Source organism: Emys orbicularis, chromosome 17 (assembly GCF_028017835.1).
Source record: "Emys orbicularis isolate rEmyOrb1 chromosome 17, rEmyOrb1.hap1, whole genome shotgun sequence".
NCBI classification, from domain to species: Eukaryota; Metazoa; Chordata; order Testudines; family Emydidae; genus Emys; species Emys orbicularis.
In genome coordinates this window covers 10,293,658-10,418,799 of record NC_088699.1, presented here as the reverse complement: position 1 = coordinate 10,418,799, position 125,142 = coordinate 10,293,658, and the positions used below count along the sequence as shown (strand labels likewise).

The 125,142-nt window shown below is 38.3% G+C and overlaps 1 protein-coding gene across 2 annotated transcripts; it reads right to left on the bottom strand.

The window, feature by feature from the left end:
- Window positions 1-4,238: 4,238 nt before the first annotated feature.
- NLK (nemo like kinase) lies at window positions 4,239-112,141 on the bottom strand. Of its 2 annotated transcripts, none has more exons than XM_065418124.1 (11): window positions 110,993-112,141; window positions 53,974-54,103; window positions 50,913-50,968; window positions 31,430-31,536; window positions 29,413-29,498; window positions 28,261-28,470; window positions 25,506-25,607; window positions 13,410-13,496; window positions 11,357-11,555; window positions 6,516-6,609; window positions 4,239-5,965 (listed from the first exon to the last, which is right to left on the bottom strand). In XM_065418124.1, the coding sequence occupies exons 1-11, from the start codon at window positions 111,448-111,450 to the stop codon at window positions 5,911-5,913; spliced, it is 1,584 nt and encodes a 527-aa protein (XP_065274196.1). In that variant the 5' UTR covers window positions 111,451-112,141; the 3' UTR covers window positions 4,239-5,910. The 2 variants fall into 2 exon arrangements, with proteins under 2 accessions (XP_065274196.1, XP_065274197.1); XM_065418125.1 differs by having other exon boundaries at window positions 5,910-5,965; window positions 6,510-6,609; window positions 110,993-111,070.
- Window positions 112,142-125,142: the final 13,001 nt, after the last annotated feature.

The following is a 125,142-nucleotide window of genomic DNA, read 5'->3' as shown; positions in this document are numbered from 1 at the left end:
GACTTTCAACGGGACCTGTGCCGTTAAGTAGCTTGGGGTGAGCTTTTCAAAAGTACCCAATAGGTAAGAATTTCTGGTTAGCAGAAGAATCACAAGTTGTTTTGAGAAGATGCTCATATATACTCCTGCTCACGTTCATTTCTTTACTTTTACCAGACCCCGGGCTGAGTCCAATCACTAACAAACCTTAAGCTTTCTGGTTGTCCCACTAGTTAACTTCCTCCTGGATACGAATTTTCAGCAGGCTGAAGGGTTTTGGCAAGATCCCAGGAGTAAGAGGGGGAAATGTGTCTAAATGTCCTAAGAGTACTCCACTTGTGAGGTAACTCCCTTCTCTTCATATGTCATTATACAATGCCTGCATCTGTAATTTTCACTCCATGCATCTGAAGAAGTGGGTTTTTTACCCACGAAAGCTTATGCCGAAATAAATGTTAGTCTTTAAGGTGCCGCCGGACTCCTCGTTGTTTTTGTGGATACAGACTAACATGGCTACCCCCGATACTTAATGAAGCAGGAGTTTCTGCCTTAGTACCAATGCACTTCCCAGTAGCAGGTTGTGTTCCTGTCTCAAACATAAGTAGCTTTCTTTAAAAACTATTAATAAGGTTTACTTCAAATCACTGAGCCAGTCTTATTCCCTTCCTGAACTGGAAGTTGACTATGGTTAAAGATCCAGTTTATGTATCAGGTTATTACGGTGCAGTGGCTGTACACATCCTTCCTTAATACAGATAGTAAACAAAGCTTTCCAAGAATAGAAATACTACCCGATTGACACCAGTGCCAGGCACAGCTGACAGCAAAGATCTATCTTATAAAAATAGGTAATTGAATAATAGGTGCATTTCAAAGATCTCAAGATAGTCTAGTACTACAAGAAATATAAAGTGTAAGGGAATAAGACCGGGAAAGTCGCTACACAATGGATTGAACATATGATTTTAATATTTATTGAAAATTCAAATCCTGTTAGCAGTTCAAAGGGGATACTAGATTTGGATACACTGGCCTTATGCTCTGGAGGTGTTGTCTACCTGAAGTTGTGCCAACATTTCTATTGGAAAGCCCTTAACTTTTAGGGAGTCTAAGTTTTAAACCTTTTCTCCCTGTTCAAATGCTGCTACATTGGACCACATCTTCTTCTGCTGGTATGTCTTCATGGAACTACACTGATTTACACCAACTAAGGATCAGCTCATATAGGTGAAATACTGGCTCCAGTGAGGTCAGTAGGACCAAGATTTCATTCCAGTGCTGTCTGATTTATAATCAATACTAACCTAATTGTAACTTAATACCAAGTATCTGTATAGTCTCCCACACACGACATTCTTTAATGTAAGGGGCTGTGTCCTCCTGTGTGTGGAGAAAGAGGTTCAAACCTTGTCGGGGACACTGAAAACCAAGCAATAAGCATTATGTGTCAATTTTAGCCTCTGCTTGTGTCTTCCAGCTGCTGTCTCAGTTTGGGAAGATCCCAGCCCATCTCCATCTCAGAAGACTAAATTCGTTAATGGCAGTGGAGATTTAAATGCAGTCAAACTCAAACATTCAAATTAAGCCGAGTTGTTGATGCAAATAAAGAAAGCGCAATCATTACATAAGAGCGGCCAGACTGGGTCAGACCAATGGTCCATCTAGCCCAGTATTCTGTCTTCCAACAGTGGCCAATGCCAGGTGCTTCAGAGCAGTGGTCCCCAACCTTTTTCGTCTGGCGGGCACCAGACGATGAGCCATGGAGGACCATGGCGGCGGACGAGCATCCGCCGAAATGCCGCCGACAAATGGCAACGTCAATAGGCGTCGCCGCCGAAATGCCGCCGAGAATTCGGCGGCATTTTGGCGGCGGCGCCTCTGAATGACGCTGCTTCTTGGTGGCATTTTGGCGGATGCTCATCCGGCGGCCAGTACGCGGGCGCACTTATACGCCCCGGTGGGCGCCCGTGGGCACCGCGTTAGGGACCCCGGCTTCAGAGGGAATAAACAGAACAGAGTAATTATTGAGTGATCCATCCTGTCATCCACTCCCAGCTTCTGACAATTAGAGGCTTAGGACACCCAGAGCATGGGGTTGCATCCATCATCATCTTGGCTAATAGCCATTGATAGACCTATCCTCCATGAACTTACCCAATTCTTTTTTGAAACTAGTTAGTTTTGGCTTTCACAACATCCCCTGGCAACAAGTTCCACAGGTTGACTGTGCGTTGTGTGAAGAAATTGACTCCTACGCAGTTGATCTTGTGTCTTCAATGCTGTTCTCTGCCACAGACTTGCCTTCAACCAAAGTACCTGCTGGTTGTATGTGTATTGTGAGTATAGTGCTTGCAATATTTACGTCCATTTTTGCATCTTTTCCTGCCCTTGTCTTCTCCCTTCTTGCCCCCAAGAAACCACCCCATGCAGTATACACCTCTACCCCAATACAACGCTGTCCTCGGGAGCCAAAAAAATCTTACCGCGTTATAGGTGAAACCGCATTATATCGAACTTGCTTTGATCCGCCGGAGTGCGCAGCCCCCCCCCCCACCTCCCCGAGCGCTGCTTTACCGCATTATATCCGAATTCGTGTTATATCGGGTCGCGTTATATCGGGGTAGAGGTGTATTTGTCAAGTAGCATCGTTGTGGTAACTGAAAGCCAGTTGTTTTAAAATTATTTTTCCACACTTGCCAATTCTGCACCTATTATCAGTGCAAATCTAATAAAGGGGAAGCATGAGCTAAAGTCCAAGAGCTTATAGATCAGTAGTGACAACATTATTTAACCCCTTGTACAAGAGGAATTTAAACTGCTTAAAATGCAGCCCAGAAAATTCAAAACTGGTCAACGGATAAGCTAAATTTTAGCCTTATTGAAAGAGGGTGCAAAGAGGTATTTCAATAGGACTTCCCATTTTTAATTAGTAGTCAGAGTAAGATCTATGCAGAATAGCTAATTATATATTAATGCTCCTCATTTTAGTCCTAGAATTACTATCTTTGTCCCACAGACACAGCACCTGATGCTGCTCTCATTTAATTGTAATTTATGTACAGAACCAAGAAACTGAGGCTACAGAAAATGTTAAAGTCATCACACATTTTAAAACGCTTGCCCTTGTGTGTGCATACTCATTCCTCAGGGGGCCCGTCCCACATTTGGGCCAATGCAGATATAGATATACAGATGATATACGTATCAACACAATTTCGTTCCTTGTGTGTTTATTGAGGAGCCCTACAGAGGAAGCTCTGCCAGTTAGCTCCAACAGGCTTTGTACTGATGCACAATGTGGACATTACTATTCATAACATTATGAAGTAAACCCTTTACAATACTATGAATTTAAGGAGAGAGCAGTTCTAGTAGCAATCCATTTCACATCTGCATTTAAAATAACCAGACTCAGGAAAAACAGAAGCAGAATTGAGTGAGTAGCGCTGGCTAAACAAAAGTAGTACCAAATAAATTAACTGACACCAGTTTAGTGATCTCCATACATGAAACAGGAATGTGACACCACCACCAACTTGATGTTGAAATTTGGCTCATCATCATCATATGAAGAAATTGAGGCAGAGAGGTTACATGAATTGCCTGAAGTCACTGAGGTAACCCATGTCAGAGCTGGGAACAGAACCCAGACGTTCTGACTCCCAGTCTTGCATTCAAGCCATGACACCATCCTTCCCCATCTATAAGACTATTCTATTTCTTATGAGTTCTAGCAGTTGTAACTATGTGAGTTACTTGCTTGATTCTTTGAAAGGTTCATAATCATGAATGTGTGAAATGCGTTCCATTCTGGTTTCTAATGCAGCACTGCTGAATACTAAGCTACTTACATTAGTTGTTTAGAAAATCCATTAAACTTTTGCTTTGAAAGAAAGAATTACGTGGATTTTGCAAACAAAGAAAAAAGAAAGTAGGACCAACCATCCTTGAGTGCGTATCTTTAATCCCACCCATCTAAGTGTAAACCAATTTCTTATTTATCTTCGGTTAACCTGTGGTTCTCAGCTTCATCCATGAGCTAACGTTGCAATAAGGTTCAGAAAATAATTAGAGTAACTGGATGCTTCATAAAAAGTAAATATATCAACTAAACTGCCCCCACCAAATCAAGATGCTTTGAAGTCTTCTCACTTTAAACTATTTCTGACAGCATTAAATCAAGTTTAGAATAACTGAAAAGCTAGCAAACTTTTTGGGGGAGGCGGAATGAGTCAGGAAATGAAAAGATAACACCACTTCTTTTTCAAATGTCACATTTAATGTTTTCACCACTGTACTTCAAATCTACATTTTACAAAGTGACCAGCAAGTGTGCCACATTAACTGTCCAACCTCTGAGATTTTACCTTTCATACCAGTGTCTTCTTGGGCTCTTTTAATTAAACACGTTTCTCATTCAAGTGAATTGAAATGTTTCAGTTGGTTTTATTCTCAAGAGCCTCATAAAAAACAAAGATATTGCACCATCTTTGTTTAGTAATTCAATGTTTGTTTCTTTCACAGCAAATAATTACTTCATTGAAGTTAAAACTTCCAAACATAACTTACTAATAGTCTCCAATTTCAGCTCAGATCACTCTTGTTGAAAATACTCTGCTAAATACAGATAACTTACAATAACTTTAACAGTTAATTGTCCATAACAAACACCAAGGTTTTTCCCCAGACCAATGCTCAAAATTTAAGACCATCCATTAGTATTTCTTTGTACAGGTGAAAAACAGTCTTCAATTTTCTTGTCTTGTTTTAAATATAAAAGTTGGAAGGGACATTCAAGTTTCAAGTCTCCACACTGAACTTAAAAAAAAAAAAAAAATAATCATGTGGAGGTAAACAAACCAAGTTGTATACTCCAGGAGGTAGAGGCCTTCAATTTGTGTTCATATATACATATGCACAGAATAATTCAGTGTTCCAACAGAAAAAAAAGAATTAGCCAAAAAGAAATAAAAGTTATTTACTACTGTGACATTTCAAGACTTCCACAGCTTTGCCTAAAGACACAAACACAATTAACATAATTCCCTATGTGCTGTTTTTTTTTTTTTTTCCTTTTCTTTCTTTTTTTTTTCTCAACTGTCCAGTGCAGGAAAAAATTCTCACAAAATTTCACAGACCTAAAATGTGCAAGCTAGTTTCTCTCTATACAGCAATGATGTCAGGATTCTTTGAAATTAGCCCATAAATGGAATTATTTACACACATAGAAGATGCATGCTTGGGGGTTTTATGTAAGAAAGAGCAGAAAAACTTCTAATAAAAATAGATTAAATATATATATATATATTTATACCGGGTAAGGAAACAGAAGTTTATTCTCTCCTAGTCACAAACTCATTCTCTCTACTCACAACATTTGATTTTAGAACAGCACACATTACCATCACAGCTCTAGTGAGAAGCTATTTATAGGATTTGATCATCAGGTGACATGTCCATTCATAGTCTGGTCACTGTCATCTGATGTGACTTCATGATTGGTCGCAATCAAGTTCTCTGTATTCCTTAATTTTAGAAAACCCCAGATCTTCAGGAATGGCTCAATATCAAAATGTATGTCTATCCTTTTTTACAATCTCACTTCAATTAAAAAAATCAAAACAAAAAACAACCTCCCCAAATTTGGTTCAATTCTCTGTTTGTTCCGAGGTGAGCCATCACAGCTGCGCCAGAATTCATAAAACATGTGCAACTCTGGGTAAAATATTTTCTTCTAAAAGCACAACCACTTTACAAGATTAAAAGTCTAGTACATCTCTAAATATTATTCGTATCATACAAGTAGTGGTTGTTAATTTAAAACTTCATTAGTAAAATTACAGTACAAGCAAGATTAACCTCCAGAATTGCAAATCCCAGACTCCAGTGGAAAGCTACATTACATCTTCAGTAGTATATCATCTTCTACTTTTATTCCCAAACCAGTGGAGATGGCGGCATCTCGGATGGCTGAGCAACAGTGGAACTAGAATATAACAAGAACAGAAAATCAGTGTTCATTAACAATGGGTAACAGACAAGCAGCACAAGAAACGTAAGGTTTGATTGGTAAAACCAACATTTACCTCTAAAACTCAGATCAATAACCTTTTATATTAAAATATTAAAGCATACATTTTTGTCATTATCCTTAATTGCTCATTTTTGTAATGGTTCTCCATTCATCGTTTTATTTAACTGTAATTTTTTGCAGTGCAATTTTAAAATTAGAATCTCTCCTGAGTACACAAATCTCTCAATGTTAAACTTTACATGCTGTCACACAAAAAATCTGTTCACAAACAGATGATCTATTACTTGAACTTGCTACATGTTTTACTGAAGTTCAGCATCACCTAAATAAAAGTACTTTTAAGTTTAATCATAAATGTTTATATTATTCTTAGCAGAAGGCAGTTATATGGAACGTTTCCCCACTCCCCTTAATTCAAAATTTAAAAACATTTCAAATGGATCATAAATGCTGTACAACTAAGAAATGTGAATTAGTATCAGATGTGATTACATACAGTTACCTAATAAAGCTCTTAAAAGCAGCAGACTGAGGGTTGATGCAGAGAGGTACTCGGTTTCCTTTCTGCTGTTCCAAAATGAACTGATGGATTATTTCTGTACAAGAAACAATTGACACCATTAGGTTAGCACTTTTTGCTTTGATTAGATGCAATGTGGAGTAGAAGAAAAATAGGGTTTTCTTTGGTGAGAGTACATACAATAAGATTACTGGGGACAAGAGTGGAAAATAAGCCACCCAGTTTTCCCATCACCAATGTGATGTATCCTACTAAATACCACAAATGCCCATGGTACTTTCATATATACATTGAAATAAAGTAAGTAAAATAAATACCCAGCCCCTACTAAAACATTAAGTGATGACAGATTATGGATTGAATATGAAAATCTAAGGGCAATTTCTTGAAGTGCATAAAACTATCAATAGCGTTAACTGAAGTTGCAAGAATGGAGAACACAACCCTAACATCTACTATATGTTATTAGTATATAAAAAGAGCTGAAACTAGAAACTTCTGCATCCAGATTCGCTGATCAGTCCAGTCTGGTACTTAAATACACAGCAATTGCAGCTATTAAATTCATGAAGCAAGCCTATAGTACTACTTGGCGAGGTGAAAACAAATCAATCCTCACAGAGCAAGGGGAACTCTGCATACATTACCTGCCTGTGCATCTCCTTATGCAGGAGAAAACATGGCAGCTGGCAGAGATGGAAACAGGGCAGGAATGCTATCTTCTAGGAGAGGACTCTGGTATGGACTTTAAGTAGAGGGCGGCATGCAAGAGTTTGCACTGCTGTCAGCAATCCCTGATGGGAGCTCTCAGAACAATCCATTGACCACTGCCAACACCGTGTTTCAGGCTGTACCTGAATGGGGGACAGCAATACCACTAGTTGGTAACAATAGTGGTATTCTGTCTTTGATGTCAGGTTTCAGTGGTAGCCGTGTAAGTCTGTATCAGCAAACAAACAAAAAAAAACCCGAGGAGTCCTTGTGGCACCTTAGAGACTAACAAATTTATTTGGGCATAAGCTTTCGTGGGCTAGAACCCACTTCATCAGATGTATGAAGTAAAAAATACAGGAGCAGGTATAAATACATGAAAGGATGGGGGTGTTTTACTAAGTGTTAGGTCAGTCTAATGAGATAAATCAATTAACAGCAGGATACCAAGGGAGTTAAAATAACTTCTGAAGCAGTAAGAGAGTGGCCCATTACAGACAGTTGACAAGAAGGTGTGAGTAACAGTAGGGAGAAATTAGTATTGGGGAAATTAAGTTTAGGTTTTGTAATGACCCAACCACTCCCAGTCTTTATTCAGGCATAATTTGATGGTATCCAGTTTGCAAATTAATTCCAGTTCTGCAGCTTCACGTTGGAGTCTGTTTTCGAAGTTCTTTTGTTGAAGAATTGCCACTTTGAGGTCTGTTATTGAGTGACCAGAGAGACTGAAGTGTTCTCCTATTGGTTTTTGAATGTTATGATTCCTGATGTCAGATTTGTGTCCATTTATTCTTTTGCGTAGAGACTGTCCGGTTTGGCCAATGTACATGGCAGAGGGACATTGCTGGCACATGATGGCATATATCACATTGGTAGATGTACAGGTGAACGAGTCCCAGATGGTGTGGCTGATGTGATTAGGTCCTATGATGGTGTCCCTTGAATAGATATGTGGACAGAGTTGGCACCGGGGTTTGTAGCAGGGTTTGGTTCCTGGGTTGGTGTTTTTGTTGTGTGGCGAGTAGTTGCTGGTGAGTATTTGCTTCAGGTAGGGGGGCTGTCTGTAAGCGAGGACTGGCCTGTCTCCCAAGGTCTGTGAGAGTGAGGGATCATCCTTCAGGATAGGTTGTAGATCCTTGATGATACGCTGGAGAGGTTTTAGTTGGGGGCTGTAGGTGATGGCTAGTGGCGTTCTGTTACTTTCTTTGTTGGGCCTGTCTTGTAATAGGTGACTTCTTGGTACCCTTCTGGCTCTGTCAATCTGGCAAATGCAAGTGCATTTGCTCCGATCCCTCAGACAGAGGAAAACACCTACAGAATCTCTATCAAGCATTCTTAAAACTGCAATACCCACCTGGTGAAGTGAAGAAAGACTCCAACATGAAGCTGCAGAACTGGAGTTAATTTGCAAACTAGATACCATCAGATTAGGCCTGAATAAAGACTGGGAGTGGTTGGGTCATTACAAAACCTAAACTTAATTTCTCCAATACTAATTTCTCCCTATTTATACCTGCTCCTGTATTTTTTACCTCATACATCTGATGAAGTGGGTTCTAGCCCACGAAAGCTTATGCCCAAATAAATTTGTTAGTCTCTAAGGTGCCACAAGGACTCCTCGTTTTTTTTGTCTTTGATGTGAATGCTTCCAGGAGATCCTGATTACTAGATCAGTGAAACAAGGTGGTGAAAGAATACCTTTTACTGGACCAATTTCTGTTGGTGAAAGAGAAGCTGTAAGCTCGAAAGCTTGTCTCTTTCACCAACAGAAGTTGTCCCAATAAAATATATTACCTCACCCATCTTGTCTTTCTAATATCCTGGGACCAACCTGGCCATCACACGGCAAACATACAGGATGTATGACAGGGCCATTGACGCTGGCAATGTGATGGGGCTCTCCCATATCATTGGCCTGACAGCTTTAAGCAGCAGGATCTGACATTACAAATGTGGCCCTGCCACAGGAAGTCCTGTGCACACATATCATGCAGCAGAGGGAAAAGGGGCAAGGTTTTTATATAGATAAAATGTTTTAGCTATAGGAGTTTTTTTTTTTTTTTTAAATAACACAAGGTATTTGCCAGGAGTTACGATGCTGCTAACTGGCTATTGCTTCATCACATGTGGGAGGAATCTGCCCTTCTCACCTATGAAGGATCTCTTCAGGCACATGCTATACTCCTCCCAAATTTACATGCACAACTTCATTGGGAGGAGGAGGATGGAAGTTACGTGGCCTATAATGGAGTAGATATTTCTTTCTCCCTTGCAGCAGTTTGTGAGTGCAGATCCATTTTATATGTGAGTGAACTGCAGGGCTTTTGAGAGCACAGTAAAATTAAAGATGGGTAAAAGTAAGATCCACGTTGGTACCGGTGTACAAGATAGGATCTGCAGCTGCATGCCACAATAGATATACAAGTTAGGAAAAAGAATGCCTACTCCAATTGCCATTTTTGCATGGGCCCTAGAGGTTTGTGGCATTTTTTTAAATCCTTGAATAGATTGGCATTATTTCATTAGGAATAGTACACAATGGTCTTGCTTCGTGAGACGTACAGCTGACATTGCTTGCATCTTAGCACCAAACGAGGCACAAAGTAGTACATTCATTTGTTCCTTAGTTAATAAAAAAGATATTAACGTTCACAAAAATCCTTAATAAAAATCAGTTTTGGAAACCTCTCTCTCTCTCTCTATACACATATAAAGTAGTACATTAGCATATACCTCTCTATTGAGGTATTAAAATGGAAATTTAAATGAAATTAAAATTTGGCACATAGTAGGAATTTTTAAAATCAACATTTTAATTGAAATGTTCTCATTTTAGTATTTCAAGTTCCCAGTCTAACAAGCCTTATACCCGTATATCTATTTTTTTTGTTAGCATCATAGTAATTAAATTAAGACAAGTGAGAACAGTTCTTTCTAGCTTGATTTTTGACTGTGCACGAGATTACGTAAAGCACAGCAGAAGGATGCACGTCACTGAAAAGGGCTGGACAGTGAGGTAACAGAAGGGGCAGAGTGACTGGATCAAAGAAAGTTCTATAAATTCACAGAAGCAAAAACTTTGAACGTTTCAGAAACATGGTACCCAACAGGGCAGATAACTCAAGGTGTCATGGCAATATTGTGGGTATTTTTTTTATTTTTTATTTTTTGAGTGAGACAGAGAAATGAACTTCTCCTAAATGATTATTCTTGAATCATTTGTTACTTATGAATCATGAAAAAAAAACCCTCAGAAATGCATATGTTATTCCATCTATATTTTGTCTGAAAGAAATGTATTGAGGATCTCTCTTGTAAAACAAAATCCCTATTCATGCTATGTTCCTCCTCTGTCCCCATTCGTTCTCCCAAGGCAATGATATACTGCTGGGTCATGTTTAAAAAACCCAACATTTATATTGTGGTTTGTTATGTTGGGATTGGACTTCAAGTCTCTAATGGCACAGAACGATGTCTAGCGTTTAGTAACCTTCCACACCAGTAGTTCCTTCTTTCAAGAATCAAAATTAATTTCCCTCATCATGGCATGTCAAGACTCAGAGCGTGCCCCTTGTACCACTGCCAGATTCATGGAATGGCACCAGCAAAAGAGCTTAAGATGGCAGCTGCTTTTAAGGCATTTGACATGGCAATATCAATGTGAACAGAAAGTGATAGAATTAAGTGGGAGTACTATGAAACTACCCAGCTTCTGCAAACTACTTGATGAAGGCTGACTCTTCTATGGAGCACAGTCATCACTGATCCACACTCTTTTCCTTACATTGGTTTTGGTGGGTTTTTTTTAATACAATTCCCTGCTAAAACACCATCTTTCCCACACACCATTCTCCAATATGGATTGTCAACTCAGGAGAAAATACCAGTAGGGACAGAAATCAATATGCCAACTATTTTATGGCATTCTCTCTATCAAAACAGTAAGAAAATAAAGTTATCTGGTAGAGAAACTGCAACTCCACTGCCTACCACAGGCAAACACCTAATGGGTCAGGGTGGCTGGCTCACTACATACAGTGGAGATTCTAGATTCCAACTATGTACTGACCAGGGAGATACAAACCTAAACATGAAGAGTGCACGATACTCACCTTTCACCTGACGAACAGAACTGAGGTTCTTTTCAAAAGTGTCATCAAATTTGGGATTAGTGATGGGTTCAAAGTCACTGGTATAAACTCTTCCGGTAGAGGTGGAAAAACAACATTTACACATACAAGTGTGATACCGCAATCGCCCTTCATCAAGATACGGATGAGCTAAGGCATCCTTAGCGGATATTCTTTTGGACTGAAATATTAAATTAAAAACAGTTAGTGTATTTGTAATAAAAAGTAAATATTTTCAGTGCCTTGTTTTGTACACAGCATGTTTTCCCACAGATTCACCTCTAAAGTTTTCTAAATCCCACATTAAATATACTTGACAGTTACACCACTAGGGGGAGTATCTTACTAAAAAACAAGCAGAATTTTTTATATATATAGTGCGTTTGTGTGCGTGTATACATACATATATATAACCTTTCTATGCAGCATCCAGTATCAGAAGATTATGCTATAAAAACGTTTCCGAAATACGTTTCACAATAATTACTTTTTACATTTAAATTTATTATAGTAAGTGCTACAATAACCAAAATAATACTTTCAACAGTAGCAAAGAATCCTTTGTGCTAGTACAGGCATCTATTCAGCAAATCATTTCAACACATGCTTAAGTTTAAGCCCTTATTGAGCAAAGCATTTAAGCACATGCGAAAAGTTAAGTACATGCTTACAACCCATTAAAGTCAATCGACTTAAGCATGTGCATCTGAGGTCATTAGGAGCACTTATACATTAAGTTTCACAGTACCCTTGTTGAAGGAGGGACAGTAAAGTAGCTAGGATGACGCAGAGGTTAGAGCAGTGGACTTTGATTATACAATCTACATTTTATTTCCAACTTGTTGAAACCGGCTCTTATGTGACAAAGCAAGCCATTTAATCTTTCCATGTCTCTGATTCCCCACATCTGTAAAATAAGGAATAATTCCCACTTCTGTAAAATGCTTTGAGATCTCTTTTGATGGAAGCTGCTATTGCAAATGCAAAGCATAATTAAATTCTCACCTCACAGATGAGTAAAAAACAGCAGAAAGGTTAAGTGACTTGCCCACAATTACTGAGCAAGTCAGTGGCAAAGCTAGAAATAGAACTCAAGCATCCTGGCTACCTGTTTTAGCCACTAGACTACACTGTCTCCCCTCTTGAAATATCAGAGTATACAGCACCTGTTCTTAAGACTGCAGGCTTGGTTTTCAAAGTAGCTAAGCTCCCGCAGCTTCCATTGACTTCAATGTGACGTTTGGGTGTCAGTGCTTCTGAGAATCAGGCCACATGTGAATAAGTTACTATTCAACATTTGATTTGTTTGTTTTAAATGTCCCTGTTGTTTGTTTGCCAAAAGCTTTTACAGTATTTTCAGTTACAAGCAAAGATACTGCCTGAACACTCTGATGATCAGCTGCTGGCTTCCTGCTACTCAGCACAGTCATCATTGGCTTGTCTTATCTTATTCAATTGCAATTTTAAGGATTTTCCTCTCAAGGTGCAAGTGCAGAAATGACTACAAATTTAGATATCAAATTTTTAAATGACAAAGTTGGAGAGTGAGCCCAAGAGCTGAAGCCCACAGCAGCAAGGGCTTGATTCCAATTAGAAAGACAGGTGCATGCCGAAAAATCCCCTATGTGATGGTGTGTATAATACAGAAGGAAATGTTCATGTTACACGACTATGCATGCCCACGCATCACTGATTAGAATTGAATCCAAGTATCTAACGCTCTGCTACCTACACCTAACCAAACCAGAGAGAAAAATGGCATGATTCACAAACACCCTCAGATGCCACATTTCCATGCCTTCTTTCTTTAAAAAGAAGTTCGCCTATTATTTGTAGGCGAACTCCAGATTGTTCAGTGTACTCCATGCCCACAGGACCACTTATATGGACTTTGCAGAACAGAAGGCACAAAAATGGTGGTATAGAAGAAACCCAAGGAAAAACAATCCTTTATCCACAATGTTCATCTATGCAAAATATAACAAGGTGTGTCATTTAAATAGAGTTGTATATCAAAAAAACAAAACCCACTTACTGGATCAAAGACCAACATCCTGCAAAGGAGATGAACTGCTTCATGTGTAGCTTGGCTGGAAAGTGTATATAGGACAGGAAGGGATGGCTGTAAGAGGGAGGAAAAAGTATTCATCCAAGTCATGTCATATCAATCCTGTATAATATAACAGTGTAAAAAAAGTGCTTATTACATCAATTACCAAGATATACATTTTGCTGAAAGGGAAATACACCTTTTCTGCCACCTACAATGGGGAACAAATATTTGATAATAGGCTCTTCAATCTAGCAGACAATGGTATATAACAAGATCCAATGGCTGGAAGTTGAAGCTAGACAAATTCAATCTGAAAATAAGGAGCAAATTTTTAACAATGAGGGTAACTAATCATTGGAACACTTTAGGAAGAATCATGGTAGAGTCTCCATCACTGGCCATTTTTAAATCAAGATTGGCTATGTCTAGTTCAAAAGGAATTATTTGGGGAAATTCTACCACATGTGCTATACAGATCAGACTAGATAATGACAATGGTCCCTTCTGGAATCGATGAACCTCAAACATGAAGATCATTGCTACGGCTCAACTCAGCAAATCTGAATGAAAGGTAATCAATGATTTTTCCTTAATAAAGACTTTAGACTGAGTTGCAATTTTATTTCAATTTTCCCCACAAGTAAATTTATATAGTGGTGGCCATTCAAAAGTCAACTTTTTATCACCAGCTACCACACAGAATCAACTAGAAGATGAACTATAGGGCAATACTGCTATCTGGGGTACCTAAGATACCACTGTGTAGCATCTATGAGTACATGTAGATTTTTGATGGACAACCACGACACCTGTGGCTGAAAGATTTTGAGTTGTTCCTAATGGCCTATTGCAGCACTACTACTACTACAGAACGTTGTGATGTTCTATTTTTTTTTAAAATGGGTCATCTGACAAATATAGTATACTCCAGATTATCCAAATAGCATGGGGGTGCATGGATTTTATTTGGATAATCAGAGGTTTGGAAAATCGAGAGGGCTGGAGCCATTCAGCAGCCGGGTGAACTTCCTTGCAGCCAGGGGCTTGTCCTCCTCTGTCCCACTCACTCACTCCCAAAACAGAGTGCTCCCTGGGCTGAGGTAGGGCTGGTGACACCTGATTCCTTCAGATGCAAAGTTCAGGGCAGAGAAGAGATCTCTGCTCTGCCCAGCCAGGACCACAGCCTGCATTTGCAGGGATTGGGTGTCACAGGTCCTGTGGCAGCAAAGGGAGCCTTCTGCAGCTCCAGTGAGACAACCCTGCTTAGTCACTCCTGAGATACACGGAGGATAAGAAAGGGATTCCGATAATACAGTGTTTGGATAAACAGGAGAATACTGTGGAGTGTGTACACACATACACAGTCCAAGGGGCAGAGGTTTGGATTTATGGTTCACTCTATACCTGAATATTACATTCATGACAACTTTTTACTCCCATTAGCCAAATATTTTCAGACTGTCAGTACCTACACAAAACACTGACTTTAAAACCTTGAAAGTTAGATGTCTTTGTAAGATCAGAAACAGCTTAATGCAACCAGTCCCATTTGACTGTATCAAAAACTTTTACCCGCTACTACAATAAAATTACTTAATACACTTATCTGGAAATTAAGAAGCAATGTTGTATGTTTGCAATATTTAAGACAACAAACTTCTCAGGAGATGAATATTCACTTTATTCTGCATGACAATCATGCCTTGCTGCCTTAGTGATTCTCCCTGTCCATGCTGGAAAGAAAGCAGAGGGGACCCCCAAACAGAAAAAAGGACTCCCAGTCCCTAACTGTACTAAAACAGCTAAAATTATCTACAACTATTTTTAATAACTAAAGATACAGAAGAAAGAGCTTCAAGGACACTGGAGTGTTCTGTCGCAGACCATGCACAGGTCAGAAAGAACTGGAGAGGCAGGCAGTCCACTCCACCCCTTATGCCCTCAGTTTAGAGCACGAGGAAAGAAACTGCACAGCCTGGACCAACAGGCACTCAAAGAGCCGATTTTAGCTATTTACGAAAATTTCCTTTCAAATGGCACAACAGTTTTGATGCATTTCTCCCCTGCCCCCCCCTTTTTTTTTTAATTTTCTCCATAGATGGCATTTGTCTACTAATGTATCTAAGGCCAGATGCGTTCTACAGGATAAGATAATACACTGCATGCTTTTGTGATAACCTTGTCCTCTGAGAAGTGTACGTGAGCTACATACTTTTAGGTCTGCATTTACTAAAGACAGTAACTTGCATGTCAAGTATGAGGAAACAAGAGTTTCTGATAGACGTTACATACATGTAGATATTTAAAATATTGACGTCACAAACTCCCATTCATTTTTCTAAGAAGTATGTCTCCAGCCTTTTATCCTCTTACCCATGGTTTGACACAAAGTTCAAAGGTTTGAGGATATGGCATGTTAATCTTCTCTTAGTCAGATATTAACCATTTGAAAGAGACCGAAAACTTTTTGTTGTTTATTAGCTGTTAAGGCTGGCATTGTTTACCATCAAAAGTTAGGGAATGACAGAGTTAAGGTTGCCTGTGCAACACTAATTCAGCCCCCTTGTGCATATGCGTTATAATACAGTCTTTAATGACGTGATCGCTGAGGCTAAGATTATGTCATGGAGGTCGTGGAAGTCACGGAATCTGTGACTTCCAATGACCTCTGTGACATTGGGGGCCCCGCAGATGACCAGCCGCTGCCAGCAGCGGGGGACCCTGCAGCAGCCCAAGCTCCGCAGGTGGCAGGGGACCCTCCCACAGCTGCCCAGGAGCTGCGGGTGAGGGGAGCCCCTGCAACTGACTGGCCACGGCCATCCGTGGCGACCCCTGAGCTGCTCAGCCAGCGCTGCTGGCAGGGGTCCCTCATGCAGCGGCGCGAGCAGCCGCCTTCCCCTCTCCTCCCCAGCGCAGCTCCCATTCACCACTGGTGGCAGCAGAGGGACCCCGGAACTGCTCAGTGGGCTGGGGGGGACCCCGGAGCTCCCCAGCCACTGCTGCTAGCAGGCCCCCCCTACAGCTGTTCAACCACCGCAAGCAGCTGCCCCCCTGCCCCAGCTCCCAGCCGCTGGCGGCGGCTGAGGGACCCTGGAGCTGTTCAGTGGTAGCGGGCAGGGGGAGCCCCCCTGTAGCTCCCAGCTTACGGCAGCAGAGGGACCCCGGAGCAGCTCAGTGCTGGCAGGAGGTGCCCCGCAGCTCCCAGCCCCGCAGAGCAGTGCGGGGATTAGCCCCACAGGGTGGCAGAGGGACCCCTCGCAGCCACTAGGCAGTGGGGTCCCTGCAGCTTCCAGTATTCGTTAATTTTGGGTGCCCAATTTGAGATGTCTAGAATCTGACTTTTATGAGTAGTTAGCGTTATAAAGAACTTTATATATTTAAGCACAGCTCCCACTGGCTTCAGCTGCAGCTGAGAGTGCTCAAAATTTCTGCAAATCAAACTGCAGGGTCTCAAGTTGGGTGGAAAATGAGGAACACACAATTAGTGACCACCTGTGAAAGAAGTTTGGTTTAAGTGACTTGCATTAGCATCACAAAGGAACTCTGTGGCAAAAGCAAGGATAGAATTCAATTCTTGGGGGTAGTGTTCAACTGCCTAAACTGAGATCCCCCTGTCTCCTCCTGCAATCCCTGCCTCATTTACCACACAACTTCCATTTCTGCTGGGGCCCTACAGACTACAGCCTCCTTTACTACACACCCTGTTTCATCCCCAGAGCAGGTCCATCCTGTGCACTGAATAAAGCAGGGGCCCTAACCATTAAGTCTGGTTGTTCTAAGTTACCTTGCTGACGTGGTCCGCGTTTGTTTAATGATGTTCTATTTCATAACGTTTGCTTTTTTCAAATTATAAATATTAATGTTGTCAACTTGTTTTGTGACTTTTTACTCATCATAATACTCTATGTATTATTCGTCTCTCTCAGTTATTTGTTGTTTTTCCAACAGCTCCCAAATCTTATGCTGGCCCTTAAGCATTTCAGACAGGGATGACATCTTTTTGTTTGTACCCTAACAATGAGCATGCTTTGGAGCACTGTAAAAATAAATACTAACAGTTCTTTTATGGTTAAGTCAGTTAGATACCATGGTGTTCTGTGCCAGGATAGAAAGCAAAAAGATCATGTCCCAAGACTATCAAAAAATTCCCTCCTACAGAGTATACAAGAAGTTCTATGGACTGAATCCATTAATATAATTTACTTTCATAACTCTGCTGCAGTCTATAAACGGTTTGAGCTTTTCTCTCTAGTTTATAACACTGGGGCTTCCCAAAGGAACTACAGCTTTCATTTACTATTTAATGCTCCTTTGTAGAAATTCTTGATGTCATTAATCTCAATACCAGTGGCAACCAAACCTACCCGGTACATTTGTCTACAGACTTTGAGAGTATTTTTCTAAAGGCTTCTTGATTCATTTATTTTATGAACATTTGTGCAAGTTCAAACCTGCTCCTACAGCTGAAGTTTAGTAAACTGCATCATTTCCTACACTGTTCTAATCCCAGTGTTTTTCTTTTTTCCCTTCTAAATCCACATCCGGCCCAACACAATCAAATCTCCAGGCATACAGTGGTTTTACAGTAGTTAGAAATAAGCAGGCCAAGAATCACAGTTTAAGGAACTCTGAATTATATTTTTTCAGCAAGTGCCACCTTGTGCTGTAGTGAGGTACCTGAGCCTGGAGTCGCATATCAAAGGTAGTTACAATAACTCAGCAGCTGATCTGCACTCCAAAAGAATACACTCAAATACTAGTGGTGCTAGAAGGTGGTACTCATTCCAGTTACTAAATGGAGAGAACTGTCAGGCTCATAATTTCTTTAAATTGTAGGAAGAGACAGCTCTGCAGACACTCCCACATGCTTCCTCATCTTGTACAAATAAATGGGGAGGGGGGAAATCTAAAGTTAGAACAAACTGTATTTTAAAAACTAGCTAATTCAGCTACAATCCTTCTAAGAAAGGCTTAAATATTTTTGTTTAAAAACAACAACAACAGGAAAAGGAATTTAAAATGTTTCAAGAATCCAAAGGCTCTAACCATGTGGGTATTTGAAATAGGCAATATTTGACAGAATTCTTTTGAAAAATATAAAACCCCCAAACATGATTATACCGTGGCAGTGATAAAATAAGGGATAGTTTGCCAACTCCAGATTCTTAGGTCAATCCACCGGAAATCTTCAAGTCACGTAGCTTCAGGACACTTTTCTTCCTCAACGTGCATTCGGAAAGCTTTACAACAAACAATGAAAGATCTTCTGACTCCCAGTTCAGATGCAGCCTTATCTGTATCCTGTCTCACATTGCCATCATCCAGATTTTTTTAAATTCATTGTTTCCTCTGTATATTTAGTAGTTTAACACAACAGAAGCCAGTTTCGCCTTCCATCAAACATATTAGCTCATAGCTGTGTAATTCACTTCTCTGTTTTCATATTAGCAGTTTTGGTTTTTTTTTTTTTACTTTAATTCTACGGGGTTTTGGCACTTCTCTTGTGTTCATTTACTGGACAGCAAGTAACCTTCCCTACATCAGGGATCTGAAGGAAAGTAAAAACCTCCTTAGTGATAAGTGCTTTAAGCAAACTGATTACACAGATTGAAGTACACGGTCAACCTTTTCTTCAATCTTTGCATTATACCTAGTCTCTGCCACACTGATATCTAGATACCAATTTAGCAAGATTTACTTAAACATCCTGATGGGTGCCATTTGAGAACAACGTTTTACCCTCAGACATTCCCTGCTCCATAAGCCTCCCTTAACTTTTAAACGTAGTCTCTGGTAACGCCAACAAGATTTAACTGCAATTACTTATGTTTTCAAATATTTAGTAGTTCCCTCCCCACAGACAGATAGCTTATCTCTTCTTCCCTTTTCTAAAATCCTGGCAGAAATACTGCCCTAATGTTTTTAAAAACAAAATATTATGATTCTGTATAATGTCAATTTTAAACGGTTAGCCACTTACTAGATACACTGAATTGGGCTGCCAACTAACTATTTTCTCTCTCTCTCTTTAATTACACAGCCATATCAGTCTCCCAGATCAAGTACTAAACTTCTGTATCTTAAAACACATTATTCCTATCATCAGATCTATGCATGGGAAATAGATTTTTGGACCACATTCATTTCCTTTTTCTTAATGCACATTAAATTTGATTCATAGAAGGTCAGTTTCAATTCTCTTATGCCATAGTCTTCCTGAAAAGGTATCAATAATTCAGTTAAGAAAGTGTTCCCTCTCTGTTTGAAAGTGGAGGAAAGCCTGCACTTGGAATCAGTTATTCAAGACCCATTTTTCCCCCCCTCACCAGTAGAAATTAATGAAATTCTCGTGAAATGGGTAAAGAGTAACTCCTCTAATGTGTAGCGAATTTTAAATTAGGATGATGAAGGTAGAGAGAAAAGCAGCTTCTTAATTAAAGTAATTTTCACAGATAAAAATAGAACTGACCCCTTTATGCAAATCTAAAAAGCTGTATTTTCTTTAGAAAACGGCATAGACTAAAATTCCTGCTTTGAAGTTGCTCTCAAAGCTTCATACACTATCATTTTCCTCCTTTTTAAATAGTACCTGTACATCTGTTTACTTCCCATGCAAATTCAAAAAGCACTCTCATTGCAGGAGACCTAGTGAGTGCAGGTGTTGGGAAGAGCCGTTAGGACAGGAAGGGTTATAAAGAATGCTCCATTAATGTGTATGATTAATTGCTATTGAGATGTGGGAGGAATATACTATTCTGCTGACAGAGAGGACTAAAATACTCTGCCTAGAATATAACCAAGCAATTGAAAGCCAGCTACTGTATTTATGGGACAATATTAACTGAAAGGGTTAGACTCCATAGTAGGTGTGAATGAGTTAGAAGGATTTACAGGATTGTAATAGAACTGCACCAATGTTTAATTGATATACTAATGCAATTCTAATGCTTTGCATGAGTCTGTCACAGGTTGCTTTTTCCTCTTTTGCAAACACAAATAGATGTATGCACACAGGTCAGATTTTGTGACACTATCTTTTTATATATGGAAATGTTGTTAGTGTCATATTAAATGCACAAGTGAATTGTTCTAAACCTACCCATCAGGGTCACTAGACATAGATTTCGGTACTTCTCAGATATAAAAGTAACTTGTTCAAATGGAGCCTATGCTACAATTAAGTTTTGTATGACCGTAGCCCCTCAGGGACCTAGTCATAGACAGGTCCTCATTGTGCTAGGTGCTGTACAAACAGTGATGATGTTGTTACCATTCCATAGTATTTGGTGTTCTCAATTCATTTGCAAGTCATTACACAAAAAACAATATCACCAGAGGCATCAAGCATAACTAGTTTGACCCATTCATTTAGGGCAGAAAATAAACTAAAACTACACTCCTTCACTCCAGAAAAGACTGCGTAACACACAAGTGAAAAGTGTGCTCTCTTCCCCCCACACCCTACTCTCCCCTACTCCAGGCAGATTGTAGTAGCAATTTCTCTTTCCCCCCCCTCCACAACCCCCACAACCAAGAGAGTCTGGCTGTCTCCCACATCTGGTGCCTTAACAAATCACGTAGTGATATGTAATGAGCACAATGGTCAGAGACCAGGAAGAGTCCTAAACAGAGATGCTGTGGCAGGAAGAATTTGGTAGGAACTGAACTTCTTTGGTGTTGGTTACCAGGGGGTCAAAATCCAGGCCCCTTCAGTAAAGAAACAGGTTGTAACCATCATTGAAACCCTTTTCTTGCTAAAAGAAAGCTCAAGGGTGAACTGGGCATAGAGAACGAACTCCTGGATCCTTACTTCTAGAAGTAAGAGGGTCAAAGCTAATGCACATTACTGACAGTGAGCATTGTAAGTAGGGTTATACTGCCACTGACTATGTTCTGTGTATGAAGAGAGGACTTCTATTCCAGTGCTGTTGGTCAATCACCTTCGGTTAGCAGTAAATTCACTTTTAACATAGTTAAAAAGAAAAACGGACTATAAATGTGTGACTTTCTTCCATACTGAAGGAATTATATAAATTTATATTTAATCCAGAAGATGGCCCCTGGATGTTTTATTACATAAAGCAGTTAAGTCTTTTCCCATGTATCATGTACGCTGATTAAAAGCAGTGTATGTTACAAAGTAATTGCTAATTTCCAACAGAATTTGTTTCTTAGTTTTGCTATCTTGTAAGACTAATTAAGAAACTGGTACAATTTAACCATTTAAAATTAGCGTAATCACCTTTTTCTAAAACCAAATTTTACAAATTTAAACTTAAACCTGAAATGTACTTGAAGTTCTAAATATAGCTAGAAGAATAATCTTATCAGAACCTTATCAGACACAATATAATCCCTCCGGTTTTCACACAGCAAAAGCTCACACCAGCACCAGAGGAGTGAGTTTTGAGAATCTGTGTAGTTTTTCATGAAAACTAGATGGTGTTTTTCCTGACTGACACTTAATTGCCTTTTTCCCCTCAAAGGACTTTTTTGGGGGGAGTGCACGGGAGGGACATGGGGGGGCAGAAAAATCTGAGATTTAAAAAAGCTGCATCTAATATCATTAAAGATATTCAAACACATTTTGAGGACTAAAACTCATCTGGTTCTATAGTTTCTAGACTGGTTTAGAAAAAAACAATTCCAAATTCCTTCACAAGTTTGGTGATATCTTGTGTTTTGAACACTTGTTTATACAGCATTTTTTTTAAATTGAATTCCTGAAAGGATTCACACGGGTTGTTTTGGGAAAATTCTTTGCTGCTACCAAGTGAGCCTCACTCAAATATTTAATTAGAACTATTTAAAATGTATACTGCTTGCTAATTCATGCAAAGGTATTATTTCCATAACATATTGGTGTTATTAAGTGTACTTGCAGTGTTTATTTTCAATATAGTGTCAGGGATCTTCATGGCCTCTTTTACAATATGAGTTAATACAACAGGGGTGAGTAGACTACTTTACAAAACCCATCTGTGGCACTGTGCAACCATGTATTTAAGAAACCGGTGAAAATTAGGGCAAAACGAACTCAATTTGATTTAAGCCCCCTGAAATGGAAGGTGCTACAGAAGTGCACAAGTATTTTTAGTACGCATGGAATTTGCCGATACAAAATAATATAAAGGCAGCTCCTAAGGCATTCAAACCAGAATATCAGAAAAGCTATCATTTACACTCTACAGACAGCAGATGGTGATGTGTCTATTTAGGTATTTATACTGCACACATTCGTGTCACAGCACAGGATCTGACGGCTATCAAGTCACCCATATCCACGTCTTAGTTACCAGCATTAGTGTCTGTATCCATTCTGCATCAATGTCACAAGGACAACAGCTAGCACAGTACATTACACATACCTATAATATTTAACTTACTACATCACATTGAACATGCAGGCAACACATCAATAAATCTCCCTCTTCTGTTGCTATTATGCAGTTCTTTTGATGTAATATATCAGACAGGCAGATTCTGCTGAGGTGCAGAAACTTTTCTCTAGAGGGTGGGGTGGCATTGCTATGTTTGGCATTTACTATTCTCAGTATTAGCTACCTTCAACTAGACAGAAGTGGTACTGGCTTGTAGTTAAACATGTAAATATAAGTTCAGTTCCTACAGAGGCTGTTAAATTTTATTTAGCTCCTGTCACTCTGTGTCCAACATTATCCCCTGAAAAGAAAAGTTCACCGATACAGAACCTCTCCCACACCATAAAACTCATTCTAAGAACAGGTTTTGCTGTATCTAACTTTCTATGTACCACTGCTCTCAAATTATGTAGTTAAGTACATACCAATGAAGGATGGCAATTGTTACTATAAAAGTTTGGAGAAATGACAAACACGTATTCATGAGGAACTTCTTATCTTCCTCATTCCTTAGAAATTAGATATGGATTCATGGAATTCCTTAAACAAACTATGAGCCTGATACGACAAAGAATTAAGCACACGTGCTTAACTTTACTCATGTGCAAGCCATACCAGGGGTTCAATAAGAATTGAAGAGCCCATAAACTTTCTCTTGTATTATTCATAACGCCCCCCACACACACACACCCATCCCCTCCTTTTTTTTTAAACCCCAGAAATACTCTCATTTTTTCTATCAGTTTTGAAATTGGTAATTTTGGTTTTAAAGCATTTGAGGAATGTCCTTGATCTTTTAAAGTGTACAGTCCTGTACATTTAAAAAAAAATGGATACTAGACAGTGTCTGAAACGTAGTTTATTTTCAGTATTTTGCTTACAGATACCTTCCTGAGATTCAATGTACGTACAAATTCAGACAAAGCACTAGAAATGTTCTAGCATTAACATCACTTTATAATCTCAAAGTGCTGTACAAGAACTAGTCAAGCCTCTTACCCCTCCTGTTACTACCCCATCATACAGATGGTATAAAGAGACAGATTAAGTGGCTTGTCCAAGACCAGTATCAGCACTGGGGTTAGAACTCAGGAGATATTTATCTACATAACACAACACACTGGTGAAGCATCTTGGTGTCGTGGATTGTACATGATTTGCATGCAAGAACTCCTGAGTTCTGATCCCAGTGCTCATATGAAGCCTGACTAGTGCTTGTACAGCACTTGGAAACTGTGACACAAAGGGATATAAATGCTTACGACTTAAAACTATTTTATTTTTAAAAGGTATGCATTTAGAATGCTGGGTATAGGTTTGCTCATAACTTCTTGTGATCCGGTGCATCTGTAAGCAAAACACAGAAAATAAACACTCCTGTTTCAGACACCGCAAAATAAGTAATTTAGTATTCATTTAAAAATATATATATATATATATACAGTACTGTATATTTTAGAAGACTAATGGACATTCTCCTGAAGTGTTTGCAAACCAAAATGGCTTATTTTAAAACTGATAGAGAAGACCCTGAGAGCATTTCTACAGTAAATATAAAAAATATCCCACAATGGTGTAGAGGCAACTTGGATTGAACATGGTTAGGAGATAGGAACTCCTGAGTTACAATTATGTAGCAGTGTATCCACAAAACACTAATTTCTTTAGTATTATTGTTATTGTGGCATGAACTAGGCTCTTCACAGTAAGACAAAGAAAGAACAAAGACAAACATACATATATCAAATTTTTCAGTGATATAAAGTATACATGTCATGTTTTTTGTTCATTTTTACCATTTGTCAGTCAACTGATGGAGTGCTCGGTTTCCACAGAACCCGATATTACAGGAGGAAAAGACCTACTGATCTAACCTCCTATCAATACAGAAGCGTCTCAGCAGCTTTCTGAACTATACTATTGATTTTAATCTATGCCTCTCCTTACATCCTCCTTTAAAGTGACTGTGATGACGCAGCCTGTCCTAAAATTGGAAGATTTTTGCCCATGCCACTCAGAGAAATATTTGTGAGGTTGCAGTCGCAAGTGCAATTTACAAATGAAAAACTGCTTTGTCTCAACAGCATTTTGACTAGCTGCAATTTTGATCAGTGCTAATCCAAGAGCCATCTTGGGTAAATTCAGGATTGGCTAACAGGCAGAGGCAACATTTTAACAGATCATGTTAATGAATACAGATGGGTGAGATGCTTACATACATTATTTATAGAAGTACAGGTGACAAATAGGAACCACAGGGAAGAATGGCAGGTGGTGTTTTTTAAACTTCTGATAACTTCTTGCATAAAAGTTACGTTAATTATTTTTGGTTTTCCCCATGAACTTCTTAGACTGGTTTATCTTAATAAAACAGGGAATTTCACAGAGATGAAGCAAATACTTTTATTGTACAGGATATTTACAAAATAATGGATCCATCTTTTACTGTATTGTACTGTGTCTGGCTTTTTTGTTGGCCTGTTAGTTACCAAGATGGAAAGTTTGAGGGGGGAAAATCCCACACAGAGGAAACACTAAATTTATAAACTCCGACTGAATGACAGTTTTGAAGAGGGCAAGAGCAGGCTCAGTAGATTGAGCGTGTGCGCACACACCCCAATGAATTCATTCATATTGTGTGGGTGTGTGTGTGGGTGTGTGTGGGTGTGGGTGTGGGTGTGTGAAGTGCAGCTCATACCTGTTTATGAGGACCCCTGAGTATGTGCGCCTTGGCGCCTTCACAAGCCGTCCTCATTGCTTCCAGTGACGGTGTTCCCAATAGATCTGTGATCAAATCCAACTGTAGGTGCAGAATACGTACATTACAGATTAATTTCAGAGATATGCTTATCTTTAAATTCACACAAAACTGGAACAATGGATTTGTAAAGTCTGATTCAGTCTGAAATAAGCTTCCAAAGTTAAATTTTTACTTTTAATCAACTACATAAGTGCAATCAGTTTTAAATAGACACTAAAATAAAACTAGATTAATGGCAAAGGCAAACAAACCATTCACTACCATGTTTGGGAGTATTTAGTGTAGGTTTACGGAAACGTTTTATTGTAATTTAAAAAAAACTAGATTTACTCTGTTATAATTTTTGAAAATACCATTTAAAGTATGTTATGCATACTACAAACTGAACGTCTAGTCTTGTTTGAATGTCAACAGTACACCTCAAAGCACTGAGCAATGAAAGATAGGTAAAAACAGCCACATACAAATGCACGTAGATGGCAAAATATTTTTCAGTGATAAAACAACTTATGATCAGAACTACTATGCAAAGTATTATATAAAGCCAAATTCCAGTGCCTTCAAGTGTGAGAAATTCTTATGTGAACAAGAGTGCTTAGTCTGTTTAATGTTACTTTAGAGCAAAGAATCAAAACATGAAAAATGTCTTTAACAGAACCTGCTTTAGTTTTCTTTTTAGATTAAATGTTCATCAGCAGATATTTAGGCTATGTGTATTCAATTTAGTGCAGCCTTTTAAAATTAGATGTTCTTGAATTTAAATTATCCATTAGATAAAGAATGATTTTCATCTCCTTTGTAGAATTGCTGATGTAAAGAAATGGTGTTAAATTACATGAGCGGTGAATTTGTTTGGGAGGCAAGAATAAGTAAAAGTAAAAGGCCTGCCCAGGACCCAGGGAAGAGTAGTTTGGTTTTGGGTAGTGGGAAAGCAAGTTAACTGTATGGGAGTTGTTGTTAGTATTATTGTAGTGTCAAGGAGCCCCAGTCATGGACCAGGACCCTGTTGTGACAGGCGTTGAACAAAAACAGAACAGAAAGATATTCACTACCCTATACACCTTAGATAATGCCTTGTTTTGAGTTTGTCTTGTTGAGTTTGCTTTGTTTACATTTCTTTATTTGTGTAAGCAATAAATACTCTATAGTATGATTTTTTTTTACTCTTATTGCCCACAAGCGTGTGCATGTACATGCATATTTATGGTGAAAAAAAGACATTGCCAAATGCCAGGTCAAACTTCTTAGAAAAAGTCAGTGGGCAGATTATCACCCAAGTTCCAAATGTTCCTATATGACCATTATGCACTTGAGCTAATGGATCAATTGCAAAGCTTTCCCTGCAGAGTAAAGCCATTATCATTGTACAGGCTAATATGGATGACAACCCACTTTGACTGTCAGTACAAAATAGGGAAGTGTGATTATTGCTTACACACCACCAAAGCATTTGTTGCTGTTAAAGCTGCCAGTCCCCTGTAAATATGAGATCATTTCCTACTCTCCAGCAGAGATCCCAATCTATAAAGGTGCCACTTTGCACACTTAACACTTTTGCTTGGTATATGTCTAGCCCTTCCCCCAACAAATGATTTTTAAGTATAGGTACTGAAGTAGTAAAACAAATACCTATAAACATAACCAGATGGGGGAAACGAGATAGCTCATGCGTTAGGGTTGTCTTCTTTTTGAAATTGGGAAAGTATATATTGTAAATTACCCAAACATAAGTGTAAATATGAAGCCAGCAATACCACTGTGGAATTAACTGATCAGATCCTTAACTGTTGTAAACTGATGCAACTTTATCGGCTTCAATGAAGCAATGCCAATTTACATCAACTGAGGATCTGGCCCACGTCTATAGTTTCCCATATCATTAACATTTAACTATAACTTTCTCCCCTTAACCATATTTAACAGCTCAGGGACACACAACTGTCAGACTTTCATCTTTAAGTCACTGGGTTGCATTCCTATAACATCTATAGGTTCACTGATGTTTCAGTGGCTGATTTTAAGTAAGTTGATGGTCTCAGTATAGCTCCTACAGGACAGCTGTTCACATCACAGAAGTCACCACTACAGATGAAACCCTTGTTGCTGTGTTGCATCTGAGAGATGGTGAGACTATCACCCTCATCTTGAGAATTGCTTCTTCCAGAACAAGGCTGAGGAACACCAAAGGGGCATATGCATACAAGGCTTTGTTTGTCTGTTTTGTTTAAAAATCTTATGTTAGACAATCTGAAGGTTTCAGTGTTGGGGGAGTATTCCGAGCTCCTGTTTACATTCTTTTTACAATTATGAATTATACAACAGATCAAAATATTGTTTAAATTCATGTGTTCTGAACTCTGTTAAAACAATCCTGAAGCAATTTGACCATTAATCATACTAATTGCCAAATTTATTTTTTCTAAATTAAGTTGAAATGCAGCACTGTGTACACAGTATCAGCATGTAAATATCAACTGAAACCCAATAGTTTTTTTCTTTTTGCTAAATGTTAAAATCTGTTGGTCTCAGTTAGATCACGTTCACCTTATTTCAACATAAACCAAATTGGAAATTTTTTTGCCTGTGTGTAAAGCAGGTGATACAAAAGCAGGTTTGAGGTTCAAATGTGATGATTTCAAGGAATTCTGCAGTACACTATAGTGAAGACTTTTACAGTGAAGTTTAGTTATACCTGCTGAATGGGACTTTGGGCCTGAAACAATATTCTTCGGCCAAGTAGTTCTGCAAAGATACAGCCCACAGACCAAATATCAATAGCATTGCTGTAGTGACGGCTGCCCATCAGGATTTCCGGAGCCCGATAATACTGAGTGACAACTTCCTGAGTCATGTGACGAGATTCATCCAATTCTTCCACCCTGGCCAATCCAAAATCACAAATCTAAATTGAGAAGGTAAATAAATAAAAAAAATTACCAAAATACTTAGTGCGTTTCACACAGATATGTCTTTAGTAACAAAGTATAAAATCCCAAACCAGCATTAATTGTTTTTAAAAATCTGCATATTGCAATAACTGCATAAGCAAGCTTTACTTTTTTTTTTTTTTTTTTTTTTTTTTTTTAAAGTGTTTGTTTTTTGGGGGGCCTATTATGTTAGTTAGTTGCATAAATATTTAAATACCTAAAATGTCTATAATTTAGATTTTCTTGAAGTGACAATATATTTTTCAGCTGGCATTACACTGTTAAGTTTAATATTAAAATCCCAATCCAGCATTTTGCTCCTAAAAGATCACTGACAACTTCCTGGGCTCAAAATGATTCATTCCAATACACATTTCCTTTTTTGACGGTGCTCCTTAAAGATGTCAGCAGTGAGATTTGGCCTTTCCTGTCACTACAGAGTGCGGCTGTTCTTATTTTTTTTTTTTAGTTTCTTTTTATTAGGGTAAAGGAAAAAGTAGCCAGCCAAGATTTTCAAAATAAGGACCTAATTAAATTAAAAACAAATAAAGCTGGTTTAGTTACAGTAGGGCACATTTCTTTACCCTTAAAAATATAAAAATAAATTAAAGGAGAAATCTCCAGCATTCACTGCTACCTTCATGGTGGCAATGTGTTACTAACAGTGCAGTAGCAACACTTAAACGTATTACAGGCTTTTCAAAACGGCTAAGCACACAGCAGTTCCCACTGAAGTCAACGGAAAAAATTTTCTGTCCATATAGCTTTACTCTTGTTTTTTGGGGGGGAGGTGTGGGGCTGCTTTTACTTATGAAAACACTTAACTGGGGAAAGATTTTATTAACCGACAAATCTTTTTAACCATGACCCCTGATATATAATGAACTGTACAAATTTTAAATAAATTTAGATACCACCTTAAGAACACAGTTGCTGTTCACAAGTAGGTTCCCTGGTTTAATGTCTCGATGTAAAATCCCAGCTGAATGTAGATATTTCAGACCTGAAATATTAAACAAAATAAATATATTCTCTACTATAATCTATGACTGAGGACATATTTTCCTGAAAGGCATCATAAATCCTGAACCTGCAAAGACTTATGCATCTGCTTAACTTTACACACTACCAGTAGTCCCATTGACTTTAACTCACTACTTTACTACTCAAGAATGAAGTTAAACATATAAATAAGTCTTTGCAGGATCCAGGTCATAGAGAGCAAATTATTTAAGCAGACAAACTTTTCAACGTATTTTCTTCCCCTGTTTTCCTATAAAAGTACCATATTACTGAATAAAAATTATAATAATATTATAAACAGTTCTTATAAATAAATATATCTATTTCAATTACCTAATTTCTGAAGCACTAACATTCAATTGACGTATAACTAGAAGTTTTTAAGAGGAGTGTTCAAGAGGAAGTAGCGTGAGGCAGTACAATATACCACACAGGTTTTGGTTCAATGTAATTATTTTACAGCTCACAGTTGCTGTGATGATTTTCTGTTGTTTATTACCTTGTAAACTGGTGGGCAGACTTGGAATTTAAAATAAAGTTCCAAACTACAGTTTAGCCCAAGGCCCTTTATTCAGGGCTAACTTTATTACTACAAAAAAATTCAAAACAAAACAAAGCAACTCAGAGCATTTGGTCACTGCCACTAGAGGCCTTTCAACTTTCATCAGGCTGGGAGGGGAGAGGACAAACCATTCCCATGAGTTATCCCTCTCACAGCTGCTTCCCCTGTGCTTTTATAGTCTCCGTGGTTGCAACTCTGGTCCATTTTAACAAACAAAAAATACTGGAAGCACCTCACTAAAGCTCATCATGGAGTAGGTGTCCATGAAAGGAATGAGGTCAGTGTGAAGTTTACTAAGTATTGGAAATGTAGCAGACAAAATCTGGTCATTAGAAAAGTGACCTGATCCTCACTTAGGGATATGGGACAAAATGGGTAGTGCTGAGGTCAAAGGTCAAGTGACCAGGGCAGATAGAATCAAAAATTATTCACAGAGCTCTCTGAAGAGGCTCCAACTGGCAGCATTACATTGTCATCTTGATGGAAATTAAAGTTGATGTGCACTACCACTTACTCTAAAGCCAACTCACGACAGAGGCACAAACACAATTTGTCCTTCAGAGGGATAAACCTTTCCTCTGGTTCAACAGGCTTGGCTGGGGGACAGTACCGCCTTTGGATGTACTTTACACCTCCTTGTTCTGACATTGCTGAATATAACCCAATAACTATTTTTATCAAGAAAAAATGGCTTCTGTTTATTTTCAGCTGATTTTCATTGTGGGTGGGGAAAACAAAAAAGAACACATGGAAAGTGAGGCAGTTTAGAACTGATTACAAGTCAGAAGTCCAACTCATTAACCTGAATCAGTAATTTCCGAATCTACTGAAAGATCTAAATTTATAACCAGTATCATAAGATTATTTGTACTGAGCCAATTTTAGTGGCCATTTCTACATCAATTTCAATTATGTTGTTTTACAATATAGCATCATATTTAGTTCTGGCTAAAATGTATTCACCAGATAGGATGGCCTCAGGTGTCTTCTCTGCAGCCTAATTCAAAAGGCCACTTTACTTCACAAGATCCATAGTTTAAAAAAATCAGTGTTGTGCTTCATCTTTTCAGTAACCATTAGAAAAGTCATTCAGGTTAAAGCACAAGGATTGCCACCTTTATACATACAGTACTCTAAAAAAGCAGCAAGGCCAAGAGCTTCTTGTACACATTTGCTATTCTTTCAAAGACAACATTAAGTAACAAAACAATTTATTAAATATATCTTGTTCTACACATTAGTGAGGCAAGTCTTGGGAGTAAAAGTTCAGAAACTACGAAGAGAAAATTACCAAGTAAGAATACACCACTTAGTTCAATATTGTTTCATCAATTTTAAACAAAAGTTACCTCTTAAAATCTGGTAAAGAAAAACTTTGACATGATCCGAGCTGAGTGGTTGAGGAGAGACGATAATCTTATGGAGGTCACTCTGCATCAATTCGGTGACAACGTATCTTCAAGTTATTAGTTAAGGAAAGTACAGAGAGTGCAGCATATAATCCATTTGAAACAGTTACTCTTGCTCACAAGAATTTTAAATCTTATAGCTCAAAGCCATAGAATAACAAAAGAATAAAGCTTCTTGACTGATATAATAGAGGTCAAATCTCCAGACTTCCACAAGAATTACTTGACAGTTTAGTTACAAGAGAAAACTTAATTACTGAACAAAGCCACATTTATACTTATGTATATACATTACAAAACTATTTGAAAGCCAAAACATGGTTCATGAAGGATAAGATGCCCAGTATTAATTTAATCGTATTTTAAAGCCTGTAATTTTGGGCTCAAAATTCTTATTAAATAATAAATTACATATGATTCTGGTGGCATCATCTTAATCCTTAGTGGAAATTTATCCACATCATATAACCAGACCAATTGATAGAGGTCAATACAGTTGGAAAATACAGCCCAAGCAGGGGTATTGTAGGTCAGTAGTACAATGCTCTTATAGGAAGTTTGTACAGTGCATTGTGCCAGCTCTACCTGTAGTATCAATATTTCACTTCCACAAACTCCAAATCTCCTTCCATGCACACACATACAAATCACTGGTTGTAAATCTCTTTCAAGTTCTAATTTAAAAAAATAGCACCTCTCTGTGGAAGAAAAGGCAAAAGCCACCAATTGGTGTGCTGTCACACACACAAAGCAACAGGTGTAGGAGACTGCTAGTGATTTACAACAGTTGCTGAATATTCCAAGTGCTGTTATTCTTGCTGACATCAATGTAGCAATGTAAATTAAGAACGGGGGCATGTCTGCTCAGAAATCGCAAAATACTATCTTTCACAAATGGAGAAATACAGCAGAGGGACCACAGAAACAACGTTGTCCGGAAATTGATGAAGTTGTCAATTTCCTGAATGCAGAGGTTATGGACAAAAAAGTAACTCTTAAAAAAAAAAAAACCCAAAAAGGGTACCTTGGGTGCTGAGGATAGCTGCTCACTACATCAGACATATCTGCTTACTTTACTGACACATTTTTGCTCATGTCAGCAGCAAAGAGCATACATAGCTGCTGAAAAGCAAGTTGTATTTTATTCTGCCTCCTGCATCAACAAAATTGCCAGCTAAGTACTGATTTGCATTCTTTATTGTTGATGAGCGTCTGCAATGATGGATAGTCTGAAGTAGAGCCAGTATGTCTTGATTTTCAAGTAACAGGTTGAATTTCTAATGCTGACGGTTCAGAAAAATCTTATTTTGATGTATAAACTGAGCAAGTTTGATAGGAGAATAAAGAAACATACTATGTTTACCCAGCTGCTTTTCAGGGGACAGCCACATTCAAAATGAAAAGGGAAATTCTGGGATTTGCTGTACTAATATACAAGTAACTTAATGTACTCACTGTTGCAGATGGTCAATCAAATATTGTGGCCTTATTTTCAATACACTATTATTATTTATATTATAATAATGCCTAGAGCCCCAGCTGTGGTTAGATAGTAGTGGTGGGCATAGTACAAACACACAGTTAAGAGATACTCCTTGGCCCAAAGAATATACAATCCAAGTAGCCAAAAAAGGTTAGGAGGGGAAACAAAGGCACAGAGAGGAAGTGCCTTGCCAAGGCCACACATCAGGCCAGCTGCAGAGCCAGAAATAGAGCATGGGTCTCTCAAGTCCCAGTCCAGTGTCTTCTTCAGTGAGTCACACTGTCTCATTTGCAATTCAAGCTAAGAGAATTGCAATCGGCTCTACTGTGTTTCGAGGTATAAGCTGATGATCTGCAGGGGACAGGAACAGCTCAACTTCCACCCACCAGAATACAGCACTGCACAATTGTGAGGGGCATAATATTTTTCCTGCCTTCTTCTGAAGCATCAGGCCACTGCCAGAAGCAGGATAACAAAATGTATGGACTAATCCAGAAGAGAAAATTCTATCTTTCACACTTGACACTTTGACTTTTGGAAACGAAAATCCTTATGAATGAGACATAATCCAGTAGCATTCCTATCTGCTGCGCTCCAGCCATGACAATTCTGTAAACTCTGCACCTTTCAGTGGGATTTTCAAAAGTGTTGATCCTAACTCTGCAGCCACTGATGTTGATAGGAGTTTTACCAATGATTTCAGTGGGAACACCATTAAGTCAATGCTGAGTTGAGTGCTTTTTAAAAATCCCACCTTTAACCTGTAAAACCACTAGATCGTCTATGCATCCACTACTTCAATACTTATAGCTAGGCTAAATCCTCTGCTAAATAACTCTGCAAATGACAGCAAACTAACTGTGAGATAGAGTTCAGAAAGATATCTAAGCCAGTAAATTGATAAACAGACGAGCCCTGTCAGGAATTTCCACCCCTTCTTCTTACCACTCCTTGGTTAGTGAATCAGCACAGTTTAAACCTCATGTACGATGACCCAATAAGATCCTGCAACCTCCTTTCTTCCCCAGCCAAATGATTGCTTACCCCACCAACCCTGTCTGTTGCTTCATATAAATTACCATTCAATTCATTCCTTTCGAGTATAATTTTTTTTAGGTCCTCTATCTAACCAGGTTTTAGACATCATCTAAAAATGCATTCAAATTTTTTTAACTGGTACAGTACTAAAACCCACCAAGTTATATCTAATAAATGAATGACATCACATAATTCTCTAACAAAAACTTCCCTAGAACTTCTCTCATAAATGTAACCCAAAGAGAAGTTCAGCAACATTGCAATACAATAATTTTTAGTTTAATAAAGCAATTTCCACTTTGCAAAGGCCTCCTTTTAATAGTTATGCCAGCCTTTTTACATTTCATTTTACCTGCTGGCTGCAACTTATCCTGAAATTCTTCATTTTCCAATAAAATATTCAAAAACCCAAAAGCAATACTGTGCACTTTATTATAAGATTTCTGTTTTGCTATACCACAAATCCTCCTAAATCTCAATCCCCAGCATAATGTCTCCCAGATGTCTCAACTAGTTGCCATGCCAACTAAAGCCGCTTAAATTAAATGAGGGCCTGAAATGGCACCTGCACCACTCCAGGTCTGTTGCGCATTAAATAAAGCTCTCTTGACAGGGGCTCAGAGGTGCCATTAACTTGAACAGCAGCTATCTGATTATTGTGTCTGGATAATTTAATGAGAATCTCTAAACAAGAGTGAAAGCAGGACTTGCTCAGTGTATCTGTCTTTTGCAAATGTGGCAGCCTCTTAAACAGCTGGTGCCCAACCAGGTCAATGTCTTTGCTTAGGCCTGTTAATATTTAGCTAAAATAACAGGCTGTGTCTAAAGTTATGGGATTTCAATAGAATATTTTAACTGACACTTCCATTTTTCCTATTTAAATTGATCTATAATATATGCTGGCCAGTAGGAGGTCACTGGAGCTATATTACACAGCTAAACTGAACATTACCACCAGATGAAAATTGCTACTGACAGCTGTAATTAGTTAAGTAGCTGTATAAAATTAGAACTACAAAGTGTACCAGTTCGCTTCAGAACAATTATAAAGGAAAATGCGGAGCACAATAGACCCTCACTAATTCACACCGACTCGGAGACCCACCGAAATTAGTAAATTTTGCAAATTGACAAGTAAGCAAACAAAAAACAAGAATATTGCATGAAAGTGGACTTCGTTCTTTGGCTGTATTAACTTAATTTCAGTAATGTATAAACATAACTCATGTCCTATAGTGAAGGCTATGTTTTAGTCACGGGTATTTTTAGTAAAAGTCATGGACAGGTTACAGGCAGTAAACAAAAATTCACAGCCTGTGACCTGTCCATGACTTGTACTATATACTCCCGACTAAATCTTGGGGAGGGTGGTGGCCCAGGGGTGCTGCGGGAGCTCGGGGGGGAGGGGCAGCCCAGGAGGCACCGCGGGTGCGGGGGAACAGTGGCACACGGCCTGGGACCTGCGCTGGTGCTGATGTGGGGGGTTTGGCAGGGCTGGCAGGCTCCCTACTCAGCTCCGCGCCTCCCTGGAAGCAGCAACATCCCTCAGCTCCTAAGCGGAGGCACAGCCACACGGCTCTGCACCCTGCCTCCTCCCCGAGCACTGGCTCCGCAACTCCCATTTGCCGGGAACTGCGGCCAATGGGAGCTGTGGGGGCGGTGCCTGCAGGCAAAGACAGCACGCAGAGCCCCCTGGCTGTGCCTCCCCTTAAGAAACGAGCGATGTCACTGCTTCCGGGGAGCCTCCCTGAGGTAAACACCGCCCAGAGTGCTCACCTCCTCCCGTGCCCCAACCCCCTACCCTGAACCCCCTCCCAAATTCCTGCTGGGGGGGGAAGGAGGGGGAGGCAGTGGCCTGAGACTGCCCCAGCAGCGGCTGGCCCAGGGGCTGCCCAAGTTGCTCAGGCAACCCCCGGGTCAGCCGCACCAGAAGTCACGGAAAAAATCACAGAATCCATGACTTCTGTGACCAACTTGCAGCCTTACCTATAGTATATTAACAAGGAAAGAAGTCTCAGAAATCTCACATTTAGGTTGGGGGATGAGACCACCATGTTTTGGCCAAGATATGGGGTATGTGGATTAGCAGAATATGAATTAGCAAGGTCCCGAGGAAGTAAATGGTGAAAGATGTGTTCAACTGCTATCTTACCACGGGAAAAGGTTTCAACAGTTTATTTTCTAACCAGAGAAGTTCTTATAATTTTTACATTTCAGGATGCCCTTTGACACAGAGACAGGAATTCTCTCATTCAGCCACTTTAGCACATTAGGATCATACTAGCTCAATCTGTGGTGACATATCTGTTTCTTCTTGCCACTTCCCAAATGCAATAACCCAGTCATTATAATTCTCCTGTAATACGCTTGTTTCATATGAATATCAAAGTAAGAAAAGGCTGGTCTGGTTACAAATAGTATAAGAATTAATGGAATAAAACCTCATGAAACTTATATTTCTATAGATCCTCATTTATAGTTAAAAATATGCTGGCATTTCCTCTCAACCCATGTTAATTATTAACTGGCAGTGGAATCACCATCTATTACGTAAGGGGTGCTGTGGGCTCTGTTCTTCTGGTTGGCAAGAGTAAAATGTTCAGGGCTCTCTGATGCTCAGTAAAAACCACTAGTTTGAAAACCTATTTAACTAGTGGTATAATGAGTGAAGATTCATTCCCTGAAGGCATGGGAAAGGAAGAGATGACAGAACATGGCCTGTGGTATTGCGATAAATTACACCACCTATTTTAAGATTTTCGAAATCCTCTCAATTATATAATTATTTGGACTCAAGATTAAATTAATTTGATGTTTAAATGGGAAATTCTTCAAGTGCTCGTATTACTATGCACTTGTTGCAGTTTACAGCAAAGTATGCATGTAAGGCTTCAGTACAACTATTAAATGCAGCCATGCATAAAAGAGGAAGCAATGTAAGAAGCAGTACAAATTAAGGGGAGAAGTATTTTTATGGATGACAGACTGATACACAAGTTACTACTGATTTTTAAAAAAAATAAATACCTTCGGACATTTGGAATAGAGAACATATGATATTGAGAAAATGACAAAATACTGTCAAGTATTTCTACACAAAGCTAACATTTTAAGACTTTCCTCATTATGCAATTTGTATTTGCTCCACAACAAAGTCACAATCTTGTAGTCACGATTTAAGTCAAAGAAGTGATTACTGATAAATGATGCAGTAAGAGTGGACCTTGTGTGTGTGTGGGGGGGGCGCGCGGGGGGCTTATGGTCAAATAAGTACTTGATGAAACAACTGACTAAATAAAACTACACTCATTGTATACATAATCTGCAACAGGAATAATGATCCAATATTAAAAAATAAACTTCAAGGTTAAAGAAAGAAAAATCTGTGTTTAGTACTTATTCAGGTGATGGAAACAGGACTCCTGGGTTCTGTATGAATGGCTTGTGTGGGCAAGTCAATTAAGAGTACTTTGGATTAGCCTGTAAAATGGGTATATCATCATCCACCTCACAGGGATGTTATGAGGCTAATTTGTAAAGTACTCAGATCCTGAGATCAAAGGGGCTACATAAGTGGCAAGTATTATTTAACTTATCACAAAACTGTCTCTTATTTTAAAGTATATATATTTTTAACACTTTCAGGAAATTTTAGGTGGCTCCAAGGTGGCTGCTAATGAATCACGGTTTTGTAAAAATTGACAGGGGTTACTGTGATTAATGTTCATGTCATTGATAAGTTAAAGCAAAGAAAAACGTTGAAGCTGTTTTGCTTGATATTTTTCAGCATGTATACAAATCTCCCTAACTTTAGGCACATTTTCTAGACAGAAGTGGTTTCATATTCAGACAGTACTAAGGAAAAACCTCACAAAACCAATATTTGGCTACAGTAAAATAAAATCCCAATAAGTAGATTGTTTCTATAAAATGAAAATTACATAGAAAAGATACAATTTTGATCTGTTAACCTATTTTTATTTTTGAAATACTATGTGCCATTAGCCAGCGCATGCTGCTGTATGAACCCTTCACTGAGCCATTTTCAGTGGTGTCAGTGACATTCATGCTGTAACATTCATGCAGGTGTGAACCGATATCACCGATCAACAAGAGGCCTGGTCAGTGGAAACAACTTCCATGGGAGGCTGACAAAAATTTTATGATGTCCATGTCTCAGAAAACTTAGCGCTTAATCACAATGCAAGAAGCAATACAAAATGCCTCTTTCTTGCATCTTACTCCTCAATTTGATTACTGTCCCTTCTGAGTTTACATCAGATCATTAAAACATGCTTCCCTTGTGCCCATATAACTAATACGATGACAAAAGTCTGAAAATGGAAATAGTTTTCAACTCGTGTGTCTGAGAACATATATTTTAAAAGCTGCACCCATTTGAAATTCTGTCAAGATACTTCATATGCCAACTTCAGTGTGGTCATAGATAAAAAGGCATATTTACTCTTACTGTTGGTTCAGCTATATAAACTTAGATATTTTGCTAATTAGTAAATGACTGTATAATTGATCAGGCTGGGTAAAAAAACCCACACCACTTTGGTTTATCATTTAGGGTTAGACTCCTGGCTATGAATGTATACTTTTATCTGGCCTCAAACGATAACTCCTTTGTCAGTGTGATGCATTTGTGCACGTAGACAGGAGGTTCTAGGATGTATATGTTCAGTTCCAAGTGACATTATCCAACTGGTTTTCCAGCATTTGGAACAAAGGTATTTCAGTTTTCCTGATGCACAAAACAGATTTTCAGTCCATAGCAAAGGCCCTTCAAAAAATACAAAGGGGGGAAAAAGGCAGACCTTACTCAGAAAATACAGAGGGTGGGGGAAGGCAGACCTTAGTTTATTGGTTTGGAAATATCACATTTTCAACAGGTGCAAGCAGCATGGCATATTATGCTACAAGCAACAGATTTAAAATGTCTAAGAAAGAGGGGAAGAAAGAAGGACGAGTAACGATGAGGGAAGGAGAAGACAGAAATTCAAAGAGTAAAAGACTACTGTATAACATTTTGAAAAGGTCCTGCAAAAGAATGAGAGGTCAGAGTACTCTAATAGGCACTCTGATAGTGTGACCAGTCATCCTTCTCATTGGGAGCTTGAATAATTTTTAAATGATGCATTTGTCCAGGTCATGTCTCATGAAACACTGTCAGAGAGCTCTTAAGACAGAATGGGGAAGTCCGCTGCACATCTCTTCCTGCAGTGCATCAATTCAGGTTGACACATGTGATTGACAAAAAGTGACAATATTGTTAATCTTCAGCTGCTTCTGGCATAAGCTTCCATCGGGAAAATCTTCAGAGAAAGAGTGACTAGAGAAGCCTGCAATAATTATTGGCCAAGAAGGAGAACATCTGTCTTTCTCCAGTTGCAGAATTCAATACTACAAAAGATTAGAAAGCAATATTCTGGATTGATACTAGAAAAGTGCTGTACTATTAATTCAGATGTTCCAATAATCCTTCAGTACTATACAGAGGATATACAACTTCTTATTAAGGCATTAGATCTCCATCTTCTTGACTTATAATTTGAGCTGTTATGTTGTCAAGATGGATTGTTCAACATTTGGTATCTTATGACTAAATATTTCACTCAATTATCTGGTATTTACTGTAGGGGACAGATTCTTGCTCCATATTTTCCATGGGGATTGAGTATTTTATTGCTAGATTCCTAGGTTTGTTATTTATATTATCTTTACATATATTCTTGTTTTGATTTTATTTCTATAAATGTTATGCCACTTTCAGTAAAGTTTTTTAAACATAAAAAAGTGAAACAAAATTAAGTTATTCGTCAATGCAATAACATCCACTAGAATTAATGGTCAAGAATCCTTGTAAAAAAGTTCATATTTAGACTGCTTTAACCAGGTAACTGACTGGCACCTATGCATATTTTAAACGGACACTTTGTAAATGGGTATCTATGTCACCCTAACAGCTGGCTTGAATTTAGGCATATCATACCACCAGAATGCATATCTAAGCTTGGTAAGAGTGGTTGGATTTCTGCATAACAGTTTTTTGTATACCATTTCCATGCCTATGGTTATGGGGATATGCCATCAACTCCAGCTCAGAGATGGATTAACATTGATCAAACATAGCTTCTACACCTGTGTAAAGTAAATTGTTACTGCTTACGTATGAGCCTTAGTGTTCTGTTGGAGGTTAGGTATGTGTAAAGTAGAGCAATATGATGAAGTCCGTAAAAAGCTTCTGCTTAGGACGGCAAAGAGCACCTGCAGATCATGGCAAAAATGCTAAGTTTCCCAGTCAATAGCCTGGAGACATGTCCAAGGCACACATGTAACCTACCACAGAAGCCCACGTACAATTTCTCACAGGTAAGAGCTTGAGTGGTACTTGCAGCAAAAACAAAAGCACAGTTCAAATTTCTATCCATGTATAGATGCTACAACATGGAAATAAACTGAGTAATGTTAGGAAGGTATTTTCTGTGCTATTTTCTCTATAAAAACATAGAGACTGGCAAATGCTTCAACCATTACCTAATGATGTCTTTATATCTGACTCCTCAGTAGGTTAGACTGGGACAATTATATCAATAAACAGGTAAGATATACTGAATGTTCATCACAGATTTTAAAATGCAAAAACTTGCTTGTTACAAATTTAGGTAACTTAAAATATACAAAAATTAGAATTATGTGTTATAAATAACTTATAAAAGTTAAACCTCACTAGATTCTGTGTAATAAGAGAGGAACATCAAGATTATCCCATCTATTTGGCAGACCTCTTAAGAGAGGAGAAGTTTTCATTGCTGCCAAACTACCTTTAGTCTAAGGATTTACATTTACATGGGACAAAGGGCCATCTCCCTAGAATCCTCTTTAGATACGAAGTACATGCTTCACAAGCAGTCACATTAGACTACTCTCATCCATAATATTTTATTACTATTATATTAAATAAAGCATCCTCCACAAGCTAGAGGTAGATGGTTAATAAATGGGTTACATATAAAAGTAGAAAAGATTTGAATCAGACAGGAAAGAATGAGAGCTTTCTAAAATAAACACTAAACTATATACATCAAGTCCAAATTACATAAAATTAGCGTGTACTTAACCGCACTCCTGAACTAGGGTTCCTCTCAGCCTTCCTACTTCTAATCTTATGACACTACTTGTTTAATTGGAATCAAAATAGCTAAATCAACACATATCACTTAAGTTTTTAATAGCTACAGCAAAATAGGACACTCAATCTGAAATAAGCATTAACACACAAATATGCACTAAAATAACAGAAGTCGTGAATTATAATTAATTTCATTATTGTGTTATACTTAGTTCTGGGTAGACCAGACAAATCCTTGGTTTTCAGAATTGTAAGGCTCTTTTCCCCCCCCGCCAAGAGTTCTGTAGTCAAACCCACAGCCTGACTTTCTATTCATTCCTTTAGAGGAGCAATCCAGTCTTTAAGTATTCAGGCCTTAAATTCACTCACCAGATGAGCTTGGGATTTTGCTTATTCACCAAGGAAATAAAAGATTCATCCAGATTGTTTTCACCGACATCTCCCTTTCCCAGAAAAGCTTCTAGGTTCCGCATCTTAGAAGTTTCCTTGGCAAATGGAACGCATTTAGCATAACATTCAATGGCATCTGCCCATTAAACTTCACGTTCAGCAGCACAGGTACACATCTGCAATGTGTGCGGTTACTGTACTTGGCAACAGTGAAGCAATTAATTCTACAAAACCTCAAAGGAAATTCATATACAGACATTAAAACAACATTCCATATTAAACAGAGTGCAACTAAAAATGGGTTATTAGGACTAGAATTCTCTTATACTGACCTACAAAGAGCTTTAAAAAAAAAAAAAAAAAAAAAAAGATTGGAATGTTTCCTTTTACAAGAGATGTACAGAGGTTTAAAGGTGCATGTTAAAGTAGAGGGGATGATGATTCTGCTTTTTTCCCTTTTTTAAACTTTAGAAATATCAAGAATGCCAAGTCTGGTCTTCCTTAGTTTTGCTGGCAGACTTCTTTTGGGGAGGTGCGGGGATTGGAACATGTGTATTGTGAAGTCTTACATCTTAAAAGGTGGGATGTTGAACCTTCAAAAGTTCTACAGGACAAGGAACCAGGATCTACATTTTGTGAAGAGATTTTTACCCTCATTTTCATTATATGCAATACATAACAAGGGAAATATGGTACCTGTTAGTTTTTTCCCCTTGTGTCTATTAGCAAAGCCAAATACTTGGGTATGGCTCCCCCTTACCAGCAGATGGAATTTTTCAATGACATTCCAGATGTTTACTATGGGCTTGCTAACGTGAAATCCTAAGTGGAAAATCACTATAACAAGTCACTAAAACTAATGACCAACCAACCTCTTGAACGAAATCTATGAGTATCAAATTCAGGTTGGACTGGCAATAAGCAAAGTAGTCACCATCTGGAAAATATGTGGTGATTTAAGGGAAAAGAGTTGGCAGTCCCTGTCATTATTTGTTAATTTTTCACAAGGTCAGACACTTCTTAAAAAAATTAAAGTTCCATGAAAATTTAATCACTGTTTCCCTGAATTGGACATTGTATGAATAGTAACAACAATAACTTCTAGAGCTATTTTCTTAAAAATAAACCGTTAAAGTTTCAAATGGACAACTTCAAGTCAACTTATTAGTAGAAACAGAAACAAGGAAAAAACAATCAGCATATACAATGAAGCTCTCATACATTAATTTCACTTCAATACCTCTATGGTGAGGGTCCTCAGTGTTCAATTGTTGCAATGGTTTGTGTCAGGAAGTTGACTCCCAGAACAAACGGGTTAAAATAATAAACTTCCTAAGCACCCAAAAATAATGAATTAACAGAATCTACTTGAATAAAAAAAATTCAAAATACTACTTTTATGTGTACTAAATCTATCTAAAAATTAAAACAAACCTATTAAAAGGTGTGATTTTAAAAAGCAAATATGAACTGGTGCATTGACTGTAACAGATTTTAACCAAGTATGCCACTTGTCACCTCTGTTAGACAATCATTTCCCTGAAAAGGAGCAATCAGACCACAAGACAAAATAGTTTCATATGAACAATACAATCCAAATGTCAAAAAACTAAAATCACAACTCCTATGTAGAGTTTTATAAAACACTGTCAAAATACACTATCCTTAAAATCAGTTACCATTTATGAAAAAATGAATGCCTCTGTTCTTTTACATATAGAATTGTTCAAAAACATCTAGAGAAAAGATTATGGTTACCCAATTTAAATATTTTTGATAGTACAGTCCCACAGAGGAAGCAATCCTTAACCTAGATCTGATTTATAACTCATATGACGCGTAATAAAATGAGGGCATTTAACTAGTGTAGATAACTGAAATCCAATTTATGAAGATTATTTGTCTCAGACACTGCTGTCCACATGAAAGAAATAGCTATACACACTGATGGGAGTATTATCTATTGTTCATATAAAAAAGCCAGCCATAAAGTATATCCAATCTTTGCAACCAGTAACTTGGTATGAAACAGAAAATCTGCATGCGCTTCGGTTAGAATCATTGACCTTGAAATATGTTAATATTTTTCTGCAGCAATCAATATAGGGTATTATACAAAACAAAATAGTTTATTTCCCAAGCAAAGATTATCCAAATATAAAAAACTGACAATTTTCAGCTGGTCAACAAAATCGTTAAATTGGTCAAAAATAGAAAAATAACGAGAACCTGATCAACCAGTAAAAAAACAGCCTTCCAAAAGCCTAGCAATACTCCACAAAATTCCAAAGAGCTCAGTTGGAGGTTGAAACCAAATACAATAAAGCTTCCTGTAGGATAAGCAGAATGTATAATGAGCAAGTGTGGGATATTGAATTAATCAATTTCAACTTTAGCGCTACCATGTCGGCAGGATAACATTGCAGAAAAATATCAGTCCACCTAGTTCTGAATACTCATGGATGTTATTTTATGTAGAAATTTAGGAGTTTTTTTATATAAAAATATAGGAAATACACATACATATGCACACGAATAAAATTCTTTTGTTGGGGAAATGATTGTATCTACACATACACCCTTCTTTTTAAAACTTCTGGAAATGGTTTGCAGCCATCATATTGCTGGACGTTTACAATGGCTATTTCAATATCATGGACTGCCCTCGAGTTGCCCAGCAGGATTTGATGGTGTAATTTCGGTCTCTACTCGGTTTATAATTCACAACAAAGTGGTATAAATAAAAACTGGAAACAGAAAGCTAACAAAGGGCAGCAGTATGATGGCAAGAAATGCTTGAACAAGCCAGGTCACAGGAGTTTCCTTTCAACTCTTCTGCATTTGGTTTCAATCTTGAACATTTGCTTTTGTTTATAATAAAAAGATGAAAGTTAAATGCTTAGCAGCACAGGCCAGAACAGCCTGAAAATGCTAACCCAAGGAAAAGCTTTTGGCTCCTTCTGAAAGATGGTCACTTGAGCAACCTCTCAGGCAACTGGAGCATCATCCAACCCTATCTGCTCAGAAGGGCTCAGCCTATCTCAGGGGCTCTCAAACGGGGAGTCGGGACCCCTGAGGGGGTTACGAGGTTATTACATGGGGGGGTTGCAAGCTGTCAGCCTCCACCCCAAACCCCACTTTGCCTCCAGCATTTGTAATGGTGTTAAATATATTAAGTGTTTTTAATTTATATGGGGGGTTGCACTCAGAGGCTTGCTATGTGAAAGGGATCACCAGTACAAAAAAGTTTGAGAACCACCGGCCAGCTCAACACAGTCTTTTTTTTTTTAAAGACACAGCATGAAATTACCAACTCCACAATTTCAACCAGGAAAGGCATTAAAACGAGAGAGAAGAAGAGGTTTTACTGTTCAGTTTAAGATTTCTGCACAATAGCTGAGTTAACACAATTTAGACATGTTACACACACTGCAAAATGACCCCTGTAGTCATGGTATTACCAATAAGCTGCAAAGGTAGTTCTAATTTTTGTATAAATATAAAATAAAATACATGCTGTAAATAAACCAAAATTATTTAAACTTTAAATGCTACAGAAAGTCCTTAAAAAAAAAAATCTGACTACTTCAGGCAATATATTTATCTTCTCTCTCTCTCTCACACATACACACACCTGACTGCCCTATCAAAAATTTCGGAGTCTCTTTGCAAAAAAAAGTTCAATTAAAAATTATCCCCAAATCTTGTATACAAGACGAAGGTGTAAAACCACCCTAGGCATTACAAGTTTAATATAGGTCATTCTCCCTTGCATGACCAAGTTTGAATCTGATTAGCCTTACCAATTTTCAGTACTATAAGCACCACTCTCTTAAGGTTCTGCAAGTTGAAAATGTTAGTTTTTTCTTGTTTCTATTATCCTAAGAAATCTAACTTTTACTAGAATGTATTAGTTCATTCTTGAACGCCTTTTCTGTTTCTGTTTTGTAATTAACAATTGCTATTCTACTCAGATTCTCTAAATGAAAAGACTGTTTTCAGAGCCCTATTCCAGCCCACAACACACCACTTTCTAACTGAAGGCAGCACTTTGTATTCTTGATAACATGATGGAAATGCCTGAGTGACCATTTAGTTTTATGCCACCTTGAGATGTAGGATCTGGCCACTTACGCAAGCTGAAAAATATTTAATGAATTACACAACCTTGAGAGTTACGCAGAGGAAAAGTACTGCATTCCACGTTGTAATTATATGGAAAATCCTGTGGAAATAGTCAATCCTGTTTGATGAATTGGGCACTCTTAACCCACAAATAAAGCCTGTAAAGTTTTTTATGTTTGACTCAGCCAAATAAACAATCCCTTGCTTTATACAAGTATGTGTTATCAAATCATTACTTACAAAGCCTTTTTTTTTTTTTTTTAAATATTCTGACCCAACTGCACAAATGCTTTTAAAATCAGCAGTTTATTGTGAAGCTACAAATTAGCTTGCAGTTTTCTTAACCCTGAAAGGTGTTTGGGGAAGTAACATATCAACATACAATAAGTGTACAGAAAACTCATCTCAATCCAGACTAGTCTAATGAAACATTCAATATTTTGGGTAAGCAATTTCTAAGCACCAATTTCAAGATTGACTTCACCTCTAATTCCTGACATGGAGAAAAATCTACATTGCAATGGTAGTTTTGCAAGATGGGTGTACAACATAGGTTTTTAACTACAAATGATTTTTCCAGTCTAATAAAAAGGACCTGTTTTTTCCACTTCTCCCTCCCTGCCTCAAGTATCAGAGTGAAACATAACAAAGCAACGGTCAAACTAAAAGAACTCTGATAAAATAAACCAGACTGAACAAGGACACTGACAACTAACTTAACAGATGCTATAAACATGAAGTTATGGCTTGGTGTTTGGTCGCATGTTATAGCAATGCTGATGGGAAAATAAACTTATTTGGCTTGCAACATTTAAGGAACAATCATCTTTTGGTAATTTTTTGCAAATATTTAAATTAATCAGAAAAATAACTACTGCAATTTTTGCGTAGATTTCCTCCTACTATAATTTTGAAATGAATAACGACTATAATTTTGTATCTGCTATAAGTCTATAATTTATATCAATTAAATGAGAATTGCTGTGACGGATATGAGGAATCCTTACAACATATTACCACAACCAACCTGCCTAAGAGCACATTCCAAAATGGTGACAGAGGCAGGAATGGAATCCAGATTCTTCTTCCTACCAGCCTTTTGCCACATGCACTGAACTTGCTATTTCACGAATCAGGTGCTGAATGAACCTACAGATGTAGTTTTAATAAAGCAAGCATACGGTATTTCAATTCATAACATGGTGTCATATCTTTACGCAATACCCAGTCTCAAACCCTTAAATAATTAAAAGCTATAGTTAGTGCATGATGAGGAAAAAAAGCAAATTAAGCTTTTTCACAGACACTATTGAATACTATGCCACTACTGGTTGACAAATTAGATTCAATGGTGTGAAAACACAAAAGCAAGAAGACACCATGGTCTCCATGGAATTTGTTATTATTTCCGTCCGACTGACTTTTTCCTCAGCTAAAACTACATGTGCCCTACAGGCACATATACTAACTGTACAGAGATTCTCTTTCTTCTTCAGCTGCCTTAGGGAGACATTTATCTAAATATTTTCCTACCCAAAAGACACAATCTGTAAAATCAGCCTAAAAATTCCATTTGGCATTTAAGATGCACCTTCTGAGTTATCTAGTCTAGCAGAAAAGAACTCTATTCCAATATAAGGGCCAAACCCAGGTAGCCAGCAATCGAACGCACAAGCTGAGATGAGTCCTATGGTTGGGTTGGGAGCTTTGACTAATGTTACATTTGGCCTAACTGAAGACAGTCTGGCACCAGACTCCTGCTTTGCGAGAGAGACGGGCACACAGTTGGGTGCAGGGAGCTGTACAGGCACCTTTCTATGACAGGCTATCCCCCTGAGGTGGAGTCCATCTGTTGGCCATAGAATAGGCAGCATTTTCCTTCCATCTTCAATGCACTTGGAGAACAAGCAGCAGCAACCTGGCACTCCCCCCCCCCCCCCTTTGCATTCCCCTGCCATTGTTCCACCTCAGCAAAACAGTCTGATCCTACAAGATGGGAGAGCTACTGAAATTTTCAGTAAACTTCACTTTAATGTAGAATATTTTTTAGCAGCCAATATTAGAGCTTGTTGAAAAAATACGGGGAATTTCAAAATTTTGAGCGGATAGACATTTGGTCCAAAAACAGGGAACATTTTTCACAAAAAAATTTCATCTTTATTTTTCCAATTTTATTTTTTTGAAAAATTTAAGAACTTTAAGTTGATCCAATATATTCCAGAGTTCAAGTGAAACAGAATTATTTATTTTTGAAGACTGTCCTCTCAAGAGGAAATCTCCGCAGCTCAAGAGACAGAGAAATAGGCTGGCTCTTCAGCGAGTGCCCACAAGTTTGTCCCTGCCTCAAAAAGCAGCAGAGAAGGCGGACGGCCTACTATCAAAATATGGAGGCCTGTATGCAAGAAAGAATATCCTCCAGATTCTTAATTTTACAATACATACACACAAAACCCCAAACATATATACATGTGCGTGCACACACACACCCCTCCCCCATAGGTCTATAAAATCTTCTGTTCACTGGGAAATATTTGAAATACAGCACTTAATGTAGGCCTCTGCAATATTTTTCTGCTGAGGAGGAGGAAGCTAAAGTTAACAAATAAAGCTTATTCCAAAAATTGATGACCTCTTCAATTATGATTTTGGCAAATAAGAAAGTAACAGAATAATCAAAATTAGAGACATACTGGATTGTGCACTATGAAAAGCAAGGAGAGGGTGAGGAAGTCTGTGTGCCAAACAGACAAACCTGATATTATTTTCCAACTTCTGAGGATATTAGGAACTAAGAAGAAAGCTAACCTCTGTAAAACTATATTTAAAAACTTGGCACACAAAACTAGCCGCTCGTAGTTTTAATTTGTTATCAGAAAATGTGATAGGGTTATATCACATACACAAAAAAATCTGAGGATATTCCCCACTAGCATGTAATTTAAATAGAATCTGTGTTTTTACCCTGAGCGGCTTTTCAGCAACTCTCAATCTTTCACTTAATTGGTTTAAGACCAAAATTTTAACAGTTGGTTTCATGTAGTTTGCCCACGTTAATTGTCTTATTCAATTTAAAATAAAACAGCTCTGGGGTTGACCTTGGATTCCTCTATCTTCCATCACTATGAACTTTGTTTCTTATATAACAAGCTTCAGTTAGTAAGCCTGTAAGTTTACAGTTCTTGAAAAAAAGCCAAACAGTAAAATGGTGTTTCTCCCACAACTACAAGGACTTTAACTGTATCTAAAAGTTAGCACCATTTCAGCTAAGATTTAATTATTACAAGACCAAAGGATTCCACTAGAAAATAGAGAATTAAAAAGGGAACAAAACCCAGAAATGTTTCAGATTTCTCTTCAGGCACGTAGTACATCAGCATTTCTAGCCATTAAAATTATGGTAATATAGCTGTGACCTGCTTTTTGGTTCTACAGATTTAAAATATTTTAATAAGAGGATACACAGGTGAGCAGACATTCATTCTGAACTCTCAGTTCAGATAAACTTTTGATTAAACTTAAAGACGTCATTACTATAGCTTGCATGTTATAATTTTACAAACTATTCTATTATGCTTTAATCCTATCTAATACAGGTATGGTATTTATAATCGATATATACATAATGTATGTTACATAGAGAATAACTTTTTAAAAAAATGTATTTATTAAACAGTTCATTTACTTGACAAATTCATTCCCTTACCACAACTGAAAACAATAAAATGATCTAAAACAGGACCTGTTTTCAGGACACACGGAAAACTGAACTTGGATCTTGACAATCCAATAAGGACAAATTTATTTGCATCTTTTAATAAAGTTCTATTATTTTATTTACAAGCCTTATGTTGATGTTTGTTATGATGATATACTATAAGAAATTGAAAGTGAGTTAAGTAAATTATTTAGATAGTCTGCTGCTTATTTGGGTTCTTAAAACATTTTAAAATGTTTGTAAAGTTTTGCAGTTTACTTTTAATATCAGCCATGGAAAGGAGTCTGATGAATTACTTTCCACTGGAAATAGGTCTATAACCAAATAATCCCAGTGCACACTGATTATCTGGTTTATTTCCCTATTAAGAGCTGTTTAAAACTTTCCTAAACATTTCCCATAAATTAACATTTTGTGTATTAAATGTGTAAATTAGCTCTAAAAATAGTAATAGATTAGTGAGATCAGGGTAGGCATAAAACTTTTATTGGAATCTCTAGATCTGTAAGATGGTAAAGTCTTGCTAAGAGGAACAAAATGATTATTATTTTAATCACAGCACTTGATGCTGAAACCAGAATCATAATATTCCTATGTACTTTTTGTACAAATCACTACTTGTATATTGTGGTGATGGGTGCTATACAAAAGGCTAAAAATATTCTAGAATTATATTTCTATTATGGTAAGAGCTCACTTGCTTTAATATTGCCTAATTATTTCTATTTCTCTATAATATATAAGAATGTGCAACTAACAGGTCACAGATAATCAATCACTAAATATGTTCCCAGTACACTTTTTAACCTCTAAACCTCATCCCTCTCAAAAAACAAAACCAGCCAACTGAACTGTGTATTTTGTATTTTTTCATAGTTGTCAAATATTGTTTTTTGGAATGAATCAACACTCTTCCAGTGATCCGAGAAATATCTTAATGTTAGGTAATCTATCATGGTTTCTCAAAAAAATAATCCACAACAGCACATGGGCTCTTCTGTGTAAATGCTATGGTAAACCATGTATAATTTCATGTGGCATCTGTTTTCTACTTCTATATGAGGTCTGAATAATAGATGCCACACATCATTAGTTGCATAAGAATATCCCTAGAAATTCCATATCCTGGTATGTGTCATCACCACTCACGCGTGAGTGTGAGAAGATGGGCATTTTTAGGAATTGGTTTAGAGTGTTACCTAATAAACACAGACCAACAAAGAAATAATTCTTGGAAGTAATTTTCAATACAGTATTTGGGGGAATCGTAACTACAAGTGCTGCCTGCTGGTAAGCAGCACTATACCCCACTTGTCTGTTGGCACTCAGGAAGTCAAAGCTTCATGATCAATCCTGAACCTGTTCATCTCTAATAACATGAACAAACTGCTCTTGCTTGAGCAGTCCCATTGATGTCAACAAAACTATTCACATAAAGGCTATGAAAATTGGGCCCAAGTTCTTTCCAATTTCCTATATAGGGATCACAGATCACACACCTACCTCCATTAAAATTATCTTATATTTAGGATACATTTCTTCAAAGTAGTCAATGTGTGGAGGCTGGAGTATGTCAAGGGCGGAGAGCACCTACGGAACAACAGGCAAGACAATTTTACCAGAAAGAAAACAGAAATCTTAGTCAACTCAAAGCAAATACTTACTACAAAGGCAAGGTCAGGCTATATTTTTAACACTTTGTTTCCCTACTGTTTAAAATATTTGAGATGTCCTTCTAATAGATTTGACAAACAGAAGATAATTTTTAACTGGCTGGTGAATTAAGATTTGACTGTTTAACCTTGGCCCGGCTGATGACTTAGTCCTACTTTACAGCTGGCATAATTTACTTGTTATTTATTAATTTCAAACACCTAGGTAGACTTTCTGTATCCTACCTACCAACATCTCTGTCTGTAAACTGACTCATTTTTCTAGTAGGACTTAGCCTTATTCTGCCCCACAAACTAAGGTTAGGCTGGTCTTCACACTTGGAGAACATCTCTTTAAAAGGCGAAAGAGTAGCTGGCTTCCAAATATTTGTAAAGTTGACATCACTGCATGTTCTACTGTATGGCAACACTGTCACATAGGCTGTATTCTGTCAACACACAGGACACAAGAAAAATTTGGCACTTGCATGACAAAGCCAGCCCTACTGACTTCAGCAAGATTGCACAGCATGCAGGTGAGTGTAGAATTTAGCCCGGGTCTTTGTTTCTCCCAACAAAATAAGCAAAATAAGGAGAATTAAGACAAGGTGTTCAGAGGGCAAGATTTTCAAAATGGATGCCTAAACTCAAGCTCCTGAATCCACAATTAGACGCCTGAGTAAGTGGTCTGATTTTCAAAAGTACTAAGCGCCCAGCAGATCTAAGTCAATGCAAGGTGCTAGCTGTTCAGCGCTTTTTGAAAAATAAAGCTATTTTTCAGGTGCCTGTATACTAGCTTAAAAGCACAAGTTTAAGGCACCCATTTAAAAATATCTTGGCCCTAGTATCACAAATGTAAAAATACGACCACAAAACCTCTGAAAGAAGTTTGTAGTCATTTTTAAATGTAAAATATACTAAGTATACAAACAAAAAGGGGATTGATTTTGTCTTGCAATTTATCTTTTTAACAGCATCCCAACATATCACTCCATTTCCATAAAGGCATTTACAACAGACATTAAAGTTATTCACTTTTTGAACCAACAGCCCAGACAGTCACTTAAGTTGTGTCCCTAGAGTGACACGTTTGAGAAAGCAATTGCACAGAATTTAAATCCTTACAAGACTAGAAAACTACTTTGGTGTGGGGAATATAATCTATGGCATTTAAGTGCATTTGCACAAACTGCTTCTGTTGTTATCAGACTCCGGCTTCAGATCACCTGCCAATGCAGTTTATTACTTCTTACTCCATAACAAAAGTTAACCTGTAATGAAGCTGCTGCACAGAAATGATTTAATGTATTACCCCAAGAAAATCTTTAGTAAAAAAACAAAACAAAGATTTTCTTAGACTCCGCTGTCACGGCATTTTTATAAAGAGTAAAAAAAAAAAAATCTCCGACTGTCATGAGCTTTATTTCCACCAAGGCTCTGTGCATCCTGTGGGAACTTTGGAAAAGTATCCAATTACCAGGAAAGGAGGGGGGGGGGGGACCCACCCAATGGCTATGAATTAGTGTAAAGACAAAGAAACATGTTTGCTAGTGTAGAAGTCTGTTACACGGTACCTATTCTACCTTGGAGCACTGTTTTGTAGAAATTTGAGTAATGATTTGTAGGCCACCCCTGGAAGCTGCAGCTTTGTTATAGTGTTTTAGTTAGTTACCATCTGGCTTATTTCTAGAGTCCAGTTTGTGTTTTTTCCTCAATCTCCTCAGTCTTAGATTGGCTCTTTGCTTTAATTAAGGGCTGTCTTTATAGAGAGAGTCTTTAAGCAAAGAAATCAATGCGGAATTAGCAAGTTCTACTTACAGTACAATAGATATATCTGCCAGAATAGAAACCAAGTAAAACCTGAACTGCTACCAGTAGTATACAAATCAGTCAACTCTTTGAATTAGAAGAGACACGACCTCTGGGTCCACATTCCTGTTGCTTAATGTATGAAGAACTCCTCTATCCGCCACACTAACAACTTTTTAGCCATTTCTCCAACTGATTCCTGAGTTTATGCTTCTCTACAATTTATATACAGATTTCTGAGCAGAATCTGGACTGGTAAAATAATCACAGAGTGAGTTTATGGATAGGATTTGTTTTTGCTGATCAGATTAATCATCACAGGTTAATGGGCTGTACTTTAGTGGTATCCATGACCAAACTGGGTTAGAATCATAGAATATCAGGGTTGGAAGGGACCTCAGGAGGTCATCTAGTCCAACCCCCTGCTCAAAGCAGGACCAATCCCCAGACAGATTTTTACCCCAGTTCCCTAAATGGCCCCCTCAAGAATTGAACTCACAACCCTGGGTTTAGCAGGCCAATGCTCAAACCACTGAGGTTTAGCAGGCCAATGCTCAAACCACACTGTCACCTCCCCAAGAGGACTGAAAAAATAAGACTCATTTAAATCAGATAACAGAGTGGAGTAGGGATTGCTGGCCAAACAGAGATTCATGTATACCTCAAAAGCCTTTTTATGTCTAGAAAAAAAAAAGTCTTAAAGCTTCCATGAATCTGCTTTGCTTTCCCCTCACTCCCATTTATTAAGGCAGATGCAAGAATAAAAGTACACCAACAATTCAGTACTGCCCCCACTGATGTGAATTCAGCATTTAACCACATAAAAGAAAATCATTTTTAGAATCTGAAACCCTCAGATGAACTGGATATAAAGAGGAGGAAGAAGACAAGACAAGGTAGTGAAATAAAGGACGTTTAGGCAGAGATTCCACTGTGTCAGTCAGTTCAGATCAGGATGAATAAGTGGGTGAAAGCACCCATAAGCCAAGAATTTAATCCTTTCACTGTGTGCAACCTCTGGATTTTTAGAGAATCCTAAAGCAAATGGATTTTTAAAGTTGATTTAAAGAATCCAGATTTTAAATCTTTTCTTAAAACTTCTATTAGTATACCAAGAACTCAAACTTTACTCACATTGTCATGCTTAAAAAAACACAACATCTTCAATTCCCGGAAGACCCTTTTGCAAGAGACCAGATTTTGGAAGACATTGGGCATCTTTTTGAGTGCAACTCTTTTTCCATCTCGTGGATCTGTTACTGACCTAGAGAATACAAAAACGGAAAGGTTAAAAACTAGTTCAAGTAAACTTTTCTAGAACAGAAAAAAAAAAATGTTTAAAGGTTACAATACTTTTCAAACAGGAAGGTGGTTCAAGAGACTTATGGGGTGGGGGGGAATCATGTAAGCAAGGGGAACACAGCGTAAATTTACTGTCCTTTATTAAGTAAATTCCAGTCATTCTTTGGTTAGATTATATATCTACCCACATTCAACTACTCCTGGTTATTTAAATGGCTGAGCACGTCATGCATTAGTGAATTTACCCCTAACATACACTACTATTTGAAGTCAGAGATCAATAATTGGAACCATAACTCATGTCAGACCACAAACATTTCCTTCAGCCTCCCACTAAACAGTCTATTATTATGAGACATTTTTCAGTTATACAAAAGAACAGAGTTAACTATTGCATGGTGGTATAATAGAGGTGAATACAACTTAAAAGATAAATCCACTAAACCACACTGTCAATCAGACTTGGGAACTCTGTTCTGTTCTTGGATCTGCGACCAAGCATCTTTGTGTGGTGTTTTGAAAACTGTGTTAAAATCACAAGCTATCATTTTAAATTCTAAGGGGATGCCTGGTCCCGCTTGTGGACTAGGGGGCTCTGAAAGAAACACGTGATCTGGTTCCTCAGCAGTTAGCCTGCAAAAGAGCCAGTCATCAAGGTGCGTTGAGTTGCGCCTCTCTGCTTTAGGTAGCACCTGCTAGGTATGTCTGTCTCTCTCTCCCCCCCTGTATTGGGTTGTTGCATGTTAGATTTCTGGATTCTAAGAAAGAAAAGTTTTCACTGCAAATTTTCAGGACAAGTATTTATATTTTGTTTCTAACTCTGAGCATAACACTTTGGAGAAATCACTCCAACTGGTGTCTGAATTTCCTGATCCGTAATGTGGGTATGATGTTTACTTTTCTCATAAAGATTTTATGAGGATGTATATACAGAAGTTACAAGGAGCCCTGCAAGTGTTAAGTATTTTATTCTAAAGTTACTGGCCTCTGAAAATAGAGAACTCTGAGAACTTTAAAGTCAGAGAAATGGGACTCTGATGCCTCAACTCCAAAGTTGTAAGATTTTAAAGCAAGAAGGGACCAATACAGTGCTTAATTTGTGCCAGGACTTTCCAGGGCTGAGCCCTGGCACCTCTAGGCTTGGCATTTCATAGACCCAGCACCTCTGGTCTTGCAGCATAAGTTATGTAAAAAAAATTGCTTGAGCCCTTGCACCTCTTTTGTTACAAATTAAGCACTGGACCAACATTTTGACCACCTGCCTAACATAGGCCAAAGAATTTTACCCATTAATTCCTCCATCAGTCCCATAACTTCTGGCTGAGCCAGAGCATATCTTTTAGAAAGACATTCGACCCTTATTTAAGGTCTTAAAGTGATGGAAAATTCCTCAATCCAACAGTTAAGTACTCTCACTGTTAAATATTTGTGCCTTATTTCCAATCTGAATTTCTCTTAACCTCCTCTTTGATAAGCTAAATATATCAATCAAGAGTCTTATTATCGGTCATTATAAGGCAGGTTTTCAGACCTCGAATCGTTCTTGTAGCTCCATTCTGAAGCCCCTGCAATTTTTCCAAATCCTTATTGAAGTGTTCACACCAAAACTGGACCATAGTACCCGATAAACAGCATTGCACCAGGAGTTCACAATCCGCTTTCCACCATAACACCTAAATCCTTTCCAGAGTCACTCCTTTACAGGATACATTACCCCATCTGGTAAAAGGGATCTACGCTGTTTGCTCCTAGATGTAACACCTTGCATTTGGCTATAGTAAAAAGGCGCATTCTTTTAATGAGCCTAGCTTACCAAGCAAGCCAGATCGTTTTGTATAATCAACTTGTCATTTACCACTCCACCAAGCAGGTTGTCATATGCAGACTTTATCAGCAATGATTTTATATTTTCTTCCAAATCACTGATAAAGACACTGAATAATATTAGGACAAAAACAGATCCTGTAGAACCCCACTATATAGCCATTTGATGACTATTCCCATTACAATTTCAGTAAGTTAATTGTTAGTCAGTTTTTATATTAGTTTAATATGTGCTACACTGATTTTGTATCATGTTAATTTTTAATCATAATACTGGGAGGCATTAAATCAAATGCCTTATAGAAGTTCAAGTAGATTATGATACCAGTTACTTTCATCAACCAAACTAGAAATCTCATTGAAAAACAATATCAAGTTTGTTTGACAAGACCTTTTCCCCCTGAAGTCATTTATGATGCTGTCATCTTAATTCTTTACTGATCGCTTTGAGAGCTTTCCTCATACCAACACACATACACACAGAGCAAAAAAAGAAAAGAAAACTACACAATAACATGTCATTGTGAGTTTACTCATGGCAATATTATACTATGTGGACAAAATTAATGTACTAATTAAGAAATGTTGCCTTATGAACTGTTTTGATCATGAAATAATTTTCTTATAGTAAAACAAAAAGTATTATTCTCCTGGTTTAAATTTCTAGTATCAAAATAAATGAGACTGAGGAGGTGAAGATGGAACATGAAGTGAAAGGTAAGATGTCAGTAAGAGGCGGCAGTAGTCAGAACAATTCACTCGCAAAGAGACTGAGTGAGGACTGGGAAAGTCACTGGCTCGCACTATTTATCAAAGAGCAAACTTTAGACTGACTTTTTCTTGTCTCCAAAGAGGAAGTGCATTATGGCTTTTGGGGGTGGGGGGGCACCTGTCACATCTGTCAAAAAAAAACATCTGTCATCTCCAAGCATCAGGTCTGACAAAATTTAAGTTAGAGTCCAATGACATTGGGTGGGAAGGGCTGCAGTGTCCCTTTGTACCAGTTTCCACTGGTTCAGAGTTCAGGTAAAATGCCCCGAGCATCCTTTAAGAAGAATACAACAGGCAGGAGAAAGCCCCATGGCAGTTAAATTTGACTAGGCTTTTACCCGAGAAGGATTCAACTTTATGCCCATACATTATTCAAGAATCCCGTCTTCTAGAGAAAAATGTCGGCTTTAGAAGTATCCATTGACAGTGCCATTGGTTTCTGTTACTAGATTCAAGATGCTTTGTGGGTAGAAGCCCAAAACAGACGACTGCAAAGCAATATTTGCAATCTGCATTTTCTGTCCTTTTCCCCCCTAACACACCAAACCCACAGGTCTGACTTCAGAACAGACATAGAAAAAAAAAAAAAAAAAGAGAGAGAACAAAAACCATTTTTTTTTTTTTTTTTTGGTGCTGTGTGTCTATGTATGAAGTACAGAAAGAGCATGTTTTTAAGTGGGTAAAATTTGCTTACAACCAGGCAATCAATAGCTAGTAAAACGCTTCCTTGAGGACAAACTGGCAAAAAAGGAGGGATGATATGGCATTCAGACAGAGAGTCAAAGAAAGTCCATTGTCTGCACAAATCAGTGCTCATTACTGCAGAGATTACAACACCTCTTCTTATGTTTACTTTACTCCACACATTCCCACTGACTTCAATGAAACTATTTTCAAAACAGGGTACTAAATGTGACTAAGGGGTTCACAATTTGGCACTATAGCTTTAATATTTACACCAAGGAAAAGACTTCCCTTATCCATTATTAATTGGAATTGTAGAAACCGAACATTAAGAGGATACAAGTTGTTTTAGTCTCAAACATTTTTCAAAAAAAGAACCATCTCCTGTAACAATTTTCTATTCCACCATGGAGTCTCTAATAAATTTTGCTATCCCTATTTTAAGCATTGTAATATGTAGTATGAGCAAAAATATATATACTCTAACCCACAGCGTAAAGATGTAATAACCCCTGGGTTTTAAATTCTACACGTGACTGAACTGCCACTAATTGTTCTTTAGAGTCCTGATCCTTGTGCCAATCACCGCACTTACGCACAGTCCCACTGAAGTGAACAGGGCTTTGTCCAGGTCCTAGAGAGCATGCTACTGTAGCCTGATGCAGGATTGGGTCTTTATGACCAATCCCACAGTGAGATGTATACAGGTGGAACTCTGTGTTTGTACAGAGTCCCACTGAACACCAACCACACTTCACACAGGTGCAGGAGTCCAACAGCAGGATCTAGTTGCTGTCTAGCTTAGAGTGGCAACCTACAGAGTCCCAGAATACTGGACATTCAATCACTTCCTGACGTTGCATGAGCCAGCCCTGGCCGGAGTGACCTTGCACACACTGCGTATGCAAGGTCATGCCAGTGCAGACGGAGCTGCACACTCTTCAAAACGGCAGACAAAACGATGTCTGGTTTTGTCTCAGCACTAGACAGGAGACAAACCTCCCAAAAAGAGGCCCATCTGTCGTAAAACCGGAAGAATGGCTTCCATAGCCTAGATATTATGTGGCCTCCATCACAGCAACATCCAAGTGTCTCTGTTGCATCTGAGCACCTTCCACAAATCAAAAGACTTCATTCAGTGTTGCATTTAAATTAACTAATATTTAAATTGTCGAGTAACTGATGATTTTTAGACATAATTAATTTCATTATTTTCAAGTAAATGCATAATTACAAATCTCACAACGTTCAAGATATCCACAATGAGCAGTTCACTAAATAGCTACAGCTAGGTCTGAAGTTGGAATTGATTTTGGTAATCTAAGCATTAAGGTCTCAAAGTATTTTAAATGCAGGAGTTTCAATGTCTGTGGTTGATACATATATAAGTAACTGTACACCCTGACAGAATCAGTATTCCGCTTTTCTCAACCTACTGCAGAATAAGGACCTGTTCACCTATTGATTCTAATATGGCATACAAGCTACTGTGGCACGTGTTGTACATCTGGATAAACATACAGTTACCAGCTTGGCTTCACATTTCATGGGGACATCAACACATTTTAGGGGGGGGAAAGGTAGAAAGTGAAAAGATAGAAGTGCACATATAGTAAGTGTAGTTAAGTTTCTAAATAAATTATCCTATTAAACCAAGCTGCATCTTAACTTACAGTTTAAGTACCAAGTTATTTTCAAGGAAGCAGCCCAGTTTGAAAAAAAAAAAAAAAAAAAAAAAAAAAAAAAAACACAAAAAAATTAAATTAAGTGGGATTAATCTCTCTCGCTCAAATATACGCAATCCACTTTCACAGTGGCACAATGAGCTGCATTAAGTAGAATCAGCTAATAACTGAAATTTGAGAAGCTTTTTTAAAAAAAAAAAAAAAAAATCTCATTGTACACAATACTACCATGGGCAAAATGTGAGACGTTTACAAATTAGATTCTTGTACTATTTGCAAATAGAGTTAAAATGACTACTTACAGAAAAATTACTCATTTAGGTACCACTTATACATTTTCAATTCATATTCATCTACCTTGTACATTTCTACCTGACATACCTGAAAATGTTCTTCATAAATACTTTAGGTAACCATCTCCTCTCCCCACCTCACTAAAGTAATACCATAAGAAATAAACTCTACAGACAAATGCTCAGGCACAGATTCAGAAAAATAATTGAAGGTAACTCATGCTCTCTCCCTATTAGCAAAATGCCACATTTCACAGAGGGTCTTCATTCTTCCTCTTATGATGAAAATGATGACAGAACAGCTCAAGCAGTGAGTGTTTGGAAGGCTTATTTATTTGCTAATCTGTGTACAGTGGTAGGTTGTATCATCTCTGGAGGCTGAACCATTGTTTAATAAAATAGGGAAAGGTTTAAGAGGAATACTACGCCAGGATTAGTATCCAAATCCAGTTGGTTTTTATTCTATGCTTATAATCATTAAAGCAATTACATGAAATGCATGCATGCTAGTGGTTTAAATCCCTACCTTCATCCAAATGTCACTGCCACGTACTACATAATGGGCTTTTAGCACAAACAATTCCACAAGGGAAAAAAGTGGACTTCAGCTTCTATTGAAGATAACAGGCTGCTCATTTATTTTAGCACATGTTGAGGAATCTCACTAAAAGACACTCAGAACGCAAAATTCACAATAGCTGAATATTCAACCAAAAGGCCACTTTCTGCTTCTAATAAAAAGAAAGGTATATTTAACAGAGGGTATTTCTACTACAGTACAGTAACTGTTACTCTGATTGTGAAAGTTATTCAGTATGAAATGAAAACATCCCAATATTTCACCACATTGTTTTTCCCAGAAATAAAATACAAATAGCCAATCTTAGGAGGGCTAACTATTGGACAAAAATCATTTATAATATCATGTGAATCTGGTTCAACTATGGCCCCAAAATACTGCAACAGTTTGCAAACTTCTTTGACTGAGGGAATGGAAGGATTACAGTATATGTCCTAGTTTAGTTATTTTACCAGAAGGGTTTAATCAGAGATGAATATAATCAGCCTTAAATTATAGTGAATAAAGGCAAACAAAATTCAGCTTCATTATCTGTCCATACAAATACTTTGATAAACGAAAGGAAATACTGGTCTTTCTTGAAGTTGTTTCAAAGGGTTCTTACAGAGTAACTGGAACAGCAGCAATAATCACTGATCTACATCAAGACAGCATGTAAGCTCACTCTCAAACACGTGTTTCTACAGTTTCCAGTCATATGATCTGAACTGAATTAGTGCTGTAATCAGAATGGGATTAATCTGTAAATAGGCTACAGACAAATTGCCATGGGTCACTTTTCTCCATTCTGAGGAGTGGAGGGAAGACACGGATGGGTGTCATAAAACAAGGATGCAATCTAAAGATGATTTGTCTGTAGTCAGATTTCACTGAAGGAAACAACTGCAGTTTCACAGCTTCCGTACGTTTCCTTTTACCTAAAAACACTCCTTACTATTAACCATCAAAAACTTTTACAGATAACCTATAAACAGTTCCATACACACACCTATTTCTAGGTTAGGTCATTTCCTTAAATAATTCAATATTAGTAACTTAGTCACAAACAAGAATCTGTATGTCTAAAGGGACATATCAACTTCGCTGGAAAACAATCATGATAGAAAAAAATTCTCTAGTTTTTCAGTTTGTTTTTTCATGCAATGGACAGCAAGCCATGCACCCTGTATCACTTTTTCTCTTTAAGGTAAGCTTCCCGATTGTCCCAACAACATGGGGAAGAAATGTTTTTAAAACAGGAATATGTGATTGTAAAACAACAAAAATTGGTAGGATACCTTGGGGGCTGCTGTATCACCTGAAAGTACTTGTAACAAAACAAATTTCAGTTTTTCTACAAGCCTACAACAATCTCTAGCCACTCAATTCTCAACCTTGGCTATGTTAATATTATCACTTTATAAATTGGCTCTCTTTAAAATAAAGTATTTGCTACAATATATAATTCTAATATTGTTATTATTCCTTGGCCACAGTATTTTCTGCAGGGAAGACAGGATGGAATACCTACAGACATGCTCAGAAATGCCATGTTTGTTCATGAAACTTTTTCATTAATCTGATTATTTGAAAATGGGATTAAAATGCACCATACTTCTAAAAAAACTAGTTAGTATAAAAACCATGTCAATATACATGAGATCTGGTGCCCAAAAACAAATGTAATGAGGCTAATTTCCCAACCCCCAGCTCTGACCCGCCTCCCGGAGCCAGCACCCTGTACCCCCTCCTGCACCCCAACACTCTGCCCCAGCCCGGAGCCCCCTCCTGCACCCAAACTCCCTCCTAGAGCTTGCACCCCTTACCCCCTCCTGCATCCCAACCCCTTGCCCCAGGCTTAGCCCAGAGCCTCCTCCCACACTGCGAAGCCCTCAGCCCCAGCCCAGAGCCCGCACCCCCTCCCGAACCCAACCCCCCTGCACCAGCCTGGTAAAAGTGAGTGAGAGCGAGCAACCGGGGGGGTGGGGGGGAGAGAAATGGAGTGAGTGGAGCGGGGCAGACCCTGGGTTGCCCTTAGATTCAAAAAGTTATCTTGGGCGTAAAAAGGTTGGATACCACTGGTTTACAGAGAGTAGTAAGAGTACACTGATTACCAAGTGGCTGCTTGCAGACAACATGTGTTATGTACCCATCTCTTCTCCACCATTTTTTTTAGGTTGTGAACTCTCTGTAGAAGGGACCATGTCTTCTTGAGTGTACAGCACCTAGAACAATCAAGCCTTGAACCTGATTGGGGCCTTTGGGTGCTACCACAATTGAAATAAACAGGCACAGAAGTCATGGTAGAAAGATCCTCCACTTCTATGTTAACAGGTGACGTAAAAAAAAAAAAAAAAAAGGTCAGTCTATAATTTATGCACCATGCCAGAATCAACTTAGACACCTTAGATCGTTTTAAGATTGTGAAATTTCATAAAGTGAATTGCACTACGTGTTTGGCCTTGTCTAAGCGAGGCAGATACCCAAAATTTTAAAAAGTTACTTCTATGAAGGGTTTGAGCAAAAAAGAATAATGTGCGTTTGGGTTAGAGCCTGTTAAAATACGAAAGATTTTATTCAAAAGACCAGTGGTGTGAGAGCCCCTCTGGACTGTAAAATTAAACAGAAAGCTAACAAATGTCGTCACTCTCCAGGCGTTGCTTTATTAATTCACCGCCTGGAAAGAGTTCTGAAGTTCCATTGGCTTTCAGGTTAGTGGTGATTGGACTGCACAAAGGTAAAAGCCATCTTGGAAAAACCATGCATGTGGAGCATTTGCAGCCATTCTTAAAAGTCTCTTGCAATCTCATAACTGCAGCACTAGCAAAATACTCAAACTGGAGACAGACTGAAAAGTTGTGTCTGAAATTAAACATATCTCTGCTAGAGGAGGAATAAATAAGAGCTGAGAGTCTCTGGTGTCTCATTAGGTCATTTCTAATTGAACAAGAGGAGAACAACCTTTTTAGTGTCATGGATTTGTGTGAGACTCATAGACTCATAGACTTTAAGGTCAGAAGGGACCAATATGGTCATCTAGTCTGACCTCCCGCATGATGCAGGCCACAAAAGCTGACCCACCCACAACAGAATCTTCCAGCCTGCGACTCCTGCCCTATGCTGCGGAGGAAGGCGAAAAACCTCCAGGGCCTCTGCCAATCTACCCTGGAGGAAAATTCCTTCCCGACCCCAAATATGGCGATCAGCAGTACCCCGAGCATACAGGCAAGATTCTACAGCCGGACCCTCATTTTACCCGCGATGGCACGTTAATGACTAATTGACTAAAATCACATAATCCCTTCAAACCATTCCCTCCATAAACTTATCAAGCCTAATCTTGAAGCCAGAAAGGTCTTTCGCCCCCACCGTTTCCCTCGGAAGGCTGTTCCAAAATTTCACCCCTCTGACGGTTAGAAACCTTCTTCTAATTTCAAGCCTAAACTTCCCCACGGCCAGTTTATATCCATTCGTTCTCGTGTCCACATTACTACTCAGCTGAAATAATTCCTCTCCCTCCTTGGTATTAATCCCTTTGATATATTTAAAGAGAGCAATCATATCCCCCCTCAGCCTTCTTTTGGTTAGGCTAAACAAACCGAGCTCCTCGAGTCTCCTTTCATAGGAAAGGTTTTCCATTCCTCGGATCATCCTAGTGGCCCTTCTCTGTACCCGTTCCAGTTTCAGTTCATCCTTTTTAAACATAGGAGACCAGAACTGCACACAGTACTCCAAATGAGGTCTCACCAGCGCCTTGTATAACGGAAGCAGCACCTCCCTGTCCCTACTAGAAATACCTCGCCTAACGCATCCCAAAATCGCATTAGCTTTTTTCACAGCCACGTCGCATTGCCGACTCATAGTCATCCTACGATCAACCAGGACTCCGAGGTCCTTCTCCTCCTCCGTCACTTCCAACCTATGCGTCCCTAACTTATAACTAAAATTCTTATTAGTCATCCCTAAATGCATCACCTTACACTTCTCACTATTAAATCTCATCCTATTATTTTTACTCCAATTTACAAGGTCATCCAAGTCTCCCTGCAGAATATCCCTATCCTTCTCCGAATTGGCAATACCTCCCAACTTTGTGTCATCCGCAAACTTTATCAGCCCACTCCTACATTCGGTTCCGAGGTCAGTAACGAATAGATTGAATAAAATCGGACCCAAAACCGAACCTTGAGGAACCCCACTGGTGACCTCCGTCCAACCCGACAGTTCACCTTTCAGTACTACCCGCTGCAGTCTCCCCTTTAACCAGTTTTCTATCCACCTCTGGAATTTAATATCGATCCCCATCTTTTCCAATTTAACCAATAATTCCTCGTGTGGGACAGTATCAAACGCTTTACTAAAATCAAGGTAAATTAGATCCACCGCATTTCCTTTATCTAGAAGGTCTGTTACTTTCTCAAAGAAGGAGATCAAGTTGGTTTGGCACGATCTGCCTTTCGTAAACCCATGTTGTAATTTGTCCCAATTGCCATTCACCTCAAGGTCCTTAACTACTTTTTCCTTCAAAATTTTTTCCAAGACCTTGCATACTACAGAAGTTAAACTAACAGGTCTGTAGTTACCCGGGTCACTTTTTTTCCCCTTCTTAAAAATAGGAACCACATTAGCTATTTTCCAGTCCATCGCTTCCCCTATGAAAAGACTCCATCTGAAGTCTATTGGGGCTGCATATTTTGGCAGCAGAAAAAATGATAGGAACACATACCAAGAAACTTCTCTTTTTAATAACCACATGTATTTACCATGTTTTCTTCTGCATGCTTCAAACCTGCATTTTTCAAGTCTCATAGCTATGAACCCTCTTCCAACATTGGCCAGGATAGTTGCTGTAAAATTAACCCAGATGTGGTGATACTATACAGTAGAACCTTAAAAGTTACGAACACCACAGTTATGAACTGACTGGTCTACCAAACACCTCACTTGGAACCAAAAGTACGCAATCAGGCAGCAGAAGAGACAAAAAAATGCAAAGACACTACAGTACTATGCTAAACAAACTACTAAAGAAATAAAGGGAAAGTTTAAAAAAAAGATTTGACAAGGTAAGGAAACTGTTTCTTTGCTTGTTTCATTTAAATTAAGAGGGTTAAAAGCAGCATTTTTGTTCTGCACAGTAAAGTTTCAAAGCTGTATTAAGTAAACATTCAGTTGTAAACTTTTGAAAGAACAACCATAAGGTTTTGTTCAGAGTTACAAACATTTCAGAGTTACGAACAACCTCCATTCCCGAGGCGTTGGTCACTCTGAGGTTCTACTATATATGGTTTCAAGGTTAGTGTTGTGGCTTGCCAGTGTTCTAAGGTAAAACTCACAAAGTAGCATTTCATTTTATTATTCATGCAAAGACCAGTCATGCTTGTAGCTGGTAACAATATAACTCTAATGAATGTGAATGGTAGTGCAGTAATTTCACACCATGTTGAGTTTGTTCTCTCTTAACTCGGAGGAGCAGCTGCTTTGGTTCAGCACAAACAGTACCAGAGAACAGAGATAAGTGCTGAAGCCTGTTACACAGGAATGCTTTTATTTTCTTTGTTGCTGAAAGGCTTGCTGTGCTGAGTCTTCTGGTGCTGAGACACACTGGTTATCCCATCTGTATTAGCTAATGAATCTCAGGCTGTAAAGATAATGAACAGCTCTGAAGGCAGCTTCCGTTATCTCTAGTGAAAATGACCCTCTTCATGAGAGAGAGCTGATGTGTTAGTGACCAGTTACTTTTTACATTAAACTTTACACCATAATTTTTTGTTTAGTATTAAGTGCTTTAATGACATTAGATTATGATTTATATAATGTGTTAAATGACACAATGTATACCTGATTTTTATACAAAACCATAAATGAAACTTCATTTTACTGGTAAAGGTGTGTTACATTTATTTAGATGGACTATACAGGCCCAAATACTCAAAGGTGTTAAGATGACCCTGTCACTGCCCAACATTAAACAGTTTCAAGCTAAGTTCAAGGTTTGGTATACAGAGATCCTGGCCTGCTTAGTACCACGGCAAACACACCGATAAAAATTGTAACCTTTTATTAAACACACAGAAAAGGAAAATCAGGTAAAGCCTTTGAAATTGAAAGTAAAGCTTTCATTTTAACAACAGTCCTTGTCTCTTTTCCTTCTAGCTGGAGAAACTTTTTAAAAAGAACCCTCCCTTCCATCCTCATTTTCACAGTATTTTCGATGGTATTAATGATGGTGGTAATTGTCATTTTGGGGAAAAGAGAAGAAATTAGTTGGAAGGGGCTGGAGCTATTGTTGCTGCTGAGGTCCAATCCCATTTACTAAAAGACAAACACAAGAGGGGAGAGAAGAACAGCAAAGATAGAAAATGCAGCTTCGGTCTCTGGTTCCTATTTGCCGTCTCACAGCTGGAGAAACTCAGACACGGCACATGGTCTTATTAGCCACTGTGAGACCTACCAAGAGTAGGCCTTTTTGTTTGGATTAATTCAGTCTGTTTCCCTTTTGCACCTTTTTCCATCAACACTTATTATAGGTAATTGTGACATTTTATAAACTTTCACTTATTCCTCACATTTGAGCTCGCAATTAGGGTAAATTTATAGGCCTAATTATTACAACAACAGATATTATATAAACTTAAGTCAATTTACTTAGAAAATTTGATATTTTTAAAAACACTAAAGTGCAAGTCATTAAGAATAATAATTACATCTTACACTGTACTTTTCAACTATACATTTCAAAGCTCTTTTTAAGAAGAGGATGGGGAAACAGGTACTGAGAGCCAAAGTGACTTGACTAAGATCTCACAGTAGATCAAAGAGAGCCAAGTACAAAACCCAGGTCTACCTGACTCTCAATCCAGTACTCTATCCACTAGAAAACACTGCCTCCCTTTAACTATAAAAATCTGTAAAAGTTTTAGATTTACCTGAATGCAAAGACTATCAGTGACAAACATAGATGGTAAATGGGGTTACTGTATTAATATACTTGCTTCTGGAGCTCAAAGCTCAAGTCTTGCTAATGTCATAAGTAAATACATTAGAGAACGTCAGTTTAGTACCCATTTGTCAAATTTGTCAAAAAAAATGTTATTACAATTAGTAACGTACAACCTGGAAACAGCAGAAGTTTTGCAAATGAGAAGAATAGCATAGCACAAAGTCAGTATGGTAGTGTTTGCCTGTACACTAATGCCCAGTAATCCATCATAAGTGGTTAAAAACTACCCCCCCCCCCAACACACATTTGCTCTTTCAGACAAGAGTACGACTAGACACAGGTGGAAATTACTAAATGAATTAAAAGATAATTTCATAGATTGAAGAAATGCCATTCCTGATTCTCATAAAACATGAAAACTCAATGGCAAACACCTATTGTTTTAAATTACTAATCCCAGAGATATCAAGCAAAATGTTAAATTTAAGAGATTAATGTAACGCAACAAGAATACTCAATCCAAACTGTCCAAAATTTTGGAAATTTTAACATATAGTGATCAACACTGTGAACTTAGTTACTTACAACTAGAGTTATCCATCTATACTGCCTCCATGGCTGTACATGTGGATTATTTTTTGGTAAAGCTTTATATCATTTTGGTGTTCAGTGGCTTGATTCCACCAGAATAAATCTAATAGTATCGACATATCGAAGTAACAGCCCTACACATTCCTCATTTTTGTCCACTTGCCCATGAAGAGCTTCAAAGACAAGTGGTGAGGGAATGAATGTGACAACAGGTTTTTGTGGAGACAGTGTAGTCAGAGCTATGAGGCTGAAGCCCAGATGTAAATTTGACTAAAGTAGTGTGGCAACAGGCAAACGGAACATAAGAAATTGCAAGAGCATGACACAGTGGAGAGAAAAAAGATGTTTAGTGCCTACTTACAACATGCTAATGCAGTTGGATTTCTCTAGCAGCGGATTTGGAGCATTACATTCCTTCAGCTATACTGCCATAAAAACATGCCGATTCTGTGCAACACATTGCAAGAGTTCAGGACTGCCAATTTGTGGAAGCATTTTCAAGTTGGAAAAAAAAAGACTTTAATCTATGAAAAATTTGTTTATGCAGATAAACAGCTTCTGCTACACAGCAAGGCATAGAGCTGTTAGAGTTTATAGTTACATAATTGATGGTTCTGATAAATCAACATTAAATTTATATGCTCAATAATAAAACAATTGGACAAGATATTAATTTTTTTTATGGGCACTAAATATTTAGTTTTCTAATTACGTAATCACACTCCATTTCCCCTTCCCTATTCCAAAAATACAATTAAAAATCAGGAATGCTTTCCCTGCTTTTAAACACAAAATTAAAACACAGTTGTTTTTAAAAATAAGCTACAAATATCATATCTAGAGCTAAATTCTTAAATCAGTTCCCTCCTATTAGTCATAAAGTTATTTAAACTCTTGCTTACATTGAAGAAATTATGTAAAAAAGATAGTAAAAGAGAAAGAAAAAAGCATAAGACTTTTATAATTTCTGAAAACAGAATGAACAGATTTCTCCACCTTCTTTCTCATTCATTCTAGTTTTATCCATAAGGGCTGTAGAGGCCATGTATTTAATTTGAACGTAGACAGATGGAATCATAGAAATGTTGGGCTGGAAGGGACCTCAAGAGGTCATCAAAGTCCATACTCCTGGGCTGAGCAGGACCAAGTAAACCTAAACCATCTCTGACAGATATCTCATAGCTGTCAAAAATGCAGTCAGGCTCTCAGTGCTGTTCAATAAGGTAATTAACATTTCACTACAAAAAATTAGATTTTGTATGATAATATAAAATAAGACTCAAATGCACTCAAAAGTGTTGGCTATAAGCATACTAAAGGAAAACTAAAGACTTGCAACTACTACTTAGAGCAGTATCTTATACTTGTCCCTATTTGGCATCTTGGAAGCTGTTTACAAACAACCATTAAACCTCAATATCTTTATAAGTGAAGCTTCCCTATGGTATCATTAGGGAAACTGAGGTAGTATTCATGGAAAAGCATACTTAGAGCATTGTAACAATCTTAACTCTGATCCTGCAATGACATCATTCAATAACCATTGATGATGAATGCATACTAGTGTGTGTAGTCCCAGACTAAGTTAAACTGATTTTTAAAGAAAGAGATTTTTCCCCTCCCCTCTTCATATAGTGTCACTACAGGGCAAAGTTAAAGATGTTCGGGTGCTTAACTGTGTATTTCCATGCCATAACATGTTTTATTTCTTTGACATTTAACTTTAACTCTGAATTTCTTGGGTTTTTATGCTGCTTATTCTGTGGATAGTTACAACAGCCATGTAATCTTTTTCACCCTAAAGTATTCATACATACTCAACCTTAAATCCATCTCAACTTACTTATTAAAAAAGCATTTACTACATGAACAGTGAACAAGAAACCCAAATAGAATGTGATATCTAATATATGCATTATCAATCTTTTTTTATAAAATTCATGTTATACAAAATATACACACACACAAATAAATAAAAACTGAAATGTAGGGTCAGATTCACTGAGATGTTTTGACTATTTTATACCACTTTGGAGCAGCAAAAAGTAGTCAGAGCGTAAGAGTTCAGTTTTCCATACTTCTTGACTTACCCACACACCCCAAGTTCCCCGTCATCTTTTCCACATTCCCCAACACATCAGTTCCCCTCAAATTAAAAAACTGTAATTGTGAATCCTCAGAAATGTCATGGTGCATCCAATGAGTCAGTGCTGTAATTTTGTAGAGTACGCATATTTTTCCTACACAGTAGAATCCTTACTTTACATACAAAAAACCCTCAATTTTAACAATGGAATAGCAACCCATGCCACCACAATACTTTAACACTTATATCGTGGTAATGCCTATTTAACAGCAAGAAAAAGGTCCGCACGTGTTTAGAGGACAGTGAAAAAAATGTCAGTGAATGCGATTTATGCTTGTTACTTACACATTGTTACCACTGGTGTCACTGCCCAATAGTAACAGTGGAAGATTTCCTGGGAAAGGGGCTTGTGAAGACAAGGCCGGTGATCAAGCCATAAAATGGTCTGATCTAGCTTACATTGACTACCAGAGTTATCTCAAGTTTCTAAATCTGATTATGCACATTTCTCAGGTGCGGGCCCCATCCTCAGTGGGCCAGATACGCTGATCAGTTACAATTGTTAAACTCCATCGTGGCTGAATAAGAAGGATCTAAAGTGACCTCTGCTCTCATCTTGTTTTTTGAAGGCCTGTTCTTTCCAAAAGTAGGTTTTATCCAGTAGCCTTTTCCTGACTATCCTGTTCCAGACTGTGGGGTATCAAATGAGTGAAATGGATCACTGCAGCATATGTATAAGGAGCCAGTTTTTCCTAATCATACGCTACAATACAACCAATGATCACCAGAATGTCTAACTATCAATCTGATCTCCCCAAAATAACTGCAAGTTAATTTCACACTGCTCTCTACACCCTCACCTCTGCTGGTGAGCTCTGCACCACTCATTGTCAATTTCACTTCAGGGAGCAGCAGGAAACTAACCACTGGAGTCAGGAAGATCGAAGTAACAAGACTGCATTCCCTCCCTCCCCCCAAAAAGCTTGCCTGAAAACAACTGCTATTTACAGCATCTAATAGAGATGCCGAAAAGTGTCACTTGCCTTTTGTATACAGTACATACGTTGATACTGGCAAAATAATTATTTATAGCAATATGTTATCAGGTCACAAATTCCCAAGAGAAACTAGCTAAAGCATGAAAGTCTCCTAGGAGCTAATTGAGAGAATAGCTAGAAAGGCAGCTTTACTTACTGCTGTTCTCAGAAGAACACATTTCAATTCCCTGCTCTGCTTTGTTAGGATATTGCACCCTAGGTGAATCTAGCAGTAAAGTGAACAGCAGGCAGGGAATCTATCCATCACTCAGCACAGAGTCAGTGGGGTGCTCTTTCAAGCCTCTACAGAAGTCTGCAAAGGTCTCACTTATTAAGCATCAAGTGTAGCTGGAGACAGATAAGAGACTAAGAGGATTTAAACTAAAAATAACCTAAGAAAAATGATGTCAGTATTGGAAAAAAATTAAATAGGTAAATACAGCCTCACAGTGAGTTCATGAAGGTCTAGTTTATATGTAACCAGGTCTTTAATAACTATTTAATTCTAGATATTACTATGAGAATTCAAAACTACGCATCTTACTTGCACCATCTTTAGGATTTCATATTATATTGTACATATTAAAGGAAAAATACATCTGTAATACCAATAGTTTACACATTTAGGGCAAAATGTTTGGCTCAAGCTACTTACAGCCATATTGTAAATTCCTTACTTACACTACTGAATTTTTATTCACGTCATTCTGCTAATGTTACTGGAACTAGTCGTACGAGTAAGTACTCAGTATTGACACTGAGAGGTTCATAATCTGCTCCATTGTAAAAACATTTGTACACAGCTTGTTAACGTGACTCAGTTACCTTCCACAAACTCTCAACCTCTACGTATCTACTAATGATAGCATACAATGCTGTATATTTTGTAAAATGAATTTATTATGAAAGACAACACAAGTTTATTGAGATATTCTCTCCCCTTATTATTCCCGCTTATTTATTTATTTTGCATTTGCGTATTCGCCGAGCCAAACAAGAGTGTTCTCGGTAGCCAAGTGGAGCTTTCGGAGCCCACTGCTGAATTTGGTTAGCGGGCACTCCTTGACAATGGGCATCACCGTTTGATCTTCGCTGCAGCTGCAGCGTGGATTGCCTCCAAGACCCCAGCAGTGCTGGTTGGCTGTACAGAGGCATTGCCCAGTCCGGAATTGGTTAAGAAGGGCCACTGACGACATGGTAGGTCAAAGTCAGGTGGGCAAACAATAGGATCTGTGACAAGGAACTGATTGGTGGTTGATGTTAAGCACCAGTCTTCCCACCACAGGGACTCCACTGTCACGTGCTGGCGTGGCAGCCTCAATCACAGTGAGTGTCGCGATGAAAGACATGTAGCTGGTGGGCTAAAACGGTCTCTGAACAAGGGCAAGCTTGGGTTGGCACATGTCTTCTCAAGCAGCTTGTCAGCTGCAATCTCCCTTCTAATGTAAGGAGGAGCAGAACTGGAAGCCATGAAAGATGAGTCAGTCAGAGTGCTCCTGTGATAATGCGCATTGTTGAGTTGCACGACAACAAGTTTGGTGTGTGTTGATCAATTCCATACAGGTGCAATAGTACTCTGCTATTATGAGATGGCAAGGGCTGAGGTCCTTAGGGCTGGACCATCCACTCCCCATGAAGAACCTGCCAGCCTTGCGGAGAAGGCTGTTGCGTGTCTTGACCTTCGCTGCTAGTAAGTAATCAATGTATGAAAGTAACTTCCCTGGTGACAATACCTGCGTTAATTTCTCCCCAACTTAATTTGCTTCAGATTCAGCTATTTACAAAGGGATTCCAACTTAAAAATAACTAATTATTTTTCATCATCTATTGTCACAAGCAACACCTAAGATACCCAAAAAGTTACAGAAAGTTATTTCTCTATTGTTTGTTTACATCATGCATTTGATAGCAGTTTGTTAATTTTAACAATTTCACTGTTCTCGGTAGTGCCAACTTATTGTGCATGTCTGTGTCTGTCTGTTAGATGGAGCGGTGTATAGGAAAAAAGGGTCTTTCATGTATCAACAAAGGAGAGAAAATATTTAAGAATAGCAAAGTGATTACTAACTCACCAAAAAAAAGCAAAGATATTAAAGTGCAGGTAAAGTAGGCAAACCACTTTTAAACTCATTTTGGGAAATTGTCACCTTGAAATATAGTCAATTTCTCTTTAAAATATTTAGTGACTATCTCAAAGAGGTCCCATTGAATGTTTAATCTGAAAAAAATGCTGAATACAAACATTTGCAAAAACTTTATATGAGAAATTGTCAGAGTTCAGCAAAATAAGCTTTGTGTCAAATGTGTATTAAAGAAGTCAATTCTGTAAATGCTAGGAGGAATACAAAATAAGTGTTTAAACCCATAATTTAAAGCTATTGGCAGTGCAATATAAATCTATTTTTCTGCTCTAAAAAAATGTAACCCCCTCCAAGATGTGCACAATATTTCCAGAATGACTCTTTTGGGGACTGTTTTTCCACCTGCCTTCATCAAGATTTGCATTCACACGTGAAGCAGATAGAGGTCTGAAAATAAAGGACAAAATTATTAACACAAACGGACATGCACTCAACAGATGGGAAGAGTGGGGGTAATGTTGCCGAAGTCTTCATGGATTGCATAGCTACTGTCTATAGTGCAGATGGCAGGACTTTACTTTGAGGCAGCACTGGTGAAAGAGACAAAGACCAGCTGCACTCAATGGAACGGTCCACAGAGAGAAAAACAGAGTTAGAAACTCTGCCCAAGACTTTTGTTCATGTTCTGACACAAGAAAAGCATAGTTCCTTTCCACAGAAAGTGTGCCCAGTATTTACCAACAAGACAAAAATTGAACAAGTGATCAAATTTATTGGTAAACAATTTTTTAAAATTATGATAACCAACAGCAACTCATGAGCATATTTAGGAAGAAGTCATGTGGATGAAGCTTCAGAACCAATGACCACTGGTTGACCCAAAACAATTTCCCCCCCAATTTTTTGGAACTGAAACGAAAAATCAGTTATTCACACAGCTCTACTTACGAGTCCCTGGATTAAACAGTAAACAGTACAGTACATTTATTTTCCAAGAGCCAGTAAAAACTCACAACTCAACCTGAGAACTCCTGGATTAAAACTAAACTGTACAGTACCTCTATATTTTAATAGTCAATAAGGACTCCCACATACAGTGAGCTGTAATAAATAAAAAGAAAGCCTCTCTAGCTGTAACTATGGACACACAACTTTTTGGACAAGACCTGAGATGCTGCAGTCAGAATACTACCAAACACAAGCGGAATACAGTACTAGCACACTCCTTAACCTAAGTTAGCTTTGAAGGACAATTAATTTTTCAGATCCAAAATGTATGCAAATTCCATTGTGGAAAACTGCAGGGTATTAATAGAAGTCTTGTTATCCAGCAGATCTCTCAGATATTGGCAGGCTAGACCAAGCCAAATAATCAAAAGCTATAAAGAAAGTTGCTACAGATTTAACTTTGCACTGAAGTTCACAAAAAACTTAGAGAACTAAATTTCTAAGGAGAGAAACAATAGCACTTTGTGATAAAAATTGCCAGATCAATTTAAAACATTAATATTTTGACTTGTTATAATTTTAAATACTTAGCTTGACAGACTTTACATATGAAAATTTTTTACAACCACAATGCATCTTGGACTCAACATATTAAACTAAACTGCATCCATAAGGAAATCCAAAGTCAATATTAGCTCTGGAAATGGCCCTGAATAACACATGACATGGTGCAAAAGGGAATATACAATTTATCAGACATTAAGTATGGTCAATCAAATAGCCTGATGAAAACTAGAACATAAGGTAAATTTCAAAGAGTGCATCCTGTTACCTATTCATCTACCCAAACTTAACTGAATCAGGTTCAGTTATCTACTCAGGTGATCAATAGTTTGATACTCTAGTTTTTGTATTGAAAGATTAGTTAAAATTGAGATTTTAGGTAGCTTAACACTTACAAAAGTAGAGTTTAAAGAGAACCTGCTAGAGAGTTTAAGGGACAGTTTAGATTGGCAAAAATAACAGGAGTACTTGTGGCACCTTAGAGACTAACAAATTTATTAGAGCATAAACTTTCGTGGGCTACAACCCACTTCTTCGGATGTTTAGATTGGGAATCTTGTGTTACAAGTGGCAGTGTCTTTGTTGCTAGAGGAAAAAGTGTTCCATGAGCTGCCTGGGAAAGAGCTTGCTCGACATCCTCAGCTGAGTTGAAAGTTCATCTTTTTAGAAAGATTGGTTTTGCAATTCTTTATCTGAACTTGGAGGAACAAGCCATTTGCTTGCCATGAAAGAAATGCTTATTTCTGAAATTCAAGCCCTCTCTTAAAATCCACCCATTTTGTCTTCATTCTTGTTCATTTAGTTACTTTATTTATTCACTGGTACATTTAAAATATTGCATATTACCCAAAAATCATAGTCCCGTAACAAGGTTTCTTCAAGCGGCTTTCTGGGATTGACTAATTTAAACAGAATATAGGCAAAAGACATACTGTATGCTTTTTTCTAGCATAAAAAACTGCCATTTATTCTAATACACACTAGGAACAATGTTTTAGACATTCATATTATAGTTATCTCACTTTTCCTTCAATGATTGTTTTTCAAAAAGTTATTAGCCCAAGCTTGGCTTGATGTTGCCTTAACCTAATTCATACAAAGCACTGCAAAACATGACGGCTTATTTTCATTTTCTTCTCCCAAAAGTGCATGGTTTAATTTAAACTGATGTTGCAAATCTCAAACATTTTATATTTAGCATGAAAAAAGTAATGAAGTTTATTTAAGCACACTGCTTTTAGAAAATCCTAGCAAATTTACCAGGAGTGTCAGAAAACTTATGGCAGCATCCTTGATCCAATTTAAAATATGTTCACCTTAAGGGTAAATGAGGATTTTCCTATACGATCAGAGATTCCAATAGCCATAGTAAAAAACAGGTCACTTTATTTTAAAAAGTGGAAGTCCTGCTAGAAACTGACACTTCTGCTACAGTACCAGTCACTTACGTTGCAAATTGGAGAATCAGGATGTTTTTCTAAACAAAAAGTCTAGTCGATCTAGAAGATATTTATATAGTCCTCATCACCACAGGATCTGAGCATTTCACAATTAATTTTTATCCTCACAACACCTTTGTGAAGTGGGGAAGTATTATCACAACTGTTCAGATGGGGAACTGATGCACAGGGCAGATTACAATAATTTACCTAAAATCCCATAGGAAGTCTATGACTGAGCCAGAAACTAAACTTAGGTATCCTGAATCCCATTCCAGAGTACCACCAACTGAATTATCTTTCCTACTCTATGAAAACTTCCCTTGTTTATTACGCATGTTGTTTACAAACACAGAATGAAATGAAGCCTTGACAAATACAGTCTATGAGGAACAGGAATATTTTACATATTTGTTTACAGACTGGAGGATTTATAGGCTAAAAGCTTTGGAAAATATAATTTTAAGATAAATTGTGGAGCTGCAGAAAGGATTAATGACCCAGACCCCTTAAGTATGTCATGTTGTCAGAGGTAAGGCTTAGTTCAGATAACTATCCTTTTCAAGGATTTAACCCTTTGAAGCCTCAAGTGACCTTCCACCATGTTTATGACAAACACTTTGGCTAATGATTATGCCTGCAATCCCTTTCTCCTTTCTGAATCCAGCTCATTTAGCGATGTGTATACTTTGTTCTAGAGTCTCAACTGGTAGAAAAACAAGTTTGTGGCTACTCAATTGCAATTATTATACAGAAACAAGATAGTGAAAGAATGTTCTCACAGGCTGGAGTGGGAAAACTGTTAAGTGAAAGTTAAGAGGGAAGTAACCTTCTCACACATGTTTTATAGGCAACACCTACCTAAGACATACAGAATGGAAAGAAGCGTTACAAAAAACTTGGTAAGTAAAAGTGATGATTAGTCCAAAACACCGGATAATAGAAACTTTCTAAACAATTGCAACTCTCTTTCAGAAAGCCTCAACTTAACCTGAATGTTTTAGGCATGTAATAAGCACCCAAGAGCTTCCCTTGTTCACCCACAACTATGTGGTGTACCATTTCCAAGCAAACAAGACACTGGGGGGGGGGGGAAGAAATGTGTGGATCACTTCAAAATAAATACATTACTGCAGCATGTTCTTGACAGTGACACAAGATTCTTATTATCAGGGTGGCTCAGTAACTTGTTTGCTGACTTGAGCATTTTTTTTGGCCAAGGCTCAATGAAGACATTTTGCATATTGTATATCTTGTTACAAGAGATGATCGCAGTTTGGCATACATCAAAACCACTTTTTTCAGGGTGGATAAATAGCTTTTAGTTCAATTACTAACATGATTATTTGAAATATGCAAATAAAATCCAACATCACTTAGACTGGGGGATAAGGCAGAAGGAGGCTATAGAAAGGGGGTAAGGAAGAGAGAGAGTGGAAAAGATATGATCAGGTACATAAAGTTTACAAACAGGAAAAGGCCATTAGGCCCAATATGGGCTGCTCTTTCCGCAGGAACACTAAAGAATAATGAGGCTTACTAACCCACTATTACAAGCAGTTTGATAAGATTTAACTGAACACTGGGAATATCTGAATGATGTGACATATCACTTGAGAAGTTATTCTAAAAATACAAAAGTTTTACAAGCGATTTCTTTGTTCAAACGTTACTAGGAAATTAAGTTGGACTATGTTCTGCTCTGATTTGATAAACTGAACATTTAGTTAAAAAAAAGAAAGAAAAAAAAACACATTGCATCCTGTCATTTTACCAGTCCCAGCAACATTAAGAGACATGGGTGAGGAATTGCACATATAATGTTGTAGATTGCTTCACCATATCCTTGGAGGAGCTATTTCTATTGATTTGACAGTCACAAATTGAAGAATTCACTTTCTCAAGTGGTTCCTGGCAATTACTGCCCGCATTCACAGATGCATATAAAATACTTTGTCTTAATGGGCTGCAGCTTTTCTTTTCTGAGCAGAAGGTAGACGGTTCCGTTGGTAAATGCAGAGCACACACACGCCAGTTTTATGGTAAAAATCAAAGATATATCAGCCTTGTTGATTTTGGGTTACACAGTTTTTGAACTTCACAGCCCTTGAATTTCACTTGAGTTTCTTGTCTCCCCAGTGCCACTCTGAATTCAGAGGTACAGTACTAGGAATGACAAGTTTGATTAAACTCTATGCCCTAACTATGGTGCTAGTTACACTTCATTTGCAATCAGAAACAGGACTGGTGGCCATTTATAAGTGGCCAGCTGTGGGTGGTAGTTAGGAGTGAGGTAGGTTTATTTTTGTTGCCGGTTTTGCAGATTGGGCAGAGAAGCACACACATTCACATAATAGCACAGTTCTAAAAGTGTTTTTCCTCCCTGCGTTTGGATGTTTAAGAGTTCTAGAAGTTGGCAGATTGCACTTTGAAGGATATAGACATAAATAACTATTTTAATTGTCTTTAAAAAAAAAAAAAAGGAAATACCACCCACAACTATGACAGGAGGAGGAGAATATGATAGCAGGTGCAATGCCTTTATTCTGGTCTCCAATTCATCCCACTGCAGAGAATGGTCTTTCGTGTGGGGTCACTTCACCCTGGTTGTCAGACAAGGTCATCTACACATTACATTAGAAACTGTCTTACTACCCTAACAGAAGTTTCTGGAGAGCTCTAGCACTTTGGAGATATCCAACTTAAAAAGGAGGCCTGTCACCACAAGCAGGGTGGTGAGAGGCTGACATCAACAGATTCAAGCAGCCATAGCATAGATGCTGATGAAGAAAAAGTAGATGCTGCAAAATCATGCAATATATGAGTGTGGGGGCCTGTATGAGTGAGAAAAACGGGGCCCAGTGCTGATGCCACACACAGGGCTCCTAAAGTAGAGTTCAGGGAGGTGCACTAAAGGAACTTTGACTGGCTCTTCATGCAATAGCCAGAGACACTGGCCTAGGAGAAGGTACACTTAACCACTGATACTTCATTGACTGAGGTGGAGGACACATTATTGGGATTTTAAATATAAATTCAATTTAAATCTAGCAGTTTTCAGTTTTGGGAATACCAAGGTCAGAAATGCCTGGCTAAAAGGTGGAAAATTATGAAGACAGTAAGATGCCCCAACCTCCCTAAACTTTGTTCTGTGCATTTGGCTTTTGGCCCTCAGAGATAGTCTTTTTCCAAGGTCTAGTCTACACAGGGGAAACTGACCGGCATAGCTATACTGGAGTAACTCCCTCATGTGGGCACAAAATTTCAGAATAAAAGTGATTTTATTCCAGAATAATTACTCTGCTTTGTGAATCGCATAATTATTCTGGAATAAGGCCACTTTTGTTACAAAATAGAGTGTCCACAGGGGGAGCTATTCCAGAACAGCCACTTCAGAACAGTTATTCTGAAATCACTATTCTGATCAATTTCCAGGTGTAAACAAGGACTGAGATATATTGGGTGTTTTTGCATGATGGTTGTCTCTGTTATGAGCTCTTCGTTGTAATAATTGTTTCTGTCCATGCTACTACTTTACGAACACATGAGATGAAAAATAGTACCTATACTGAAGTACTAAACTTTACTGGGCTTGCACTGTGCACGTAGGCCCAAGGATTACCTCACCAAGATCTAATATTTTGCAGTTACACAGCATCTTTTCATCAAAATACCTCAATGTACTTCACGGATGTTAAGAAACTCATGCTGGAGATTTTTTGTTAAAGGCAAAATACTACTACTCTTTCCCCACCCAGACATAATTCAATGTAAAACATAAAGGCACTTACTTTTTTGTGCTTTGGGAAAATATATAACCAGAGCGCAGTTAAGCACAAAATCATTTAATACATGTTTTTAAATGGCATTATGGCTGTCATGCCTGACCATGCTGAGGTGGCAGCTAATTGATGACCCGTAAGCTGGTACTTACAAAACTGTTTCAGCTCACGTAATGTAACGAACTCAAAACTTTTATGAAGTATGCTCATTCCCCTGCATCACAAAGGTTCACAGACCCAAAAGTTTTCACAAACCAGAGCTACACTATTTTATGTAAAACTCACAAAACTACACAACTTCACGTGGTTTCACAACAAAAGATTCACACAGCTCTAATAACAAGACTTAGAAGTATTCATTGAGGGAAAAGTAGTACTAGGTAAGTGAAGTTCTTGCATGTTAGCCTAGAAAATAAGTGAAAGGCTTCAGTGTTAAAAAGATACGTATCACCACAGAGGTTGTACCCTTTGGAGATACATTTAAGAAAACATAATATGTTATTAGGTATAGTGATTTCCAGGTCTTTATTGTTGAGCCGGGGTCTCAACCTGACAATATTTCAAAGAAGATAAAATGAAATCCTGGAGACAGCAAGGAGGTGGCTGTCAAAAGATAAATCAGAAGCCAGCATGACACAAAGATCCTTTTATTTTGGGAGCTATGTTAAAAGAGCATTATTGAAAGAGATAGCTAGGGAGGGGGCATTACCCACCATCCATCTAGGGCCATCAAGTAAAACCTGGCTTTGACTTCAATTCAGCTGCATGAAACAGACATCCAAGATTAGTAACTGCAAAGGCAACCAGACAAGATCAAGAAAACACTCTGACAATTTGAGGGAAGGGCCCAATAGATCTAGGAGGTATAGGGTATTTGAATAATAGTGCAACCACCACATCTCTTCCGCACAGTATGTATTTATGCACGTGTCTTAATTTTACACATCATATTTTTTATAATGGTATATAACTCTAGCCTTTCAATTTGTTGGAATTCTTTATATGGTTAATTGTATGATTTAAAAACAATTTCACAGAACAAGCATATCTACAATGAAATGCCATATTTGATAGCTGTCAGGTGATTTTTATTCTATTTATTACTTGTACTGCAGTAATGCTTCAAAGCCCCAATCAGAAATGAAGTTCCATTGTGCTAGATGCTGTACAATATAGAGTACAAGATAACGCCTGCCCCAGAAAAATGAGAGTTAAATACAAGGCAAGATGCAACAAGTCGGTATAACAAAATCAAAAACAATGGAGATGGGAGGATAAGGGAAAGCTAATAATGTGTTTGCAGCAGAGCCAGCTATGTGCATAGCTGGATGATTTGAAGTTGGTTAATGATACTGTCCTTACTGTGGAAAGATGTTTAAAAGAACTGGTTGGTCATGATTAACCTTGTCCACATCAAGGGCAAAATCCTGTAACTCTGTGCAAGTTAAACCATGTTACTTAACTGAACACACCTCGTAATATGATGCATTTTTCCAGTATAGCCAAGACCTTATAGTGGAACAAAACTAAAGCAGAGTGAAAACCAACTGAAATGTACTAAAGCAATTCAGGATTTTTATTCCACTCAAAATGCAGTTTTACTATATCCAATTTCATTATAAGGGGATTTTACTATATATTTAGCGAGTCTCTCACAATAAAAGAAAACCTGTTTTCACTAAAGCCCACTAGCTTAAGGTGAATAATACCAGAGAGGGCAGTTTACAATCTGTTTGCCAGAACCCCTGCCAATACTTCGCAGTCTACATTTATTAACCAAACTGGCCAATAATTTTAGCCACTATCCGGCATTTTCCCAAGCTTCAGAATTACTGTAATAAAAGCTGTTCTCATGCTAGGTGGTAATGATTTGTTATAAAAAAAACAAAAAAACTTTTTAACTACTTTACAGAACATCATAATTTCCATCATGAACCTTTAGCCTTATGGTTTAAGCAAAATAAAATCAAGCTGAAAATTAACATACAAGTTATCAGTCAGAAAGTACAATTTTTCATGTAATTGTTTTTGCTTACTAGACCTGCAAAAAAATTATTAGTCTGAGTGATTGGGAAAGTTTTATATTGTACATAAAAGTGCAGTTTTTAAAGACTGCCAAGTAGTTAGTGAACTAATTTGTTTGTGGAATTTAAATATAAGCATGCAAGTAACTTTTATTAAGAGCTAAACTTGCATTTTTGCAGTTTTAAGTGTGCAATTAGCAAAATTCCATAATGAATCCAGATGGGTTTAGAATAAATAAGCCACTTGAATAATTGAATATAACTCCTCTTCACTGGCAAAAGGGTTTGAAACAGCAAAAATGCTCAACTATAACCATTTTTAGACCACTAGTCTCAAACAGGGATTTCTCTAGTATTTCTTTAATAATGATGTCAAGTATCAAAGGGGTAGCCGTGTTAGTCTGGATCTGTAAAAGCAGCAGAGTCTCCTGTGGCACCTTATAGACTAACAGACGTATTGGAGCATGGTCTTTCGTGGGTGAATACCCACTTCGTCGGATGCATGCTTTAATAATGAGTTAACTTTGGTTGGTAATGCAGTTTTCAAACTTTTGCAAGTACAGTTCCTCAATCCCTATTTGCTAGGGATAACAGTTTAGATTTGCAGATGATCATTGCCACAACTACTCATCCTCTCTCAAAGCCTTACATTGTTTTGCTTTTTCTAATTCTCTAGCATCTTCCCAGATCTTCATGATTTATCAAATATGACTGCCATTGGTTTGGCAAATTCATTACAGTATGTCCTTAGCTTCTTAGACTGCATGTCATAAGAACCTACTAATTTATGGTCTACATCCTCGCTGTCCATACTATGTCACTTTTTAGTAACGTAGCTATCCCATCTTTAAACAGATGCCCTCTGCATTTATCTGTATGACAAATTATTGAAAACAATATCCACAATATCCAGATCCACACAGTGGGACCGAGACTGCCAAAACAGCCAATTGTAATGGGGGACTTTGAAACAGACAGCTGTCTACTAGGAACTAGTCTGGAAACAGCAATTAATTCAATGTTTTGCAAACAGCCATCAACTAGTTAAAAACAAACAAACAAACAAACTTTCAGTCACAATCAACCTGGGATGTATGCTGAATAATGACCTAGAGGTGAAAGTATTTTAAAACTCCTTATAACGTCACTGAAAGAGTGTTTATCTATTTGTTAGCAACTCAACATCCAGCTAATCTAGATTTTAATTAAAATACTGAAATAAAGAATCTGTAAGAGTAAATCACTCTGTAACACAGCACACATTTCTGATAAAGTTCTCAAGGTATTCATGAAGTTTAGCTGGTTTATTTAGAAAGCCCATCTCCAAGTTTTTTAATCAAAAATCCTTAGAGTGTAGAAAGTGAGAATTAACTTGTCAGACTGAAAGCACAATTCCAGTGTTTACAAAACCTTGGAAGCTATATCCTCTGGAAATACTAAATACGACAAAACAGACCTTTACAAAATGCACTGCTGTATTTGAGTATTCTCAATATAAAATATTGGAATGTTTAAGACTGAACTATAATCTGATTGTGGTGAATATAATACTAAAATTTGGATAACTTAATAAACTTGTCTAAAGAAAAATTAAGTTTTCGACAAAATATTCTAGCCAGGTATTAACCTGTTTTTCAAGCAATAACATCTAAAGATATTGGTATAATTCAACAGTATCATTACACCCAGACAAAGCATTCTCAATACTTCCTGGTAGGTGCTTTAATAAACTGGCATACATGCAATTAGTTAAAATTTCATAACTTGTCATATTTTTCTCAAAGCAATTCAATTCTGATCTAAACTTTCAAATGTTATTCTAGTTATTATAAGATAATTCTCCTAAGGAAACTGCAGTGTGCATTATAAATAACTTACACAATATTACATCACTAAATAGTAAGTGATAAAAAGTCTGCAGTATTCACTGTGTATTTGCAGACAGTATAAAATGCAATAAGGGAGAAGGAAGCAAATTCAACTGCCTATCAGCCATGTCACAGGGCAACACAACTTTGTACACACATTTCATAAGTCTCCTGGGAAAACCTTATCACTTCACTGATTTTGCTCTCAAAACTCTCAAAACACTTCCAACAATACTGGGAAAATCCCAGAGAGTGTCAATAACTACTGAAACGTCAAAATGGGACAAAAATAAAAGGAACATATAGCTGTTTCTCCCAAACACTGGCTCCTTTATCTAAAGCAGATAGTCCACCATCATTGCTTTAAAAACTCAGAAAAGACATGCTAAGCACTAAAACTTTTTAGGAGAAAACAATGTGAAATAGAGACCTTCACTACAACCTCTTGGATTCAATTTGTGACAATAAATTTGCATTATGAATTTCTCAACGGACAGGCTTGAAACACAATTCACTCTCAACTTATTACAAACCTCTGTAAAAGTTGTTGCCCATAAACTTCTTATGAATCCTCTCAAAAGAAATGCAGAAATTCTTATTTATTTCTTTTCAAGTCAGAGAAAGTCACAGTTGAAAGGAACAATGCAGAAAGGTGCCAAAAAAATGTGAAGCCTGGTTCCTGTCATCCATCAGAGGAGCAGGCAATTACAATTAAAATGTGGTGCCTTTCCAGAAGATATATATTAGATTGGAAATTTTAGAGAATTCTGTTTGACTGAACAGAGTTGTGGGTTTCCCTGAGGGACTGAAAGGAAGACACTTAGCATGATTTCTAAATAAATGGGCATCAGATTTTGAAAGTGAGGGTGGAGAATGACTATTACGGTGAAGCTGAAGCCGAATATTAAGGATGTAGCTAAATTTCTGTTTAAAGCCAATATTCTGTAAATATCCTCTCTACAATCTCAAAAGTAGGACCAGCCTAAAACTTGGTAGGTCCTCAACCCCATCTCAACAAAGTGCTGCAAGACACAACTGAATTTGCCTATCAAACAGTTGCACATGGATAGAATCACTGCAGTGAATGAAGCAGGGGCCTTCACAAAGAGAAAGGGTGGTTCTGTGGTTAAGGCAATGGACTAGAACCAAAGAGAACTCTATTCTAGCCATGGCTGTGCCACAGACTTGAAACGGAGGGAAGCCTAGTGCTGTGCCAACGGGTGGGCTAACAGGAGAATTGGGAGTTGTGTATGGAGTGTGGCTAGGAACCTCTTGTCCCGCTCCTCCCTCCCCCCCGAGGTCCAGGACCCATCTCTCTGCCCCAAGTGCAGCTCTGACCTTCCAACACTCTCACCCATTTTCAGGGAGCCACTGCCTTCTCTAAAGCAGATGTGCCTATTTACCTCAGAGGCAACTGCTGGCTGTTCAGTACTTCTGAAAAATCTAGTCTTTTACTTAGAAGCCAAATTATGGATACAGGAACGTAACTTTTGAGAGAGAGAGAGAGAGAGAGAGAGAGAGAGTGTGTGTGTGTGTGTGTGTTTTGAGAGGTTCTGTAAAAAATTATCCTAATAAAAAAAGTCACAGATAGAAGATACACTAATTTTGCACTTGGTGCTAGCTAGAATTGTTCTCATTGTGGCACTGATAGATGTATCTACCACATTATATGAGACATTTATCTTTTCAAAATCAGAAGTTAAAAATAAAAAATAAGCACAGTGATATCAAACACACACATAATGTGAACTTTATAGTGTACCCAGCTTTAAGTTAAAATATTCTATCAACTCTATTGGCTAAAAAATGTTAATTTTTCCCTTAGCAGCCCATTTAGGTTCAGCTTTTGTCATTTACCGGAATTGTAAAATGTGCACTGTTTATAATCTAAGCCCAAGAAGTTCTTTTGTCTTTTAGTGACAAAATATGTCCCTCTTTTTGTCCTTATACTTTGAAGGTCAACTTGAAGTTTCTCGCTTCATTTTGAGTCCACAATCCAACTGCAGATCACCCAAAAATTAAACAGAGTTGCAGAATCATAGTCTGTCCTTTTTTTTTTTTAAAGTCGTGTCCTTTTTTTTATATATCCTGTTTGCAGACAGAAGTGAATTGAGAGAAGCTGGATGAATGTATTAGCAAACAAAAGCAGAAAATGTCTTACAGTTATAATTAGACATCTGGGACCTGTAAAGCTGTATTTTGCCAGCTAAATATTTTCCTGCAATTTAGGCAGCTAAAATGAATTTTGTATCCTGGGATTTTTGTTTGAGCACCAGGATTGTGTTTAAAAAGGCTGCACAGAAAACCATTTCCTTTAATAAAGGCTGTTTCTTCTGATAGACAGCCCACTATATGGCAAATGTAATATTTCTATTTTCAAAAACTGCAATAAAATTGCTTGGAAATACCTAATAGAATACTATGAGCATGAGACAAAGTTTCACTCGTTCCAAATATAAAAGTCTCTCTAACAGGTATGCTTGATGGGTAGTCTATTTTAGGGTACAGGATCTGTTTGGGGAAGACAGGTTTGAATGCAAGCTAATACATTTAATGGTTAACTTTAAGTTGAATCTAAAAACACACATATTTAGCCTTCTCTAAAACCAAAAAGGCATTTTTCACACGAAGGGGTTAAGCAACTTGCTCTTCATGATATACTTCAAAGGTAAGCTTTATTCACATCTTGTTCAGCTGCCAAATGCAGACCTCTCCAGAGCTCCTTTTTCAACTGTAGATGTCCTAAAAAGCCTTTTAATGTTGCACTCTAATCACCCCCTCAAGCATGTGTGCCATTATCACTTATTCTTTAAAAATCAGAGCTAAAAGCAAAACTGATTACTGAAAGAAATCTGTCTCCTTGAACAAAAATTGATTCAGAGTATCTAACTTACAAGAAAGGATAGGAAATTAAAGGGATACTGTCATGGTTAATGCCTTTAAAAATGTTTAATTTGCCTTACTCCATGGAAGCTTAAAACTGAAACCATTTCCAAATCAAGTTTATATTTCTCCATTTACGCAACTTCTTCTGGCAAGCTGCTATGCTCCAGCATTTTCATTTACCTCCTGATTTACATGCATGAATCTTGGTGACACCAAGTTATTACACCATTTAGGAAGTCTATGTTCCCATTTTTCCCTCCATTCCTTAAAAAAGACAAATTGATTAAAAGAAAAAAAAAATCTATCATTGGCATAATTCTATAAGATGTGAATTATGAAGCATCACTAATATGCAATCTGTGTATATTAAAGGTATTAAAAGTCTACTCGTTTGTTCCTATTTTAAACAACCCTCAACATATTTGAAGACTTATCAGGTTCCCCTTAAGTCTTCTTTTCCCAAGACTAAACATGCCCAGTTTTTTTTAAACCTTTCTTCATAAGTCAGGTTTTTTAACCTTTTATTGTTTTTGTTGCTCTCCTCTGGACCCTCCCCAATTTGCCCACATCTTTCCTGAAGTGTGGTGCCCAGAACTGGACATAGTATTCCAGCTGAGGCCTCACCAATGCCAAGCAGAGCAGGACAATTGCCTTCCATGTCTCACATGCAACACTCCTGTTAATACAACCCAGAATGATATTAGTCTTTTTCGCAGCTGTATCACACTGTTGACTCATCTTCAATTTGTGATCCGCTATAACCCCCAGATCCTTTTCTGCAGTACTATCACCTAGGCAGTTATTCCCCATTTAGCAGTTGAGCATTTGATATTGCCTTCCTAAATGTAGTACTTTGCACTTGATTTCATTGAACTTCATCTTGATGAATTCAGACCAGTTCTCCAATGTGTCAAGGTCATTTTGAATTCTATAAATGTCTGATAAAGTTTATTAGCTGAATACCAAAGTCCCACCTAAGAGATTTCCCAGTGGAAGTTTTCAGCACCAAAATCTGAGACTAACAACTTCTATTTTAGCTTGGTAGTTCACTTTTAAATTTAAAGAGCAAGTCAGTAGATATTTTAAACAGATTATGATGAATTTGGTATCTACTCATGGGCCATATATAAACAGACTGAAAACTATTTTAGATGAAAAACTATATACAAATTTGTAATTTCAGAATAAATACACAACTTTCACTTTTTTCTTCTTGGCAGCCCTTTTTGAAAGATTTATCTGGATCTGGAAGCTACAGTCTAAAAAGAGCGTGGAAGGGCGACGGGACATTATTTTGAGTTGTAAGTAGTGGAAACAAACTCTTTTTTCAGGAACTGCTTGTCATTTTCATCTTAAAGAAGTAATTATAAAATTTAAATTAAATTCTGAGGACTTCACTTCTGGTTCACTCCTGGCAATCTCTCGCTCGCTCTCTTTTTTTTGGGGGGGGGGGGGGGAGAAGAGATCTAAGAAAGCCATCATATCTTCATGAACAAGCCCGTTCTCCATTTATTTCTGGGACTATAAACTGATTTCAGCATAAGCAAAGAAAAAATTATTTTTAGGTGAAGGAAAATGCCTTCCCATTTCCAAAAAGCTGTTCTTTATACAAAATATACATCTAGGGATGATCTGCACAGATCCCTTGTCACCAGCTCTAGAAAATATTTTTTTCATGGCATGCTGTATCATCAGGAAACTTATTGTCACTAAATAACCTAAAAAATGGGAAGTAATCCGACACATCCAAGAGGAATAAACAGCATACCAGATAAGTTTTTATTTATAGTTGTTTGAATAATTATCACTTCTACTAAAGTAAATTCATTTTCTGCATCTCATACATTAATCAGTTATTTAAAATTTGTTCCAAGCCAGGAATAATTTAAATTGCAAGTGATGCTTTTTATTTTGGCTGTAGCAGCTGGGGTCATTACCACTTCGGTGACAGTCTCCTTATCTTTTGTCTTACGATTTTGAGGTTTCATATATTCGCTTTAGAAATATTCACTATTCAAGATCCCTTAGTGGTTTATTGTTTTATAAAGCTGTGTTGGTGACCAAAACTGTATAGTCATCCTGCATAATGCCAAGAAACAGACAACGAAGCGTGAGTGTTGAACAAGCATATAGTAACTACAAACCAGCTGTTCAGCAGATGTATTAGTCTTCATTCAGTAGTATTTAGTTCCTTATTCATCTCTTTGTAAAGGCTTCAAAAAAGCTTCCAAAAAGAGCATTCTTCTTTATATTCAGAAGGTAGCTTAGGAAGTGCATAGATACTATGGTGACAGTTACTACAAAAAACCCTAAGAGAGACAGGCAGGATGTTGTAATGTATAAAATCCTGGATAGACTGACATATGCTGAGAGAGAGTTTGGACCAAATATTTTTCCAATTCTTTCTATTTCTATCTCTGACAGACAGCCTGATAAGTAACACATATAGTTCTTCATCACTTCTAACAATATAACATACTGCAGATCAACTGATTCAGAAGTCAGTAACTGAAACACTGTGGGCTTTGAAAAAAAAAATCTCCTGTACAATCTTCAGGTGGAATGAATTGCTTATCTATCACAATCAATTCTCGTATTCTCTACAATGCTGCTGTAATCAGTAGCTGAAGTTCCAAAACATTTTAGCATTTTAAATGTCTGGATTTTAAAAAGACTATCTCTGGGACAATGTGCAATAGTTAAATCTAACAGCATTTACATTCCACTGATGGAAATTTAATCTAGCAACACTATGCATCAAGTTGATTTGAATACCTACTTCCTTCTCCTCCAGTTTAACTTTTTTAGACTGCTTGATCAGGAGCTTGCCTCTCAGTAGCTAAAATATCTATTATCTTTGTGGAAAGGAAAGAGAGGAAGGAATCCTGCCTACTGAAGCTCCTAATTCAGGATGTTAGGTAGCAGGAAAAGACTATGAAAAAGTAAAGATAGTAGACAACACAGCAGGGGAGGGGGAACAAAACACAAATGAAGAGTTATTTTCTTGTAAAAAAAAAAGTTACGTATATAAGATAGACACACAGGAAGAGGATGAACATTGAACACAAAATAAACAAGGAGAAAGGGAAACTGAGGAAGAAAATGGGAAAAGGAAGAAAATAGCATTCAGATTAGTAAGACATGTATACGTAATTCCTATATTTCATCCTTGAGGAGAAAAATCAACAATTCTGTTAATTTGAGGGAGAAGACAAAACAAGAGGGAAGTGATGATAGAATGCTGTTGTTGACAGGAGTCGAGTCAAATTGCTGTTTACTTTTGTGCTTCTTACTAGATTAATGGAATGATATTTTAAAGAACTGCATGGCGCAAGGCACAGTAGCAGCTAATGGCTGTCCTCTCCCTCAAACTTCAAGTTCCGTAGTGGTTTTTAAAAACCTTAATTTTCCTATGATTTATACCTAACTGTGGACTTACAAGATATGATTAAATATCTACAGACTTCTCCTGTCTGTAGGCACAAATGTTTACATTTCTTTTATAAGAAGACAGCATCATTGTTTAATTATTGAAGCTAGTACAATATTTTAAAACATAAGCATTCTTACTTAAAGGCATTTCTTACACCATATTGCCTATTTAACTGCAGAACATAGAATTTTAAGTGTAATTTATTTCACTGAAATTCAAAACACTTTAATACTCACAAAAATGCATCAGTGAAACTAACCATGTGTGTACACAACTCAGTCAACAGCAACATGAAATGGAAACTAAAATTCTAAGTTGAAAGTTCCAATTATAGACTCTTAGAAGCGGTGTTATTTATCCTAAACAACAGAGTTTTTAGACTGAGGTAGAACTCAGTAACTCAAAAAAATTAAAATGACCAACCTCTGAAACAGATGAATCAGACGGTGTTCTCACCAGCCATACAAAAACCCATGAGATTAAAATATACAGCAGAGTTACTTCACGCATAAAAAGGGCAGATACGGAAGGCAATACTGAAAAGTTGATGTACAGTTTATTCTCCGCTAATAAACAGTGTGCCGCCCAGAGGTATTTCCAGTACTTACATACACAGAAAAGGATAACGTCATTCAGAATGTCCTTATTTCTTTAGTTTCTAGCCCCCAACTCCTCTCCAGCTGCTGAGACCATTACCAGGATAGCGTCCCCAGACACCAGTTTAGAAGTTTTCATTCTTTGTGTCAGGCTCTGGTTAGTAAGTGCCAAAGATTTGTAGCAGCAGAGATATTAACAAGGCTCTGGTCAATTTTACGCTGCCACTGCCTAGCAAAACTGAGAAAAGCAGCAGAAGCACTGGAACAATGTGTCTTCAGTCTCAGGTCCATTTGGTCAAAAACTAAATGTTTTGTGAAAACGTACATGTTTCAACACAGATTTCATCCAGACAGTTTCTTGGGTCCAGGATTGGGATGGATGGACAGAGACACACACCAGAACTTGAACCTTGGTCTCCCACATCCCAGGCTCGTGCCCTAATCAACAGGTTACAATTTACTATTGGCTATTCTGAGGTGGTTGTGTTCTTTGTCTGCTCAATTATTTTTTTTTAAATGTTCCAGTTTCATTCCAAAGCCAAACAAAAAATGTATCTCAAAACCTCAACATTTTTTGGGAAATTGTTTTCGGGACAGCTTTAATTCCTGCCTCCCTGTCTAGTATTGTCCATTAGATCACGCTGCCTCAAGAAGTTGAGAAATTCACAGACCAAGTTTTCAATTCTGAGAATAAGAATCCCTTCCTCCTTCAGTAAGGGCAGAAGGAGAGCTTCAATTCAGGTTACAGTTTTGGGTGACTCAATATTCAGATCCTCTAGACTCTCTAGAGCTGTCAAGGTCCAGCAAAGAGTGGGATGCAAGGACCTGCTTATTCCTGACTTTTCAAATGTAAAAAACAATTAGAAAGATATTTGGGTACATTTAAGATCATTTTTATATATCAAGAAGTAATTAAAGGCAAAACAACAATATTTTTGCTGTCCACTTCATCTCTAAAAGAAAAAGCAGTTTCATGTTTAGATGGAACTTCACGCCTGATTCAATACAAACTGAGGTATGTAACAATATATACTGACTTCTTGTTTTGAGCAATACCAACTATGGCAGAGACAATATTTGCTTTACTATATATATATATATATACTATCAGACTAGTTATGCATAATCATTACTAATATGTGGAATTTGAGCTATTCATACTGCCTCAAAGATTGGTGGCATAAAATATTCTATAAACCTACTAGTTCAAGACGTAGACTGGATCCATTTGGAGAAAGTAATATGCTTCCTTGCCTTGCATGGTCATAAATTCACAAAGTTCACCTACTTAAATAATTGTACCTACAAACTACTGTATGTAATACAACCTCATGGAGGATATTACAGTAGGTATTCATTTCCCTTCCCCCTTTGATTTTGTTCTATAATTCAAACTCACTACTTGGATACTTCCCTCGCCCCCAACTGATTACTGGCATCTTGCAGGTTAAGTGACTACTTATGTTTAGTTTCTAGAATTAAAACTGAATCTTTCAACATATGTTTCATTGTGTCAGACCTTACAATGATCAAGAGAAGATAACACATCAGCAGCTCAGAAGAGCCTGGATTAACTTGTCATGGTGACTAAGAGGTGGGGGGCAAAATAAATTCCGTCTGTTCATAAGGTTTATGAAATTTACAGGGAATGTTACATTGGAATCTCTCTCTACAGCAATTTGAACCTAGTTACAAAGATGTGATAGTATGACTAATATACATACATCTATTTTGGAAGAACTTCTGCTTGCTTATACAGTATTTAGATTTAAATACAGAAAAACATGTAATACGCTTGGTCATTATAGTTGCTTGTGCCAATGTTGGTTCGTGAACATCTTAAGAAGTTCATATGTTCTCTGAATTCACAGAAACAGGAGCCAATCAACAGAAAATTTAAACAATTAACTTTTGTTTTCCCTTAAATGCTGTTAACACTAAAGTTCCTGGAATGATCATCTGAAGGAAACTTGTGTTACAATAACATCGGCAGGTTCTATCATTTTCCAAGATACCTCTTTTTACTTATTTTCTTGTCTATTCTGGATATATTCACACTATTAAAACAGTAGTCATGACTTGATAAAACAAGTTAAGTGATTGCAAGACCACTAAGTTTTGGTTAAAAGCTTTGCCAATACCATGAACCTGAGTGTTTTTTACTTCAGATTTATCACACATGGGATAGTTTCAATGTAAAATTATTTAATCTAATTTTAGCTCAGACTTTTCAGCTTTTCAATAAACAATCAATTTTGTTCCTCCATTTCATTCAATTAAATTGTTCTTTAAATGGCAATGCCTTTTCTTTGCTAAAGTTTCCAGTTCCACTTCCAACTCAGGTTTTTTCCCCTCTTGTATTGCCATGCTTACCGTTTGCTTTCCCTATGTCTCCCATAATACAGAACAAAAAAACAAAACAAAACAAAAAACATCAAGGCAAAAAAGTGAGCCTAATTTTATCTTTCAGATATTACAAGCCTGGTATCAAAAGTAAATTTGTCTGTATCATTTTTTGGAATTTGCTTAACAAAAGCTGTCGGGAATTATTTCTTTTCAGACAGACAAATCCTTTCTGGCTTCACAATCACTGTCTGCTAGGTCTACTTCTCTCAAACTCTGAATCATAAAAATCACCCAGTAAAATGGAAATGCAAGACAACTGTTTGTTATCTACCTGCTACCCTAGATACTAATTACTATATATTCTTGCATTGATTTTGCACATCACACAAATAGGTATCTGAAACCCCTATGTTCATAACCAGAAAATCGCTTTTCCTTTTGCATTTACTGTATTTTACTTCACTGTAGCATCTTAAGAATATAAAGAATATTTCTCCAAATACCCACTTCTCCATTCATTTCTAGAACCAGCTTCAAGTAACTTACAATGCATATTATTCTGCAGCAGCATGAAAATAGCAGCCCTTCACATAAAATGCATTTTAGAAAGTGGCTTTTGTGCAACTGACTTTTTGACCTCTACAGAATCTTCAAAATCACCCAGGAGGACTTGCCCTAAAAGGGAATAGGGCATGGAATGGAGGGTCTGGTTCAGGCTACTAAGTTTCTAATAAGCAACTAAATGGTCAGTATTTTTAAGAAGTCCGTGTATCTGACGCTATTAAAAATAGTATTTGTTTGCGGTGTTGGCAGCAGAAACAGACCTATTGGTCACTCACAATACCTCAAGGCAGTTGCAATAACTTCCACAGGTAAGGATTCTAGTCATTTTAACCTTTATATCCTTGTGGAGAAAGAAGGAGATCTGTATTATTTTTAGGACTATCCAAGGTGCCACAGGTTACCTGTTTAATATTATCCTGCATGACTGGAATGAGTTAAATAAAAGGAGACTGTTGGTGGAAAACAAACCGGAAAGCAAAGTTAAGGTAATCTACAGAAAAGACAAAGGGTTTTTGAGGAAACAATGTGGAAGATACTCTTTGGGGAATACCTCCAGCCTAGCTCCAGCTAAGTTGGTAAGGTTTATTTTTCCCAGACCTGACTCTAGGCTCAAAGGGGATAATAAAACCGTAAAGATGATGGCCTACGGAAGAAGTGGGGTTGGGTAGGTTGTCAGTGTAGCCTGTCTCTCCCAACACAGAGATGGAGGTAACTGCGCTAAAGGGAACTTACAAAAACTTGCAATTAAACATTACAGTGTAGACAAATCCCTTGAGTATAGGCCTTTTTTGTTTTAACCCTGCATGCTATGTATCTTTGGGTGAATAAATAATGCTTTGTTTTGAAGATGCTCTTTTAAAGTCACTTTAATCAGCTGCAGTCACGGGCTCCCAGAAGAAGAGGGCTTACACTTGCCAAAAGGACCTATGATGTTAACTTGGTTGGGAAATGGGGGGTGCTGCCTCCTACTGATCCAGTCCCACAGTAGTTGAAAAGTGGGGTTCAACCTTTGAGAGAGGTGCAGGAAGACAGTCCTATCACCTCAGGGATGCACTTAGGAGGGATAAAAGAGATCTAGGGGACAGCTCACCTTGTAACTGCAACCATCCTTCACTTTATTAATTACAAACCTTCTGAAAATCTGAGGAGGTTTTTAAGTCTCATTGGGAGAAAATGGGAAATGTGACCTTAGAGATCTCTTCATACAAGTAGGATCTCTCATCCCTGGATGTGGCCATTGCCCTTAAGGAACAAGCCATGTCTACTAATAGAAAAACTCTATTCCTTGCTTTGTATGGTTCCAATACATGCCATTTAGTCCAGCTAGATATTTAGAATTTTGGAAGTATATTAAGCCCTACTTAAGGTGGGTTTGTGTTGGGGAGAAACAGGGGGAACGGTAGCTCTGGTGGTACCAAAGGGAGAGTTGCTCCAAACAAAGAAAGGGAATATTAAATTACCGTTACAGCGTTAGTCCCAGATTAACATTTTGGTTTTGGGGAGAGAAGAACCTAAGCTCTACTGCAGTCTAAGTTCTTCCTACCTGCAGCCGCAGAGGGAGAGAAAAGTAACAGATTATTCAGGAGCAGCAGCTTGGGGGGGTGACAGAGAAGTTCTCATAGATCCATCTCTGCCCCCAATGATGCAAGCAGGATAAAGATCCAGTGCTTTGCTCCTTTCTTATCTGAAGACAATGCCCCAAATAAATTTACCTTAGTGTAAGAGCTACCTTTTACACTGAAGTCCGGATGAGGAATACACTAATCCAAGACACAAATTTAAATATAGTAAATAAAAGCTTGTTTTATTAGAACCAAATTTAGCTGCATCCCACTGAAACCTGCTGGTCTCTATTATACAGATTATTTAATCACGAAACCAACGTTATAGAAAACTTTACTTTATGTTAAAGAAATCCTTCCACATCTCTCTCTCTTTCTGGTGTCTGACATTTGGATCTTGTTTCACATGTGTCTCTGCTGCTACTTTTAGGAGAATCTCCAGAAGATAATCTCCTTTTAAAAATAAAATCAGGATTACATAGGTTCCGCTAAACAAATGCTGAGATTATCAACAATAAATAGAAAAGATTGAGCCACCTAACAATTTTAGTCAGTAGCTGAGAATCCATTTAAAACCATAAAATGATAGCCATTTTACTTCCTAGAGACTAGGATTAGCCAATGATGCCTTTTTTAAAAGACAGTTGCCAATATTTATACGGCATGGAATAATAAAAAAAAAAAAACTATGCAAACTAAGTGGGAGATGTTATCTGCTTTCAAGAAGTATGCTACCAAATAATTAAGATCAGAGCCAGAACACTTGCTTGACTGTTAGTTCGCCAACTGCATGAGCAACCTCAGCATTACTGCTGCCAAATCAAAGATGTAGTCCATTCTCAGGCTACACTGTTTGGAGGGGAAAGGGAACTTTAAGTTCACTACCTAGTGGTACGGGATAATGTAGCAAGGATGTGACATGGAAGAGGTTAGGGATTAAAACTAGAAATAATGCAAGTCCAAAATGACAAGGAGGCTGAACACACCACCTTCCCTGACCAACCCTTTTTATCCTTTGCTCAATTTTACATATATTTATATTTCCTATTTACATATAGGAAAGGAAGGGAATGGGAAAACTATGTTCTAATGTCCAAAGATTCCAGATGCCATTTGAACCTATATGACACATTGTAATGTCCACACGGATTTGCAACAATTCATAAGAAAAGAACACTTTTATTACATACTTTTCAATTATACTGTTAATGCCATCAGAATATACCACATGGTAAGATGCTAAAAAATTATTTATCAGCATGTATCTTCTGTAAACTCAGTAAGCTATGATCAGTGTAATGTTAGCTACAGCAGCTTAAAGAGTATTAAACCTTTAAGTCTCAGATGCAATGTTTCAACTCTGTAAACTTCTTCTAGGTGTCTACTCCTTAAAGAAAGCCACTACTAGGACTTGGGACTTTTCAGCTTCGAAAAGAGAGTACTAATCATGACTGGTGTGGAGAATAAATAAGGAAGTGTTATTTATGCCTTCTGATAACACACGAACTAGGGGTCACCAAATGAAATTAATAGGTAACAGGTTTAAAACAAACAAAATAAAGTATTTTTTCACATAATGCACAGTCAACCTTTGGAACTCCTTGCTAGAGGATGTTGTGAAAGCCAAGACTATAACAGGGTCAAAAAAGAACTAGATAAATTCATGGAGGATAGGTCCATCAATGGCTATTAGCCAGGATGGGCAGGGATGGTATCCCTAGCCTCTGTTTGCCAGAAGCTGGGAATGGGCGGGGGATGGATCACTTGATGATTACCTGTTCTGTTCATTCCCTCTGGAGCACCTGGCATTGGCTACTGTCGGAAGACAGGATGCTAGGCTAGATGGACCTTTGGTCTGACCCAGTATGGATGTTCTTATGTTGGTGATCCTGCTTACTGCCTTTATCATTAGTTTTCAGACCTCTTACTAAGCACTTTAAAAAACTTAATACAGTAACGTGGAGGGTTCACAAGCTGACCAAAGGCAGGACATTTAATGTTAAGGCTGACATAAGTCTATCCTTAATTCAGCCATTATACACATACATTGCATTAGCTAAAGACATAGCATTAGCCTTCCTTTAATGCTGAAGCTGTTCTAACAGCCTGTAAAAATCAAACCTAGCAAGTCATGTACAAAAATGTAATTCTTTCATGGAAGCTTGAGCCACCTGAAATAAAGTTTATGTTTGTCCAACAGTTTGGAATGTCTCCAACACAGCTGTTCTGATCTTTTGTAAAATAGCTTATTTACCCTGATAGAGTTGTTCCAGTCTACTGTTTCACTTCATATTTAAGATGTACACAGTAGTACAAAAATGCATATTAAGTAGTTATGAAATTTAACAGTGAATTTTTAATAAAAAATTCTTATAAAAACAATAACTCCCAGCCAAAGATCATAGCAAAAGTATATTCCCCCACAAGTGAGAAGAATGATATATGATGACAGCCTAAACTAAGATGGAGGTCAATGTACAGCTAAAATATTTACACCACTCATTAAAAGTACCAGCCCCTTAAAAATCCTGATATTACTAACTTGACCTCCCCCCGCCCCCATGAAACTACTTCCAAATTAATGCACTTTTGATCATAGACAAGTTAGAAGTTTCAGTGGAAAATGTTCAGTTTTGTGAATGTTTATCTGTTTAATATTATGTGTTGTCTAACTTAACAGTAGCAAATTCAGAAATATTTGGATCACAACAAAAAAATCAGTTGACTAGAATGAAGTTTTATAGATACAGACCTGCCTTTAGTCAGTTTGTTTGTTTTTCCCTTTAAAACTATTAAGGTCCCAACCCAACACATGATCTGCCAGCACAGACTTCTACCGTGGTATTACGGTAATTCCAAGCCCATGTCTAAGATTTGAAAGGTATTAGGTAGTTAACAAGGCAGTGTGCTGTAAACATGTTAACTGGTCAAGTTAAAGGTTTTAACTTGATCAGTTCATCACGTGTTAAAAGCACACTGCTTTATCTATACTAGACTGTTAACATGTGGTAGCTAGCACATTAGCTAACCTCTTCCAAACCAGAGTCTAAAGGCCCTAATGACTTCATTAGAATTCCTTGCTGGTGTAAAAGTCCACACCAGAGAATCCTACTGTAGGACTGAAGTATAAATTCTTGTAGTGAATATTAGAGATATTTGCAAATTATACACTACATGGGAAAAATCCTTCATTGATGCTTAGAAAGGTAGGCAAGCATGAACAGATATGGGAAGTCTTACTGAGATCTGCTTCTTTTTGCAGGGACCATGACTTGCCTTAGGGGAAAAGATTTACAAATAAAATTCCCCACAAAGAACAGTGAACAGTCAGGCTAAACATTTAACAGCATAAGTGATGAAGCATAAGTGAGGGGGCCTCTGATTGGCAGGCAATAGTTTGACATTAAAAAAAAAACAGGTAGTCTTAAACCATGCTTTGGATAAGATTTATCTCCTAGAAGGGAAACAGACACCTGGAAGTGCAGCTGTGGCTATTATGCAGGCAGAAGAGTGCACCCACTTCCCCATTGCCCTCAGAACGGCCTGGCCATAGAGCTTTGATTGTCTACATGTTTAGAAGCAATGACTGCTATTTTTTCTTCCCTTTTTCAACATACGTCTATGTCCTAATTTAAGCATGCTGTTGGCAAGCTTCACTTCACAGATAAAGCACACGATAAGATGCTGGGTGATGTTAAAGAATAGTTTTAACTTAGAATTAGTAAGTGAAAATACATTTTTAAAAGCTAAGATTTGTTGGGAGTGTTACTTTAAATGAACCAATCATACACTTTTCTACTAAACATTAATTTTTCCATCCTCTTGTATTTAGAACTGCACATAATTACTTTGATATGCATCACCTGTAACTATTACCCATTCTTTTTCACCACTGCTTTCACTGATTTCTTTCTGGCTGCCTGTGATTGTTAAAATACTATTATCTATAAATAAAACATTAACCACATAAACTTCTATCCTTTACATACATATTTACACTGCTTGTCACAAGCCACTTGCATTTAAACTTCAATTGCCTCACTCAGGGGTCTACTTTACAAAATTGGGTATAATAGCTAGTTTGACTCACAGTAAAGCAAAAGACTTACAGCCTCTACTAAACAATGTACTTTAGAACTACATAGATGAGGTCTTACCTACACCTTCAGCACTCAGTTGTCTGCAGAACAATTAACTAAAACACAAACAATTGAGCACATCCACACTAGCCATCTTAAAGTGCTGTAAAGCTTGCCCTTGTATCCAAAGTAGAGTTGCCTTACCCTGGTTCAGGAGAGGTAGCTGTCATCTTTGACAACTGTAAGATCTGACAGCTGCCTCAGCCAACGAGCCTCCCTTCTCTGTCCCCATGCCACATCCCACACTTTCCCCCTCCCCAGAAACATTCCCCCAAGCCATGTTTCTCTCCACCTCCATTACCAGACCAGAAATGCCTTTCTCCAACTCTGCAGTTTCTCAGCCCCTCCCAGCTTACCTCCCCAGCTTCCTCACCATGATCCCCCACTCCACTAATTCCATCAGCTTCATCTCGGCAGGTTCTCAGCCAAGCCACTAAAATTTCACTCACTAAGGAAATTTGACAGCTAAGGGAGATGACAAAGATGACAGCTCTCAGTGTTGGCAGTGCACCAACTGTGCTAGTGTGTCGCATCCACAATGGCATTCTAACTGACTGAACCTCAATCAATTGAGACTTTACCCCCAACACAATACTGGGGTAAACTGCAATGATTGTTGTCACCATAACAATCAACTGAACCACTTTTTTATGTAGACACGTTGTGGGATAGGGTAGAAATAGCATGACTTCCTCTAGAGGTAGACAAGGCTTAAACTAGTGCTTGTAAATCAATTCTGCAGTCAAGTGTACACTTTTTGAATAATGGATGACATTTTAATTAAGGAAATTTTCACGAAGTGTTCCCTGTCCTTATAAAGATTTTAGGCTGATTCAAAACTTAATATTGTATTCCAATACACACGTGTGTAAATGTTTTATTATACTCTCACACACACACACACACGTATGTGTACAAATAGTAGTTACCCTTTGGGAAACAATGGCTGATTTACAGAAAAGGAGTTTAACAACTGAATTATTTGGTACTGAGGAACACAGAAGAGTGAACCTGATGATACTATCGCATCAGCTCACAATGACTTTTTTTTTTTTTAAACACAAAATCTTAAAGGGATGTTACACTAAATCATAATGTGTGCTGTCTATGCTGTACTATATTCTAAAAAGCTCACAAACAAAATCAAAAGTTCACCAGATAGATTTCATAAGAATGGCCATACTGGGTCGACCACAAGTCCATCTAGCCCAGTATCCGGACTTCCAACAGTGGCCAAAAACCAGGTGCCCCAGAGGGAATGAACAGGACAAGTAATCATCAAGTGATCCATCCCGTCGCCCATTCCCAGCTTCTGGCAAACAGAGGCTAGGGACACCATTCCTGCCCATCCTGGCTAATAGCCTTTGATGGACCTATCCTTCATGAATTTATCTAGTTCTTTTTTGAACCCTGTTATAGTCTTGACCTTCACAACATCCTCTAGCAAAAAGTTCCACAGGTTGACTGCGTTGTGTGAAGAAATACTTTCTTTTGTTTGTTTTAAACCTGCTACCTATTAATTTCATTTGGTCACCCCTAGTTCTTGTGTTATCAGAAGGCGTAAATAACACTTCCTTATTTACTTTCTCCACACCAGTCATGATTTTATAGACCTCTATCAGATCCCCCCTTAGTCCTCTCTTTTCTGTTGCTAATCCTTAAGCAAATACTTCCTCTCATGTCTTCAACATTGGAGATACTTTCACAGATTTGCAAAGAAAAAGAGCGCTCCTGCCGACAAAGCCGCGTTCACACTGCCGCTTGGGTCAGCAAAACTTTTGTCTTTTGCGGGGGGCGAGGGGTGTTTAAGTACCCGCGAAAGACAAAAGTTTTGGCAACAACTGTGCAGTGTAGACATACCCTTAGTGTAGGAACATTAGTTACAGCAACGGAAGCACTCTTCCAGTGACACAGCTGTGTCTACAATGGGGGTTTTGTCAGCATAGCTACATCGGTCAGAGGTGTGAAAAATCCACACGGACATAAGCACCTTCCATTGGTGTAGGCTACATCTACACTACAGGGTTATGCCAGCATAGCTATAGGAATGCAGCTATACCAGTATAGTCTTTGTAGTATAGACATATCTGTAAGCACAAAAACTAGAGCGATATCTACACTATAGCTTATGTTGGCAGAACTTATGTAGCTCAGGGAATGAATAACACTTTTCCCCCCCTCCCCCTTAAGTGACAATTTACACAGACATAAGCACCGGTGTGGACAGCACTATGTCGGCAGGAGAGCTTCTCCTGCAGACATAGCTTCTGCTGCTTGTGGAGGTGGTTTTATTATTCCAATGGGAGAGCTCTCTCCCATCGGCATAGAGCATCTTCACCAGACGCAATGCAGCTGCGCCCTGCACATGTAGACAGGACCTAGGATTTACAAAAAAAATCAAATCTAAACATTGCACGCAAGCACACACTACATATTAATGGTGGCAAAGAGTACAGAAAAAAAAGTTGATGGAATTTTTGTCTTGATTATTAAAATCTTTCCACTAAGATAACAGCCCTGTTCTATAATTGTATAACTCCTGTATTCCTTTCCCTGCATGTATTTTCTTTCCCATCTCACCTCAAGTCTTACACCTTGTTTTTGTTGGTATTTTTAATAACAAATTTTGCAATAACTATTTGCTCCATAGTTGCTACCAGTAATTCCTACAGCCCAGCTGTACTTTAAAGCATGATTTCATGTTTTAACATTTTTGACACTCTAGGTTTTGGTTTGGTAGGTTTGTTGTTTTGGCAGACTACATTTATATCAAAACCAAGACCGCTCAAAAAAAAGTTAAAGTGACAACCATTTTGTTTAAATGGCAGCTATAAAGCACATCCACGTAACACTATTATCGCGGCCTAATTACTGCAAAAGCCCAAATTAGATTATTATAAATTCAGTCACTAAAATTCCCATGTTTATTCAACATTATAGTTCATAATTTAAATGTTCACATGTCATAAAATCCAGCATTATTAGGTTCCCACAACTACTTTAACTGGGTCACTTAGCATGCTACTAATGCATATGTTGTTAACTTGTGTCTAGTATATGCAAAACTGATGTTACCAAACTAAGAATAATATAGTTTTGGATTTTCTGACATTTCTGCATTTAAATTCTCAACCTTATTACTTTGGTTCATGTGCAATAGCTACTTTTATTTAGAAAACTAAATTTCACAACATTCGAATGTACACTGAATGTTCTCATACATATACAGAGTCACACACTGAAACAAGCACAATTTGTTCATTTCACCTAAGCTCATGCAGTGGGTCTCCATCATAATCTTTACAACTCTAATTTGCAAATAATTAAAGTTACTTCAGTACTCCCTATATTAAGTACTGTACAGGGAATACAATGATTATGAGATGATTGACAATATTGGAATGGGTTGTAATGGCAACCATGTAATCTGAAACGCTGAACCTTGGTTTGTCTGAAGATAGATCTACTCCACAGGTAAACTAATAAAAGCATTTTAATCTTCCTACATAAAAACAAACTGAAGAATCTGGATCATGCGAAGTGTTTGTACGGTGTCCTACATACTCTATACCAACCCAGAAAAGGGGTTCATTCCCCACCCCACGACAAGTAGGAATAATCAGGGGAAAAAACCACCTTTGTTGCTCTCTTTACAAAAGGGGCTTGCCAGCTGACAACACTCTATTGTAAACTTTTGAGTAATGAAAGATCAAATATGTACACCACCTGGATAACAAAACCACGACCGCAAAAATTGGGAGCAATGTCTTGTCCAGTTCAAAACCAAAAAGTTAACGGGCAAGCTACTTTTCAATATCTTATACTAGGCCAGATAAGCAGAACTTCAAAAGCAGTCCTGGAAATTCAAAACAGATGAGACTATATTTCCATATATGAGCCTGCAAAAACACACAAACACACACCCCCAACCACCTCCCACACACACACCATTCTGCGTAGCATAGCAAACATTCAAGATTCCACCACCCCCCGCAAAAAAAAGTTAACATATATTTAAAGCTAAATTTTGACTCATAGCACCTTCTGAAATGGTTTCTAAATATTCCAATTTTAGAATTCTATTTATTTAAGATATTCATTTTAACAACAAAAATTCAGCCTTTCATGGAAAACAACTCAAAATGTTACCTCATATTTCATATCCCAGACTCACAGGTAAATAGGATTAAGTTTTTAAAAATCCTACCCAAGTGGATTAAGGCTAAATGAGTCCCAGATATAACAATCACAAGCCAGCTCAGAATCAGACATGTCAACAACTTCCTCCCATCTCGCATCCCAGCCCCTGGTTCCAGAGAGCATTAATTCTGACTCTCTTCTCTCCCCCAGTTCCATGGTTCTCCAAAGAAATTAGGCAACTAGCATACCCCACAACATAGCCTGGTGGCAACACGCATGTGCCACACAAACGCTTGTTACTCTGCTTCACTCTTACCACCCTGCCTTGGTCTGTTGCTAAATGCTTCATGCATTTTGTTTCTTCTAAAAGTGGACAATTTAATTGACTCAAATTCTGTTTTTTGTGTATTCTCTCCTAAAACTCCTAAGTAAAAACAAATTAAGAGCTAAAAAAAAAAATGCATTAGTCGGGGAACGGGGGGAGTCACATCTGAAATATAAATATCTTGTGAAAACCTAATTTTGATTCCCAATCCAGTTACAAGCTGTTCAGCTATAACATTTGCAGAGCTGAGCTGAAAGAACAAATATTGGATTCTATCATGTGCTGTATTGCCAACATGCATTTACATATGGATACAAACAATATAAAGACTTGCAAATGGTGTAATAGAACAAAATGGCATATGAAATTAGTCATGAAACAATGACCTGTGCATAACTTACTGCAAACTGATTTGCCTGAAAAGAGTCTCACTCACCTTTGAGAGGAAAAAAAATATATTGTCCATATTCCCTGTTTTTTATGCCATCTTGCAAGGCAACAATTCAGACTTTATTACTTAATATGTTATCCAGTTTCCAGATAGTTTCTTCATAGCTAGTAAGTGGATATAATAAGGAACTATGCCAATGCCGAAAGAAAATTTTTTCCTGTACAACACCTCATGACAAACAAAAATATTTAGAGATGTCATGTACATACATTTGATTTAATTCAGCAACACTAGGGAAAGATTATATCTATGTTACAATAGGTTCTCTCTTTTCACAAATGTTGGGAAGTGAAATTTTGATACATAAGGAGCATCTCAATTTACCCAACATAAAATTTAAAGAATAAGATCATGCTACCATGATGTATTTCTTTACAACCAACAAGCAACTCTGAAAATCACAACCCTGATTTATTTAAATATAGCACTCCTTTCAGCAATACCAGCATACCCATATAAGGATGTATACCCATTTATTCTTAAAGCGTGGTGGTCAGTGTTCGGTACAATATATGCACTGCTCTGTCATGTTCTCATTGTCAGCACTGCATCTTTTGCCTCAGGCTTCCTCATGGTTTCCTCAAAGCACCAATGATATGAAACTGACATAATATCTTAGTTAAGAAATGATGATTAGCTGCATTAGATGTCTCAGGCAACAAAAGAATTTATTATACCATGATACAAGTACAGGAATGCTCCACAGATAAATCTCTAATGTAATTTTCAAGTTTGAAGTGGTCCCACCCAATGTCTTCAATCCATTCAAGATAGCCTGCTACTAATACAGAGTTTCTGCCTAGATGAACAATTAGTGGTCACATTTCAAACCTACACATTAGATTAAAGTAGAAGTCAGGAAATTGTACTACAACGTCAACGCCAACCTCAGTATCTCATATTTCTGGGTGTTCTGAACAGATCTTCACACAGCAAGACAAACTATGGAAGCAGTAACTGTGATAATATGCTTTTCTATCAGAAACGTGTATATCAAATTTTCAGATTATGGTATTGCTCTAGACAAACCAGATAAATTCGTTGAATGAACTGACATTTATAGATATCTAGAAGAGAGAATTATCAGCAATGCTGAATGTAATACCCATTTTTCTGCAGTTGAGTTTTCCAGATGTAAACAAGCATTTGGTCAGGAACATTTTTTAATTCTACACACACGCACCCACTTTTTTACATTTTATTTATACACTCCTAAACAGAGTTCTAGAGTCCATCATGAGGAGAGAGAGTTTTACTGGGCAAAACTGATATTTTATGGCATATTTTGAATAGGGGATTTTTCTTCAGAAAAAAAGAAGAAAATTAAGTTATATACTTGGCAAAGACCAACTCCAGACCATTAGTCATATTAGTACTTTTTTCAATAGTCTCCTTGGAATTGTCTCAGGTTTGCTCAATTAGCGTGTTTTGTTTTGTTACAATAGTTTCAGCAGTGGCCTTCTCTATGGATAATATGTTATCAGTATGGATTACTACTTCTATAGCCTCCTACGGATACCTGGCTATATCTAGTTGAGCTAGCATTTCCTGTTTGCGGTTCAAGTATTACTCAGCCTCATTAGCATTTAAAACTCCAAGGAAAAACTTTCAGCTAGGTTTTCTTTTATGCCAATATTGGAAAAATCATTCTAGATTATTGCAAAGCTGCAGATGAAGTAATTGAAAACAAAGTGAGTAACCGCCTTCCCAGATGTCAGTCAACACAGGAATATTTTTCTGATTGTTAGAATCACTTCCTGATTCATTTGCAGAATGGATAACATAGTGTTTGCTAGCAGGAAAAAAAACACCACCACTATAAATGTGTCTCCTGGTTCTTACAGGTGAGCTTTGTGTCATTGGAAAATTACCTTCACACAAAATGGCTCCACAAAAGCTAATGTCTGCAAACATAACAAAACTCCGCTTGAAAGCTGTTTAATGAAAGCTTTTTAATCATTCAACTATCTGCTGAGTTTCCATACTTTACTAAACTCGCTCTAGGCTTTAATAGCTTGGATTTGCATTAACACCCAATGCAAAACAGCATCCTGGTTCCCATCAGCACCTGGACACAAAAGGAGAGTTTATCCTACACTTGTTTATAGGATTCTGAACGTACAGCCTCAATTGTTTGTTCTACTATACCCGCCAACATATTTTTTCCAAAACAAATAATCTGTACTGTACTCTCAGCACACAAAACTCTTTCACAAAAATATTAAAAGGTTATCAGTTGATTCAAGAAACATCTTCATAGCTGGAGCATTTAATATCAACGATGTACCTCACTTTGAAACAAATTTCAGGCCCACATTTTATCCACTTAATATCAATTACAAATAATCATTTTTTCAATAGCTACTTAGTATTTGCTTTAACCATTTCAGACCTAAGTATGGGCCAGGGATCAACTGCATCTCCTGACTGTCCTTATCTTTAATACAGTTTCAAGCTACAGTCCCATCTTTATATGAACCAGACCACTTGGTAAGCCATAAGGGACAGTGTTAACCTTTAGGATTTTTTTTTCAACTTGAAGAAAATGAACACTTTAAAACTCATTTCACTTTGACGCTTCAAAATTGGATTGGTCTTCAGTTTTATAGCTTATCTGTATACACATAATTTGTATACAAATATATGTTGACATCCTAGTGCCTGAAGTTCAGATGCACCAGTGAGAGGACATTACATTATACAATGAGCTGGAAACCATATACATCCTCTTCCATGAACTACACAAAAATACAAAGTAGTAGTTGCCACTGTTCAAATCTATGTACTTAAAATGTGAATGCTAGTAAATTAAGCTATCAAGTTTTTAAGCTTTTTAGAGTTTGTAAGTTTTCTGTGCATTACATTGACACCACTTTAAATTTGGACTTCCCTCCAAAAGCAATCCCTTACCATCACCTTTTAAGAAACTAAATGGATTTCTCCCACACACCTTAGGAAATCGACCACAAGTAAGGATGCTGTATCCTCATGGATATGACATTGGACTGGAATTAAGGAGACCTCAGTTTAGTACCCAACTCCACTACTGGCCTGCTCAGTCACTTTAGGCCAATCTCTTCAAAGCCCCATGCCTCAGTTTCCTCATCTGTAAAATGGGGATAATGACACTGACCTCCTTCCTTTGAAAAGTGCTTTGGGATCTACAGATGAAAAGCACTATTTAAGATCTAGGTATTTACTACAGCTACTAATGTTAGCACCTTCTAAAACACTGTTCTCCCTCCCACACACAAACCCCTGCTCCCCACATATGCAAGCAAACTGTCAAAATCACTTAAGAAGGTTTCCCAACAGATCTTCTCCAGCACTGGTTCCTCACCCTTCCGGGAGGGATGCTCCAGATACTACTGGAGCTATAAGCATCTATAGTGTCTCCTGACCACCATGAAGTGTTCCCAATCCCTTTATGTCTTTCACCTCCTATTGTGGGAGCACGCTGGCAGCAAAAACAGATCCAACTCCCACGAGCAGCACAAGTAGTTACTCATTTGCTCTCCTAAGGGGCTCGCTGGCAGCATCCATCCCTCATCATTGGCCCAGGGTGCAGTGGGGTGCTCTGCAGTGGCTGCTTCAGCTTCTCTACATCCATCCTGGGGAAGCTTTACAGGCACTAGCGTTTTCTCTTCCTCTCTGATACCAAGCCCCTGAGCCACAGCCCCCTTCTTTGTAGGGGAATCCCACCAGCTGGCAGCAGGTCTCCCTAGCAACACAGAAGCACTCCCGTGGAGGACAGCACCTTGTGCATGTGCACATTCTAAGGATGTACCGGAGTCTTCCAAAAAACATATATAGGATGAAATAGGGAATACACACAGAACTTTCACTAAGGATAAAGATTTATAAGACAGAATTTTTAACAAATGTAAGTTTGAGTTTACACTGATCCTTTAAAGACCAGGACATCTGCAAACTGCTCTGTTTTAAGCAAGTTACGTTATAGTCCTTGGACTATTGGCAAGTTGACAACAGAGACCTCAGTTAAACACATTTTAGATGTCCCTGGCTAAGGCACTTTTAAACCCTTCACTGATTTTAACAACTTTTTTTCGTAAGTACCAGTCTTTGGTTAAGTTACTGCACGTACCTGTTTATTCTTTACTAAAATGTACTGGACCCTGAACAGTAAAGTGATTTATTTATGGCTATTCAGTCTGTTGGAGATTCCTTATGGCTAAGCCAGCTAAATTAAGCTTATTTCAGAATCTACCTGTAGTTGAGGGAGATGACATTTGTCAAGGATACTCAAATTATGCTGCAGTGGTGCCCACATAAACAAGGATATAATCTGTGTATACGGACAACAGTAGCAGTACAAGTCTGAATGAGATAGTATGGAAAACACTGAAGCATGATGCTTTGACAACTCATGAGTGGTGAAGTACAACAGCACACTGGCTGCACCAAAACATCAGAGTACCAGCCAAATAAACTAAAACCTTTGGATGTAAACAAAACCTAACAGGCACTGTTAATTACAAACATTAATTCAATTGTCAAAACAAAATCTTTACCAGCCAGCTAACAGGAAATTCAATACCTTTACAAAACTGTCCACTACTGATAACTTATTTCACTAGCTACATTCAGCACCAAGATAAATCAAGTCCCAGTTGACTAACTATTCAGTGATAAATCTGAATGGTAAATTGCAGGATTACTTCTACAAATATCTCATCTACATGCAGAAGTAATACCAATTTCCTTCAAAATCACATGCATTACTTTTTTCAGCAATTAATTAGTGCCACTATGTGTTTAGGAAGAGAGAGATTCATTATATAAAATTAGTTTAGGTTTTATTACAGCTCTCAGGTTACACAGGTACCAAACTTACATTTTTCATATCTAAATGATTTTAGGTGATTTCATGTAGATAAACATAAATTATAAATGCATTCTTATATTTTAAAACACAATTTGCTTACATGCTAAATCTTAAATTCTGGATGCATTTCACCTGCAAGCGATGATAACATCAAATGCCAAAAGCAGAGCAAGGACCACTGAATTATCTCAAAAAGAACAGGAGTACTTGTGGCACCTTAGAGACTAACACATTTATTTGAGCATAAGCTTTTGTGGGCTACAGCCCACTTCATCGGATGCATAGAACAGAACACACAGAAAGAAAATATTTATACTAAATTCTGAGATAATTGTATGTGCAAAACAGGAACTAATTGCAAATATATAATTTAAACATAACTAATTGCTCAGTGCATAGGAATATACTAAGTTCCATACTGGATAATACCTGTGCGCCACACTATGGTGATCTTAACCATTTTTAATTAAAAATTTCACAGTTTATCTTGAGGTAAATAATGAGATCACAATTCTGCAACTGAAGCCACACTGGGAGACCCTTCCATCTGCATGGATCAGGGCTAAGTTAATACCAGTGAAACATTTGGCCATCATTCTACTGTAGTCACACAGTCAACTGCTATTTCAACAACATATTTTCCTTTTTCTTGCTGTCATTGTTAATGCTGAAATACTTTACTATTTACTCTGCATCTTTATTTCATCAAAATGAAATATTTACAAAGTACTAAAATAACAAAAGCAGGTCTCTTTTTGCAGCTTGTTTGCAAACAGAACAGACAAAACAGAAATCTAAGGAAATCCATACAGTAGAAATGTATGTATGCACCAAATGATAAAGAATAGGATGTGATCTTACATAGTAGCCAAAATTAACAAAGCCTACAGGAAAGTATATTCCCAAATATAGACATAGATATATCTCGAGTAATAAAAAACAGGGACAGGTGGAAATAATCTTTGGATATATCTTTACAGTGGACTTCTTTCTCGTTATCTTAAATTTAAATCACGTTACACTGAATAGTGGCAAGAACACCTGCACTAGGGATACAGTAATTCAGGCTCTTTATAAACGTGTCATCTCTTGACTTTGAAAAATTAATATGTCATTAATTTACAGTATGGAGATCTCGAAATTCAAAGTTTTCTCTTAAACAGTAAAAATGCAGGTTAAAATATTAACTCAGCCCCTTAAGGCTTATCTAGTTTAAGCCACAAGTTTTGTCTTCTTAAAAATATGATTTTGTAATGAATACATTTGTCTGGATAGTTTATCAATCACCTACCTTTAAAAAAGAATAAAGTCTTGTTTTTCAAAGACTTCTACTGTAAAACACCCAGGAGCTGCAATATGTACCAGCATACAAAGACAATCAGAGCTTTAAAGGGTGCAGTACTTTTAATTAAGTAAAATGAAATTATAGGAAAGCTGCTAAGGCAGATGTCCCTTAAATGACACCAAGAAGTTATATTAAACAAATACAGTGAGAAGTTTTGTGGAGTCACGCCACAATTATATGCTTGTGACTTCATATCTGTGATACAGGAAGTGTGCTGCAATATGCCTGCTCTGTCAAAAAACAAAACCCAGACATACTGCGTGTTTCTAACGCATCTTCAAGTCAGTGGTAAATTTGTTGATTTAAAATCAACACATCATAAAAATGAAAAATAAATGCTGGTTTTCTTTCCGTGACCCTGGAAAGGAGGGCTAAGGGGAATTAAATAGGCTAAAGTTGGACTGGTCACAAATTCTATTTTAAGAGATTAAGTTCCAAAAATAAGATCTACTGAAATAAGTGGCTGGGGAGAAGACAGGACATTCAGAGGTACAGTAAGATAGAAATACCCATTTATGAGGAAAGTGCAAAGTACAGGGATCACTGTCTTAGGTGGTCTGTAATGTGTTACTGTAGAGCAAATGTAGCCTGCTCAACTAAAATCTTGGCAGGTGTCTAAAGAAAAAATTAATTTTCACATTTCCCATTTGAAACTCTTAAGTCTAAAAGTATATTCTATTACTCAATTGTTATCTAAAATTGATATTTTGTTTTAAAGCTGTGCAGTTCACCTCTAAGGAAAACAAATGCCATTTCATTCTCGTAGTATAAAGTTTTTAAGGTAAGTATAAATATGTTGCATTTGTCTCAAAGTAACGGTGTCATCCAAAAACTGACTTGGTTTATGGCATGGCCTAATGGTACGAGATTGTTGCCCCACAGAAACAAGTGAAACCAACTTTCTACAATAGATATGAATCACTAAAAGCAATTTGTAAGTAAGTAGCTTTCTTGTATTCAGGCCCAAATGACAAAAATGAGTTATGATTTGGCAAATAATGAAAAGGAAAAATTGGCTGAGTTTATTTTCGGTACTCACCAGACAACACCAAAGGCTCCATATCCAATAGGTCTGTCCGGCTCAATATCCAGTTGCTGTTGTGGATGATGTGAGTGCTGATGATGGTGCGCTTTAACTGCAGCAGCTGCTGCAGCCTGTACCTGAGCAGGGGCCGCTGCAGCTGGTCCAGGGGCCTGACCCGGTGCCGGTGATGGGAAATATGGCTGTTGCTGCCCTGGGTTTAACATGGCCGCAGCGGCGGCCGCCGCTGCGGCGGCCGCAGCTGCCGAAGAGGCATGCTGCTGTACGGGATGTACCGCAGCCGCAGAGCCTGGATGCAAGTGATGTTGAGGGTGGTGGTGGTGATGGAGGTGAGGAGGGGGGAGGTGAGGAAGGTGGTGATGATGGTGGTGGTGGTGACCTGCTGCAGCTGCAGACGTACCGCCATTGTAAGCCGCCATCATTTTTGCGTTGGCTGTTGTGCCACAAAGAGACATTCAAAAAAATGCCCTTTGACTGGATAACAACTGGGTCAAGCTGTCATTTGGCCATAAAAAATGAAATTTGCTACACTTTAAAAGAAGTCAGGTTTCATCATACACGGCCCACCTTTAAAAGCATTGAGCTCAACTAGCTTCACATCTCCATCAAGCCAAACAATCTGACGAATCTTTTCACGTACACGTGAGCCTGTGCACCCCAAACCCCCCTTTCCCCCCCAAGAGTTCTGCCGTGGTTGGCTACTAAAACTCCATCCTTGGGTTGTTGGGGCTTTTTGCGCCAGTCTTTAGAAATAAAATTATCACTCCCCCTCCCCCCCGGAGAAAGGATTTGAAGTCACCCCCCTGGAATAGTTTGAGAGTATTGACAAGCCTACCCCTTCCATTCCCACATCCTCTACGTCAAAACCTTCACAGAGATCCCCCAAGCCTTCTACATCACTTCCCTCTTTTATACCCCCACCCCCTGAAATAGACTAAAAACTTGGAGGCTTGCAACTTTCCCTGGAAAGACAGAGAAGCGCACTGTGCACACGCACAGAGCAGCCAGAGAAGGGATGAGAATCAGAAGGGGGAGGGAAAGAAGGGGATAAAATAAATGGGGGGGGGAAACCAAGATGTGAGACCGGAGGAGGGATGGAAGAAGGGAGAGGAAAAGTGACAAATGAAGGAGTGGGGAAGGGAATGAGAGGAGAATAAAGGGGGGAGGAGAAAACGAGGGGGGGAGATGAGGCAGAGAGGCGGCAGGAGCCCCAGCCCCTCTGTGGCTGCCTCCCCGGGGCCCTGACAGCCTGACCCAGTGCGGGGCGTGGGTGGGGGGGAGCCCGGAGGCTGCAGCCCCCCCCTCAGGCAGGGAGGGGAAGGAGCAGGAGCCGGGATGGGGGGAGGGGAGAGGGTCTCCCGCAGAGTGTGTGCGGGAAGGAGAGGAGGGAGGGGGTTCTCAGGCCCCCGCCGCAAGGCGCCGCTCCGCCCCCCGGCAGCCGCCGCCGCCTCCTTCTCCTCGGCCGCCCGACCCGCCGGCGCCGCCGCCGCCGCCGCTGCTGCTGCCGAGACTCACCTCCTCCCGGAGCCCCTGAGCGGAGCGCACAGCGAGCGAGCGGCGGGCACGCGCACCCGGCCTCCCCTCCTCACCACCCATGCGGGGCGCGTGCCCGACACCCGCCCGCAGCCAATCGGACCCGGCCCACCAGGCTCCGCGAGAGCCGCCCCTAGCCAATCACCGTGCAGAGCAGAGCTCAGCCAGCCCATAGGCTTCGGCCGCTGCAGAGACTCCGAGACTCAGTCCCGCCTGCCTGGCCCTGCTATCCAATCACCACGCACCTTCCCGCCAAGTGCCGGCGAGACCCCGCGAGATTCCCTCACCTCACACAACCCTCACCTCGAATGGCCGCACCTTCTTCACCTTACTGGCCAATCACATAGCGCTGTTTCTCCCAACTGACCAACCGGCTCTCCCCGCAGCTAAAACCCACCCCCTAAAAGGTCACCGGGCCAATAGAGCTTGAAGGCGGGAACTCAAGTTGATTGACAGCCCTTCTCACGAGTGACGGGTGCTGATGGAGCCGTCGTTCTTCAAATCGTAACGGGGAGGTTTCCCGTGACGGATCAGGAAGCGGCTTGTGCCACCTTCCGCGGAGACCGGACGACCAGTCAGAGGCAGGGATGGACGCGATGAGCAGGAGAAGCAGCCAATCCGAGCGGAGGGGGGGCGGGGTGAGGTAAGGACGCGCCTGGCAAGAGACGAGAGGCAAGTGGGGTCGATTTCGTAGCTGGGGCGGCACGGGAGGGGCCTAAAGGGGAAGGAACTTCCGGCAGCCTGAGATGACCGAGGGCTGGTAGCCACTGCTTGCCAGGCTCCGTGGGGGAGGGCTGGGCCTGGGGGCGCGGGCAGGCCTCAGGGCATGGTCCAGGCGTAGATGCAGGTCGCCGTGTTACCCCAAGTCCCCCTCACGCTGGCCCGCCAGTTCCCCCGCTGGTTGCTTGGCAGGCCGCCTGCAGCGTGGCCCTCTTTGCCTCAGGGTGGCTGGCGTTAGTGCATCGCCTCAGGGCAGCATCAGGCTTGCCCCGCCCAAGCCTGTTGAATCAAGGATCTAGGCCAGGGGAGCCTTAAACCCCCTCTGCTTCCCCCCCCCCCAAAGTAAACTGCCAACAAAAGAACCGTTGGCCCAGCCCAACTGACAGAAATACGTTTGTGGGTTTGTTTGTTTTTTAAAGGTGGGGGTTGGTTTTAAATGGATCCCTGCTTGAGGGGCAATAATCTGTTCGGGTGTGAAAACCAGCAAGTGAAACTGACTCGAACCAAAGGGAGACCGGGGAGACAGACCCTGCAGCGTCAGAGATGATCTGATCTCTTGGGCCTGGGTGTCATGACCCTGCTCGGAAGCGGAGCCAGATATGGACAATAAAGAACCTTGCTTCTAAAACTAGCGACCTCCGCCTCCCTCCAAAACAACGGGATTCTTCTCTCCCTTCTCAACAGAGTTAATCCACCTCCCCCTGAGGCAATAGCTGTGTTGATGGAAGAAGGTCTCCCGTTCACACAGTGCTGTCTATACAGGGTTACCTCGGTATAACTATGTCGCTCAGGGGATGTGGATTTTTCACAACCCTGAGCAATTTAGCTAGACTGATATATGTCTGACGTGTAGACCTGGGTTTAGTAATGGATACTGTAGTGAAATCTTATATTATTACATCTACTACTGAATATTTACTAGCATACTCAGCAGTCCTATCCAAAGTTAAAATAAATGTCACTCTTCACAATTAATAAGGCAAGTATATTTTTGTACATCACATCCTTGATTAATTTATTTTTAAGGTGGTGATTCCTGTAGGGAGTGAACTCCAATAATTCAAAATGTTTCTCCCAAATCGTATTAGGAAATGCAACGTGTATGAGCCAAAAGAGGCAGACACAAAGTAAAGATACATTCCATATATGCATGAGTAAGTTTGAAAATACTGCTCAAATCTGGGAGGCAGCTTTAATTTTCTACAACTCATTGTCCTTAGTCTCTAACCAAAGTATTGTTATGGGAAATGCATAAAAAATTACTAAATGGTGAGAGAGAGTTTTTTAAAATATATTTAAATTAGACAGTCAGGGTAGCAATTCAGTGTCAGAGGAAGAATGACTGACAGAGTGAATTTGCAGGTGTCACCCTCAAGTGTGAGCAAGTTGACAGCCCTTCTAACTCCTCCCCAGATGACACTGGGAACGTATCTACATAGGGAAATTGACCGGCAGAACTATAGTGGTATAATTAGACTGCCGGTCAAATTCCCTGTGGATACAAGCCCTATCTCTTATTATTCCAACTTCTGTTAAAAAGGCAACAGCCAAATCATTGTGCTGTTTTTATAATAGTACAGAAGAAGCTAAGATCACATCATGTGTAATCTCATCACAGTACCAGGAAGACTCAGTAGTACGTACTTTCTTGAAAGCTTCAAAATAGTTATATCAACCAAATTCTGATAAGAATAGGCTTCTAAATACTGTTAGCATCTTGTTTGACATATTGGTAGAAGGGATGAAGAATTTTTGGTAAAACTAGATATGTCAATTATATTTTACAAACATTGGCAGCGAAAATTTGTATGTAGAGTATTGCCCGGTTTTGCAAACAATCCACCAACATTTGGTGGAATTTTTCTTAGTGTCATGATCCACTAATGAGCAAACCTCATTATTGTACATCGAAAGAGAGAAGATTTAATATCAGGTTTTGTTTGCATTTTGTGTCTTTTGATGCCTGCTCACAGCTCTCATTGAAGTCAGTGGGAGCCATGAATGTGGTTCAGAATACAGAGCTTCACCCCTAAGTGTCTTGCACTGGGATGCTAAATAGGGAAGCAGGCAAACACCATCCTCTGGAGAAATGCAGGAATCTAAGGCATAGAAGCAACCAACAGGGCAAACTGTGTGTGCACCAATTTGAGTTTAGCACACATAGATCACTCCCGGAGAAAAAACTACCTGCAAGGAATTAAAACAAAAAACGAACAAACAAAACCCGCCAAAATGGTGCAGCATGATCTTGTTAAAATACCCTTTGCCCCTCCATGATGACAACACTTTTTGAAGACTGCATGGAAGAAATATTTTTAAAGGGGAAAAATCCAGTTTGGACCTAACCTCCCTATTGTAATTCTCTGATTGAGAGCAAACGGCAAACAAGATGTGATATTTTGGTGGTTGTTCACAGGCAAGCACCTACATACTACAATCACAAGTGCTTTGCAGATGCCTAAGATAGACCTTGCTGTATGGAAATTCAGGCTCTACCCCTACAAACACTTGTGTAATTTAATGTACATTTGTAGTTCCATTGAAGTCAATGCACCTACATAAATGTTTTCAGAACTGGGCCACCGTTAGATTAGATGGGTCACATATGTCCCAGAATAGTGGATCAATGAAGTTACAGCAAGGATGAATTTGCAGCTGAGTATTTACTAAATATGTTGCGAGCCTCACAAATTGGAAGTCACAAATGCTGGAGAAGATGGAGAGAAAGAACAAGAGCTCATTTTTCTTGCTCTTGCCCCTGATCTGTAAGTGAATCATAAATTGGCTTGCTGCTGATTAGAAACAGCAAAAATTGTCCCAACATAATCTGAAACTCCTGTAATGTACTTATTGATTGGCACAGTTCTGGCTTTCAAAGTTGAGAGTGTGTTTGAAAGTTGCCTGTGAAGATGTTAAACTGTTTCCACTGGCAGAGTCTGGCTCCTTCAGGTACTGTGCTACCGAAGAGATCTGAATCAGCTCCACTCATTCCTATCAGTGCTACTCAAGGCAGCTGTTACCACTTTCTCAGAAGCACACAGGTTGCCAAATAACCTCAGGGAAGCACCATATGATATTCATACAGATTATCTTGTGTACTTTCTTGAGGCATCAGTCGCATATTAGGGCTGCATTCCTTTCAGCATCTTCTCCGGGACCCAGGATGAATTAGATACTGCAGTTTCCCACTGTAAATTACTTGTGACTTATGTCCAGTATCTTGAGCACAATACCTGTGTTTTGCTCCTTGTATACAGAAACAGCAAAAAGGTCTTTTAGATAAGTATTAGGAATAGTCCTGTTTCAAGCTATTCTCTGACAAAGAGGTGCTTTGCCTTAGTTTGTATACATTCTTTGTTTGTGCTACCTGTAGCCAAATCATCCGTCTGTTACATTTCAGTTGATCACTTCGGTGTGGTATTCTGTACCGGTGTTGAAAATAAACCTGCTCCTGGGATTTGAAAGCATAGTTAGTAGCGGTTTATGTCTGCTAGAGCTAGCAGTGTTTGTCTGCTTTGCGAGGTTCGTAAAGTAAGCTGTGGTCCTGAAATATCCTTACATGTCCGCAATGTATTTCTAATTAATAAAAATACTTCTATTGCATCTGCCATTCAAAGATCTTAATTTTTGTTCCACATTTTATTATGATTTATTCATTATTCTAACAGATTTACAAACTCTCCATTGCATTTGTTTGTACCTCATATTTTTACTTACTTTAGTCCTGATTCTGCAAACCATCTAAGCACTTGTTACTTTACACGTGTGAGTAATCCTGTCAAAATCATGTGAACAAAGTTACGTAGGTTCTGAAGCATTGGCAAGACTGGAATGGTAATGGAAGAGCACAAGCACCATGAGGTGAATATGGACCTCTATGTTAAGCAAGTGCCCCCTGCAGGGGATGGCAGGGGTTATGGTCCAACCAGAAAAATGTTTATTAACCTCTAACCCTAATCCTGTTTAACTTTAAAATCAGGGCTTTAACATATCTTTACCTCAGTTTAATGTATATAAACCTAAGCCAGGATTTTTTTTGGGGGGGGACGTGACCACTAATTATGGATGTCCAATTTGAAATAAATAAGGCCGGATTTATAGAGGTGCTGAGCACTCGTAGCTATCATTGACTACAACCGCTGAGCACTTCTGCAAATTAGACCCAGCATACCTCAAGATGAGGCTTCAGAATTAGTGGTCACATCTGGATAATTTGGTTACTAATGAATACATTGTATTAAGATTGTGTGTGTGTGTGTACACACATATGTACATATTATAGCTTGTCTTACCAACTGAGTTTGACTTCAGAATTCTGAATCATTGCTTTCTGGATTTACTATAAAAATCAGTAAATGAGATATAATTAGGAATTACTGTGAAACATTGCATTTGTTTTTCATAATAGCTGCGACAATATGTTGTTCTTACAAAGCAACAGCACTGGAAATAATTACGGAAACACCAGCTAGAGCAAGGGAAGATTTTGTTGGACTCAACATTATAGTATAACAAGACACTGATCTAAAGCTCATTACAAAATTACTATCTGTAAAGAAAAGATTAACCTCACACATTCTAGAGTGGTGTAACCCAGTGGTTCTCAATCAGGGGTACGTGTACCCCTAGGGTTACTCACAGATCTTCCAGTGGGTACATCAACTCATGTAGGTATTGGCCTAGTTTTACAACAGGCTACATAAAAAGCATTAGCGAAGTCAGTACAAACTAACATTTCATACAGACAGTAACTAATTGTAATGACTCTATATACTATACACTGAAATGCAAGTACAATATTTATATTCCAATTGATTTATTTTTTAATTATATGGCAAAAATGAGAACATAAGCATTTTTTCAGTAATAGTGTGCTCTGACTCTTTTGTATTTTTTATGTCTGATTTTGTAAGCAAGTAGTTTTTAAATTAGGTGAAACTTGGGGGTACGCAAGACAAATAACATTCCTGAAAGGGGTACAGTAGTCTGGAAAGGTTGAGAACCACTGGTCTAACCAACATCCTGAGATGAACACTTTTGCATTATTGATTAAATTTAGAAATACAATACATGGGTCATCAAAAGCAAAAAGAACACTAATAAATGTGACGGAGCAGTGGTGTGTGGTACAAGATCACATAGCAAATGTTGACAGTGTAGTTTGTCATTTATATGTATTTATATGTGATCCCAAGCCCATTCCAGTTAATAGGAGACTTTCCACTGAATCTGGTCCTTAGTGAATTGTGTTACTTTTTATTTTATTTACACAAAATACTTGGCCTAAAATGTACTATGGACAGTACTGTATGTCAATATCTGAAAAAAATTATTGTTCCTTTTTTAAAAAAGAAAACTAATTATCATAACTAATGGCAATCATCATTACTACACTATAAAGCCAAGGATCATGCCTTCCATTATGACCTTAATCTTGCAAAGCCCTCTGTAGTGTATAGCAAAAGCTGTTGTCCTCCAATGCATCTGCATTCCAAGTCTGCTCATGGGCACACACAAGCTTAAACTATAGGTGTATTCATCTGCATTGCGAGTGTGCTCCGGTAAATAGGACACAAGTGCGGGAGGTAGGAGAACTGCGTTCCAGTTCTGGCTCTGTCACCACTGACTTGCTGTGTGACCTTGGCCAAAACACTACAAATCACTCTGCCCCCGTTTCCCCACCTGTAGAATGGAGATAAAGATGTTTAATGGTACCTGATCATTGTGTGCTTTGAGTCTAATGACCGAAAAGCACCATTGAAGTGTTATCTATTACTGTTACGAATAGTATGTCTCACGTGCCCTTACTGTTTGTTTAAATGAGATTGAGGGCCACATTTTACTCATCAATCAAGTGAAGGGCTGATGAGAGATAGTGTTTGAAGGGATGCATTTATCTGAGGTATCCACATCCAGTTCTGGCAGATGACAGCTTGGAAGGAGCCCCTTAACAAGTATATCTGGCTGGCATGCAGGGTCTGCAAACCCCCTCTTTGGGTTCCCCATATTGTATTCTCCTGTGCAGCCGAACCTTAACCAGTCCTGCTGCTTTTTTGACATCCCAGACACACTCAGAGAAGGGGACAAGATTCCCCTTCATGCTTTCACTTGATCGTCTTTTTTGCAGAATGCCACACCTGCTCTGGAAGCTGCAAGAAAAAGAAAAAAAATCAAAGTATGTTGTAGCATAAACCAAAAGAACTATCACCAGGAGAGTCTGCTGCTGTATATTTAAAAAGACCATGAGCACATGAGAGGAATGAATTATTGTTTAAAAATTGCTTGACAGCCCTTGCAAGATACCATTTAAACAGTCAGTTTCTTTTTTAAAAAATGGGCAGAAACATTCAGAGATCAAGTGACAGTGAAATATGTAAAACTTTTCTACTGAACCATTCAAGGGAATATAAGATGTACAGAAAAAATAAACAAGATGCTTGTCACTTCTAAGATACCCCTTAGTTTCCTCATTCTGAACTTAATGCAGCTACCCTTTATTCACAATGAGTAGCACTTACAGCATGTGTTAGTAAGCCCTACTTAGTGTAGGGTGCAGAATCAAGCTGTCACATACTATTATGTGTGCTTCACAGCTTTTCTTTTCACTGTTCCAATCATCCAGGGCCAGACTGTGCAACTTTCCTCATGCTGAATAGCACCTTATTTCATGAGTAGTCCTACTGATGTCAGTAAAGCTGTTTGCAGAATCTAACCCTCATTAGATTGGAGGGTGCAGGTAGAGACAGCATGAGACCATGCCAAAGCCCGGATTGACTGAAACTAATCTGTTGTTCTCAGTGATGCATGGTGATATCTGATTGGTGACTGTTGTTGATGACACATGACAGATCAATTCTAATCTTTTACTGGTGAAGCCAGTTATTCATGGGGACATGCATCTGTCTGTTGCTATTTTGTTCACACTAACGGTGCTATAAAGTGGTAGCAAGTATACTGTTTGTGTATCCAACACTGAACACTGGCACTTGAGATCTACTTGCCTAAACCCTCTAAAAACTTCATGGCGCCTGGCAAAGTTAGTTGCGCATCAGTTGCACAGAATACAGCCCAGTTCCTTTGTGAAAAGGTAGCATGTCAGATCAACATGCGGAGTTCCATGGACCTCATTCTCCACTGCCTTGAATTTGCCACTCACTTTGCACAGGTGGAATCCTTTTGGCAGCATCTTGCCCTAACTCTGCACAAAGTTAAATTTAGGAGGAAGGTGTGGATATCAGGCCCAGATAGCACTTGGAGCGTCTTCAAAATGTTATTCACAATTGCCTTCCTTCATTAAAAACCCTATACAATGGGTGGCATTATCCTGTATTGTGTATAATACATGGGCCAGTTCTGGGCATACGGTAATATTCATATACTGCTGGGACTAATGAGAACAGAAATTTCAATATTAGAAAGCCTCTCTTTTGACTTCATAGCTGAAAGCAGTTATGTGCATAAATACCCTTTAGCCCTTGTGTATATCCCTTCTTTTGACCCATTAATGCAAAAAATTATGTAATATTTCTCAAGGAACAAAGCATAATAGGATACTTGTGGATCAGTCAAACACAAGAATCTGTACAAAGGGACTCTGAGCTGGACTATTGATAATTTACCATGTGGGTGTTTACAAGCCCACACACACCCCAATACACAACTCTACAGCCAGCAACAGAACACTGAGAAATGTAAATGCCCGGGTTATATTTTATTCATAAATCCTACTGATGCCATTAAGATGTCATAAATGCAGTGTTATGTTAATATATGCTAATCAGATTTTTTTTTTCAAATAAACATCCTGCTCTAATTAGGTGCATGGTTCCTAACATACAGAAGACAGTAAATATATTTAATACACAGAGAAAATACAAAAAGGCTACAGAATTAAAGCATCTCCATTCATATTAAAAGGCCTTTTTTCATGAAGAATTAATTAGTTGAGGCTTCATCTCAAACCTTTTTTTCCCCCTACAAAATTAGAAGCAAATCAGTGCCTCTATTAATAAAATTGAGGGGGGGGGGGAATTGAGTATTTCCCTATACCCTAAACAGCTTGAGTAAGAAGATTTGTGTGGTGATGTTGTTTTGGAGCTAGTAATAAAGGCACATTTCAAGAATGAAGACACGCGTAAATCAGTGAGGCTTCATGTAGGCACAGAGATCCATCCACCCATGTATATGAGCTTGCAGGATTACATGATCATCATGCATGTGAGGGAGGATCAAATCCAGGACCTTCAGCACCAAAAGCACAGGCCTCTGCTATGTGAGCTAAAAGAAAACTCTTTTAACTATGAGGCGGTAGAAGGTTGTAGAGTCACCAAGGCCCCAGTTCAACAAGGTAGTTAAGAATGAGCATAACCTTAAGCACATGCATAATCTCACTGAAGTCAGTGGAACTATGCTGATGATCTACACTCATTGAGAGTCTGATCCAGATGATAGGATTACTCCGTGCTCATTCTGCCTGGATTCCCTTCTCCCTTTTCTCCACTTCTCACTACAAACCACCACATCTTCCCCTGGGGTATTTATGGAGAAGGTGACACAGTTCTGCAATTTGCTCTGTTCAACATTTCTTTGCACCAAAAATGCCCCTCCACCTCCCCCCACTGTTCTTCATCACCAGTGTTTCCTTTCATCCTTCTCCTAGCAAATGCTCTCACTCAATTTTCATGTTGGGACAGCAAATGAACTCCCTCCGAAGCTATGCCAGCAAAGGCACCGATGCAGCAAGAAAATTGACATTCTCTCCAAAGACTATGATGGGCCTGTGTGAATGAGCTACACAATGGTTAATAAACTCAATGAAGTTCTTTCCATAGCAGCTTTGTCAGATACTTAAGGCGGAATTGTGCTCAGTTGTACTAATGTAACTATGAAGTACAGTAACTCCATAGTTACTCTGGATTTACACCGGTGTAACTGAAAGCAGACTCTGGTCGCTAATGTGTATTATAAAGGGGCACTGTCAAATTAAAACTCATAGGCCAGATCTTCAACTAGTGTCAATCAGTTTAGCTTCATTGTGCTCAACGCCTACTTATCAGCTGAAGAACTGGACCCATGTTTTTATAAAAGGAAGTTTTCTCAGCTCTGTTACTGACACCTTAGATCATTATACTGGAGCCATTTTACATATGATATTTAGTTTTTACTAAATATGATGTTATCTTTATTACATTTTGGCTTGGAAAAAGAAAATAGATTATTCAGTTTCCTTTTAGTTTCAGTTTCCTTCATTAATTCAAAACCTTTATCCTAAAATACAGACTTAATCTTCTTGCTAATAACATTTCCTTTAACAGTTTTTGAATTATGTCCTCACCCCCTCCTGAGAAGTCTTTTTTTCCTGCACATAAAGCCAAACTAAGCAATTTGCTAGAAAAGAGAACTGCAAATAGAATTAAGAAAAAATAGTAGCAGACAAAGCAATACAAGAGAACTGAATAAAGAGAAATAAAATATAATGCAAACTAGGGCCTGATCCTACAGATACTTATGTAGGAGTAACTCTTCTTATAGGAGTAGCCCTATTAAACTCAGTCGGATTAATCATGTGAATAAAGTTACACATGTGCATAAGTGTTTGTGGGATCAGGCCTAAAAATAAGTGTCAACTTTTTCACTTCCTGTTATTGCTCTGTCCATGAACTTCACCCCCCTCTATTGCTACAGAGAAACAATCTGATCTAACTTGCATTACATCACTAATTTCATTGGAGCTGCTCTTGATTTACGCCAGGATAAGTGAGATCAGAATCAGGCCCTATGCTTTTCTGCGTTAGACAGGAATAACAAGAGAAAGTATTTCTGTTACGCCCAACTCAGAATGGCACCCAAAATAGCACTTCTGAAGTTTTCTTGTGTCAACTTCATTTTGAAATAGGTTTGACTGACAATGAGGAAGGCCTTCAGGCAGGTTCAACACATAAATATAGTTTGTTATATCAAGGGAGAGGTGGGGGAAAACATTTAAATCAACAACTACGTTTATGCATACCCAGATGCATCATTTGTAGTAATTAGATTATTCTTGACATAATATTGGTAAGGAGCTGTGTTCGCACATTTTAATGTAACCATTAGGCACACATAACAAGGCCCATTAGGCAGAAATGACAAGATGTATCATTAAACAAGCCAGAAATCTCTCTATGCACAGTAAATGCCCATGCTTGTAAGCACATTCCTCCTAAAACCAACACTACCTTGTACCACCACGGTGACCCAGCAGTCTATATTCTTGGAAGTACCTCTAGGCCAGGGGTCGGCAACCTTTCAGAAGTGGTGTGCCGATTCTTCATTTATTCACTCTGATTTAAGGTTTCACGTGCCAGTCATACATTTTAACGTTTTTAGAAGATCTCTTTCTATAAGTCTATAAGATTATAATATATAACTAAACTATTGTTGTATGTAAAGTAAATAAGGTTTTTAAAATGTTTAAGAAGCTTCATTTAAAATTAAATTAAAATGCAGAGCCCCCCGGACCGGTGGCCAGGACCCGGGCAGTGTGAGCGCCACTGAAAATCAGCTCGTGTGTCGCCTTTGAACGCATGCCATAGGTTGCCTATCCCTGCTCTAGGCCATGGGAATATAGCGCCTGCATGCCACAAACAATAGCAGCATATTATAAAAACTGCCTTGAACTCCTGAGCACAAGCCAAAATGTCCTGCATGATATGGCTTTATCCCGCTCACTTTAGAACCAGGGATTTTTCTCTTACAAGGGACCGCTATACAAAATACAAATGAATGCGTGGGCAGACTCAGAGAGGCACTGGATTACTGTGCTGATACCCTGGAAAAACAACATACTTTGCCACAGGAAAAACTGACTAAGTTACTACTGCCATTGCCAGCAATTACTAATCATGAGACGGTACTTGCACCTCTTGAGTTTATCAGTGCAAATGCTTCATTGGATTCCTGAATTTACAGGATGTGAGAGAGTGGTTTCAGATTACAGGCAATTTGAACCGAAACCATAGTTAATAATATGTAGGATTTATAGAGCACTTTTCATCTATAGATCTCAAAGTACAATAAACCCTATATTACAGGTGGGAAACAGCTAGAGATTGTTAAGTGACTGTGACGGGATTCCTATTCCCTAGTGGAATGTTGAGTCCCCAATTCCAAGTGAGTAATCTATATTAAATGTGCAGCTAAAAAAACCTTTCCTTCTTTATTTTATTTTTTTCGTGGCAATATCAGTTCAACAACAGAAATCTCTCCACCCAGTTTCTAGGAATTTGTTGCTGTTCTCAGGCAAGTTCAACTCACTTGACCTTCAGCTTTGTACCTCACAGTGCACCTAAAGCATGGAATAACTCCAAACAGTCATACTTCCTCTTGTGTTTTATTACTTAAAAATATCGCTAGTTCTTTGTGGCCATGCTCTCCTGTGTGAGCTAAAGTACTTTAGCTGAAAATAGCACAGGGCCAGATTTTCGGAGGTTATAAATCAGCATACCTCCTTTGAAGTCAGCAGAGCTATACTGATTTATCCCAGATGAGGATCTGGTCACCAGTGTTTTGTGTCCCTTGCCTGTAAGTAGACAAGAATGGTATTATATTCTCTTAGGGCCTCATATTGCAAGCTCATTCAGGCAACAAGCTCAACTGATACTTGTATAAGTAAAGGCTATAGGAGTCTAGTTCTCTCAACCCATCAAACATTGGGATCAGAGTTCACTGAACTGTCACTTACTCATGGGTGCTGTTGATCCTCTTGTTTTCTTTCACATATGTACATTAGCAATGGATTGTATAATTAACACTGTATGGCACAGTTATTTTGTTACCATGTTCTTATACACACATGCTGGGTGCATTGTGAGGCATGCAGCTGAAGGTTGTGAGGTTTATCACTAGAGACAAGT

Excerpts from the sequence above, each read along its gene's own strand:
- NLK (XM_065418124.1), bottom strand. The coding sequence starts at position 111,450 with ATGTCTCTTTGTGGCACAACAGCCAACGCAAAAATGATGGCGGCTTAC. Across the intron at positions 28,471-29,412 it reads ACAGCAACTGTGTTCTTAAG|ATTTGTGATTTTGGATTGGC; the intron begins GTGGTATCTAAA and ends TTCTCAATTTAG. Across the intron at positions 13,497-25,505 it reads TCAGGGGTCCTCATAAACAG|CCATCCCTTCCTGTCCTATA; the intron begins GTATGAGCTGCA and ends TCCCTCTTACAG.